General features: G+C 42.6%; 1 protein-coding gene across 1 annotated transcript; it reads right to left on the reverse strand.

Annotated features, from left to right (window-relative positions):
• Nucleotides 1–36,264: 36,264 nt before the first annotated feature.
• On the reverse strand, nt 36,265–101,881 carry LOC126175957 (UDP-glucosyltransferase 2-like). The gene is made up of 7 exons (XM_049923044.1): nt 101,747–101,881; nt 58,939–59,124; nt 51,791–51,978; nt 43,689–44,148; nt 41,138–41,357; nt 39,205–39,424; nt 36,265–38,012 (listed from the first exon to the last, which is right to left on the reverse strand). Exons 2-7 carry the CDS (start codon nt 59,113–59,115, stop codon nt 37,736–37,738), a joined length of 1,542 nt encoding a protein of 513 aa, XP_049779001.1. The 5' UTR covers nt 59,116–59,124; nt 101,747–101,881; the 3' UTR covers nt 36,265–37,735.
• Between the last annotated feature and the right edge of the window lie 42,298 nt (nt 101,882–144,179).

Genomic DNA, 144,179 nt, shown 5'->3' on the forward strand with positions numbered 1-144,179 from the left:
TTGTCAACAGACCAATAGAGCATGTTTTAGCGGTTTACCTGACCATGATTGATAAATGGGACTTCATCTCTAAACAAAATACGTGTTATACTTCTGTCTTAATGCCCATGTACAGCGTACGATTCTCATAATCGTTTCCATGCAGCTCTTGATAGAGAGAGATGTGATAGGGATGGAACCCATGTCGATGCGTAGAACACTTGCTCGACTCATGCCATTTCCTTGTGCGATTGCGCGGGAGCTAAAGTGCGGATCGACTGCAACAGTAGCAACAACATTAATTTCTCCCACTTCCATCGCCACTTGTTTCGTTCTCTTACGTTGTCTACATCTTACACTTTCACATAACTGGTTTAAGAGGTTGATAAAAAAGTGCCGAGGTGGTTGACGCCTGTTGCGATATCTTGCCGTACACACCGCACATGAACGAACTGTATTGTTCCTGCTCTCTCCACATATCGTGAGCCTGTCGGCTTTATCTGCGTTAATAAATTCCTTCGTCCATTCACAACCTACCGTTTGGTCTGTCACACACTGACTAGCAAGCCACAATGCACTAAAGGAACACAGAAGCATTCTGTAAGCAAACATTACATCATCTTACCTAGCAACTACTCAGGCTGAATGGCACAAACAAGTGTCGGTGAGTAAACCTTTCAAGATACGGTATCTCGTAAACGACTCGCGCTAAAATCCTGCAACAAACACCACTGATATTATCATTTACCCTAAATTTAGTCTGTTAATGTCAAAAGGCATTGTTCCATTTAAGAAAGTGTATGTTTGCACAAAAGTATCCTTTATAGGTATTCTTATAATCTGTTTATTGATTAACTATACGATCCCCCTGACTACCACTTCATTTGCGAAAAGCGCACGTCAATAACACTTTCCATTTCCTTTAAATATGAGGTGCAAGTTTTAGCTGATTTACCCCGTATTGCAAAGATAAACGAATTTGGCATTTCTCTGAAACTTAATAACAACCATATAGAATTTACAACATGACTCAATGAGGTGTCAATGGATGGCATAGGTCAGGGGCCACCAAAAACTGTAGTAATGCTTGCCAAATACTTATTTGTTTAGTCTAATAATTTGATGATCTAAGTAAACACAGTTGATGTATAGACATAAGAAATGCAACAGCAAGCATTTAAAAAAATCAAGACCAGTTAAGTTACACCAGTAGATTCTGAGATTTATAATAAATAAACAATATTCCAAGAATATGAGTCTAATTAACGTCATTATGGCTAAATGATATTCATGATAGCCTTACACACACCACTGGAAACAAAATGAAAAATCCGACGACAACTAAGTATTACATTAGAAAAAGTATTTTGTGTGGTTTGAAAATGTAGCAAGGTATGACTTTTTTTTCTGTCGAGTGTGACGTAGAGTCTAGAATCCTGAGCAGCAGTGCTTCTACGGGACTTGTAATTCTTCGAATGCACTACATTTACGGAGTCTAGCGTTTTATAGGAGCACTGCAGAAAATTAGAAGGAATCCATCAATGATCGGAAAAGTGAAAAATTTTGTACTTGGAACTTTCAGGATCATTAGTAAATGAATGCTGAAACTATATTTCAGTTTCAAGTGGGCCCGATCTAACTTCAAAAATTTTTTGTGAATTATATAAGAACTTTAAAAATAGGTTACATCATTTTAGTGTACTTTCACAGGTTCAAAACGTTGTTTAAATTCAAATGCACTCGATAATTTGCCTTCATTTTTTGTGTGCGTCAAGTGAAGTGCTCGATACAGTCAGCCTTAGGTCCATTTTGTTTATTTGCAAATATTGTTGGCGAAATCGATGGAAACATTGCTGGCGTGTGTTACATATTGGCGAACGTTAGTATTTGATGTCGTGAGGCTTATGAAGGGTCTGGAAGTTGGCGGATATTCTTGGTCTTGAATGATCCTACCCTAAAAACAAGTACAACTGAAGTTGCAATGAATGCGATTAAAACGGGCAACGAAACTGATCAAGTAGATGTTGAAGTAAAAGGATATGTAGTTGAACAACATCTGCATTGTTTTGTTGTAGAGACAATCGTAGCGTAGCTGTTTGGAATAAAAGGAAACGGTGATAATTGCCTGTGCTAAAGACCTCTCCCACTAACCACGAGCAATTAACCTCCTATGTCATGTATTAAAGGACGAGACAGTACAGTCTTTATGAGGCAGCATGTTTTCTGCCTCCTCCTGTTAGTTTTCTATTACGCAAATGCTGAAAAAGTTGGCACTGAGAGTGCATCGCCGACTGTGAAGTTCTGTAAACTTAATTAAAAGAAGGTGTCTAAGTTGCCGAAAATTTAACATTTAATTTTTTTCTTATCTTTCGTTCCTACTTGTTAGACTTGAGCGGGTGACTACATACCTCAGTGGGATGGGAATGGGACAGGGGGTTCCCATTTGGGGATAATTGCGAGGGGACGTACTGTTCTGCCATTTGCCTGATAACCAAGGGAAATCTCCTGAAAACCACTGTCGGAACTGGCGGGTTGGGATTATTGGAGTTTTTTTCTGAGACAATGAAACCATTGTATAAGCCAAAAATTAAAATTGTGTATGTCTGTGTGTGTGTGTGTGTGTGTGTATGTGTGTGTGTGTGTGTGTGTATTTGTAAGTGTGGCCGTTGTCAAAACATTTCAATTGAAAATATTTGCATCATATAGTGTATCATGTCAAAAGGGGCTGTATTCATAAACCAGGACCATTTCAGTTTTTTCCCCTGTGGCTGTAACATTCATCGTCATGTCATTTGTCCAAACGCTAGGTAGGTGTTCAGGCAATAAACACTGAGCAAGTGTTGTAGTGTTTAGAGCCGCTATCTGTTCTATGTCTGCACGATAGGTGAGCTCCGTTCGCAGTGTACTGCCTGTTATGGTGCGTCGTAGTTCACTGCACGGCTACGGTGGCGCGTCGAGAAGTCCCCTGTTCGATGTGTCGGAGGAATACAACGTCGCGAATGGAGTTTCCGATAAGAAGTTATGAAATATCGGCCTTCCATACCCTCGCAGCATGGAGGTGTAGTCCCACGTGCCACTGGATATTCAAGGGCCACTGAGTAGCATGTCGTAAATTACGATTGTAAACCCATTTCTATTTCTCCGATTACAGCGCTATCTGTGCCGAAATGAAGAAAATGCTTCAGACAAAACGTATGTAAATTTTGTAGTAGAATCTTTATACGTAACAAAAAACCGGGGTGCCCATTGAAGATTTCAGAGTTGACACACGCTCTGGGTATGGTGTGGAGTCGGGAGTAATAAACGTTGGATGTCCCCCTCCGACACAAACAAATTGTAATTATAACTTTTTTTGATCCGATGTGCAGTTCTCGAGATATTTCAATGTCTTCAGTTGAAATAAACACGCTGTACACCGAAACACCAGGGAAAATGGATCTGACAATTCCTAGGAGGGGCATTCTGTACCCATGACTGCTAACGACGTACCGACTCAGTTATGTACTGATACACTACCTTTTAAAAACTCCTGGAAGGTTCATCTATAGGGTGTTCATTAAATAATGCAACACTTTTTTCCGAGGGCAGGTCGCTTTCATTCGGGATTCCAAAACACCGTATTAATACCTACTCCTTTGACAACAAAACCCTATTTTTCAACATAATCTCCTTTCAGTTTGATTGCCTTCAACCACCTAACTGGGAGAGCCTGTATGCCCGCATTGTACCACTCTTAGTGGTCGAGGTCGGAGCCAACGTTGTACTGCATCAACAACCTTCCCATTACCCACGACCTGCTTCTCGCAGAGTGCATCCTTCTTCCTACATCTACATATCTACAGCTACATATATATTCCGATAGCCACCAAGCGGTGTATGGCGGAGGGCACAATTCGCGCCAAAGTCATATTTCCCCCCATTGATCCACACGCTGATCGCTCGAGGGGAAAACGCCTCAGTACGAGCTCTAATTTCTCTTATCTTTCAATGGTCATCATTGCGCAATTTGAAAGTTGGTGGTAATAATATATGCTCTACGTCCTCGGCGAAGATCAGATTTCGGAATTTAGTGAGCAGCCCCTTCCTTTTAGCGCGTCGTCTGTCTGCAAGTGTGTCTCACTTCAAACTTTCAGTGAGATTTGTAACGCTCTCGCGATGGCTACATGTACCAGTCACGTATCTTGACACTCTTCTTTGGACCTTCTCAATCTTTTGAATCAGACCCAACTGGTAAGGGTCCCATACAGACGAACAATACTTTAAGACTGGACGAACTAACGTATTGTAAGCAATTTCCTTTGCTGAAGGACTGCTTCGCTTCAGGACTCTATCAATAAACCGCAATCTAGAGTTCGCCTTACCCGTTACTTTTGTAACCTGATCGTTCCATTTGAGATCATTTCGAATTGTCCACTTCCAAAGACCGGGCATTTATTTTGTACGCGAACATTAACGGGGATTTTCGACTTGTTATACGCGGTAGGTGACACTTACTAATGTTGAGAAATAACTGCCAGTCATTACACCACGCATCCTCATTTATTTGGTCACAACTTTCTTGTGGACTACAGCATCATCGGCAAACAGTGTAATGCTGCTGTCAATACCATCAACCCGAACGTTTATGTAAATGGTAAAAAGCAGCGGACCTGTTACGCTGCCCTGAGGCACACCTGAAGTTACGCTTGTTTTTGTTGAAGTCACCCCATTAGCGACGAAATACGCTCTCGGTCTGTTGGAAAACATTCTATGCAACCGCATATGTCATCGGATAGACCGTAAGCGCGCACTTTTTGGAGCAAGCGACAGTGCGGAACTAAGTCGAACGCGCCGGCCGTAGTGGCCGAGCGGTTCTAGGCGTTGCAGTCTGGAACCGCGCGACCGCTACGGCCGCAGGTTCGAATCCTGCCTCGGGCATGGATGTATGTGATGTCCTTAGGTTTAACTAGTTCTAAGTTCTAGGGGACTGATGACCTCAGAAGTTAAGTCCCATAGTGCTCAGAGCCATTTGACCCGTTTAGTCGAACGCCTTTCAAAAGTCGAGAAGTATGGCATCAACCTGGGAGCTGGTATCTACAGCCTGTTATACATCATGCACAAAGAGGGCCAGCTGTGTCTCGCATGATCACTGTTTCCTAAAACCGTGCAGATGAGCTTCTCAGAATCTAGAAAGGTCATTATGTCTGAACACAAAATACGTTCCATGATACTACAACAAATCGATTTCAGTGAAATTGATACAAATAGATGGAAGTCGGGAGGTGCTGGATCTGGTCTGTAATGTGGATGAGGAAGAACAGTCCAGTGACGTTTTGTGGGCTCCTTTAGGGTGGGCAGACTTGAGTGAGGCCTTGCGTTGTCATGGGCGAGAAGAAGTTCGTTTGCATTTCTGTGGCGACGAACACGCCGAAGTCCTTCCTTCAGTTTCCTGAGGGTAGCACGGTACACGTAAGAATGGGTCGTTGCACCATAGGAGAGAACATCAAACAGGATAACCCCTTCAGAATCCCAGAAACCTGTCGCTGCGACTTCAACGGCTGAGGATGTGGCTTTGAACTTTTTCTTCGGAGAAGAAATGGTGTGGCGCCACTCCATAGGCTTCCGGTTTGTTTCCGTTCGAAGTGATTAACCCATGTTTCATCGCCCGTGACGATGTTCGACAAAACATTGTCACGATCAGCGTCGTAACGCTCAAGAAACTCCGCGCAGATGGTCCTTCGTTGGCCAACGGCTTTGCCGCAGTGGTAACACCGGTTCCCGTCAGATCACCAAAGTTAAGCACTGCCAGGCTGAGCTAGTACTTCGATGGGTGACGATCCGGTCTACCGAGCGCTGTTGGCAAGCGGGGTGCACTCAGCCCTTGTGATGCGAACTGAGGAGCTACTTGACTGAGAAGTAGCGGCTTCGGTCCCGGAAACTGACATACGGCCGGAAGAGCAGTGTGCTGACCACGTGCTCCTCCATAACCGCATCCAGTGACACCTATGGGCTGAGGATGACACGGCGCCCAGTCTGTACCGTTTGGCCTTCATGACCTGTTCGGGACGAGTGTTTTTGTTGTGTCTAGACAAGACAGCCTAGACACAATCACAATGAGAGGAAGCCGAAAGGCACACGCTAACACTCACGCAGGCTGGCGTGAGGTCTGAAACAGGATACGTAATGAATGCTATAAAGAAAAGTACGTAGCTTCTGGAATACTTAACTTTAATCCACGTTTGTAGTACATCGCTCTTGATGATACATTAATAGAATCTCAATATCACTTGAATACGGCGCCTTGCTAGGTCGTAGCAAATGTAGCTGAAGGCTATGCTAACTATCGTCTCGGCAAATGAGAGCGTAGTTGTCAGTGAACCATGGCTAGCAACGTCGGCTGTACAACTGGGGCGAGTGCTAGTACGTCTCTCTAGACCTCCCGTGTAATGGCGCTCGGTCTGCAATTACTGACAGTGGCTACACGCGGGTCCGTCGTATACTAGCGGACCGCGGCCGGTTTAAAAGCTACCACCTAGCAAGTGTGGTGTCTGGCGGTGACACCACAGTTTTAGTCCTTCGTTCTTGTGTATGATCTTCTGTTAGGACGGTAGATGAATGGTCAGGGTGACGGATTGTCAGTCCTCTGGGCCCAGGTTCGATTCTCGGCTGGGTTGGAAAATTTTCTCCGCACTGGGACTGTCCTAATGATCATCTTCGTGGACTGCAGGTCGCAGCAGTGGCGTCAAAATTGAAAGACCGGCACCCGGCGAACGGTCTGCCCGTCGGAGGGCCTTAGCCATAGGATTAAATACACTACTGGCCGTTAGAACTTCAAGAATAAATGCAGATGAAAAACAGGTATTCATTGGACAAATATATTATAGTGGAACTGACGTGTGATTGCATTTTCACGCAATTTGGGTGGATAGATCCTGAGAAATCAGTACCCAGAACAACCACCTCTGGCCGTAATAACGGCCTTGATACGCCTGTGCATTGAGACAGAGTTTGGATGGCGTGTACAGGTACACATACAGTTTCAACACGATACCACAGTTCATCAAGAGTAGTGATTGGCGTATTGTGACGAGCCAGTTGCTCGGCCACCATTGACCAGACGTTTTCAATTGGTGAGAGATATGGAGAATGTGCTGGCCAGGGCAGCAGTCGAACATTTTCTGTATCCAGAAAGGCCCGTACAGGACCAGCAACATGCGGTCGTGCATTATCCTGCTGAAATGTAGGGATTCGCAGGGATCGAATGAAGGGTAGAGCCACATTTGAAATGTAACGTCCACTGTTCAAAGTGCCGTCAATGCGATCAAGAGGTGACCGAGACGTGTAACCAATGGCACCACATACCATCACGCCGGGTGATACGCCAGTATGGCGATAACGAATACACGCTTCCAATGTGCGTTCACCGTGATGTCGCCGAACAGGGATGCGACCATCATGATGCTGTACACAGCATCCGAAAAAATGACGTCTTGCCATTCATGCACCCAAGTTCGTCGTTGAGTACGCCATCGAAGGCGCCCGTGTCTCGGAATGGGAGCTTTTGAAAAGTGCTACTTCGGAAGAATGCTAAAGATTATATCGGTACGTCGAGTTTAAGAATTCGTTCATGCAGGAGAATCATACTAACATAGATTCGTTTGCTCAACATACAGAGGATATAGTAATAGGCATCCTTGGCGTAGAAAACCAACACATAAGTCGCCAGGTGTGGACGGAATCCCAATTCATTTTTACGAAGAGTACTCTACGGCACTGGCTCCTTACTTGGATGCACCGCGAACCTCTCGCCTAGCGCAAAGTCCCAAGCGACTGGAAAACAGCGCAGCTGACTCATGTACATAAGAAGTGTAAAAGAACGGACCTGCAAAATTACAGCCCTACATCCTTAACATCAGGCGCTCCTGTATCTGATGCAGCGTCAAGGGTGACCCCAGGCATGGTCTCCGAGCTGATAGTCCATGCTGCTGCAAACATCGTCGAACTGTTCGTGCAGATGGTTGTTGCCTTGCAAACGTCCCCATCTGTTGACTCAGGGATCGAGACGTGGCTGCACGATCCGTTACAGCCTTGAGGATAAGATGCCTGTCATCTCGACTGCTAGTGATACGAGGCCGTTGGGATCGAGCACGGCGTTCCGTATTACCCTCCTGAACCCACTGATTCCATATTCTGCTAACAGTCATTGAATCTCGACGAAAGCGAGCAGCAATGTCGCGATACGATAAACCGCAATCGCGACAGGCTGCAATCCGACCTTTATCAAAGTCGGAAACGTGATGGTACGCATTTCTCCTCCCGAGGCATCACAATAACGTTTTACCAGGCAACGCCGGCCAACTGCTGTTTGTGTATGAGAAATCGGTTGGAAACTTTCCTCATGTCAGCACGTTGTAGGTGTCACCAGCGGCGCCACCCTTGTGTGAATGCTCTGAAAAGCTAATCATTTGCATGTCACAGCATCTTCTTCCTGTCGGTTGAATTTCGCGTCTGTAGCACGTCATCTTCGTGGTGTACCAATTTTAATGGCCAGTAGTGTTGAAACACGTATGTATTCAGTAGCAGCGATGGCGAGGCATGACAGAATCTCTGACCAGAGAGTTATTTATCGTTGCTAGTCTGCGCTTGACTGCGCGAGAGTTCAGTTGGACAGTAGTAGTCAGTACAGTTGTGTGTGAGGAGTCGGCGGGCGTCGACATGGGTCTCTGGTCGGGATTCAGGACGAGGTGTATTTTTTAAATAAGGTAATGAAGCAGCATTGCGCTCATCTGATAATGTAATGGATTTTAAGTGTAATTAATTTGTTCAAGAATCGCCCCAATAATAATTTTGTTTTCAAACCAAGCATTGTAACAAAACAAACATTTTATTGAAAGAAAATTTCCTTTGATTTTCCTCCAAGAATCAATTTATCACGCTGGTTATTGCACAGGGCCTAAGGTTAGCGCAGCTGGCCTTATAAAATTTATCAGGTTTAGCATAACGTTAATTTTGTGGGGACTTAACATTTTTGCACATTTTTATTATCATTGACTTTTATTACTGTGGGAAGCTAACATATGGGGCTATTTGCATATTTTATTCAATTCATATCATTTAAAAAATTACGGGGAGGTTACACTTGGCTCTGGTTCCATTTATATTTAATTACTTTCTCTTATCATTTTTGTGGGGAGGTTACAGTGTAAATTCCGTTAGGAGCCGAGGCACCCAGCAGGGCACACACCTTTGGGTATCCCAAATGGTGGACGAGTGTGTCAGGACTAGCAACAGAGACGTCCAGCTGAAGAGCGAGGTGTTTTTGATTCGTCGACCACCTCGAATGAGGGTGTCCGCACGTTCCAACACTGCAGGAGTCAGAGCCGTGTGCGGCCGGCCGCAACGTGCCAGATCGGACAGTTTTGCGCGACCTTGTTGCGATGACGACAGACGCCCCGCCCTACGGCTCACCGTGGTTTTGCTTACTGCAAAGTCTACGTAGCCATTCGTCGAGCGTCTCTGAATATCTGCGACAATCCGGTTTTCCGCCAAAAGAAACTCTGTGACAGCTCTCTGTTTGGATGGCACCTCAGTGACAGACGCCACTTGGAATGCTAGGTACAGCACCGCCAACAGTCGGAACTTCATGGTCCAAAAATGGTTCAAATGGCTCTGAGCACTATGGGACTTAACATCTATGGTCATCAGTCCCCTAGAACTTAGAACTACTTAAACCTAACTAACCTAAGGACAGCACACAACACCCAGCCATCACGAGGCAGAGAAAATCCCTGACCCCGCCGGGAATCGAACCCGGGAACCCGGGCGTGGGAAGCGAGAACGCTACCGCACGACCACGAGATGCGGGCCGGAACTTCATGAAATTATAGGAGCTGAAGAGGAAATATTCAACGATGTCCGCCAACAATTCCGCATTTTTTTTTTCAATCGAAATTGGACGAGGAAAAAATGTGTTGTATTTCTTACTGAACGCCCCAGGTATATCACCCGTCGTTCAAATTTCTTGTTTTCTCATTCACCAGAAACTTGTACTACACGTGATGCTTGTGAGTAAGGTATTACAGATCCTACTGCGTTTAAGCAGTGTGTCGAGATCCTCTTTGTAAGCAGAGGAAAAAGCAGTGACGTACACTGTATGCCGCACGGCTGCCCTCAATCACTGTACCAACAGACAATGATAAGTTTTGTACGGTGTACAGAATGTTTCTGGAAGAGCGTGCAAAAATGTAACAGGACATGGAGAATGCTCCTCTGAACAATTTGACGTTGGGAACCTGGGGTCGGAGAATCCTGCTTAAAGAGATATGGAAGTAAACTTGTCTAGCATTACTGTTTTCCAGCATATTTACAACTAATAAGCGTACAAGTTTACATGTACTGTGCTGTTTATTTACATGTACATTCTTTGTTTCCTGCAAGGTAACAAGGAGTCATAATGCGTGTTTTGTTTACTTTAGTTGTCCGTAAGGTAGCTCTGTTGTGCCGTATTTACATGACAGAACGTGCTAGTAATCAACGGCAGACTCATTCCTTACTCAGTGCTATTCCGAGACGTACAGTACAACACAATGGAGCAGCACCGGTACAATTTCGTAGAACTCAATGACATGCACCTTGTGTATGGGGAAGTACGTTGCAGTGCTCTCCCTGCTGAAAGGCTGTACAAGGAACGATTGATAACAGGCATCATCCGTCACGACGACTATTTCTCCTGGTCGACGAATGTGGGAGACTGGTTGACTGGCAAGAAGAAAAAGGGACCTGGAAACATGAGGACCACTCGCACGCCCGTATTTGAAGAGGAGGTCCCGCAACCTGACGTGAATCCCCTAGATTATTTCCTAAGGGGATGTTTAAAGTCACTTGTGTATGAGACGCCAATGGATACGGAGATGGAATTGGTTGCCAGGATTGTAGCCGCCTGTTATGTGATTCGAAACACACCAGAGATATTTGTCAGGATGCGACAGAATCTTGTTCTCCGATGTCACGCTTGCATTGAGGATGATGGCCGTCAATTCCAGCACATTTTGTAAGATACAGTACAAATGGTATGATCATTGTGGCAATGTTGTATTTGCAGTTTTCTCCTCATTTCATCATCATTCATGAGAGTGGCGAAAGTCGACTGAGCAAAGGTTGGGAATTTGTACGGGCGTTGATAACTGCGCAGTTGAGCGCCCCACAAACCAAACATCATCATCATCATCATCAACGAATCCTTAGAAAATGGCGTTAATTGAAGAGACAGAGAAGATTCCAAGAAGAGCTGCGCATTTCATGACAGGTTTCTCTTTTCTGACAGCTTGTCGTTGTACGGAAGGTTGCCTAAGAGTTTTAGGTACTGTGCATCCAGTTTCAACTCATAGTGACTTACTTCACGAAAAGAGTGACAATTACAGTGAGATGTTAAATTGCAACTCATAATGCGTTCATAAGTGTTGACCTTTGAGATACTAATACTGTAATAAATTGAGACACTATGACTTAAAAAGTATGTTCAGCACTAGTTATTAGCGAAGCATATATTGCGAGTAAGTATATGACACAAAGGGGAAGCACACAGGAGATACACTAGGATGCCGGTCTACTTTCGAAAATGTAGATTGGCGGATGTGTCAGCGATTACAGTTAAAATTCTCTGTGACAGCTAGGGTAGCCACCAGAGAGCATTAGTGTTATTCGTTTGTGGTATTGTTACAAGGCCGACAGGGTATACCAGAGGCTGGATTTGTATTACATATAGGATGATCACTATAAAGTACACAGCGACGCAGTGTACTGGTGTGAGACAGCGCTATCAACACCTGGCAAAGAATTTGAACCCGGCCTCACTGTTAGTTTTGCATTTGACCAGCTAGTCAGACCGTGCAGTATCCAGACATGTGCGGCATTCGTACGCGACAGTGTCCCGATGTGGGACAGCATGGATATGTGATGGAAGGGATACTCGTCGTCGAGTTTCCACTCCGCCACATCTGACCACTGCAACGCTGTATTGTGCACATTTGTGACTGACATCCGAGAACAAGTAATGGACTCCTTGTGACATTCTGTGTTATCCCACAGGGTTGGTTGAAGGCTACCAGCAGCCAGACTAGGGAATTGCCGGCCCATGTGGAGACTACCGTTAACACCACGACACAAATGGCTGCGTTTGTGGCGGTGCCGGTCCCAGGAAAGGAGGATGCTAAGTTCACCGGACTTGGATACGATGTGACGTCATTATGACGTATCACGCTACATCGAAAACGATAGAAACCGTATATCGACTATTCGACTTTTGTGAACTTTCGAGAGGTTGTGACAGGGTAGCGCTGTGCTCTGCGCCATTCGTTTAAATGTGTTTTGCGTTCCTTGCGTTTAAATCGTGTATTGTACTCTGTGTGTGTCCTCTGCGTTGTTTTTCGTTGTTCGTCTCTAATTATGTGTTCAGCATTCGAGAGACTAATGAGAGAAAAGCTGAAAAGAGTTCAGCATCGATGACGACGGGCAATTGCGTGGTTATTGTGAATCTCAAGCAGAAATTGATGTACTTCTGACCCAGCTGAAGTGCGTCGGTTATTCGTACTCGGTGAGAAGAAGCAGTCAGCAGCCAAAATCTTTAGATGCGTCAAGACACTAACCTTTCGTTAAGATTACATTAAGAAATCCACTTCCCCTCGTATTTCATCTCCGGTCGACGATTTTTCTTCAACAATGCCTCATATTTTTCTTTTTAAGTTCGAAATTCAATCACTCTACACACCAGTCATTACTGGACACTAAGGTACCTGTCTCTGCGGTCCGAGTGTAAAATTACTTGGAATTTTGGTTGATAAAAGACTATCTTGGGATGGACATATAAATTACTTAACTAACAAACTTGCACGAGTTCTCTTTCAGCTATATAAATTAAGAAAAAAAAGCCAGCAAGAGTATGCTGCTACAATCTAATATGTACTGACAAGACCAATTCGATGAAACCATACTAAAATATTGATAATAAATAAATATTATTTTCGTCGTAAGCATTCAATACAACAATCACACAATCTAATCTGGTCTGGACATAAGAAGACTTCACTTTTTTACGAAACGTGTTGTCCGTGGTGTTTTCAAGGCCACGGTCAGGAATATTTCTATTAATATCCAGCACTTTTATTTTGGCGAAATACATATACGCTGGCACACTGAGCTGTTATCAGAATCGAACGTGTCAAAACAAACCACTAGCTGACGACAGTTTAGAATCTCGAACGTTCGTAAAAGTCGATAGGTGTGTTAATCGACTAAAGCGTATATACGTCATAATGACGTCACATCATATCCAGGTTGGGTGAACTTAGCATCCTCCCCCAGGAAACATGGACTGTTGATGAATGGCGTTGCGTGGTGGAGTAGCGACAAATTTCAGTTCCGCAGTTACCCGGAAGACTATATCTGGCGAGTCTGGCAGCAACCTGTCGAGAAGTCCCTTTCTTCCCACGATTTGGGGAGACACAGCGGTGTTATTTCAGGTGTGACAGTAGATGTAATGAGTTCTCATGCGTCACCTCACATGCTATTGTATCGTGGCGCCGTTTTTCAATAAGATAAAGCTCATCCACACATAGCACGTTGTAAAGGAATTATATAATTTTTTTTATGAATATGTAGACACTAGTTCAACTACCAGAGATTAATGCGTAAAGCATTTGCTGAACAAAAGAAGCTTTACGCTCTTCGTTTATTAGTTTTAGGATAAGTTACCTTTCGCTGTTATCCTGTCCTAGTGTTAAGACGTGTTGCGCCATTTCTTACTGATAAAATTGGATTAAATAATGACAGTGATTTTGAAGCAGTGTCATTTCGTCTTTTGTGATACCATGGGTCCCAGCTCCTGCAATTCTAAAATATTATTACTATTATTTTAATTTTATGCAGAGAATTTAGATGGAGGCGACGATCTTCACGGTGACACTGCTCAACAATAGAGGTACGTGAATGTGTTCATCTTTTTCCTTTCATGGCCGCTACCGTCATTTTCAATATATTTGCCGCGACATTCAGAAACTGCAGTCTTTCTTTTCATTTAATTTCGAAGTCCACGCATTTACATTCTAAGATGAATAAATGCATTTAACTGTAATTCTTTTTCTCCAGGCCACGAGAGATGATTACACTCAAAATGTACGTGACCCTATCCCGTTCGTATGTTCGCATACGTTTGAGTGCGTACAAGCATAACTATCTCTCCTACACGGTATTAACGCTTTTTTTTACGTTATTTGTAATATTCAGTGGCTTAGTTTCCACAATTGATCTTTGCCTGTGTCGCAACAGCGCTTCACGTGAAATATTTATTACGCGACATCCACAATAACTTTTATTTCAAAATTTTGACGACCGACTGAATAACGATTTTTCTAACAACAACAATAGCAAAACACAATAATATAAGAGGACGCGTTACAACATGTCACTATGAACGGCCGGTGTCACGTTGTGGTACTGTAAGTAGGCTGTTTATATTTTCTTATTGGAAACGTTACGTAGCGCTCTGTATGAAAATCACTGGCTGTGCTGTGTGCAGCCTGTGGCTAGTTTGCATTGTTGTCTGCCATTGTAGTGTTTGGCAGCGGCAGCTGGATGTGAACAGCGCGTAGCGTTGCGCAGTTGGAGGTGAGCTGCCAGCAGTGGTGGATGTGGGAAATGAGATGGCGGATTTTTGAGTACAGAATGGATATTATGAACTGCTATGTATATTATGCTTTTTCAACACTATAAAGGTAAATACATTGTTTGTTCTCTACAAAAATCTTTCATTTGCTAACTATGCCTATCAGTAGTTAGTGGCTTCAGTAGTTTGAATCTTTTATTTAGCTGGCAGTAGTGGCGCTCGCTGTATTGCAGTAGTTCCAGTAACGAAGATTTTTGTGAGGTAAGTGATTTGTGAAAGGTATAGGTTAATGTTAGTCAGGGCCATTCTTTTGTAGGTATTTTTGAAAGTCAGATTGCGTTGCGCTAAATAATATTGGGTGTCAGGTTAAGCACAGTCGTGTATAAATTGTTCTAAGGGGACGTTTCATATGTCGACCCTTAGCCTAGGATACCTCACTGGAATCTTCTGATTTTTTCTTGTAGTTTGTGTATTTAGTGTAGCTTTTGTTTATTGCTAGCGCGTAATTATAGAGAGAATTTCTTTGGTAGTTGTGGTTTTCCATTGTTGCACAGTAAAACAGTTGTGGCATGCATGTAGATTTGCACCAAGTATTTCGCAGCTGCGCTTGCAATTAACTAGATATTATTTTCAGTGCTATGCTAATGTCTTCTCTTATTTTTGCTCTTCAAATTGTGCTTTTCTGTGTTATCGTGTGAAATATTGTGACAATAATGGCGTGTGAAAAACGTAACACTAGGCTCCAAAGTAAACTGAGAAATAATAGTGAGGCGAGCGTAGCTTATCAGCACCACTGTGTAGTGAATTAACAGACATTCCAAGTAGTAATTTGGTAATTGTGCATAGGGAAATGGAGCGGGCGGCAAACAATGGTGTAGACAGTGAAACAATTAGTGAACAGGGAAGCATTATCGATCGATCGGTCGGCAACAGCTCCCCTCAGGAATCCGAAAAGACAGAACACAATATTGCAAATACTGTACACTTAGGTTTTCTCAAATGAGTCAAGACACATTTTCTGCTTGTCAAAATGTGAATGTTGCTGGTGCAAATGCACTGCTGAAAAGCATAGAGGAACAGATTCCAGACACTAATGCATTGTTATTACAATTAATGCAACAAATGGGACAAAAGATTCAAAAGTTAGACACAATGGAACAATACCAGAGACAAACACAGCAACAGTTAGACACAGTGGAACAAAATCTTAAAAAGTTAGACACAGTGGAACAAAATCTTAAAAAGTTAGGCACAATGGAACAAAATCTTCAAAAGTTAGACACCACACTTGAACAAACACGTTAAGATTTAACTACTGAGTTACATAACATCGAATCGAAATGTCAAAAGGTCTGTAATGACGTAAAAACACAAATTTGTGAGCATTTCCAACCTATTTTTTCGCGTCATGAAAATGCATTACAGAATCACGAAGCAGCCATAAAAGAACTGCAAACTATTGTTCATGAAAATCATGAGACCTTGCAAGCTAAAATTGACTCAGTTGCATCTACCGATTCGGTTACGCAACTTGCAAAAACTCAGGAAAATTTAAAGGACACAGTAGATACCCTGAAAATTGGTTCAGAAAGACACATGGAGGAAATAAGTACACTATCGGAGAAAGTAGCCAAACTTTCGGATCAGGTCACTAACTTATCTACAAAGGTAGATGATGATCTGAATGACACAAGACCCGTAGCCTTCACTGACACAGAAGAGTATGAACAAATAAGAAAATTCAAACAAAATCAAAATCAAATCAATACACAGTACAAAAGAGAAATCCGGGAAGTACAAGATCAGTTGACGCAGGTAATACAAGAATTACATATTTCAGAGGACACTCGCGCTCCAACATGGGAAGAGGAACTTAGAAATACGGAAAAGCCACAAAATAATAACACAGGGCATTTCGGTAATTATGAAAGAAATTGGCAAGGTACACCGAATTTTGAGATGGAACCGCCGACACGGCGTAATAATGACCGATATGCTACTCGCCGACACGATGATTTTGACTATAAGCTGTTCATTACTACACGTAAATTCAAAATGTTTAAGAATTCTGCCAATGACATTCATCCACAAGCGTGGCTCCATCAATTCTCTCATTGTTTCCCTCCCAACTGGTCATTGGAGCTCAGGTTAGAATTTATGTGTGGCTACTTAGAGAATGAACCAGCTGTAAGAATGCGATCGGTCATTCACGATTGCCACAGTGAAGGAGAATTTTACCATGCCTTCCTCTCAGCATATTGGTCTCAAGCCACACAAGACCGAGTAAAACATGGCATCATAATGATGAAACATTTCGAACAATCTGAATTTTCCAGTCTTGTGAAATATTTTGAAGACATGTTGCACAAGAATCAGTACCTGTCAAACCCATACAGCCCCTCAGAACTCAACCGCATTTGCTTAATCAAACTGCCTGAACATTTACGGCGTATTATTTTGGCAGGGCGTTGCAAAGACGACATTGAAGCTTTTCAGGGACTCTTACAAGAATTAGAAATTGACACAGACAGTCGCGGGATGCGAAAACGGGAAAACAATCACTACAGGACACATCCGTCACAATTCCGTGACGACAGAAACAATAACAGGACACAACAAGTCTATTCTTACAACGCAAATCGTGACCAAAACAGACACCACCCATATGACAACCACTGGCAGAGTAATAGTTACAGAGAGAGATCGCATTTCCGTAGTAATGAATATGACAGAGACACTCATAGAAACAGACAATTTGGCAACCAGAACAATTATTATCACGGGAGACAGAATAACTTCAGACGCAACGGTCCAGCGCGCAGTTACGATTCATGGAGAAATTCTCCACCACGTGACCGACAGGAAAGAAACTATGGAATCTGCCAACATGACGACAGACGATATGGTCGTAACGACAGACCTGAACTCCATCAGAACTGGCGGGATTCTCGTCACGGTGAATTTGTAGAAGTTAGGTCTCCAAATCCCAATAATGATGCGCGCCAACAAAGAGACAATAGACAATGACTCGCACCGCAGGCTGCCACGTGCGCCCGCTGGCTCAGAGAAAAATAACATAGACGCTAACCTTGAGAAAAATTCCAGTATTCTTTACCGATGTATACCACATGATAATTGCGTTAAAGTTGAAACTCTGCATACTAGGAAGAGCAAAGGGCTACACCACATTTCACATGTAAAACCGTTTATTGAAAGATAATCTGCTTTTTAACTTTGTCTTTGCCATAAAACGTTTCACTTCACGTTACTAGTATGCTTTAGAAACTGTTACCATGCAACAATGTTTAAAGTTAAATATCCAGTCAAGAACCAAGAGAACTTATTCAAACAGAAATTACGAATGCATTGTTATTGCGAACAGATGACACAGTGGTTAGTTAATGTGACAGCTACACGATTTTATCACGACGCTACTAATGAGTGACAATTTACAATGTTGCTTTTGCGGTGTTTCTGTTTCATATCTGCACAGTTTTTCTGAATTCTTCTGGAAAGTAAAACATGTTTAATAGTAACTTTTGTGGTACAGCTACAATGAGACAGCCTTTTCCGTAGCACAACAATACGTTACAGCACAGTACTTTCTTCATCATAGCAATAAGCGTAATAAGTAAGATATCTATACGCAAAGCATTTCACTTTTGTTCATCATGAGGTCAGTACATTGACTTCTGCAGAACTTAACTTTTGGAGGACGATAACTACGACACTTCCACAGAGATTATCTTACAACAAGACGCACAGTTTAGCGCTACAGGACACGTATTTGAGTGATTAATTTTGTACTTAAAACATTTATTTTTAAAGATTTTTGAATTACAAAGAAAGTTTTCTGTGATACATTTCATTCCATTGCTGTAATCTGTAACACCTGAGGGTATAATTACAATAAACCTCAGGGGGGTACACGCCTACTTTGTGTACCATGTGTTTGGCAAGCACAAGAAGCCCTAGCTAATATGGTATTTGCTTATACAATTTAACACATCGGTACCATATTTCTCTAACACATAAATTACACAGCTATCTGATCATTTAACAGAGAAACAAACATCTTTTTACTATGTCAGTGACACATGTTTACGCAATTACAGAGTTGGATTACTTCACACTTACGAAATTGTATTTTGTCTGTACTTTGTGCACTGTTCATATTTTTTTGGAACCATTGTGATACTATGAGAGCTTTGAATGATGTATTTGGTATGGGATGAAGATTTTTAAAGAACGTTTGAGGTAGATGACACTATTGAAATGAGCAGAGAATTTTCTTTAGGTTTTGAAATTATTGCAGAAAGCTATGACGTTTTGAGATTTGACTGAGGTGTTATGATGTTATTTTTACGACTACGATGTGTATTATGCTGTTGATGTATGTTTATGATCAATAAGCTGATGTTATATGAGGAATTTGATTATGCTACATATTTATTAAGATGAAATATTGAAGAAGTGTCGACGAACAAGGTAAGGCGAAATGAATAGTGGTTAGGGACTCTGACTTGTGAAAAAGGATCTTGGAAACCAAGAATCGTACTTTAAGAGTTATGAAATGTGTATGTAAATGCGTGAATGTATTACAATGCCGACGAAAGTTTTTTGGACATTGTTATATCAATAGCATTTTGTTTCTACAGATTTGTAACGCAAGTTCTTGACCTGTGAAATATTTTTATATGAGACTGTCACTGTAGCGGAAACTGCTGTAGTAAATATTTCCGTAAGAAAGTTAAGTGACCACCTGCACATAATGCGTTGTGGGCACCCAGCTGAGAGGTAGTCGTCTGACAAAGGAAAGCCATTAGGTGGAGAAAAAAAGAGGCCATTAACCTCGCTGTTGACATTCCTTTGTAGAAAGCATCGCAAAAACGACATGGTCGAACTTGAAAACACATGATTACACTGTGGAGCTCTTAATTTATGATATTTACTGAAATGCCTAATGAAATGACGAGAAATATTTTATGTCTATACACCTGATTAATACTACTGTCTCTCTAGTTGAGAGATTTTTCTACTAACTTATGAAATGCATCATGACTACCAAATGATGTTCTTATGCTTTACTTTGTACATATTTGCTCATTTTCTTTAATATCTAGTTTCTAGCTGCACTGCAGCATTGGTTAAAATAAAATTTAATATATGTACTAATATAGTTATTTTATGCCTACAGATCCAGTCAATAAGAAATTTATGATTTACTTCCAAGAAAATGAGGGCACATAAATAGACATTTCCCTTCACAGGAATTGCATAAATAATTTCTTTACGATTTGGTAACTTATCTGCTAATGTAAGTTCTCGTGATGCATCACTCTAGTGTTAAGATGTGACATAGGTATTAGACATGGCCATTTTAGTGTAATATTTTTTCTGCTTGAGCTATGTCATGTTTAGATATAAGTTTTGTTATTTGGTGCTGCTGTTTGCCAGGCATAATGTTACAGAATTTGACTTTGTATTACGCTGTTAAGCCAGTTTTACTATGGATTTAGATTTTTGTTTGCTGCACAGTGCCTTATATTAGTTGTAATATTGCAATTGCTTTGCCAATTTGAATTTTTTTGTCATTGATGTTTGTGTTAATTGTTTTATGCTGCTGCATTGCCTCATCCCTTAGTTTAGCATCTGAGCTCAGTAGATTTAAGTTAGCTTAAGAGGAGGTAGACTATAAGAGAATGAGTTGCGATGAATTGGGAGAAATGCATTGAGAAGTTATACGAAAAAAGTACAGAAAGCAGGTATAGGTAGGATTTTCTTGGAAATAAATGATGCGGTAAGATAATGGAAAATAAATAATGAGGTAAGAAATATGTGAACATATAAATACAGAAAGCATGCTTAGATAGAATTTTTTTGGTGGAAACAAAGGATGAAATAAGAGGAAAGATATATGGAATGAAGTTTTGGGGTGGACTGCAGTACCAAATGTTACACTGAAAACAAACCCTGTCCTTTCCTTTTGTGTTATCCCACTATGTGTTTGTGTACCCTTGTGTAGTTGTTTTCTTTCTGTCTCTGTGTAGTTTCATAGAATTTTTTCTTCTTCTAATACTAAGCTATATTCACTATGATGAGGAATACTGTTATCCTCAAATATAATTGGCATTAATAATATGTTATTTATCTTGTAAAGATGCTTAGACATCATTTATTCTGTTTTGTTTTAATGCTCATGTGTAAAGTTGATGTTTCAAAAGTTATTCTGATCGTTTATGTATTTACTTATGTCATAATTCCTGATGTATATGTTTATTTCTATTCTGTTGTAAAGCCTGTACTACAAATGTTATCTGTATTGTTATGTTCTTTAATGATGTATTTTGTACCTTTGTAATTGTATTCTCATGTTATAATATTGTAATTGACACCACTTCATCAAATTAAGTAACTTGTAAGCATTCATTTCACTGCACACATTTCTGTTGGTCATAGTAATGCACAATATGTGAGAAGTAGGGAGTGATAGTGTTTGCACGTGTGTTAATAATTCAGCAAGGGACTGGATAACAGCATTGCTGATTCTAAGGACAATTCCAAAAATTTCTTGAGTGGACAAGTGGTGGTTTATGGACTTGCTATATTGTCTGCAAGACTTCTAAGGACAAGTCCAAAAACTTTGTGAGTGCACAAGTGGTGGTGTATGGACTTGCTATCTTCTCTGCAAGACTCTTCGATCGTGATTGTGCACCTGCACAGTCACAGCAGATGGCTGCTGGCCGTCTCTACATGGACTACAGTGGGTCTGCACCTCTGGTGGCCCACCAACACCAATACCATACTCTCTGCCAGGACTACAGTGGGTCTACTCTGTGATGACCTACCTACCAATATTCATCAACTTCGACTGACTCTGCGGTGGGTTTGCTCTGTTGTGGCCCGTTACCTATCAGCATGTCAAGAGTCAGCACTGTCTTTCCGCTGGAAGGACAACACTACTTCTTCAAGACTGCATGGAAATCCACTATTTCTGTGTGCAATTTCTTTTAGTAATGAGACTTTGTAAAAAAAAACTGTAATTACTACTATGATGAATGATCAGGACTGTCTTTATGGACTGTGAGAAAATTTTAGCTTTTGACCAACATTGTATCAATAAGTGTGTGCATTTGATATCTTTGTTATTGTAATTATGAAAAATTTTATCAAATCATTATTGGCCACTGCCCAAAAATATTTTGTAAAATTTTGTGGGGAGCACGGGGGCTATGTAAGTAGGCTGTTTATATTTTCTTATTGGCAACGTTACGTAGCGCTCTGTATGAAAATCACTGGCTGTGCTGTGTGCAGCCTGTGGCTAGTTTGCATTGTAGTCTGCCATTGTAGTGTTTGGCAGCGGCAGCTGGATGTGAACAGCGCGTAGCGTTGCGCAGTTGGAGGTGAGCTGCCAGCAGTGGTGGATGTGGGAAATGAGATGGCGGAGTTTTGAGTACAGAATGGATATTATGAACTGCTATGTATATTATGCTTCTTCAACACTATTAAGGTAAATACATTGTTTGTTCTCTACAAAAATCTTTCATTTGCTAACTATGCCTATCAGTAGTTAGTGGCTTCAGTAGTTTGAATCTTTTATTTAGCTGGCAGTAGTGGCGCTCGCTGTATTGCAGTAGTTCCAGTAACGAAGATTTTTGTGAGGTAAGTGATTTGTGAAAGGTATAGGTTAATGTTAGTCAGGGCCATTCTTTTGTAGGGATTTTTGAAAGTCAGATTGCGTTGCGCTAAATAATATTGGGTGTCAGGTTAAGCACAGTCGTGTATAAATTGTTCTAAGGGGACGTTTCAGTACTCCTATTCCGAACGAGATCCTCACATTTGTCTCTTGTCTCATATGTGGGAACAGCCCGGTCATCAATTCCGCTCCAGTTCCAGTCTCCATGACATCAAGGACAAGTTACAACAGTTTTGGGCCGCCTTGTCTCAGGAGAGCATACCACGGATTTATGATGACACCCTTCCCGAACCCATGAGTGGATGCATCCAGGCTGGGGGTCGGAGGGGGGGAGGGGGGGGAGTGCAATGTCATACGGACAAGTCGGCTCTTACTTTCGAGTTCTTTGTAAATGTGAGTCGAATTTGTAATCACTGAAACAATACATATCCGCTCAACCTGGAAAGTCTCATTTCGTTTGCCGGCCGTTGTGACCGAGCGGTTTTAGGCGCTTCAGTCCTGAACCGCGCTGCTGCTATGGTCGCAGATTCGAATCCTACCTCGAGCATGGATGTGGTCCTTAGGTTAGTTAGGTTTTTGTAGTTCTAAGTCTAGGGGACTGATGACCTCAGATGTTAAGTCCCATAGTGCTTAGAGCCATTTGACCATTTTTTTCTCATTTCGTTTACTCCTCCTCGTCTTGTGCATCACTTGTTTGTTAGGCAGCATAGTTTACACGAGTAGCTAATCCTTATCTCCACGAAGATGGCGGACCTACTTACTAGGGGAGGCCACGACGTTTCGAACGCGGATTTACTGCATACTTCGAACACTCGTAGTACTCCATGAGGACAACAATATGTGTAAGCAGTAGCGCGTACTTCTCAAGCGTTACTGAGAAATCGCAAGATAATTTCGGTCGCCAAATATATATATATATATATATATATATATATATATATATAACGTTAGGTGACTCACCCTGTATATATATATATATATATATATATATATATATATATATATATATATAGGGTGTGTCATCTAACGTTACCGCTGGATATATTTCGTAAACCACATCAAATACTGACGAACCTATTCCACAGACCAAAAGTGAGGAGAGGGGTTAGTGTAATTGTTTAATACAAACCATACAAAAATGCAAGGAAGTATGTTTTTTAACACAAACCTACGTTTTTTTAAATAGAACCACGTTAGTTTTGTTAGCACATCTGAACATACACTCCTGGAAATGGAAAAAAGAACACATTGACACCGGTGTGTCAGACCCACCATACTTGCTCCGGACACTGCGAGAGGGCTGTACAAGCAATGATCACAAGCACGGCACAGCGGACACACCAGGAACCGCGGTGTTGGCCGTCGAATGGCGCTAGCTGCGCAGCATTTGTGCACCGCCGCCGTCAGTGTCAGCCAGTTTGCCGTGGCATACGGAGCTCCATCGCAGTCTTTAACACTGGTAGCATGCCGCGACAGCGTGGACGTGAACCGTATGTGCAGTTGACGGACTTTGAGCGAGGGCGTATAGTGGGCATGCGGGAGGCCGGGTGGACGTACCGCCGAATTGCTCAACACGTGGGGCGTGAGGTCTCCACAGTACATCGATGTTGTCGCCAGTGGTCGGCGGAAGGTGCACGTGCCCGTCGACCTGGGACCGGACCGCAGCGACGCACGGATGCACGTCAAGGCCGTAGGATCCTATGCAGTGCCGTAGGGGACCGCACCGCCACTTCCCAGCAAATTAGGGACACTGTTGCTCCTGGGGTATCGGCGAGGACCATTCGCAACCGTCTCCATGAAGCTGGGCTACGGTCCCACACACCGTTAGGCCGTCTTCCGTTCACGCCCCAACATCGTGCAGCCCGCCTCCAGTGGTGTCGCGACAGGTGTGAATGGAGGGACGAATGGAGACGTGTCGTCTTCAGCGATGAGAGTCGCTTCTGCCTTGGTGCCAATGATGGTCGTATGCGTGTTTGGCGCCGTGCAGGTGAGCGCCACAATCAGGACTGCATACGACCGAGGCACACAGGGCCAACACCCGGCATCATGGTGTGGGGAGCGATCTCCTACACTGGCCGTACACCACTGGTGATCGTCGAGGGGACACTGAATAGTGCACGGTACATCCAAACCGTCATCGAACCCATCGTTCTACCATTCCTAGACCGGCAAGGGAACTTGCTGTTCCAACTGGACAATGCACGTCCGCATGTATCCCGTGCCACCCAACGTGCTCTAGAAGGTGTAAGTCAACTACCCTGGCCAGCAAGATCTCCGGATCTGTCCCCCATTGAGCATGTTTGGGACTGGATGAAGCGTCGTCTCACGCGGTCTGCACGACCAGCACGAACGCTGGTCCAACTGAGGCGCCAGGTGGAAATGGCATGGCAAGCCGTTCCACAGGACTACATCCAGCATCTCTACGATCGTCTCCATGGGAGAATAGCAGCCTGCATTGCTGCGAAAGGTGGATATACACTGTACTAGTGCTGACATGGTGGATGCTCTGTTGCCTGTGTCTATGTGCCTGTGGTTCTGTCAGTGTGATCATGTGATGTATCTGACCCCAGGAATGTGTCAATAAAGTTTCCCCTTCCTGGGACAATGAATTCACGGTGTTCTTATTTCAATTTCCAGGAGTGTATCTTTCCCCTATAGTTCTTAACAGGCCAATAGCATCTCCTGTTCGTTTCCTTCTTCTAAATCCGAACTGCTCCTCTGCAATCCCTCTATCCAGCTTGCCATATAGCCCGCTGTTCAACACTCTCAGCAAGACTTTAGCTGCACGAGAAATTAGACTGATGGTCCGATGCTCTTCACATTTTTTAGTGTTTCTTTTTTTCTCTATTCGTATCATAACTGTTGCAAGGAAGTCCTCAGGCCATTCCCCTTTGTCATATATATCGTTACAGAGGCAGACTATTTCTTTTCTTGCCTTGTTTCCCAGACTCTTCAACAGTTCTGCTATCAAATCATCAATTCCACATGTCTTCTTCCTATTCTTCATCTCCTTCAGCGCCTTTTCTACTTCTGTTTCCAAAAGACTGGGTAAAGGGCGTTGAAATTTAAGTCAGCACATTGGCACTGTGACCAGGGTCCAGGAACTTAACACCACCACACTTCTTTGCCTTGCTGACCATATAGTAGTGGCGAACACTTTTTTCTGCCATCAAGATTCAAACAGGAAACATAGCTGTGGAATTTTGTATGCCGCTAGACACAAACGCAAAACTTCTCAACGCGCATGGTTGATGATTTCCAGTGCACAGTTCCCAGACTGCAGTATAAAAGACTGTGGAACACGTTCACAAACGGTAAAAAGCGGGAGACAGAGACAAGTTCTAAGACAATAAATTCCAGAACACATTCCAAGTGCGGTATAGGCAGTATACAAATAGTTCCAGTTTCATCCAGATCGAAATTCAAATCCAAAGCGAGATAATCAACACAACGTAATAGCAGCATGCAATGGAAAGTATATCACTCGTTATGCTCATTACGATTCGGGAAGCATGTGGACTGTGAAGAATAAATCAGTTTTGTGTGCTCGCTTTCAAGGTCTCGACTTTTAGAAATTTTGGTATTTTTCTTAAGCGTATGTTACTCAGATGACATCCAGTTACCATACTTCGTTCACCATAAGTACAATCGCACCAAAAAGTATTGGCACAGTTACATTTTAGTGGTTGTAGGTTAAACGAAACATATATTTCAGAACAGAACCCATACATGTGACACCTTACATTACATAGTTTACAAATATGTCAAAATCACCTGTCCTTAAAGTAACATACAGTGTCATGAAAAAAAACATCGCTCTTCTGCACCCAAAAAAGTATTGGCACACGCATATGAATCGGACAGTGTGTTCGTTTTCTTCATTGATGTTCACCATCTAATAGCTAGTGTGCATCCCTTTAGCATCTATAACAGCACGTAAACGCCTAGGAATGCTTTGTATTAAATTCCGGGTGATATCAGGGGTAATTTTCGACCATTCCTCCAGGAGCACTTTCTCCAAGTCGTTTTTACCGGACGGACGCCTTTTTCTGACTTGTGTGTCAAGATGAGCCCACAGGTTCTCAATGGGGTTCAAATCAGGGCTCTGAGGTGGTGTTAGAACCCTTCTGGGGGCATTGTACAGTAACCACTCCCGGGTTTTCATGGCGGTATGTTTTGGGTCGTTGTCTTGCTGGAACTGAAACACCCCAGTAAGGCCCAATTTCTGTGCACTAGCGTGTAAATTACCTCGCAACACGTCAATGTATCTCATATGATCCATTGTGCCGTGAATTACAGCTAGATTTCCAACGCCGGAAGCCGCCATACAGCCCCAGACCATGATACCGCCCCCACCGTGTTTGACTGTGGGATGCATGTGTTTGATGTCGAGGTGCGTATTCGGCTTGCGCCAAATTTTCTTTCTTGCATCAAATCCGAACACATTGAACTTCGATTCGTCGCTAAATATCACAGTGTTCCAAAACTCCATCGGCTTGCTGATGTAGTCCTTGGCAAACTGCAGGCGTTTCTGCCGGTTAATTTCCGAAATGTATGGCTTCTTCCTGGGAGAACGTCCATGCATGTCAGCCTCATTCAACACATTTCGTATAGTCTGAACACTAACCGTCTTGTCGGACGTTGTCTGAACAATCTCAGCAATAGTTGCTGCACTTGTAGCAGGTTCCTTCCGAGCAAGTGCGATGATATGGCGACGCTCTCGGGTTGTAAGCACTTTTGGACGTCCAGGACGACACTTATTCACTGTTGTTCCAGTCTCTTTATATTTCTGAATGATGGCTCTTACCGTGGTGTAGCTCACAGACACCTCTGCTCCGATTTGTCGATAGCTTCTCCCTTGTGAATGGAGCAATACCACTCTCTCACGCAACGCCACTGAATGTTCCTTCTTCTTCGGCCCCATGCTGACCACTATCGCGCACTACAGCAACATACTGGCGACCGGGCCGTCAACAACACGCAGTGTCTAATGTGTCAGCAGATGGCGTTCCGGTACCTGAAAACCCAGCAATATACCGAGATGCCATGCTCTGTGCCAATACTTTTTGTGTGCAGAGGAGATACGTGTTTGCCCATAACACTGCATTTCTTTGTTAATGGTAGGCACTATGGGCAGAATTGTAATGTCTGGTATGTGAGGTAGCACGTACATGTACTGTGTACCGGAAAGTGCGGCGTTTGTAACCAGCAACGATAAATACGCACGTGTGCCAATACTTTTTGGTGCGATTGTATATACTTGATGTAAACAAAGACAAGCACGATGAGCGGTCAGGAGCCTAAGTCCCGTACACTGGTGTTGTTCCGCTCTTGAAAGTAGGTCCAATTTATGTGTTGGATATCTTATTACTACGTCACTGTAAATTAACTTTTGAGACATTCTGCTGTATTAACAGACATCAAAGTTTTTCTTAATCGTACTTCAGCTACATAATTTTTATTTCAAACAACGTGTACAGTCACAGCCTCCGTAAGCGCTACTTGTGCTCTGCGTGTCTCGCTATTCATATGTACCGGTACTGTAAAAATGGATGACACTGCTTCCTGCTTCGTGATGAAACACGTACGCGGAACACCGTTAACGGCGAGAAACAAGTCGTTCTTAAATATTTTTTAACAAGTTCACAGAAAATAATCAGGTCTGAGGTGTTTCAAGAAACACTATGTAATACTGAATTTGTAATATTGTATTTGAACTATGTGCGTGGCGTGATCGGTAGCGTTGCAGAGGGATTATAGTACATGTTGTGGGACGACTGTTCGAATCTCGCTTTGAATACCTAGATCATTTAAATAAGAAATTCGTCAAATATATGTTCATTAACTCGTATTTAACCATCATTTTTCAATAAAAATGCACGTCTTCTAGATTATAATTACATATTGCACGCAAAATTCTGGTTTTCTTTGCAAATGTAAGTTCTTCCGTATCGATATTTTATAACAGGCTGTTAAAGATTGCTGAAGTTAAGAAAACACCACGCAATCAGTTTTTTTGGAAATAAATTAAAAGTCTAATACTCTTTATTAAATATGCCCATTGTTTTGCAGGACAGATGTGGTCTCCATGAATCAGAGTGATAAGTATTGTAGAAACGCGGCGTCGAACACACTGCACAAATGTTGCATTTCTATAGTTGTCACCGTACCACTGCAATCGAACTCGAATAGAGATGATAAAGAGCCAAGTTAAGGGATTTGTCGCGAGAAATAATACGTTTAAGCTGCCAAACGTACTGGAACCAATCCACGTAGCTTTGTGACACGTTGCTGCCGAACGATGGCGAAATGCACAACACGTCGTTGAAAGAGGAGGAAGAAATGTGGACTTTATGGTGTTCTTGTGATTCTGTTGCTGATCGCCTCGGTATCAACGTAGCAGTACTGGAATGTATTTCTCGGAGTCCGGTAGGGAAGGAGTTTAGAGATTGCCAGACGACTGACTGTAATACCTCCAGTAGCTTCAGTATTTAACTACACGGGAAATCAGCTGTGTGCTGCCATGTCAGGCATAGCTCATGCAGAAAAATCAGCCTTGTTAAAGTCAGAAATTTTCATCACTCTTGTTTTTAATTACAATACTATTTTAACTAAGATCGAGCATATTTTATGCTTTCCGTGAGGTGACCTAAGAAGCCTATCGACTGAGTTTTTATGTATATAATTTCCTTCTGTTTAAAAATTGACATTCATAGCTATATTGTTCTTTGCTCGTCTCTTTTAAATGTCTTTACTGCAACTGTTCACATCACTGCAGGTTAGTTGGATCGTGCTGTCCACGTTAAATGTGCCGGGTAGGGTGTTGTCCCGTATCATTGCTGAGACGACGTATGCGTAACGCACAGGATAAAACGTATCCTCGTTATCGTACTTGACTCCTCTCGAGACAGCTTAGGCCAGTATTACACTATCAAATTTCTTTGTCAAAGATTTGATCAAAGATGTGATCAAATATTCGTCAAATATTTGACAAAGATCTTTGACCTGGCGCTAAAAAGGGATATTACACTGTCATATTTTTCGTCCGAGTCCAGGATGGCTGACAACAACAACTTGTTATTAATCGCAGCAGTTGCGTGTACCACAATTGCACTGTGAGCACATGCGGAAGAGGAGCGGGGGAAAGAAAGGAAACGTACCTGGGTGAAGCCGTGGGTCTTACGACGACACGATAAATGCATTCAACAAGCCTTCTTACGTGAGCGTGTAGTGGAGGGCGTCAAGTCGTACATCAACTACTTAAGAATGGATGAGCATACATTTCTGTATGTGCTCCGTGAAGAGTATCCTCATATCACAAAGCACAATACTCACTTAAGAACTGCTATATCTGCAGAAGACAGGCTCACTGTAACACTCCGATTTCTTGCTACAGGAGACAGTTAGATTTGGTCACGTGTCCAATCTCCGAAAAATGGTTCAAATGGCTCTGAGCACTATTTGACTTAACATCTGAGGTCATCAGTACCCTAGAACTTAGAACTACTTAAACCTAACTAACCTAAGGACATCACACACATCTATGCCCGAGGCAGTATTCGAACCTGCGACCGTAGCGATCGCTTGGTTCCAGACTGCAGCGCCTAGAACTGCTCGGCCACCACGGCCGGTTGTCCAATCTTCTTAATCGATTTTTGTGTTCAGGGTGCCTCGCGTTGTAAAGCGCATCAGCAGCTTCATACATCTCTACCAATTTTGTGGTTGTCGGTACAAACCAATTTACCGGCAATGATTTTATAAACACCACAGATGACATAACGCTGCAGCGATGCTAGCGCTGCAGAGGGTAACATGTCACATTGCAGTGAACAGAAGACAAGCGACTTCTTTGATCAAATCTACAGCGAAGCTCTACATTTGATCAAATATTTGACGACATTTGACAAAGTCCCCTATTACACCATCAAATTTCTTTGACAAAGATATTGGAGAAAGAAATTTGATAGTGTAATAGCGGTCTTATCTTCCGCTCCATGTGAAACGAAATCCAATGACGGTACAGCAAACGGTGAAGAATACATCATGTAGTGTTTACATATGGTTTAATCTTATGATGAACGCAGTATAGTCCAGGATCGAAGTGCTTCTCTACCGACAACACTTTTTTTTTCTTTTACTTTATTGAGTTTTGATTCCCGCCGAAGGGGGCGGGCAGCAGCTTAGTCCCCAGCAACACATTACTCTCTCCTCTTTTATAGCGGCAAGTCCGCCGCCTCACTCGACATCTAGTGGTCAATTACGCATTACATAGGGGTAGCCGATAGAACTGATCGGATAGTTTGTGTCTAAAATAGAAAAATAAGTGAAATATGAAAGTGAAAAAAACTTATCAGAGTGAGAAAATATTATGACCACAGGGTAAACATCAGGAGTGAGGAAACAAATCAGCAAAAATGAACTTATCAATATTTGTGTCTGTAAAGAATGTTTCTTTTCCGTTTCTATTCGGCTGGCGCACATCCTTCGACTAGTATCAATCGACTACTGTACATACTATCACTAGTTCGCTGGCTGCTACTCTGCTTCCAACATGGACTAGCAGGAGCTATACTCTATTCAGCATAAGAATAAACCTGATCTAAACAATACGCCATGTATTCTTCCGCGTGTGCTTGAATCTCATTGGATTTCGTTTCACGTGGAGCGAAAGCCAAGCTGTGACCAGTACAGTGAAGTACGATCATAAGGATAGGTTTTTGCTGTGTTACACGTACAAACACAGCGATAATGGGGAACAACAGCTTTACCCTGTAAGTAGGCTGTTTAAGTTTTTATGTTGGTAACGCCACGTAGCGCTCTGTATGAACATCACAGACTGTGGTGTGTGCAGTCTGTGGCTGGTTGGCATTGTTGGAATATTCATTATTGTAGTGTTGGGCAGTTGCATGTGACCAGTGCGTAGCGTTGTGCAGTTGGAGGTGAGCCGCCAGCAGTGGTGTGTGTGGGGAGAGAGATGGCGGTGTTTTGAGAGCGGATGATCTGGAGGTGTGTCCATCAGAGAGAGTAATATTGTAAGACCGGATGTCATGAACTGATATATGATGACTTTTGAACATTATTAAGGTTAATTCATTGTTTGTTCTCTATCAAAATCTTTAATTTGATAACTATGCCTATCAGTAGTTAGTGCCTTCAGTAGGTAGAATCTTTTATTTAGCTGGCAGTATTGGCGCTCGCTGTATTGCAATAGTTCGAGTAAAGAGAGAAATGTCTGAGCACGTTCAGTTTTGCTCAGATGTTCGAAAATCAAATAACGTAAGAGGTTTACCAGCACAGTCATTTATAACTTTCCCAAAGGGGACGTTTCAACCTGCGCCTTTAACCTGGACACCACTGGCCAGCCACCTGGTCCAACTAGCCTGCAGTGGTGTGAGCATTTGCAGTTCAGACGTAAAGAGGCGAGCAGAGAAACAATATTTCTTCGAATGCCGTTTGATTTTTAAAAAGAATGAAATAATATTTGGCAAAACTCCAGAACTACCGCACGCTTCTTAGACGAGCAGACGGAAAGCATAAAATGCTTTCGTTCTCACCTAACAGAGTTCTAATTACAAACAAGAGTAATTAAAATTCCTAACTTAAACTCGGGGTAATTTTTCTGAGCGAGTTGTGTGTGATGCAAAAAGCGTACTGCAGGGATTTCACAGTGCTGTTGAATACTGAAGCCCCACTGAAGGTATTAATTACAGTCAGTCGTCAGGTAATGTCTTAGCTCCTTCCTTATCCCAATCTGAGAAATACGTTTCAGTTATGGAATTATATGCTACGTTGGTAACGAGTCTATCAACAACAGAATCCACGAAGCCAACCAGGCGCCGCATTTTCTCCTTTTATGAGGTGCTGTTCTATATCCCGCCAGCATTCGGCAGTGTCATGTGAAAAAGCTGCGTGCGTTAGTTCCGCTAGTCTGGCAGCCTAACAGTCTTGTTATTTCTCGGGCCAAATACCTTCTCCAGATGAGTTTTGTTGGGTTCAGGTTGTAATTGTACAGTGGCAAGTGAAGAAATGCAGCATTTGTATGGTGCGCTCCATGTTTCAAGTAGGAGTAATCCGCTGAATTACGGCCCTATATCACTAACCTCGATTTGCATTATGGTTTTGGAACATATACTGTATTCGAACATTATGAAGTACCTCGAAGAAAATGATTTATTGACACATAATCAGCACAGATTCAGAAAATATCGTTCTTGTGAAACACAACTAGCACTTTATACTCGTTAAGTAATAAGTGCTATCGACAGCGCATGTCAAATTGATTCCATATTTTTTAAATTTCCAGAAGGTTTTCAACACCGTTCCTCACAAGCGTCTTCTGACCAAACTGTGTGCCTACGGAGTATCGTCTTCAGTTGTGCGACTGGATTCGTGATTTTCTGTCAGAAAGGTCACAGTTCGTAGTAATAGACAGAAAGTCCTCGAGTAAAACAGAAGTAACATCCGGCGTTCCCCAAGTAAGTGTTATAGGCCCTCTATTGTTCCTGGTCTATATTAACGACATAGGAGGCAATCTGAGTTGCCGTCTTAGATTGCAGACGATTCTGTCATTTACCGTCTTGTAAAGTCATCGATGATCAAAACGACTTGCAAAATGATTTAGATAAGATATCTGTATGGTGCGGAAAGTGGCAATTGACCCTGAATAAAGAAAAGTGTTAAGTTATTCACATGAGTACTAAAAGAAATCAGCTAAATTTCAATTGCGCGATAAGTCACACAAATCTGAAGGCTGTAAATTCAGATAAATACTTAGGGATTACAATTACAAATAACCTAAATTGGAACGATCACACAGATAATATTGTGGGTAGAGCAAACGAAAGACTGTGATTCATTGGCAGAACACTTAGAAGGTGCAACAGGTCTACTGAAGAGACTGCTTACACCACGCTTGTCCGCCCGATTCTGGAGTATTGCTGAGCAGTGTGGGATCCGCATCAGGTCGGACTGACGGATGATATCGAAAAAGTACAAAGAAGGGCAACTCGTTTTGTATTATCGCGAAATAAGGGAGATAGTGTCACTGACATGATACGTCAATTGGACTGGCAATCATTAAAACAAAGGCGTTTTTCGTTGCGACGGGATCTTCTCATGAAACTTCAGTCATCAGTTTTCTCCTCAGATTGCGAAAACATTGTTGCCATCCACCTACATAGAATAAAGAACATTTGGTTTTTCATTTTTACCTTCAAAAATTAAACTTATGTTTTCTTAATTTAAGCAACGACTATTAACAACCTTTCATAAAGTACTGATAATTAAGAATTTATATTTGAAATGAAAACAGGAATTTCGAGTGCAGTATGTAATCAGAAACAAGAAGACGTCCATCATTCATGAAAACTGATGAATTTTACAACTGTGAGAGGTAGATATTTCAAAGAAAAACAATTACTCAGATAACACTTGAACCAGCGAACCAGGAACTGCAGTAAATTAAAAATCTACACTACTACCGATACCGCCATACAAACTATGTAGATGGTTGTCTCAACTGTATGTAATACAGTCCCTCGAAAAACTTCAAAGCTGGTTACCCCTGAATTTATGAAAAACAAAAAGAACAACCTATTTCTCGGCACTTTTTAACCGTGTTCTACTGCAGAACAGTAAGCAGCGTCAGCCATTTTCATACTGCGTATCGCCGAGCGAGGTGGCGCAGTGGTTAGCACACTGGACTCGCATTCGGGAGGACGACGGTTCAATCCCGTCTCCAGCCATCCTGATTTAGGTTTTCCGTGATTTGCCTAAATCGTTTGAGGAAAATGCCGGGATGGTTCCTTTGAAAGGGCACGGCCGATTTCCTTCTCCATCCTTCCCTAACCGAGCTTGCGCTCCGTCTCTAATGACCTCGTTGTCGACGGGACGTTAAAAAAACACTAACCTAACCATACTGCGTATTAAAAGCGCGACAATCAGACCACAACAGTGCAGAGACAGTAACTGTACACGATTTTTTAAATGAACGCTACATAGCTAAAACGTGGTTGAGAAATACGTCGATGATTGGTAATGAGTTTGAATATCTTTTCCTTTTAACTTAGTATTGATGTATCCCATGTATAAGTAGGACCTACTTCCAAGAGTGCAACAACACCAGTGTACGTGTGATGCGGCTGGCCTCCGACCAATCATCGCGTTTGTGATTGTTTAAATCAGGTTCATTGTTATGGTGAATGGAGTATACCCCCCTATGTTTTACTTACGTTTATCCGTGTAGTTCATATGCCTTTGAGACGTCTCCTGTGTATGCGCGTGTTTATCGTCAGTTTATTCTGTCTTCTAGACTGGCCGGCCTTGGTGGCCGTGCGGTTCTAGGCGCTCCAGTCCGGAGCCGCGCTGTTGCTACGGTCGCAGGTTCGAATCCTGCCTCGGGCATGGGTGTATGTGATGTCCTTAGGTTGGTTAGGTTTAAGTAGTTCTAAGTTCTAGGGGACTGATGACCACAGCAGTTGAGTCCCATAGTGCTCAGAGCCATTTGAACCATTTTGAACCTTCTACACTACTGTGTGTGCGTGCCCGCCTGTTTGTCGTAACTCTTTTCGGTGCATCATCATCACTATCGCCGTCTCCATCTCGCCGCAGTTTCACAGTTGCCGTGGTTGCCGTCGCCGCTGCCGATGTTGCTACCACTGCCGCCACCGTCGCCGTCACCACCTCCGACGACTTCGTCAGCCATACGTCAACTAGTAACTTCACCGCCACCAGACATTCTCAAACCACTACTAATGTTTACACAAGCCCCTCCCATCACCTGCTATCTTCCCCTGGAAGTCTTCCACCTTTCATCAGGCCTAACCCATTTCTCAGTCCTCGCCTCTCCAGACATGTCTTCCTCAGCAGCACCCTCTTCTGATCCAGCACGAGGGCCAGCATCACCAAGTACAGCACCAACACCAGCACTGTCACCACCATACACCGACACGCCTGCGCCGTCACCATAGACTCAGCCAGATCGTTTCTGCAATAGCTTCCTGGACTGTGGCACCCCCTTCCAAACAATCCCATCACCTGTTACCTTCAGTTGTGCCCACCACATCTTCCTTACATACGGCCATCCAAAAGACCGCCAAATGTCTCAGCACTGACACTACACCGACCCCTGATAAAAAAAAGCATCTAAACAAACGGAAAGCCCAGACTTCACGGACCGCCACATCAACCCATCTGCCACTAAATCCACAGAACTTCATACCTTCCTCCTGTCCTGACTTCAACTTCCTAAAATTCCAAACCCTCTTCCTTAAAACCAGAAAATATATCCCTTACACACACACTACTTAGATAATCCCTAGAAATGACTCCGTCCTCATAAAATCCCCTGATCGAAATTTCAGACAAAACTCCTCCAGATGATGCCCTGTGTCATTTTTGGTCCCTATGCAAACTTTTCATCCTTTCCCATAAACTCCAGGACCAAGCAACCACAACCTACTCACCATCCACCAACCACCACTGTCATCAGACAGATCGACGCGGACACTATGATGGAGGAGGAGGAGGAGGAGGAGGAGGAGGAGGAGGAGGAGTCACAGCTCAACAGCCACTACATCTGTTTTTATATCTTCTTTTGTGACACTAATTTTCCGCTCATCTGTGTATATATTTTAATTAGTCACTGAACCAACTTTTTACATATTACTTATGGAATTGAGCATCTGTCTTTCTGTTGTACAAACTGTTTCTCTTGTCAACCACCACATCCAACCTTTATATTATGTTTTTCAAAATTCCCCTCTTATGTGGCAGAAGAACGGCAAATGTATTCGCTGACGGCCAACGCCTTGCTGATATGGGGTGGGGGTGTGAAATTACAATAAAGAAAAAAAAATATTCTGTTGACAGATGTAAGCTGTAGTCCAAAATTTCTAGGATGCAAATGAGAAGAAAATAAGTCGTAAACTTAACTTGTTAAACGCAATATGATTTATTTAATTATGAAGAAACAGTAACAGTTTATTAATGCCATATATGAGTTACAACATTTTGGCCCTTTTTTTAATCCCTCTATGTGTATACAGCAGCTCTCACATTGCTAATGTAATTGCATGACGAATGGGTTTCTACAGTTGTTTTTGCTCTCATTCTTGGGTTATATGATTACAAGTACTTTCCAAATGCTTAGTTTGTAGACTAAGAAATTATTCAAGTAATAAGCTGACTGCTTTTTTTGTAGGAAAGCTATTTCACTCAGCTTCAGAAAACACGAAAAAATTACACATTTCAAAATATTCAAGTTTTTTATTTGATGAAGTGTCCTGAAGAGGATGAAATATTATTTACAAATAGTGCTCCACATAGAAGAATGTATGTGTGGTGCCCCTTTTAAGCGCCGTCAGGAGCATTTTGTCTGGTTTTTCGGTAGATATTTGCATTTTCGTTTTTACAATGTGCAGCTGGAATCAGTCCAAACAAATATTGCTCATCACACATTTCGTACGGTGCCCCAGGGTCAACGGAAAGCGTCGGTTTGTTTTCCATTACTACAAAAATGATTTTAAAGCTGGATTTTCTGTGCCCGTTCGATAAAGCGGTCCCAAATGGGTCTAAAACGGTATTCGTTGCATCGATATTTACTAACAAGAACATTAAGACACGCAGAATAACCCGTACCCCAGGCAACAACTGAGCAGCGTTGCAACATGGCGGCAGCAATCAGTGTGACCAGGGCGGCACGTGTTTGCTGATTTATTTAATTATGAAGAAACTGTATAACAGTTTATTAATGCCATATATAAGTTACAACATTTTGGCTCTGTTTATATATCCTGTATTTGTATACAGCAGCTCTCACATTGCTAAGGTAATTCTTCGTGTTTTGCTTTACATACATATCGATAAAAGTGTATCACACTAAACTAATGTGACACCACTCTTTTGAATAGGCATATAAAAGTCCGCTTTAGAAATTATTTTGTTTGTAATGGGAAGTAAGCCAGCACTTTCCATTGACACTGAGTGTCGCATGAAAGATGTTACGAGCAGTGTTTGTTTGGACTGACTCCAGCCACATATGCATAGGTATGTACACCTATGAAACTTTCGTCGTGGTTGTATCATATGAAATACCACGTACAAAATTTTTAAACTTCACTTGTACAAATCGGAGAACTGAAAACAGTATTTTGAATTGTATAGCCAGCCGTTCAAACGAAAACTGTACTTCAAACAACAACAATAACAATGTAGTCATACACACAGACTTTTTCCCACTTGTAACATTACGCAAATGAGATTTAAAAGTTTTATACGTTGTATTTCATACGACACAAACACGACATAGATTTCACAAATCTGTGTGAATGTATATATTCCAACATTCCACTTGAGACATTCAAGCTCATGCTCAGTGAATTAGCAGGCAAATAGACTTCTGTATAACAGAAGATTACACGTCCTCAGTTCGTTTTCAGTTTCTTGGATTTAAACAATTTGTGGATTAGAAAGCTAGCAATGTGGTAGAGAGCTATACAAAAGGCCATTACAACAGCCAGCACGAAGGCAACGACATCTAGCAGCAGGTATTGGTACCAGGCCAAGTCTCTTCCACCACTACGCAGATGTGGGGCTCCATTGTGGCGAAGTACATACTCGATCCACTTCACAGCTTTAGGCAGGCTCTCTTCCTTATGCTCACGGTATACAGCTGACAACCGCTTCATGTTCTCGCTGAATCTGTAGAAAGAAAGAAGGTTGATGACAATGCATTTCTGCAGTGCCTGAAAGCGATAACAGGCCATACTTCAGTGCGCAACAGTGACTAGAAGAATCAAGATAGCTAACTTTTGGTAAGTCGCATGGAGACTTAATGTTAAATATTCGCACTGCAAGTCTGGTCGTTGCAGGGGAAGTAAATATGAAAACGAAGATGAGCGGGAGGAATTTGGGTGCAGAAGGTATTTATGATTGGAACAGGGAAAGAACCTGGTCATGTTATGAGAGAGGGCTCACCTCAGGATCAAAAAATTGTGTAACAGAAGATGGACACCCAATGAAGACGTAATTCGGTTTTACAGTGAGTTCCTCCCATCAACAACGCATTGATGGAGACAGTTTTCTAGAAACTGAGGAGCAAATAATATTCTTAAAAGCACGTAATTCTCGTATTATCAAGCCTACTGAACAATATAAATTCTAATGAAAATGAGGTGACATCATCAAACATAACCCTCGTGATATGGTTCAGAATAAATCGGTTTCATGTGTAAGATAAAGTGTAGATAGAGATCACACAGATAGGTGTTCGTGTAACTGGAGATTATCCCTGACACATGATGTCTCTTAAGAAAAAAATCAACCTCATGAGTGACATGGAAGCCCTCCTGTTACCCAATCCACCAATCTGCAATTATCAAAAGGGTAGCTAATTGCTTAGAAAATCAATGAAACAGTTTTGTTTCTCAGTTCCAACCGAAAACGTAGGGGATACTGTGGTATACAAATTCCATCTGGTCATGCCACTAGCCAGTGTAGATACTGTATTATTTGGTGAGTTCTGAAGTTGTAAGCAGACTGTCTTAAGTCACCTCCCTTCTACAGTAAAGGAATAGGCTGCTGAGAATGGTTCACTAGTCTCAACAATGCAGTAACTCTGATTGTCCACACTGCGATTAGAATATGTAAAGGCATCGAGCCTGTTAGTTTCACTTCAGTTCCTGTACATTAAGACTACTGAAGATTTAAAAGTGTTCAGTAACGTCGTTTCTAAACAAAAATTACCCATACGTCAGAGTCATAAATCGTACAGTATAGAACGGCGTCGTCCAAGCTCCTGTTCGTGCTACCCATTTCAGTGGAGCATTTTTGTATAAATAATAAAATATCGATTAGCATTAACACTGATTCATTGACACATAGTATTTTGTACCTTTTATCCTCAATAATCGTTCGAATACCGTCCGAAATCGTGTCTTTTGTGACGTCCCACAGTTTGAGCTCTATGCCAACACCAGCGTCGACCATTTTCGCTACATTGTGTTGCTGGTCGCCGAAGATGGGAATCCCCAGTAGAGGAACCCCGTGATAGGCAGCCTCGTTAAAGCTCTGCAGACCGCCCTGAGTGATGAACACACGGACATTAGGATGTGCTGGAAAGAAAAAAGAAAAAAAAAGTTTATAAAAGTTGCACAAACAATCAAACTTTTGTAACTTGCTCAAAAATTCCTATATGTATACATGTATCAATAATATGTAAGACAGAACAGTATACATAGTGGACCAGTATCATTCCCACTCTTCGCTGCCCTTTCCAACTCCATTAGTGAAAGGCGCAAGAGAACTACAGTAGTTAAACCTTTGTACAACGCTGAATGCATGCAATATCACTACGCGAGATATTGGTAGAAGCAAGGACGTTCGGTATTTTTTGAATCGCCTTATGCCAAGTGCCCTCGTAATTTGAAGAATCTGTTCATAGTGTTAAGCTACATGGGCCGTATTTGGGCACTAAAATGAATCAATGCTTTCCGAGATAAACACGTGTTCATAGGAAGGACTGCGCGACGCTTGGTTGCGGATTGCAGCACAGTAGTGCATTGGCGCTCCGTCTGGAGGGCTCGTAAACAATGAGTCAGTGAGCCGTGCCTCCTGTGATACAGCGTAATCTACAGCCGCACACGACAAGTGGCTACTGTTTGTCGCATTGGTGTGAACGCGCCCTAACAGACCGACCATTATCCATGAGGAACATGTAGCTAGTGTCCCAGAAGCGCATCACATCGGCTATGAGCACAGACTACGAGAAACGAATGCATAACCGTTGTCAAATATAGATTACCCCAGGTTGTCAATCATTTCCACTGCGCTATCCTAAGGAACCTCCTATGCTCTTTTTAGTGCCCTCATGACTGTATCTCTCTTCCTGCATTTAACTGCTGAGACGTGTGTGTGCTAGCAGTACCGTAAGTTTCTCCAGCCAGTGAACTCTTGGACAGACGACTGGGTAGTCCACAGCTAACGTCATTGGTGCAAAGGCGCTCTGCTATGGCTCTGATGGGTTCTCGGACGCTACTAAACCCAAAAAATGGATGGTTTGGCACCTCAGACTATCCCTGCGTGCACCCATTGCCCCAGCCTATTACCGTATGTCACGGGGTGTACATTTTGAATCTAGTCATCCGAGAGCCGCTTGCAACGTCTAAGTGTGGCAAACTAAGTTGCTACCTCGCCAGTGTCTTGCAGCGACTCCAATAATTAGACGTTCCGTCCAGGTTCCGTTTACGTCAACAGGAAACGAAGGAATTAGCACTGTTATCGTGGAAAGATCTTCATCGGAATGGTTATGATGACATAGTGGTAATTTCCTATCGGACCAAACTGCTGTGGTAATCGGTCCCTAGGCTTGCGCACTAGTTAATCTAACTTAATGAAAGTTACGCTAAGGACAACACACACACCCATGCCTGAGGGAGGAATCGAACCTCCGACGGAGGGAGCAGCGCGAACCGTGGCAAGGCGCCCTACACCGCGTGGCTAACCAATATGGTGACATCTGGAATTTGATGGAAGTCATGGCTTGCACATTGGTGGTCAGATATTCTACCGATCAGATGACCAAATATAGCTGATGATTCTTTTTTCCATGACAGGCACGCGAGCCAGTTATTTCCAAAAATAGAGCCATACAACAAGACAGTAGTAACCCATTGCGAACAATAGAGAAGGGAGTTTCTGCTGCCTAGATCTGCAGGAAGTTCCCATATGATTCTTGCAAAATCGATTAATTTTCAGGAAATGAGACAGACAAATGCTGGAAAGAGAAATACAAATTAAGTTGGCTACTTGCGATGTTGGTGACGTACCCAGTACAGCCTGCTGAGGCAGCCACTTTGAGACTTTGACGTTGGGCGGCAGGTCGTCCATGTCGGCCTCCCACTTCCACAGCACCCTCTGTGGGACTTTTCTGAAACCCTCGAGAAATGCCAGTCTTTTATCTTCAGGCATCGAACTCCCCATGACAGTGGAACCCATACTGAAGTATACGGCGCCGTGTTCTGCTCCATCCAGCCACTCCTGTAGGTCCTGATCGTGGAAGCAAACACTGAGTTGTAAGCACCTGTAATAGTTGGTCTTCAAGTTCATCAAGGGAATTTAAAGGCAGATGTGCCGTAAACCGTAACTAAACGTACGTCCGCATCACTCTTTCCCATATGCAAATACAATCATGCAAATATACCACTCCACCAGTAACCAATTGTAAAGAACAAATGAAAAAGAAATATTCACTGTAATTAACAGTACAAATTCCTCCACGAAATGGAAATGTGGCATTGGTATAGTAATAGTGTAGTCTCTACTTTGGCTATGCACATAACAAAAGATTAGGGCCTAACATCCAGTAAACCATCAGGCCATTCGATACGCAGAACAAACTCTGATTTGATATGGGTCAGAAAGGATGTTGGCAGTTTCTTTTTCAGGGCAACCCTCCTAGCATTCACTTTGACGATTCACATCATATCACGTCACATCACTTCCAAATCTGGATGCCTGGATAAGGCGCTGAACTATGTTCCCCCTGAATAGAGTCCCAGTGTCTTTACCACGGCGTTGCCTCGCTATGACCCATAAAGTCTCTGTCACGTCTCAGTTTAGTCGTGAGAAAAGCTTAGTGCCCTGTCACTGTTTGGAAAAGAATGACAAAAAGTGGTCATTTGGATCATTTCGGGAGGGTAAAATCCTTGTATCTGATTAGGTACAGACTGCTGCCTCCACAGCGTTCACTGTATCACCAAGTGTCTTATCACGGCCTTTAGAGATGGCTTGTAGGCACAGGAAATGTTCATCGTAAGTCGGTAGAATGTCGGACAGAGTAACGCAACTCAACCGTCATCTACATCTGGGTTGAGGTAAACAACGAAGTCCAACGACGAATGTAGGACGTACAGCTGTAGCAAGTGTTTCAGTTCCCAAGAAACTATGCGCCAGAAGTTCCGAGCAGCTGATCAGTGTGCGATGTGTCCAGTAGTGCGTGTTCTGCATGCCGAAGTACAGGAACTTAAACTTTTGTGTTCTGCCTCGTCAAAGAGGTCCACCGCACGAGCGTCTAGAGACGGGATTCCAGTGGTGGTTTCCCGTTGTCTTCCACTGATAATCATATGAGAATGAGGACAACACCAAGTCCCTGAGCGGAGGAAATCTCCGACCCAGCCGGGAATCGAACTCGAGCCACTTCGTGTGACAGACCGCCGCGCTAACCATTCAGCTATCGGGGCGGACAAGTACAGGAAAGGTCCCATTTATTATGGAGTACGCTTAGGTGAAGAAGTATGCTGGTTTTAGTTGAGCCCGACTTCAATTTTCAGAATAATTATCGGCATAAGTTGTCGATATAATAACAAGAAAAGACTGAAAATGAATCTGTTTGATGGTGATGGGATCCAGTGGTTAGGGAGGCACCAAATCAGATGAACTTCAGAGGGGCTCATGGTGGTCAGAGTGGGCTGAGAGGTACTGACAAAGTACTGCAACGACGTCCATATTTTCTGATGTCGTAAAGGTACAAGACTCCCTGTTTGGTATCGATAGCGCCTATCTGCATGGAGCTGCTCCGTTGGGTGAAGTTCTTGTAAAGTTCGTCAGTGAGGTCACCTAATATGAATGCTGCAGAGGAAGCCTGGGAGTGGACATTTACTCCTTAGTCTGTCACTGAGGACCATTCAAGGACCTGTACACAGTCCTTGTTGAGAATTGGAATGGACTACCAATAGAGCTCTTTAAACTCCCCGTACAAAGCATAACACACCTGCTATCATGCGCTTGTGATAATAGTAAGCATATTCCTAATGAACAATTTTCTTTTCGCGGAAGTGATTTTCCAACTACTGAGCGAGATGGTGCCGTGGTTAAGACGCTGGGCTCCCATTCTCGTTGATAGAGATTCAAATTAGCGTCAAGATGCTGTGAATTCCATAAATCGCTTTACGCTATTATCAGGATGTTTACTTTCAAAAGTACACTGCCGACATCCTTTCCCTTCCCTCCACAATTCGAGCTCGCATTCATTCCATCTGTAACAAGCTCGACGTCGACTGCACATTAGATACTCACCTTCCTACCTTCCGCATTCTTTTTAGTTTCGTTATCAAATTTTGTTATGCATCTTGTTTCGAGTTTTTCCATAACTACATGTCCTGGAGAAAGTTGTACCTTGTTGTTCTGCATTTCGATTCACTTTTGAGGAATTCATTTGTTGATGGTGTTATGTTTTTGGGTATGTATGTAATGTTATTACGGTAGTCTTTTAAAATTATACACTGCACTTCAAAATTAGTGATAATTTTGTTATTTTTGTGAGTCAGGTGGTGTCAAAGTGATTTGTACTAATGTAACGACAGAAGAAAGCGTAGTTACCTTAGGAAGAGGTGCTGGGACTGGTTCCACATGTAGTCCAGTCAGTTCTATCATGTGCGGCAGGTACGGTCGAGGGTAGTTTATACTGAAATGGTTATTCATAAGCATCAAACTGAAATTTTTTTCAGTTTCATAAACTGATGGAACGTCAGGCCCGAAATATTTTCTCTTGATTTCTTCTTGGTGCGGCATCATTACGTAGAAGTAGCGATAGTTCGTGTAGAGCCATACCCATGTCATGTAAAGCCTCTCCCAGAAAGACATGTGGTGTGAAAAGGGCACCATAAAGCTTGGAATGTAAGCGGGATTGCTGGGGTTTCCATCGGCCCAGAGGCTGGGTACGCCTGCGTTTATGCTAATGTACCCGACGAGAGGCGGCGAGCCCACTTTATGAACCAAACCGTAGAAGCACGGCGACAGCAATCGTTCCAAAATGACCAAGTCGAATTTTGGAGGTGACCTGTAACAAATTTTCGTGTTAGAGTGCTATTGCTACCTGAAGTCGTTCAAGTAATACTGCATTAATCTAAATGGTACAATATGAGGCTTACGGCAAACAGCAAGCCGGCAGGAGTGGCCGAGCGGTTCTAGGCGCTACATTCTAGAGCCGAGCGGCCGCTACGGTCGCCGGTTCGAATCCTGCCTTGGGTATGGATGTGTGTGATGTCCTTAGGTTAGTTAGGTTTAATTAGTTCTAAGTTCTAGGCGACTGATGACCTCAGTAGTTAAGTCGCATAGTGATCAGAGCCATTTGAACCATTTTGAACAAACAGCAGGACTTCCATGACAGAAGACAAATAATGACTGGGACTTCATTGCTGCCTGGAGATTGTACAGAAAGATATGAGGCGTTTTTTTTAAGTAAGTGCCGTTTCGAAATTAAAAAAAGACGTGCTAAGATATCACAATTTTATTTTTACATGAAAGCATGTACATTTATCTATTTTTCTACATAATTTCCGTCAATACTGAGGCACTTGTCTTAGCGTTGAACCAGTTTTTGAATACCCTCCTCACAGAAGTCTGCCGTCTGACTTGTTAACCACTGCATCACCATTGTTTTGACTTCGTCATCGTCTTGAAGACGCTGACCGCCCAAGTGTTCCTTCAAGTGCGGGAACAAATCGTAGTCAATGGGCGCAAGGTCGGGGCTGTACGGAGGATGATATGGAGTTTCCCATCGGAAAGATGTGATGAGATCTTTGGTATGATTCGCCACATGCGGACGGGGATTGTCTTGCAGCAAAACGATGCCCTCGCTCAACTTCCATGAACAGTTGCTTTGATTCTGGTGCGACGCAGGCGACTCATGTTTCATCGTCCGTAACAATTTGGCTAAAGAAATCATCACCGTCGTTGTGGTACCGCTCAATGAAAGTCAGTGCACTGTCTGAACGAGCTTCGGTAATTCAAGTGCTCGGTCACAATGCCATACAAAACACTACGAGAAACATTAGGAAAGGCGTCCCGCAAGGAGGAAATCTTAAAGCGTCTGTTTTCTCTCACCTTATTGTCCACTTCGTGCACCAAACTTTCATTAATGACCGAAGGACGCCCACTCCGTTGTTCATAATGCACATTTGTGCGGCCATCTTTATTTGCTCTCACCCACTTTCTTACCATTCCATCACTCAATGTTTTCTCCTTAAACTGCACAGATCTCACGATGAATATCGATCGCTTTTAGGCCTTTAGCACTAAGAAATCTTATAACAGCCCGTAATTCACAGTCGGCGGCACTCCACGACTATCGGAGGCATCTTAAACACTCATTATACAACGTAAACAAGGAAGAATCAGACTGTAATGGCGTCAGTGCGTGGATTAAGGTACAGGTTTTCATGTAAAAATAAAATTGAGATATCTTACCACGTCTTTTTTTAAATTTCAAAACAGTACTCACTTTAAAACCACGCCTCGTACTTCATAAATACCTGGAGACTGGACGGATTAAATGAATAACATGTTATCCATTTCTAATGGTTCTTGGTTGTTTTCTAACTCTCCCGTAACACATTGACGGTTTCTGTGATGTCCGTCCGTCCGTCCGTCCGTCCGTCCCCCCCCCCCCCCCCCCCCCGCTAATTTTACAGGGTCTTGCAGTTCAGATAAGTATGATAGATGACTTATTTCATTCATTGGTCGACTAGGGATCTTATTAAAGCCCACACTTTTGCTGTGACATCTCGTTCAGCTGCTACAAAAGACTGGTATTCACGTGTTGTGGTAGTATAATTAGCTTGTGGAGAACGGATAATATGGTTGAGTGTACACCAGTAAAAATTAAACGGGATTTCGTAGCTGTACAGGAGTCATAAGGTTTGTCTAAGGTAGGGTAGAGTATCTTCCACTTCGTTTCTTGCCCTTGTAACACGAGAGTGGAAGGAGCTCCGGGGCTGCACGTTTTGGTTTGAGCGCGTGGCCGCTAGTTCGTGTATGCTCGTTCGTGGTATCAGTTCAAGGAGGTATGCAGCAGCGGACCCATAAGCTCGTGTCAGACTTCCCATCGTCTGGAAGTGGCGTCACGAAAGTTGCTACCGCGATCCACGAGAAAGACAGGCATCACAACGAATGTTGCTCGTCCGCCACATTTCGGGAAAGCTCGGCTCCGTACAGGGCCCACGAAAAATCAATATTTAATTGAAAAGGTATCCATAAAAAGGTCTTGACTGCTGTGTGCCACCGAGAGCTAGTACGCATTTAAACGCGCAGTCAAGAATTCTTAAACTCGTCTGAAATATTTACTGGCTCCCCACCGGAGATGGCTGTTGGCACTCTTAAGACCTGTAGTGTCACGTGCTGTGACGTAACGCGCCACAGCTTTCTCGTGGGTCTCGAGTCGCCACCATTCTGAGCCCCACCGACGCGCAAGTCGCCGAAGAGGCGTCAAATCGAAAGACTTGTAGTGGGCAAACGGTCTACCCGACGGGAGGCCCTAGTCACACGACAAAGACAGTCGTCGCATTACACACTCGTACACGTGGACCGTAAACCACTAAACGTACAGCACAGCTCGATACATCAAATTTGAAAGCTAAAGGAGACAGTCATTCTGATGAACAGATAGTCTTTGAAAGTGAAGTATTTAACTACAGGAATCTGCAACGGCTTTTGCACTAACTGGCCGGCCTACCATACGAAAGCCCTCATCGACACAAAACGAATGAGCTACATACATGTTTGTTTAAATATTTAATTAGGTAATGGGAAGTATCTGGATTGAATAATTTATTAAAGTGAGCAAATACAGATACAGATACAGGAATATCACTGCAGCATTTGTTAGAAAACGAAGTACACATGATAACCAACATTTATATTGTGAGTTTTCAGTGATTAATAGCCTGCAGCAGTCCTATAAATGGTTCAAATGGTTCTGAGCACTATGGGACTTAACTGCAGAGGTCATCAGTCCCCTAGAACTTAGAACTACCTAAACCTAACGAACGTAAGGACGTCACACACATCCATGCCCGAGGCAGGATTCGAACCTGCGACCTGAGCGGTCGCGTGGTTCCAGACTCTAGCGCCTAGAAGTGCTCGGCCACCCCGGCCGGCAGCAGTCTTATACTGACTGATCCAAGCCCTCTTACTTCATCCTCCGATAGAAAGAACACCACCAAGTCATCTACATACGGGCGGCAGATGAAAGAATGCCCCTCATTGTTATCCTCGTCAACCGGCTCCTCAAACCGTGTAACTGGCTCAAGGGCGGTGGCCAAAAAGGAGCTTCGATAGCGGATTTCCTTGGCGGACCGAGCGCATGATAGTAATAGGGCCCACCACACGGCCACTGATCAGTACTCGCAACGTGGCACCTCGGAGGAGCCGCAAGATGACGTGTATAAATCTATGGTGGAAGGCCATCCGTCGGAGTACGTTTCCTAGTAAGTCACGACTCACTCTATCAAAGACGCGGTCGAAGTCCACCGTCACTAAGGCACCACGACTGCGGCAGGTCGTAGCCAGGGCTATGACGTCAAGGTAATCGCCGAGTGCCGTCTGAATGTTACTGTCACCACCAGAGCGATGACTTGAGGGATGACGCGCCGAAGGCGAGCAGCAAGAATCCGGCTAAAAATCTTGAAGTCACAATTTAACACGTTCAGCGCCTGATCATGTCCAACTCCCCGACCTCCCGACGGCTTGGTGACCGACATAAGCAAGCCTTCTACGAATTTCGGTGGGAGGGGGGGGTCAACTGAGCTAACCGAACTCGTCTCACGATCCGTCCTCACAATTTTGCTTCTCCCAGTACCTCGTCTCCTACCTTCTAAACCTCACAGAAGTTCTCCTGTAAAACTTGCGGAGCTCAACTGGAAGAGCACTTGCCTATGAGAAGCAACGATACCGAGTTCGTGTCTCGGTCCGCCGTATGGTTTTAATCAGCCAGGAAATTTCATCAGCGCACACTCCGCTGCAAGGAGAAAATTTCATTCCGATGACACAACATGTCAGTGAAGTTTAGGTCGCACACATTCCAACTCTGCGATGCTTCCTACTATAGATAAACCCCCATTCTTTCGTATACTTCCTATTGTGGGTGCGTTGTGTGTATTTGTTCTTACACCCCTTACCATACATGTAATAGGGTGTGGGTCTGGGGGGGGGCGGGGGGGGGGGGGAGACGGTCCTCTCGGGAGAGGAAAAAAAAACCCAACCGCCCCTCCCACACAGAAATTAGAAAATTGTTTTAGCGTCCTACCAACGAGCAAGTCCACCCCCCAGAAATGATATCACCCCTGGAAAACTATTGTAGCTATTACATGTCTACTCTTCAGCCATATGATATTATAGATTGTATACTATGGCTGGAATTTGCGCAGAGTATCAGGGACTTCAGCCTACAAATTGCAAGATTGAGGTGTGCCAACACCTTGCAGCAATGAGAGCTCACTGTTCTGGGAATTAAAAAAGGCCCGAATACGCCAATGTGTTTCGATTTAGATGTCTTTAAAACAGCGAGAAACGTCTAAAAGCTGGTTCCCTCCTTTTACATCCCACTCTGCCTCGAACGTATTCGCCTTTTTTGCGCTACATAGGAGAATTTTTCCATTCTCGTTCCCAACTTTTACTGTATCATAATTCTGACACTAGACCACCATTGCTTGGCGACGGAAGTAGATTTTTGTTGAGCCGGGCGACGACTGATCCGGTACAGGTTACCGAATAAAGCTTTCACAAAGCAACAAGACGACCGTTAATAACTTGTGTTTGTCTACCTTCTCATAAAGTTGAACTGATTCGCACAAGTCTTAAAACACAGAAATGGTGCACGTAAAAACAAAAACACTCACAAAAAGTTGTGTCGCACGTAAAATCCGAATTAAGCTAGATTTTCCGAGGCGAATTTTCAATTTTATCGTAAGAATGCATTTTTTATTTATTTGATTCACTTTAAACCGCCTGGACTCATTCACTTCATGTTAGAACGAATTTTATATGCTATATTTAGCTCCGTGTTAATCGTGTCTCGACATTGTATGAGGACTATTAGGTACAAAAAATTTCGTTCTGACTTTATCCACTTATCTATCTTCGAGCAACGTTTGAACCGATTGGTACGAGTTTAAAGTATAGGAGTGGAGCGCTTCAAAAACATTGCAGAAAAAGTGTTTTTTGCACGTAAAATGTGGCGCGTGTAAAAAGTTTCACAATAAACGTGTTTTTGCACGCAAATCCGAATGAAGCTAGATTTTCACAGTTCGGAATAATACCAAAGGCCAAAAGAACAATTCATATTGGATCTTCGTAACAAGCTATGGAATGCCAACCAACGCGATGCAAGATAAGTTTCTGCGTGATTCACAATATTGTTACTCAGCTTTCTAAATCAAAAGTGCCGAATCAGGTAGGTTTCTCTTGCTATAGTTTTCTTGATATGTAAATATGATGCTTCAAACCATCGTACTATTTGTTTTTTAACTCATCGTTTTGGGTATACGGAACTGGTTGGGATCGCTGCGTTGGTGGTTAAAGGTGAGAATATAAAAATAGAGGCCGGAATATAAACGGTATCTGTCCAGGAGTGTTACTCAAATATCCTATCATTTGCCTCCTAGTTACCAAACATGACATGCCACAATACCAGCAAATTCACGTCCAAGCTATCCCACCTCCACACATCATTGATGACCTCTCCCAACGCACCTTCCACAGTCTCTCTCTCCCAGACGACTAAATCCGACCTAACACTTATATTTCCTGTTAGAGATAATTCACACCTTCCCATCATTTCTGATGTTGGTTTCTGTGGTGTCACCGCCAGACACCACACTTGTTAGGTGGTAGCTTTTAAATCGGCCGCGGTCCGCTAGAATACGACGGACCCGCGTGTCGCCACTGTCAGTAAATGCAGACCGAGCGCCACCACACTGCAGGTCTAGAGACAGATCCTAGAACTCAGCCCCAGTTGTACAGCCGACGTTGCTAGCCATGGTTCACTGAGAATTACGCTCTCATTTGCCGAGACCGTAGTTAGCATAGCCTTCAGCTACAGTTGCTACGACCTAGCAAGGCGCCGTATTCAAGTGATATTGAGATTCTATTAATGTATCATCAAGAGCGATGTTCTACAAATGTGGATTAAAGTTAAGTATTCCAGAAGCTACGTACTTTTCTTTATAGCATTCATTACGTATCCTGTTTCAGACTTCACGCCAACCTGCGTGAGTTTAAGCGCGTGCCTTTCGGCTTCCTCGCATTGTGTCTAGGCTGTCTTGTCTAGACACAACAGTTTCCCTCCTCATATCCCGTCCTATCCTTTTCTCTCCTTCCATGACTATGGTCCAGTCTCCATCGCACTCACGTCTAACCGAAATTCAAAGAGTGCTACTATTCACTGTGTCACACTACATCTCCTGCATATCAGCCCATAAATTAACGTTTCCAGCGTACCCCTCACAACATCGTCACTATGTTTCGTCACTAGTATTATTTAGTGATCGGTTGGGGGAACTACATAGTGTACAATGGATTAAGATTCTACTACTGCTTATATCATTTGTCAAATAATATTATTGAATCAAAATAATAAAAGCAATACCACGAGATTAGAATAAAACTTCAACTTTCATGAACCGTTGACAACATTCCGTGCACGCTAACATTAGCCTTGCTACGTGCGATCGTAACTTTCAGTACACTGCCTGCCTTTCTGCGACCGGAAGCTCTCGAGCTACTACACCTGATGACCCAGCAATAACGACTGCCGCGCTAGCGCGTGCGCCCAAGGGCAAGAAACCTTGAAACTAGTGGCTGAGACCATGGAGACGTTTAAGCGCGAGTCGTCTCACCTCCCAGAGGTTGCACTTGTTCTCGTTTCGATCGTGACTCTCAACATTCTACAACTTAGTGCAGCAAACTAACGCGGTTCGTTCTCATCGTAATAAAAACCATTAATTTCATGTTTCAAAATGCAACAAACAGTTTATAACAATTTTAAAAACTTTTAACTTCTTTTTTTCATGTTAAAATGGTTCAAATGGTTCTGAACACTATGAGACATAACATCTGAGGTAACCAGTCGCCTAGAACTTAGAACTACTTAAACGTAACTCACCTAAGGACATCACACACATCCATGCCCGAGGCAGGATTCGAACCTCCGACCGTAGCCGTCGCGCGCTTCCAGACTGAAGCGCGTAGAACCGATCGGCCACAACGGCCGGTATGTTAAAAACTATAATTGTGTGCTCTGTGAAATTTCAATATGCTATTAAAAAACTGGATGTCATAAGCATAGCTGAAAGTTAAACACCCAAAGCGTGTGTGTGCTACTGTTGGCAGCAGAATTTGATGTAGAAGCTGAAGATGCTGGAGGTGGAGAGGAAGGTGGAGAGAGGAAAGGGGAAGGTGGAGAGAGGAAAGGGGAAGGTGGAGAGAGGAAAGGGGAAGGTGGAGAGAGGAAAGGGGAAGGTGGAGAGAGGAAAGGGGAAGGTGGAGAGAGGAAAGGGGAAGGTGGAGAGAGGAAAGGGGAAGGTGGAGAGAGGAAAGGGGAAGGTGGAGAGAGGAAAGGGGAAGGTGGAGAGAGGAAAGGGGAAGGTGGAGAGAGGAAGAATAGAAGACTGAGAAGTAGTAAGACTGACAGAGCAGCTACGTACTTTATGAATTCCACCATCTCTGGAGCACTCAGGTCGCTCTCACAAACACCACGGAACTGTTCCTTCCACGAATATATGTTATCGGTTGCTGTAAAATGAGCCATCGTCATCCAGTCCCAGGTTGCGCCTGTTCTCAGAAACTGGTACGACGCAGATATGTCAACTTCTGTAAAGTTGGCAATGCTTTTCTGGAAGTAGAAATAATCATTATGTATAACGGGTATTTGATAAGACCTTCAGAAACAAAGTATTTAATTTCTTACAGTTATAGAAGTTTCATAATAACAGCCAATGTATGTCTCTATACTATCCTGGTGTCCAAAAATTAAAGCGACAAACCGCTATTTCCCCGTGTTGTGTCTAATTCACGGCATAATCAGGCAAAATGTCAACAGATGTCCGTACGATCGTGTTCTGCATGGCAGATGGCCATTCCGGTCAATGGACAACCACGTCAACGATGACGTAAGGGCCCTTATCAAACGGGGTAGTGTTTGCCAGGTAGTCCCACATCCACAATCTGTGTGTACACAGTCACAGATGGAGCAGTATGGCACAAAGAAGACGCCTACCACACTCTCTGCGGTGGAGGGTCATAAGAAAAACTGGCAAACTTATGTGATCCGAAGGATTAATGTGAATCGTTCTGTTGTTTCTCGGATGGGGGTGACAACTTATAGAGACCAGAACAATATAACTAAGACCTGGGCAGGGCCAACCACGCTTGATATCAAAGAGAAAGGAGAGGACCGTTGTACAAGATCTCGGGCTTTCCCGGCGAATGTGCTGTATCCAAGGTTCTCGGGTGTGCAGCCGGATCCGTTCGTCGAAGTTCCACGATATTTCGGCGGATAACCGTTCCGCCTTCATCAGGTGGGGCTGATGGAATGATCTGTCTGCGCTGTGTCCGTGGTATTTATGTCCGCGGGGTCCCGAATCGTACCCCGGCGCGGCGCCGCGTGGTGGGAGGGGTGGGGAAAGCTGCAGCCACGCCCGGTGGTAGGCGCAGTCCATCTCCGTCCGCTGTGGCGGAAGCATCTCGCGTCCGCTCGTGCCGTTGCTCTTTGATGGCGTTTAATAACGGTTTCCAGGCCTTGCTAAGTTGAAACCCGGTGTCCCCTGTTGATGAGGTTAACAGATAACGGGTCCCTGCAGACATAAATACCACGGACACAGCGCAGACAGATCATTCCATCAGCACCACCTGATGAAGGCGGAACGGTTATCCGCCGAAATATCGTGGAACTTCGACGAACGGATCCGGCTGGACACCCGAGATCCTTGGATATATGAGAGGACCGTTGTTTGGCCATAAGGGCAAGACGGTACTGTCTTAGTACTGCACGGCGACTGGCATCTGACCTCGCAGTATCCTCTGGACGTGTTGTAGCGAGACAAATGGTACACAGAAGGCTTTGGCAAAGTGGCCTTCATTGTTGGAGACTTGCTGTATGTGTACCTCTCATACGTCTTCAAGAAGGCAACGTCTGAAGTGGAGTCATCAACATACAAACTGTGCGGTCGAACAGTGGGCCAATGTTCTTTTCACAGGTGAGTCCCGATTTGGTCTGGAGAGTCATTCTCGACGCATTCGCATCTGGAGGGAACGTGGAACACGATTTTGGGACCCAAAAATTATGGAAAGAGACCGATATCGAGAAGGATCCCTAGTGTTGTGGGCAAGGATTATATTGACAACATGAACTCTTCTCCATGAAATTCTGTGGGTGAATCGGCAAGGTTTAACAGCTGTCAGGTATCACGATGAGATCTTGGGACCTCAAGTGCGGTTGTTCAGAGGTGCTGTGGCCCCAGACTTCATACTGATGGACAATAACGACGGACCTCAAAGAACAAGAGCGGTTGATGTTTTCTTGCAAACGGAAGATGTTGCACGCATGGCGTGATCTGTTCGCTCTTTCGATTTCAGTCACATAGAGCATGTCTGGGGTGAACTAGCAGCATCCATCAACCACTCTGCAAGACTTGCCAGCAGCTCTCCAAGGAGAATGGGCGTTATTGCCTCAAAAAGACTGCTGACGTCACTCACAGCATGCGCCATTGTTGTCAGGCCTGTACTGCAGCCAGACATGATAACACCACATTCTGAGAACATTAACCAGCTGGCGGAATGGATATGCAAATTTGTTAAGTTGGAACAAAGGAAGAACGTTTTTGTCTACCGTGATGCATATTGTTTTTGTGTTCTTTGCATTGTATCTACTTTATTGTCAGCGGTTTACACTGTTTTGTGGCAAAATAAACGCAACTTCGCAAAATTTCCGTTTGTTGCTTTAATTTTGGAGACCAGTGTAATTTATACTAATTTAATGTATATGCAATAAGAAAAGCTTTTCGTGTTTTGTGCGTTACACTACTGTCGACTTTTAAGAGAGCTTTTCCCAGACGACGCTATTACCTGTGAGAAATTTTACCTTTTTAAAAACCGAATGAACTTCCAATCCGCATCGACAAGATGGATAACGATAATATTTAGCAGGTACGTTGCCCATCAAGGGAAAAAGTTCATTGTTTCGTATAACCGACCGTTTGGAAAGCCATACGGGAAATACCGAGGCAGAAATGTTACTGCTTTCAATTACTACAAATTTTAACATTCTACTGCTGAGTCTTTTTGGGATCTTCACAAGCACGCGACAGCTTATGGAAGAGGATGGTCTTACAAGACAACATTCGCAGATGTTAATAAACGAGGTTGATGAAACTTAGCGAGTACGTGGAATATTAAAATACTTCGATAAATACTTTTTGGTTTTTGTCTAATTTCGCTTTTAATGGATAAAACACATCCCATAAGGTAATTCAACACATTACATTTAGTGTGAATATCTTCGAACCTATGATATGTAAAAATATGTTTCAAATAAAAGTTTTTCACAGGAGCACGGCCTTTTCTTAGTTTTCAAGGAAACTAATGGAGAGTTTGGGCCTAGAATTTGAGAATCTCTTTTTGAAGTCCTAAATGTTCTTGTGTCAGCATCGACAAATGGTGAACTACCGTCTGACTATTTGACAGAAGTTTTCTCTCCCAGTCTGGGAGACATCGGTACTATTGTAAGATTCTTGAGCTCGTCAATGTAAAAGAACCGTTTTCACCCTCGTACCTGATAAGGATCTTGTTCATCTGGTGATCCCAAAAGGCGGGATGTGACGTGTGCATCCGCTGGCTATAAATGGCATTTGATGTTGGAAAAACATCGTGAGAAGGTTTTCAGATCTAGGTCTGCTGGCTGATTACGGTATCAATCTCCACCTGAGATGTGATATAATGACGCTGAAGCCACCAGTACATAATCAGCTCTTTCCGCCAAGGCTTTCCAGTGTACTGAAATATGCCTCATACAAATCAGGATATTTAGAGGCTCGAATATCAGAAACTGAGAATCCTGCTGAATTTTATTTTATATTGTGTTGTCTATCACGTGCATTACGTGAAAAATTTATATTTTAACTTTTTCTATACATATTATCAGAATTTAAATGATTTTCTGCCATAACAATGAGTTACTTATAATTTTCAGTTAGCAAAATACACGTGTGTGAAACAGGAAGCTAAAAAAACAAACAAAATGAATTAAAAAAATAAAATAATTACAATAATAATGAACATTTAGGTATTTTAATTAGCTATGCTGAAAATATTCTGACAGCACATTTACAGATTTTTCCAAAACTGGTATTTCAGAGATCAGCTTTATTACACATGGTTGGATGTGGTGAGAAAGCTTCCTTAATTTGTGTTATAAAAAGCATTTTCATTTTTCAAAATTAATTAATGGTGGTGGGATATTTTGCGAAATTTCAAATTATTACAAGAGTTGATCGCACAGTTTTCAAGATTATTAACTACATTCCTATTTTTATATGAAACATTTTTTTCCAGAATGAGATTTTCACTCTGCAGCGGAGTGTGCGCTGATATGAAACTTCCTGGCAGATTAAAACTGTGTGCCCGACCGAGACTCGAACTCTGGACCTTTGCCTTTCGCGGGTAAGTGCTCTACCATCTGAGCTACCGAAGCACGACTCACGTCCGGTACTAACAGCTTTACTTCTGCCAGGAGAGCTTCTGTAAAGTTTGGAAGGTAGGAGACGAGATATTGGCAGAAGTAAAGCTGTGAGTACCGAACGTGAGCCGTGCTTCGGTAGCTCAAAGAAACGATGGGCACACTTATCATGTCCACCTTCAATCTCATCCAATTTAACGGGCCGCGCGGGGTAGCCACGCGGTCTCAGGCGTCCGCGCGGCCTCCCCCCGTCTGAGGTTCGAGTCCTCCCTCGGGCATGGGTGTGTGTATTGTCCATAGCGTAAGTTAGATTAAGTTACATTAAGTAGTTTGGTCCCATAAGATCTCACCGCAAATTGACAAAATTTACCAATTTAACGCAGTGCGATTTTCCTGCGTAGGTGTATGTGTATGTGTATGTGTATGTGTATGTGTATGTGTATGTGTAAGATCGAGTTTTTGCGCTATCTTACCAGCACACCTGCCAGAAATACGAAGCTAGACCTTATAAGAGGGGGATACGAATACATTACATCGAGTAATGCTGAACTTTATTAGTGATTCGCCTCCTTCGGAATCCAAAGAACACACACATTTAGCTCCCGTCGCTAAAACCTGATGAGTTGCCGTTTTTAAAACAAATTTATGCGGTATTCGGTCAAATACATTGCTGAAAGAGGTCAACTGACTTTTAATAACACTATATTAAACTGGTTACTCAGGAAAATGCAGCGTAAGGTCTGAAACAAAAGAAAAGACACATTACATCGTTGAGGAACTACTCATTTACCACTAAGGGTTTGTGCACACTCACGCTAAGACAAGCGTCATTAATGTCGACAAATCAAATACCTGCGTTCCACAAGAACAAAGTGTGCCGCAAATAAACGAGTCTGATGTTTCAGATTTGTATAATTATCAAATATATACAATGATTGAGAACAGCCATCTAAATAGAACCTGCTTGAGTTCACAAATGTCAGCATTCATTCCAAACAAATTATAAAAATAATTCTGCTTGTCGTCGAAGGCCACAAAAAATATACTGAAGAGCCAAAGAAACTGCTACACCTGCTGTTGTGACTTGGCAAGACAGCCAAGCCACTATGAGGAAGCCGAAAGGCACGCGTTTAAGCTCACGCAGGCTGGCGTGAGGTCTGGAACAGGTAAAGTAATTATACTAGCAAAAATAATACGTAGCTGCTGGAATACTTAACTTTAATCCATAATTGGTGAACATTGGTCTGACGGTACATGCATAACAAGATAAATAGCAAATGATAATGGCGCCTTGCTAGGTCGTAGCAAATGACGTAGCTGAAGGCTATGCTAACTATCGTCTCGGCAAATGAAAGCGTAATTTGTCAGTGAACCATCGCTAGCAAAGTCGGCTGTACAACTGGGGCGAGTGCTAGGAAGTCTCTCTAGACCTGCCGTGTGGCGGCGCTCGGTCTGCAATCACTGACAGTGGCGACACGCGCGTCCGACGTATACTAACGGACCGCGGCCGATTTAAAGGCTACCACCTAGCAAGTGTGGTGTGTGGCGGTGACACCACACCTGCCTAATATTGTGTAGGGCCCCCGCGTGCATGCAGAAGTACCGCAACATGACGTGGCATGGACTCTACTAATGTCTGAGGTAGTGATGGACGGAATTGACACCATGAATCCTGCAGGGCTGTCCATAAATCCGTAAGAGTATCAGGGGGTTGATATCTCTTCTTAACAGCACGTTGCAAGGCATCCCACATGCGCTAAATGATATTCATGTGTGGGGACTTCAGTGGCCAGTGGAAGTGTTTAAACTCAGAAGAGTGTTCCTGGAGCCACTCTGTAGCAATTCTGGACGTGTGGGGTGTCGCATTGTCCTGCTAAGTCCGTCGGAATGCACAATGGACATGAATGGATGCAGGCGTTCACACAGGCTGCTTACACACGTGTCACATGTCAGAGTCTAGACGTATCAAGGGTCCCATATCACTAACTCCAGACGCCCCCACACCATTATAGAGCCTCCACCAGCTTGAACAGTTGCCTGCTGACATGAATTCATCAGGCTCTCTCCGTACTCTTACACGTTCATCCACTCGGGCCATTTGAAACGAAACTCGTCTGACCAGACAACATGTTTCCAGTTATCAACAGTCCAATGTCGGTGTTGGGGTGTTGAGGGGCCTAGGCCAGGCGTAAAGCTTTGTGTCGTGTAGTTGTCAAGGGTGCATGGTAGGCCTTCGGCTCCGAAAGCCGACATCGGTTATGTCTCGTTGAATGGTGCGCACACTGACACTTGTTGATGACCCAGCATTGGAATCTGCAGTAATTTGCGGAAGGGTTGCACTTTTGTCACTTTGAATTATTCTCTCCAGTCGTCGTTGGTCCCATTCTTGGAGGATCTTTTTCCGGCCGCACCGATGTCCGAGACTTGATGCTTTACCGGATTCCTGGTATTCACGGTACACTCGTGAAATGGTCGTACGGGAAAATCCCCACTTCATCGCTACGTCGGAAATGCTGTACCCCGTCGCTCGTGCGGCGTCTATAACACCACGTACAAACTCACTTAAATGTGATAACCTGCGGCCGGCCGAAGTGGCCGTGCGGGTCTAGGCGCTGCAGTCTGGAACCGCGAGACCGCTACAGTCGCAGGTTCGAATCCTGCCTCGGGCATGGATGTGTGTGATGTCCTTAGGTTAGTTAGGTTTAACTAGTTCTACGTTCTAGGGGACTGATGACCTCAGCAGTTGAGCCCCATAGCGCTCAGAGCCATTTCAACCATTTTTTGATAACCTGCCATTGTAGCAGATGTAACCGACCTAACAACTGCGTCAGAAACCTGTTGTCTGATACAGGCGTTGCAGACCTCAGCGCCATATTCTTCCTGCTTACGTATCTCTGCATTTGAATACGCATGCCTATACCGGTTTCTTTAGCGCTTCACTGTAGTTGCTTGATAGGACGCGGAGGCTCTTTTCATCTGTTCCTTCAGATCATGTATTTTCGTATTTTCAGCTGTTACACTTTTTCTGTTAGTTCTAAATTATTACTGGTGTTGCGTCCGCCATTTAAGTTTAACGATAGTTTGTCCATCGCAACTTTGAACAGACGAGAAATGAGGTACCTTGGACGGGTCGGTGGTGATGAAGGTGACCTGGTGTCCTCTCTTGGCCAGCTCCAGACTTATCATCCTGAGTGGTAGTTGGTGGCTGACGGCCGGGAACGCCACGACGGACAGGATCTTGGCCGCATCCGAGGCTCCCAGCACCGACAGCATCACCAGCAACAGGCCGGTCACCATGGCGGTCGCCTGCCGACAATCAATAGCTGTACTCCACTCGTTACACACGCTCACGTCTTGATGACAGCTTATGGGGCTGTTATAAATGATCCAACAAATCCCAGTATATAACCTTCACCATATTACAAGTGCAGTACAAGCAGTGAAACGATATACGTATCACACAGCAAGATAACATGACACTGCTGAAGCAAGAACTAGATCGTTAGAGCAGCTAGTATAAAAGGGAGGCGAAGGCTTGGGACTAGAGACAGAATTGTAGACTGAAAAAAATGTTGAATGTGGAAACGTCAAAGACAGAACAGGTAACATGTAAAATTTGCGTATAGCAAAAACGCAGCAAATTGATTAGATGTAATAGGAACTCAAGAGGACATAAAAGCACTTGATAGACAGGTTCGCCACCATTAGCCGTTTGACGTACAACAGGCTCCTTCCAGGTTTCTCCATGCATTAAGGTCCAGTTTCGTCTACACCGTTTCCAATACATCATGGTCTTTTCTTGTCTGTTGGAAGCCAGCAAGAAACTTCCTTGGGCTATCTACTTTCTTATCTCTTGGAAGCCGGCAATAAACTTACTTTTGCTATCTACCGCCCATTCGTCTGGCTACACGTCCGTCTGACTTTAATGACCCTCATAGTTAAGTGTTCCTATTGCCTATCTCCCAACAAATTGTTCGCCAACAAATTGTTCGTTCTCGTGTCTCTACGAGTAACTTTGGACAAGTCTCTCCGAAATCTCGCTGAAAAACTCCGTTTTTAAATGGTTTCCGCGCCAAAAGTAGCTTGTTTTATCTGTGTGCTTTATAGTTTAAATTCTTAGGTTTCTTGCCTATTTGTGTATTTGCTAGGCACAGTATCACATTTTAATAACAATGGAGTGTAGAGTTCCGTCGTCTGGTATGGATAGGGACGACAGTAGTTGAGTCTGGATGATAGATAAGTTATGACCCTTCGCTCACAGCTCAAGGTGCTGCTGGGTTTGATCACACATCTTGAGGCTGTTGCCAATGGGCGTCAATTTGAGGGCCAGACATGGGTATCTAAGTGACATCCAGCATGTCCCATGTGTCCCCCAATCAGTTCACTATTGTGGCTACCCTGGTTACACCCATGGACGAGTAGAAGCCGCTTGAAAGGCCGTCATGCGTCGTCTTACAACCAAGTGTCAGTGTCTGTTAAACATATTGAGTCACATGCAGTTATTTGCTCTGTTTCAGAAGAAGCATACTGGCCTTCAAGATACGGGAGTTCACAGAAAACGAGGTAGATGGGAGTTCCAATATTAGCCATGTAATAAGTATCTTTAGAGATACGGCTGTAACGGAGCTGTGTATTTTCTGGTGCATTTTTCAGCATATCTACATCTGTGTCATAAGGGTTCAAGGAGATTTATGACCTTATTAGTATAATTTGATCCTAATCGGACAAGTTATGAATTTATTAGCGGAATTTACTAACCAGTTAGCATAGTTTGACAATAATCTCAGACATTATCTTAATTTATGACCCAAATTTACGATTCAGCCAGCATAATTTTTTACCCAATCACACCTTCTCTTGAATATGACCTGCTCCCTCACATCTCTAGGCCAAGGGGAATTCAAGGGCAGTTATCCTAGTGGATATCTGAAGGTCAAAGCCAATCAAAGATATTTGCCTATATTATATCACAATCAAATATGACGAGTGAGACGGCTGACGATCAAAGAGTCAAAAAGACGTTGGATTCATAAAGTGTCATATGAATCACTATGGCGTCACTTGCCCTTAATAGTTCCTACTTCCCTTCTCCTCCTCCCCCAAAGACATATCACTTTCTGCACCTGACACTATGATTTATAACATGATACAACAGAGTCTGCCCACCCCCTCCTCTCCCTAAGAGGAATCATGTCCTACACCTGATGGGAATGATGGCTTGTAAACAGATCTTTCATATATATCCTAATGTAGTAAACGACGTCGAACCCATCATTTTCGACAAGTACACCAGAGTGTGATCACTCCCCATTAGTACTCCCAGTAAATACAGATATTTTGTTCTCCCCATTCGCATTAAGATTTTTTTCCACATACTGTGTAAAGTAATTTGTAGGCCCTACTTGCACTTTAGTAATAGTTTATTCTTGTTCGAGTAGCACTTTATGCTTTTCCTTTCTGACATTTGCTTTTGTCAAATACAACAGTTTCCTTTTTCTGAAATGGATCTTCTTTTCCAGTTTCAGCATTAACCATCCTCAAAGGACTAATTTCTTCAATAGGTTTGATACATGGATTCTTTTTCTTGAGACTTTTGGAGCCACATTATTTGTAAGAACAGCAACAATTTATGGTACTTTTTCTTAAGACCTATGAACAGCAGCAAGCGTATCATCCAGTCCACCAGATGTTGACATAATCACCTTTTTTTAAGCAGACCCAGATGGGAGTAGAGACTTGTAAATTGATGTTACAGATATGGTATAACCTAATGTAGTAAATTCCTTCAAACCCATCATTTTCAGTAAGTCGACCAACATTTGATCACAGCATTGGTATTTACAGTAAATGCAGGTATCTTGTACCCCAAATCTATATCCAGAATTTTCCCTAATCTATGTGTAAATGTACATGCAAATGAAAAACATTTTTTGTACAAGAATATATGTATTCTTATTCCCTACCCTACCAGGCATGACTTGGTGTTTTTAGCATCGAACCGAGATACAGATGATCAACCCAACCTTAGTATCTACAAAGTGCTTGCAGGGGGCTCTTTTCTTCTTACTCTGAATATCTACACAGAAAAACTACTATAAACACACAGTGTTACCTGCCAAAGAAACCCCATATATACACTGAAACACATGGACTGTGGTGGAGGTGGATTGCTATCTTAAGCTATTTTTAATAGAGCTCTACATCTCCTGATTCTTACAAAAGTTCACTCCACATCACCTAACAAAGGGTACATCCGTTCTTACTTTATCATATATTATTGACACAGAATACCGATCAACTGCTGCTGTCAAAGTTTTGTATACTCTTACTCTTAAAGATGTAATATGCATGTGGCAGAGGGAAATAATGTTCGAGGAACAGATTTTATCCAATTATAACGACATAACACAGTGCCCGGCATCACGATTTTGTGTGTGTGTGTGTGTGTGTGTGTGTGTGTGTGTATGCGTCGCAAGTGCCCCATGCGTCCAGGGTATTGTTCAGGAGAGGTTCCACTTGTGCCACAGCTGGGTACAGTCTGGAGGTGAATCCACCCCTGCTGCATCCAGGGTGGTGTTCAGTGGTGGATCTACTCACATTAGGATCAGGTATGGTTCAGATGATATCGACCTGTATTAGGTCTGGGTAGGGTTTGGGGGTCCAAACACACACACAAAATAGTGCAAATAGTTCAGTTGGACTGTTGTTGTTATGGTCTTCAGTCCTGAGACTGGTTTGATGCAGCTCTCCACGCTACTCTATCCTGTGCAAGCTTCATCTCCCAGTACCTACTGCAACCTACATCCTTCTGAATCTGCTTAGTGTATTCATCTCTTGGTCTCCCTCTACGATATTTACCCTCCACGCTGCCCTGCAGTACTAAACTGGTGATCCCTTGATGCCTCAGAACATGTCCTACCAATCAATCCCTTCTTCTAGTCACGTTGTGCCACAAACTTCTCTTCTCCCGTTTTATTCAGTACCTCCTCATTAGTTATGTGATCTACCCATCTAATCTTCAGCATTCTTCTGTAGCACCACATTTCGAAAGCTTCAATTCTCTTCTTGTCCAAACTAGTTATCGTCCATGTTTCACTTCCATACATGGCTACACTCCATACATATACTTTCAGAAACGACTTCCTGACACTCAAATCTATACCCGATGTTAACAAATTTCTCTTCTTCAGCAAAGCTTTCCTTGCCATTGCCAGTCTACATTTTATATCCTCTCTAATTCGACCATCATCAGTTATTTTGCTCCCCAAATAGCAAAACTCTTTTACTGCTTTAAGTGTCTCATTTTCTAATCTAATTCCTCAGCATCACCCTACTTAATTCGACTACATTCCATTACTCTCGTTTTGCTTTTGTTGATGTTCATCTTATATCCTCCTTTCAAGACAATGTCCATTCCGTTCACTGCTCTTCCAAGTCCTTTGCTGTCTCTGACAGAATTACAATGTCATCGGCGGACCTCAAAGTTTTTATTTCTTCTACATGGATTTTAATACCTACTCCGAATTTTTCTTTTGTTTCCTTTACTGCTTGCTCAATATACAGATTGAATAACATCGGGGAGAGGCTACAACCCTGTCTCACTCCCTTCGAAACCACCGCTTCCCTTTCATGTCCCTCGACTCTTATAACTGCCATCTGCTTTCTGTACAAATTGTGAATAGCCTTTCGCTCCCTGTATTTTACTCCTGCCACCTCCAGAATTTGAAAGAGTATTCCAGTCAACATTGTCAAAAGCTTTCTCTAAGTTCACAAATGTATTTTGCAGCCGTGACTTATTAAACTGATAGTTCGGTAATTTTCACATCTGTCAACGCCTGCTTTCTTTGGGATTGGAATTATTATATTCTTCTTGAAGTCTGAGGGTATTTCGTCTGTCTCATACATTTTGCTCACCAGATGGTAGAGTTTTGTCAGGACTGACTCTCCCAAGGCTGTCAGTAGTTCTAATGGAATGTTGTCTACTCCCAGGGCCTTGTTTCGACTTAGGTCTTTCAGTGCTCTGTCAAACTCTTCACGCCGTATTATATCTCTCATTTCATCTTCATCTACCTCCTCTTCCATTTCCATAATATTGTCCTCAAGAACATCGCCCCTGTAAAGACGCTCTATATACTCCTTCCACCTTTCTGTTTTCCCTTCTTTGCTTGGAACTGGGTTTCCATCTGAGCTCTTGATATTCATACAAGTCTTTCTCTTCTCTCCAAAGGTCTCTAATTTTCCTGTAGGCAGTATCTATCTACCTCTAGTGAGATAAGCCCCTATATCATTACATTTGTCCTCTAGCCATGCCATTTTCCACTTCCTGTCGATCTCATTTTTGAGACGTTTGTATTCCTTTTTGCCTGCTTCATTTACTGCATTGTTATATTTTCTCCTTTCGTCAATGAAATTCAATATTTCTTCTGTCACCCAAGGATTTCTAAGAGCCCTCGTCTTTTTACCTACTTTATCCTCTGCTGCTTTCACTACTTCATCCCTCAAAGCTACCCATTCTTCTTCTACTGTATTTCTTTCCCCCATTCTTGCCAATTGTTCCCTTATGCTCTCCCTGAAACTCTGTACAACCTCTGGTTTAGTCAGTTTATCCAGGTCCCATCTCCTTAAATTCCCACCTTTTTGCAGTTTCTTCAGTTTTAATCTACAGTTCATAACCAATAGATTGTGGTCAGAGTCCACATCTACCCCTGGAAATGTCTTACAATTTAAAACCTGGTTCCTAAATCTGTCTTACCATTATATAATCTGATACCTTTTAGTATCTCCAGAGTTCTTCCATGTATACAACTTTCTTTGATGATTCTTGAACCAAGTGTTGGTTGGACTATCTGCTTGTAATTTGATAAAGTCAGTTACTCAAACATTATTTCCATCTGTAACACACAACCTGGATCTTTAGAGTATATACCGATCTTCGACAGCTGCAGCGATCGGTATTCTGTGTTAATAGCACACAGTAAAGTGAGAATGTGTTAAGTTTTTGTTAGGTGGTGGTGGTGGTGGTGGTGGTGGTGGTGGTGGTTGTGATATTTATACAAATGATCAGCATGTCCTGACTCTCAAGCACACTACTGTATACAGTAAATGACAGTAACAATAACTAGAATAACACACAAAGAATAATACGCAACATTTCATGTGTTTTGTTTGTGATTGTTTGCTTCACCGTCATGGGGAATCGGAGACAAGGGTAGTGGGGTTCCTGACGTGGGTGCTGCAAGCTAAGGAGCTGGACATCACTGTCAATCAACCGATTGTCAATCACTAGGAGAAGAAGCCGTCGTTATTGTGACCCTTTCCTGTGCCTATTACTAAAATATGAAATTGATTTGTAAGTATTCAAATGAAAAATGACCTATTTGTAAAATGAAGTCAGTCTCCGTTGGTATTCAGCGGAAAGCACTGCATGTAAATGTGAAGGTTCGCTAAGTGTCATCTTCTGTAACAATATATGAACGTCAAAAAATAAAACGAGACAGAATTATTTGGGAGGCATATACACTCGAATAGTGAATTTTATTTCCAACGTATTTACTTTGAAGGAAGTACTGACCTGCCCAACTACAACAAGAGGTTATAATCTGAAGGACTGACATATTTTGACTACAGGAAATTACCATGACGTGTAATATGTTTGAAAAGTACTACTTACGAGAACTGAAAATTTATGTTGGACAGAGTGATCATTGCGAAGTGGGAATATTTTCTGTAAGTTATACTGAAAGAACACGTCACACTAGTCTAAAATATTGTCAGAATGAAGAGAACATGTTCTTTGAATAATCTGACTTTACTTTAAAGCAGAATCATTATTGTGATAGTTGCTTTCTTTAGCCCTGGAGGTAAAAAAAAAGAGTGGAGGTCACATTACGTCACAGACTTTAAGCCAATGTCCGCCATCTTAACTAGCCTAAAACTTTAGGTTCACCGCATACATACCCCCCATAGTTCACCTCAGTTACACTTCCCCGTGAAGTCACTCTGTCGTATTACTAGAGAACATACGTATTCAAGAAGAGAAAAATGTCAGAGATTGCTTTCTTTATGTTTTTCATGTAAGCTCCATAATTTGTAGTATTTAAAACTGTTCTTGTTCGCACACGCAGAAATAATTAACAAGAAGCACTTGTCAACAGTAGTATGTTAATGTTTAGGGCTACTTAAAATGGCGCCCATTCTGGGTTCAAAACAACGTCTGTAGTGACACGTTCTTTCTTATTTTACCTTTCATGTCTTTACCGATCTGGAATAGAGTTTGTGATCTATGTGAACCATAGCAACGGAAGAAACACTGAATCTAGATTACGATAATTTCACGAGAATTGACTTTAATATTGCTCACCAATAATGTTAGAAGAGTTTGTGCCCCTGATCTGTAGAAGTTATGACCTGAAAAATTAGAAAAGGTTCCGGAGAGACGGCAGATATTGCGTCCAGGAGTACAAAGTATGAAAAATCTACCAAGAGTTAACGAATTCACTATTACCCCTCGAAGACGTAACTGATACAGAACGGCCGTGGGAGGCTGCTCGGATTGATACGGTACAAATATTGTTGAATAATCTCGTCAGTGTAACTGCATCTCGTAATTAACGGGTTGTATGTGTATTATTAACGTGACCAAAGCTAGTGTGCACTCCTATAGTGTTCTGTGTGATTGACACACAATCTGCGATCCTAGCGCAGATGTCGAGTGAAAGGCGGATAGCGGGCGCAAAAGAGAATAAATCAAGAAAGAAATATAATCGAATCATTATAAAACCGGAAGACAGAAAACATGGGACGAGCAACCAGACTCGATTGAGAAGACGAAGACTCAAGATCAACTTCGAATAAGAAGATGAAGTAAGAGCAGAAGAACTAGTACTCTGGGAAGAGTGATTTCTTTTTGTGCAGGTGGCGCAGCTGGTGCGAGTGTGGAGAGTGTTCAGGCCGGCTGGCAGCGACCAACACGCCACGACGAGCAGTTAGCGCCTGCTGCAGTCACGCCGCCTGCACGTGGACACGAGGATGCAGTCAGCGCTCCGACGCCGCGGCCCAGGTATATGCAGAGGACGCAGTCCGCCTGCCTCCATCACCCTTCGCAGCAACGAGTCCAGCAACAAGATTAGAAGCTCGGTGAATCAAATCGACTGATAACAGCATCAGAACGATTGACAACAGTATGAGATCGATAACAGTTCGTGTCCTGTACTGCGAGTGTAAAGTGAAAAATGTTAAAATGTGTGTGAATTCCCAAGGGACCAAACTACTGCGGCCATCGGTTCCTAGACTTACACACTGCTTTAACGTACGCTAAGAACAACACACCCACCCATGCCCGAGATAGGACTCGAACCTCCGACGGGAGAGGCCGCACAATCCGTGACGTGACGCCTCAAACCACGCGCCCATAAAGTGAAGGGACCAATAAGATAGACCTGAATAGACTCAGAGAGCAGTAGGTGATTCAGAAAGTACAAGTCGTATTAAAGTACGACTACCATCGGTCTACACTTATAGTCACACAGTCCTGTATAGTTGTGACAGCCGTTAATTTAAACAGCAGAAATGTAAACACGAGTGTCGTTTGCGCAATGGACACGAAACCGGAAAGAAAGGTTAGCCACTCACGCTTTAAAGATGAGATATGAAATGGCTGCTAGTAATTTAGACCTACAGAAAAAAGGAAGAAAAATTTAGCTCTTGAAATGACGGCTCTTAATTTAGAACTAGAGAAAAAGAGGTTGAAAATTCAGCCAACCAGTTGCAAGTAAAGGTTAGTAGCCCTTGACCTACTTTTCGATATACGTTTAAATATCTTCTTCAGAAGTAGTAGGCCTTGTTACATCACATGATGGTTCATTAGATTAGATGAAGCCGAGCGGCTCTTGTCATAAACAAAACTAACAAATCAAGAATTATCGCGAGCGATGGCTTTAGATAGCAGCCATGTTACATATATCGTACTTCAGAACGAATGATCTCTCGTAAATGCCCACAGGTAGAGTCTCTCGTCAACATAAAATTGTAATAGGCTTCACAGGATAAAATATTTGCGTAAGTTATGTGTACCTTATGCCAGAGACAAAGGCCAACCAAGTTGGTTGCAGCAAAGATTTTGTGTTGGTTGGGTTGTGTTGATTTGGGGGAGGAGACCAAACAGCGAAGTCATCGGTCTCATCGGCGTAGGAAGGTAGTCAGTCGTGCCCTTTGAAAGGAACCATCCCGGCATTTGCCTGAAGCGATTCAGGGAAATCACGGAAAACCTAAATCAGGATCGCCTCCCGAAGGCGAGTCCAGTGTGCTAACCACTGCGCCACCTCGTTCGGTCAGATTTTGTGTAAAAAACAATTTGTATAAAAGATTTTTGTAGGATTTCCGATAGTATTCTCCGTTACAGATAGACTTGTGACAGTTTACACCATACGTAGCTATGCTGCAGCAAAACGGTTGTACCAAAATACTCTGCTGGCAGTAGAATACATTGGTTCGAACACCTTGGGGTTATGTTATAAAATAGTACTCATGCTGAGCCACTTATTTGTATAGAAATTTGTATCATATAATTATTTTTCCAGACAGTAATTCGGTATTGTGTCAATATAAAATTGTCTGTGTCGTTATTTGTCAAAATACGTAATATTTCGAGTACAAACACAGTAAAATCATACGCATGCACCACTTGTTGGCACTACTGATAAAATCGCATTATGTGATTGATTACCTGTGAGATGTCCATGGAGCAGCGCAAAAAACAGTTAAAGATAGGTCAAGAATTGATTGGTAGCTACGGGAGAGGAATAAAATGAGTTATGAGAGGGGAGAGGGCCTTATCTAGTTCGGCTGCTCCTTTGTTAACATCAGCTACCACCAGTGTGGCTACACCCTCTTTGGGAAAGTAAAAAAAAAAGGATGTACTGTCATTTATAGAAGATGTAGTGGCATCCACAACACAGGGTTCCTGGGTGCATGGCCAATTATTGCAGATAACGAAGTTGCATTTGACAAGGGAAACAAAGGCATTTGTCAGGTATCGTAATAGGAGTTTCAATACTGCAAGAATGTGTGCAGAGGCGGAGTGTTGTTTAGTAGCTGTTATAAATGATAAGAAACCTAAATTTTTATTAGACACACGGGCACATGTTTAAGAGGTATACGCTATATGCGCTGCCTGCAATAGGCAAGACTTAGGAGAGTCTCTGAACAGAGAGCAGTATGTAGTTAGTTGTTGCTTGTCGCTAGTCGACAGTAGTCTGCTAGTCTGCGTGAGTCGGCAGGAGTCTGCGTGAGTCGGCAGGAGTCTGCGTGAGTCGGCAGGAGTCTGCGTGAGTCGGCAGGAGTCTGCGTGAGTCGGCAGGAGTCTGCGTGAGTCGGCAGGAGTCTGCGTGAGTCGGCAGGAGTCTGCGTGAGTCGGCAGGAGTCTGCGTGAGTCGGCAGGAGTCTGCGTGAGTCGGCAGGAGTCTGCGTGAGTCGGCAGGAGTCTGCGTGAGTCGGCAGGAGTCTGCGTGAGTCGGCAGGAGTCTGCGTGAGTCGGCAGGAGTCTGCGTGAGTCGGCAGGAGTCTGCGTGAGTCGGCAGGAGTCTGCGTGAGTCGGCAGGAGTCTGCGCGTATCTGCGCTTGTGTGCAGTGTGCTCTGGTCGGGACTCTAGATGATGAATATTATTGTAGAAGGTAAAGAAGCAGCCTTGCGCATATCTAGTAATGTATGTTAACTATCATCCAATTTCTTTTAAAAATGCCTCAATAATAATTTTTATATTATAAAGTAATTTTTTTTAAAAAAAGCACTCATTTCAATTTAAAGAATATATTCAATGCATGATCATTCCTTTCAAGAATTACAAAAAATATAGGCCAGCATTGCACGAAGCTGTGCCGAAAATTTTTATGTAAAAGCAGATATATTCGCAGTTTTTATTGAGGTAAGAATTTTTACTTTTTTTATTCAGAATACAGGGCCGAGACGCAGCGCTGCTGTCGTCATAAAATTAACCAGGTTACTGAATTTTTTTATTATTTTGGTGTTTCGGAATTTTCTGTTTCGAACTTAACATTAAATGTGAATGCATTTCTGCACGGAGCCTAATTTTGTTCAGAAGTAACAATATTTAAAAATTCATTTAATTATTATTTCTGTGGGGAGGTTGCACTTGGCGACATCCGGCCAGGATCGTATTTCTTTGTGAATCTTCTGCGAAGTAGTCATATATCTGCTCTTATTTACTGAAATGTAGTTTGCATCTGGCGCAACGCATTTACTAATTTGTCACTCTTTCTTTCACAGATCATCGGCAATTTGTTGATCTTTCTTATAATTGTGTTTATTGCATTTTTGCATCGTCGTTGTTTCATTTGTGCTTAATTTTGATTAGTGAAAATGCCGCGAAAAACTTAACAGTACATCGCGATGTACAATGAGTGAAATAGCGGATTCGAATATTTTGACCGATAGTACTAGCAACACTCAGTGTCTTAATGATAATCCTCCATTTACAGACAATCAGTGCCTACCGACCACTAGTAATGATTTCAATGCTAATGATGAGCGAACAAATTAACAGAGGACACAATTGAATTTAACGACAATTGAAGACGCGGGACGTTCTGTTACAATGAACGTTACCCAGTTTCACACACCCGATTTGAAAAATTTGAATTGTGTACAGATGAATTTTTCTAACGAAAATGAACAGTGTACTCAAAGTACGACAGATTTGTTTGATTCCGAGGTAGTGACTAACAGTGCACATCCGATTGGGAAACCTATTATGGCAGTATTGATACAGTTTAAGAAAGAAAATGACAACAATTACAAACAACTTAGTGAACAGAACAAACGACTTAATGAAAAACAAGACAACCTTAATGAAAATTTCAAACAACTTAGTGAACAGAACAAACAGCTTAGTGAACAGATTACAGCCGTTGCCGCGCAATGTCATGATACTAAAGAACAATTACGTGAGGAAATTAAGGCTTGTGCTAGGAAAAGTAGTGAAGAAATTAGATCTGTTGCTCAAGAATTAAGGAACACGCAAGCAGCCACAACAGGATCACTTAGAGACGAAATTAGTGCAGTCGGTAAACAATGCTCTGAAAACGCAACACAGTTACGCGACGAGTTTAAATTAATGTCAGCAGAACTTTCGCGCACACTGGATGCAAAAGTAGACGCGAAATTTGACCAACAGAACAGTCAAATTGACGAACGGTTTAATCACCACCTACAAAACAGTGAAACGCATTACCGTAAATTTATACAGGAACAGAATAAAGTAAAGCGACAAGTCATGGAAACAATTACCGCACAGAGACAGGAAGATAAGCGTAAATTGTTTACGAAGGCGAAAACATACGTAGATAACAATATTGCTACAGTATCAGACGAAATTAATACTATCAAACAGTTGAACACCGAACTGCGTGATGAAATTTTCGATCTTAAATCAAAAACAGATACACACACAGACAGTGACCGACAGACTTGAACAATTAGAACTAATACAGGATCCCGATGCCATCAAAGCAGACATTAAAAATTTGAACGAAACCACACGTAAAATACAAAAACAAATTAATGCTCGTGACACTAAAAACGATGATCAGGTAAAAATACTGACTGAAAAATATGATGAATTGGCCAGTCGTATTGACGTTATTGAAAGTAATAATGACAGCAAATCAGACGATACTTCACCGATTTCGTTTAATCAAACACCTGAATTCCAAAATTTACAGCAGACGATCAGTAAGATATATTCGTCCAATAATACATTACGTAGAAAATTGTCATCTTTACAGCAAGAAGTGACAGAGATGAAAAATGTTTCAGTCAGTAACACGTCACAGCATACGGCACATTCCGAACATGTCACACTCACACAGCCAGTATAATTTAGGTAATTTACAGAGAGTAAATGACAGATTCCGAACAACCACAGACAAATAGATTCTCGTACAATCCTGAACCTGTTCAGACGTACAGAGACGATAATGTTGATTACAAACATTTTCTATCAGTGACAAAATTAAAAGTATTTAAAAATGACAAAACACAGAGCCACACTTTGGACTGGATACGACAATTTACTTTTTTATTTTTATCATCATTGCCTGTAATGCAAAAACGAGAACTGGCCTGGATACAACCATTTTGAATTTTTACCGGCATTGCCTGTAACGCAGAAACTAAAAATTATTTGCAGCGCGTAATAGACCTCAGGGGATTCATTACGCTTTAATGAATATGTGCCGTAGCGTGCAAAGGGCCCCGAGCCGTAGTAGTGCTATTTCATCTTTAGTTTTCTGCACTGCTGCCTTCTCTTCAACTGTCCTTTATATCTATCAGAACAGCTCTTCAACTATCGATCTATCTATAATTAAGAATGAGTAAAGAAAACCTGATAAAACAAGTTTTACCGAAAGTGAATTATTTTTTTAGACACTCCCGAAATGGCAAGAACTACCAGCATAATTTTAATACCAGACAAAAAAATTTAATCATCAGTATGTGTAAAATTATCGGCAACAGGAACCACGTTTTGGTAGCAATAGAGGTTTTTCCCGACAACAGCAACAAAACCAACCAGTTAGCATACCTAACCAACAATGTATTGTACAAGGTCAACCAAGCTTCAATGTTTCGCCGCGTACGCGTATAGCGTCGGCCCCAACAAATAGTAATGCACATCGACAAGGAAATCAGTACGTACAGAAAACACACTATTTCAGCTCATATCGCAATGCACCGTATAGAAATGACTATCATGATAGACGTAAAAGTAATGAGCACAATTTTCAGCGTACGTTTAATAACAGTCGGTCTTATCAGCAGCAGAATCATTCGCAACAACAAATTATCAAGAATGAACCAGACAATAGGTATCATCCCGAACGTAATACGTCAGGAAGAAATAACAGAACAGTACAAATAGTTGAAATGCCACAGCATCCTCCCGAAAATAATAGCACATCAGATAGAATTTGACTAAATACAGTACAGGTTGCATCTTCCAGCAACGTAAGCGATACTTTTGACACGCAGAATCTTGTTCACGAAAATGTTAATTAACCTTTTTCGTAAATTTATTCATTACTCTGCATAAGACACCCCTAGATTATGTCAATTGACAGGTAAAAACACTATTTGGTCCTGGGATAAGCAAGCACATTCTGAATTTATGAACCTGAAACATGCTTTGTTGAATGCACCACTTTCATCGCACCCAGATCTTACTAGAAATTTTTCCATTGCTACCGACAGTTCTAACACCGCTTTAGGCGTACACATTTTTCAGGAAATTGAAGAAGATGGCACTACAGTAATTAAAAACATCGCATTTGCGAGTCGCATTCTGTCACCTGCTGAACGCAATTATTCTGTTACAGAACTTGAAACATTATGTGTTGTATGGGCATTTACGAGATTTCGGTATTTCCTTTATGGAAGACATACGACCGTTTACACAGACTATAGAGCGATACAGTTTTTACTTTCTGCTAAATTTACACACGACAGATTAAGCAGATGGAAACTTTATTTACAAGAATTTAATTTTACAATTGTTCACATTCCCGGTACACAAAATATTGTAGCAGACGCACTATCCCGTTCTCTCAGCAACAATCAGCAAGACACCGCAACCAACTTCTGCAAAGCAAATTTCAGCGTCATGTACATTCAACAAGTTGCATTTGAAAATTTCATTTCGTCGTCATTACAAGACATAGCACAAGAGCAGAGTAAAGACTACGTATGGAAAGAAATTAAACACCTTTTGCAAGATAGGAATAATGTTACCATCAGAAACCATTACACTGTACGCAATGACATTCTGTTTCGCCGCTCTCACCCTGACAGCAACAATTGGTTATTATGCATTCCTGAAGGGCTTGTTAACAAATTAATCTGGTATACTCATTTAAGTTACGCACATTACGGAGCCAGAAAATGTTTTCTAATACTGAGACAGGACTTATTTTACCAACATGGAGAAACGTATTCGACGAGCTTTAGCGTCATGTAAAATCTGCCAGAAAGCTAAGTCAGACACGACTTCACATATTCCTCTATTACATCCCACTGTACCTGTTAAATTGAGACACATGGCCGCTGTAGACATTTTTGGTCCGATTCCCAGGTTTTTGCTACATCTTTGTCGCTGTTGAACTCACTTCAAAATTTGTTACCTTCACTCCGTTACGCAAAGCTACTGCTAAAACTGTTTCGAAAGCATTTGTAAAACATTTTCTATTTCATGTAGGGCATGTATTGAAAGTAATTTCCGACAATGGATCACAGTTTCGATCTGCTATATGGACACGTATGTTACGAGCTAGAAACATTTCCCCGATCTATATATCCAGGTACCATGCTTCTTCGAACCCTTGTGAACGATTAATGAAAGAAATTGGTAAACTATGTAGAATATACTGCCATAAAAAACATATTGATTGGGACACACACATACTCTCATTCCAGGATGTAATTAATTCCATACCAAATGCATCTACTATGCTATCTCCGTCTGTTATACTGAAAAATGTTGAACCACCTAACAAAATTAAAGAATTAGTAACCTTTCCTACATCTCGTCGACTACGACACCATGAAATAATTGACATTGCGCTGAACAATATCAAACGTGCCGCAGAGCGCCAGAGAAGACAGCAAAAACAGGTTTGTACACGTCGTGACTTTCACATTGGACAGAAGATATTAGTACGCACACATTATTTATCTAATAGAGGAAAAAGTAGATGTAGTAAATTTGAGCTTCTATATGCAGGTCCATATCGAATTCGCAGCATTCCTCACCCCAATGTAGTACACGTCGAAAACTTTGAGAAACAGAAAAAACCAAATGGAATCACCACATCTCCAACATCAAACCCTGTATTGAATGAACATACTTTATGATTTATCACACTGTAATGCTATTTCCTGATTTTTTTTATGACCACTTATGCAATTATATTCACATGAACACTTACTTATGATTATCGTATTTTTTCTTGGCAAGTGCCCGGCAAGGTAAGGTTAGCAGGTCGCTTTCTTGTCATTACACATCAGACCATGCACATTTTCTATTTTTTATGTATGTATGATTGTTTTACTGTTTTGTTTGTATGCACTATGAAATATTTAAGATATAACAAACACCAGTTGACTTTGACATTTTGCCTTATGATCTCTCAACATCGTGACTATTTTTACTTTTTTTTTTGCTGCTACACTGTGATACTCTGTACATTTTTGTATCTGAACACTGTCTATGTTTTTTGACATATTACTTTTTCTGTCATGCTACGCTGTATGCTCAATTATATCACTAGAAACCAGCTTTTATTTAATGGGTATACGATTTAAATGCAAGACATTAATCATTGTTTATCATTTTCAGAAAGAAATAACGTGTAAAAGAAATAAATTATGGGAATTTCACCTTCGCAATGAACGAAAGAAGCTACAATACCTCGTCACGAAGAGTAAATGGATCAGAATTAACAAGCATTAAGAAGAATATACTATACACATCGTATGATAGCAGTCTAATTTTTTCTTTCAGAATACGAGGCGATTGATGCAGACTGTCAGACAGAACTACACATCTTAGTTTTAGTGATGAAATATGCTAAAAATAAGGAACTCTCTACTATGAATAGTTGTATAATGAATAATGCAGTGACTTTTTTGCAGATAATGAATGACGATGAATAGTGATGCAAAATATGCTAATATGGATAATGAAGTTTTTCTTTACAGGAGATGATGATAATGGAATTATGGTGATATGGATAATGAAGTTTTTCTTTGCAGGTGATGATAGTAATGATAATGAAGTTTTTCTTTGCAGATGAAAATAATGATGAAGTTTATATATTTACTGTTAGTTAAGAAATGCTATGTAGTTATTTAGGTATTTGTCGCAGTTCGTTTTGACAGTATGTCTTATGTCACATGGTATGATGACTGAAGGTTTTGGAAAGGATAGCTACAGAACATATATATTTAATACACATTTCATTACCTGTTAATTCGAAGTTCACTACTGTTCAGCATAATATGCGTTTCTTCTTTTAGCTTAATAATCCATTTTGTATTTTTTGCAGGAGAAATTATTCATGAAATGAATGTGCTATAGGCAGTTGCTCATTAAACCTGTGTCATTCATGAATGTGATCACATATACTCTATTTGTTTCATAACCTTGCTACAGCTGACTCATGACAAATGACGTTACACATCTTCATTTGCAGCAATAAGTCAAATGCAAATATTGTTATGCCCCAGCAATTAATTATCGATCCCAACGCAATGCATTGCTAGCACAAAAAAAATGTATTACCAGTCCCAAATAATACTACCAATTTAAAAGAGTTATGAGTAATACTGAATGATATTTTCTGATCAGTGACTGAGTAATAGTTACAGAGTGTTACATTTTAATTATGTCTTATGTCACTTGAATAATGAGTTCTGAGTAATAGTGAATGATATTTTGTAATAACGCATGCATGCTCTACACTCATTAGCTCCTGTTTTGATTGATGACTTCTGATGGTTTGTAACTGGTCAATGAGTGCCAATGTTCTCTGTAAACAGATAACTTACGAACATTATTCTGTAAGACTTCATACATGGTACAGAAATGTTCAGTAACTGGGCGATGAGTGCCACTAATTAATCAACTCAGTTGATAGACTAGTAATTATCAATGATGACTGGCATAAGACTTAATGTCCTTCACCCTCTGATCTAATTACCAGAAATTACTGTAATATCCGTTTGTCCTGTCTATCCTCATGCTCATGGAGCTCTATATTTGGTTTTTGCACTAATTCTAGGTTGGTGTACCTTACAAGAACGTGGTGTTGGCACGACATGCTGTCCACCACCTTGAACGATGGAGATGATATGGTCCCACTCTTTGGTGTACCTAATGTACTACCAAAATGATAACATGGAATATTACTACGACATTTCAGTGTCTTGGCTACACTGATTAATACTTCAGGGAAAAGAACTTCAGATTGTCTCACTTGGTGTTGTGCTTCTGTAGAAATATGTGGACTTTCAGTGCAGCTGCGTTCAACCTAATGTGCTACAACCATGATGCAATCCTTCCCTTTCATATCCTAGTTCTTGTAAAATAGTAAAAAAACTACAGTGCGTGTGCACTTTATGTCATTTGTTAATATGATTTGTACTCATTGCGTACACTTTTTGTGATTTCCGGATATTCTGCACTACGGTGCGTGCGCACTTTTGCCATTTGTTAATATGTTTTGTACTCATTGTGTATACATTTTGACATTGCTTGATATGTTCTGTACTCAGTGCATGTGCACTATATTTTATTTCATGTTCTGCACTTATACATATGTATATACTATGTGATTGTAAACTTAGTTAATTAAGAAAAATTTGTTGCTCATGGCAAGTCCAATTGACTCACCATCGCTGCCAAATTCTCCCCCCCCCCCCAGTAGAGGTTATGTGAGAGGTATGCGCTACATGCGCTGCCTGCAATAGGCAAGACTTAGAGTCTCTGACCAGAGAGCAGTATGTAGTTAGTTGTTGCTTGTCGCTAGTCGACAGTAGTCGGCAGGAGTCTGCGTGAGTCGGCAGGAGTCTGCGTGAGTCGGCAGGAGTCTGCGTGAGTCGGCAGGAGTCTGCGTGAGTCGGCAGGAGTCTGCGTGAGTCGGCAGGAGTCTGCGTGAGTCGGCAGGAGTCTGCGTGAGTCGGCAGGAGTCTGCGTGAGTCGGCAGGAGTCTGCGTGAGTCGGCAGGAGTCTGCGTGAGTCGGCAGGAGTCTGCGTGAGTCGGCAGGAGTCTGCGTGAGTCGGCAGGAGTCTGCGTGAGTCGGCAGGAGTCTGCGTGAGTCGGCAGGAGTCTGCGTGAGTCGGCAGGAGTCTGCGTGAGTCGGCAGGAGTCTGCGTGAGTCGGCAGGAGTCTGCGTGAGTCGGCAGGAGTCTGCGTGAGTCGGCAGGAGTCTGCGTGAGTCGGCAGGAGTCTGCGTGAGTCGGCAGGAGTCTGCGTGAGTCGGCAGGAGTCTGCGTGAGTCGGCAGGAGTCTGCGTGAGTCGGCAGGAGTCTGCGTGAGTGGGCAGGAGTCTGCGTGAGTCGGCAGGAGTCTGCGTGAGTCGGCAGGAGTCTGCGTGAGTCGGCAGGAGTCTGCGTGAGTCGGCAGGAGTCTGCGTGAGTCGGCAGGAGTCTGCGTGAGTCGGCAGGAGTCTGCGTGAGTCGGCAGGAGTCTGCGTGAGTCGGCAGGAGTCTGCGTGAGTCGGCAGGAGTCTGCGTGAGTCGGCAGGAGTCTGCGTGAGTCGGCAGGAGTCTGCGTGAGTCGGCAGGAGTCTGCGTGAGTCGGCAGGAGTCTGCGTGAGTCGGCAGGAGTCTGCGTGAGTCGGCAGGAGTCTGCGTGAGTCGGCAGGAGTCTGCGTGAGTCTGCGCTTGTGTGCAGTGTGCTCTGGTCAGGACTCTAGAGGATGAATATTATTGTAGAAAGTAAAGAAGCAGCCTTGCGCATATCTAGTAATGTATGTTAACTATCATCCAATTTCTTTTAAAAATTGCCTCAATAATAATTTTTATAATATAAAGTAATTTTTTTAAAAAAAAGCACTCATTTCAATTTAAAGAATACACTCCTGGAAATTGAAATAAGAACACCGTTAATTCATTGTCCCAGGAAGGGGAAACTTTATTGACACATTCCTGGGGTCAGATACATCACATGATCACACTGACAGAACCACAGGCACATAGACACAGGCAACAGAGCATGCACAATGTCGGCACTAGTACATTGTATATCCACCTTTCGCAGCAATGCAGGCTGCTATTCTCCCATGGAGACGATCGTAGAGATGCTGGATGTAGACTTGTGGAACGGCTTGCCATGCCATTTCCACCTGGCGCCTCAGTTGGACCAGCGTTCGTGCTGGACGTGCAGACCGCGTGAGACGACGCTTCATCCAGTCCCAAACATGCTCAATGGGGGACAGATCCGGAGATCTTGCTGGCCAGGGTAGTTGACTTACACCTACTAGAGCACGTTGGGTGGCACGGGATACATGCGGACGTGCATTGTCCTGTTGGAACAGCAAGTTCCCTTGCCGGTCTAGGAATGGTAGAACGATGGGTTCGATGACGGTTTGGATGTACCGTGCACTATTCAGTGTCCCCTCGACGATCACCAGTGGTGTACGGCCAGTGTAGGAGATCGCTCCCCACACCATGATGCCAGGTGTTGGCCCTGTGTGCCTCGGTCGTATGCAGTCCTGATTGTGGCGCTCACCTGCACGGCGCCAAACACGCATACGACCATCATTGGCACCAAGGCAGAAGCGACTCTCATCGCTGAAGACGACACGTCTCCATTCGTCCCTCCATTCACGCCTGTCGCGACACCACTGGAGGCGGGCTGCACGATGTTGGGGCGTGAGCGGAAGACGGCCTAACGGTGTGCGGGACCGTAGCCCAGCATCATGGAGACGGTTGCGAATGGTCCTTGCCGATACCCCAGGAGCAACAGTGTCCCTTATTTGCTGGGAAGTGGCGCTGCGGTCCCCTACGGCACTGCGTAGGATCCTACGGTCTTGGCGTGCATCCGTGCGTCGCTGCGGTCCGGTCCCAGGTCGACGGGCACGTGCACCTTCCGCCGACCACTGGCGACAACATCGATGTACTGTGGAGACCTCACGCCCCACGTGTTGAGCAATTCGGCGGTACGTCCACCCGGGCTCCCGCATGCCCACTATACGCCCTCGATCAAAGTCCGTCAACTGCACATACGGTTCACGTCCACGCTGTCGCGGCATGCTACCAGTGTTAAAGACTGCGATGGAGCTCCGTATGCCACGGCAAACTGGCTGACACTGACGGCGGCGGTGCACAAATGCTGCGCAGCTAGCGCCATTCGACGGCCAACACCGCGGTTCCTGGTGTGTCCGCTGTGCCGTGCGTGTGATCATTGCTTGTACAGCCCTCTCGCAGTGTCCGGAGCAAGTATGGTGGGTCTGACACACCGGTGTCAATGTGTTCTTTTTTCCATTTCCAGGAGTGTATATCCAATGCATGATCATTCCTTTCAAGAATTACAAAAAATATAGACCAGCATTGCACGAAGCTGTGCCGAAAATTTTTATGTAAGAGCAGATATATTCGCAGATTTTATTGAGGTAAGAATTTTTACTTTTTTTATTCAGAATACAGGGCCGCGACGCAGCGCTGCTGTCGTCATAAAATTTACCAGGTTACTGAATTTTTTTTTATTATTTTGGTGTTTAGGAATTTTTCTATTTCGAACTTAACATTGAATGAGAAAAGAATTTTGTGGGAACATTAAATGTGAATGCATTTCTGCACGGAGATAATAAATGGGAACCTAATTTTGTTCAGAAGTAACAATATTTAAAAATTCATTTAATTATTATTTCTGTGGGGAGGTTACACTTGGTTCAATTTTAATATTATTTCCGTGGGGAGGTTACAATGTGTCAGTGGCGAGTGTCATCTCTTGGGTAATAAAAAAAAAATCAGTTGAACCCTCCGCGTTACATGTAACGTGGGGTAGTTATTTGGAGTCACTAGGTTCAGAATTGTTGAGGTTCCAGGTTGGGATAGAATGGTAAAATCTCCACACAGCATGCGTTTTGTAATGACTCCGTGGTCTGGGAGCATTTCACCTATCAGTCTACGATCCCTGTATGGGAGGGGGCCACTTTGTAGTTAGATTTGGTTACTGTACAAGACCTTCGCACGATTGATGGTTCGTATACACCCTGAGGCTTGACAATCGATGTAAATAAAATGCATTTACTGTGTAAATGGGGCGAAAACTCCAGAACTGTACGTTTACATTATCGCTGGAAACAGTAGTAATCGTAATAAGAATACCTCGAAGTAATCATCTGGAGCAGCGCTGAATTAGTAGAAGATCCAGGAGGGCGATGCGTTGTGTCATGGGATCGTTTAGTCGAAGCGAGAAAGTTGCAGATATGCTAAACAAACTACTGTTGGTGGATGCTACCTCATGGAAAGCTTTTACTCTTGAAAAAAAGCTGGCCGCGGTGGTCTAGAGGTTCAGGCGCTGCAGTCCGGAACCGCGGGACTGCTACGGTCGCAGGTTCGAATCCTGCCTCGGGCATGGATGTGTGTGATGTCCTTAGGTTAGTTAGGTTTAAGTAGTTCTAAGTTCTAGGGGACTTATGACCTAAGATGTTGAGTCCCATAGTGCTCAGAGCCATTTGAACCATTTTTTTCTTGAAAAAAGATCAGAATGCATACATTCCAGGCGGTATACAAGTACTATATTTGTCCACATATGTGTCACGTAATGATGTTATTTACTGTAACGACATTATAACAACCCACTGACTCGAAAATTACGATTACATCTGCATCGTTCGCAGTTCGCACATTGGAGTTCCGAAGCTCGTATTAATGTACAATAAACAACCCAGTGTCGTTATACTTGTCTAAATGGGAGATTTGTAGTCCCATGTCGCACATGGTATCCGTGACATTCCCTCCACTATTTCGTGATACTACAAAATAAGCTGCCCTTCTTTAAATTTTTCTCCAGTGTCCTCCATCAATCGGTTTCTGGTAAGAGTCCCAAAGCGTGCAACAATACTCCTGAAGAGGAGAAGCAAGCATGGCGTATCTGTAGTCTGTTTTAGATTTCCTGTAGCGTGTGTTCTGCCAGGTAAATGTCCGTCCGTGTTGAGCTAGACACTGTTGCTCCCAGAGTGGGGCATAATCACGATGTTTTCCTCGACCAGTGTAGGCACTGCGACATGTTTAGTGTAATATAAAACGTGAAGCAAGCTAAAAGATGTGGAATTTATTACCCACCTAAACGAGAACTGGAAGATTACAGTGCACAAGCGACAATTAACTATGCTCAGAATGCTGCAGTTGAAATCTGTGTTATAGTGTAAACGCTAGTGCTGCAGGGAATACGCCACGGCGTTACCTCCTTGTACGTACGTAGCACCAGCATATATCTGACGGGGTGGAGCAGTGGACACAGCTCACTCGACTGTCCGTGCTCACCTGCAGAGGCGCGTAGCAACTATTGTGTCTATACAGGGTGTTTCACGAGTGATCGTCAATAATTCACACATGGAAAGCACAGGCCAAAACAAATCTCCAACATGGGCCCACAAATCAACCTTTGTCGAGGTACAACATTTTCTGTTGCGGTTCATGTGTCTAGGAAAACATGACATCTCTAAACTTTAAAGTAAGTCCAGAATGAGATTTTCACTCTGCAGCGGAGTGTGCGCTGATATGAAACTTCCTAGCAGATTAAAACTGTGTGGCCGACCGAGACTCGAGCTCGGGACATTTGTCTTTCGCGGGCAAGTGCTCTAACAGTCGTGCTTCGGTAGCTCCGTTGGTAGAGCACTTGCCCGCGAAAGGCGAAGGTCCCGAGTTCGAGTCTCGGTCGGGCACACAGTTTTAATCTGCCAAGAAGTTTTAAAGTAAGTGTTCGAAATGTTGTCCATGCGTCTGAATGCAACAGTGAACTCGTCTCTGAAGTGAGTTGCGAATCCTCTCAGGCAGTCCTGGAGAATTCTGTGAATGCTGGAAGGCTGCTTCAATCCGCAAGCGTAACTCCTGAAGAGAGTTGACTTCGCTAGCGTAGACCAGGCTTTTGACATGACCCCACAAGCAGAAATCCGTGGTATTTAAATCCGGAGACCTTGGAGACCGTCCTCTATGTATCCAGTGTTGACCATACGTCCGAGTTAAAAGCCGGCGCACTCGTAAATGAACATGTGCTGGAGCACCGTCATGCATGAACCACATGTTCAGGCGCTGGTTCGATGGGACATCATCATGTACATCTGGAAGTACAGTACCACAAACCGCATGTACTGCTGTCTGGTTAGTCTCTGTGGTCCAGTTATGCGGTCTCCGAACAGTCCAGCCCAGACGTCCAACGAATAATGCTGTTGATATCGTGATACTTATGTTGCGTAAGGATTGACATCGAGCCAAATGTCACAATTACGGTAGTTAAAAATACCGTCACGTGTAAATACAATCTCATCCGTGAACAGAACACCGCTTACAACCAGGGATTCAGGGTACACTGTTGTTTCACCCATTGGCTGAAAGTCTCTCTAGGAGGGAAGTCTGCATTGTTGAGGGATTGCACTCGCTGGAGATGATATGGGTAGAGTACTGCCGATGTAAAATCGGCCACACACTGCTATGACTCAAGACACGCTCTTGGGTAGCAATCCTCCTCCTTGATGTACTCGGAAGTTCGTGTACAATGCGTAACACTCTTTCCTCAACATCTGGTGTTACGGATCTGGCTCTGTCTTCTCGTACATGGTGTGCGAAACTCCCGGTTTCTCTAAGGCGCTGATGTAACTGGCTAAATGTACGCCTGTCGGGCTGCCTGCTCCTTCATAGAATCGTGCATTCTCAAGGGCACTGCCTGTTCGCTTTGCCATACTGTAAGTGCATGTCAGCGTACTCTTCACTGGTGTACCTCTGACAAGGTGCCTTCATGTTCGTAACTAATTGCGATGACGGTACGGCACAGTGGGGGAAAGCGAAGTAGTTGCACAAGCATAAACAGATAGTCGATCCCAAACCTTGAGATACCAACGTAACTACCGCGGTATCCAGATGCGTTTACAGTGGTTCCCAACACGAATTAATGCGATACGTCGGCAATGTTGATTTTCGGACCCATGTTTACTGGAGCCACTTTGTTACTTCTGGCCTGCACTTTCCATTTGTGAATTACTGACCATCACTTCTGAAATACGCTGTATATGCGCTCTTTAGTAGAAAGGTCTCGGCTGTGTACTGTTTGTCCACAACAATTGGACAATCCTTGCAGTGGCTGTCGGGAAAGGCAAGAGTCATGATCTGCCCCCGTATTCCCAAGCGGAGAGGAATGGTGAAAGGAAGGCAGTATGTACCGTCGGATCACGTTGGCTACCCCGTAAACTTTCTCAGACGATTTTAAAGAAACTATGTGGTAAAAAATGTTTTTTTCGTCAGTTACAGCTTTATATGTCAGCTTCATAATTAAGGGCTTATCATTTCGCTAATGATCATAGTTATTATGATGCTTTGCATACAAGAAACATACTGGGTAAAATTCGTAAAGTTTGCAATGAAAAATAGAGGTCACTTGAATTTGCGTTCGGTGCATATTAGACCCTCACATTGCTACATATGAAATTTAGCTAGCGTATTGAACTTTTATTTAGACTTGAGAGGAGGAGTCTGTCTATCGCTGATATCGAGCAAATTGATTCGTATGCATCGCACTCACTTGCGATCGCGCGTGCCAGCAATAAACCGGGAATGATATACTCTTAACACCACCTGTATCTCAGGAACGGTTTGAAATATCGAAATGAGATTTTGTCAAACGACAGAGCAGAAAGAGAAGAGTATTTTTCCACATGGCGAACAGGTCAAGCTTCGTTACCTATCGCAAAATGTGAGTAACTGCAGACTTTTGCGATAAAATGACGTAATTCTGTAAGTCATCGATAGTTGGTGAAATGAGAAATTGGTGTAGCTTTGCAGCAAGATACTGTAAATGAAGAACTTACACGTTCATATTTACACCGAGAATCTGCTTTTCCATAAGCTTTTGACCCGATTTGTTCTGAGTTCCTCGTTAAATAAACCACTGTTCCGGGGTGCTGTCGCATCTGCAACTTGATTGGATTGTTGGGAAGGTGGCATTGCGTAAACACCGCATTGTTCTGACAGAAGATGCAAATTTTGACATGGAAACAAGAGAAATGTAGGTGATATTCGAAATTCACCACTGATGAAAGACTGGTTTTCAGGTTACAGCAAGCTCTAGTTGATAAGAGTGTAGAAAGGGGGTGGACCAATGGCCACATCGAAAAACTTGTACAATTGTACCATGAAGTACGTTGTTTGTCTGAATTAACACACAACAATGTAAAAAAGTATGTAGTACAAAGAGATGGTTGAAGCATTTCTGGACAGTATTCCAATTATGGACAAAAGTGTTACTACATTAACAACAATGTCAAACGAGAGAATAACACACACACGTGCACAGACAGCATTTCCAGAAGTGAGTGAAAATCGGACATAACATTTCGTATGTGACAACATCTTTTCTAACGACCTGTTTTTAAATGCTGAAAGCAAGCTAGATTGGAAATACGTTTCATTACGGACCACTGATGATGCTTTACTTCAATCAAACGAAACGCATGTGCTGAAAAAATGCACATTTTCTTGTTGTTGCAAAGACGAAATTAAAATACTTTTAATAATTTCTCAAATAATCTCAATAAGGTGTAAGACCGCTTGAAAGAAGCGTAAACGAAGGGCGGATGAGTTGACCACCAATAAATTGTTGCTTGTACTACGTTCATTATTGTTGGCTATTACCCGGCCCATATCTATGTTACATCCATTATTTAACAGTTGTTAAGAGTTACTACACTCAACAAAGGCTCAAACAGCCAGAGACTGCCACAATTTTCTTCCTACCGTCGTCTATACTTTCTCTCGCTGATATAAACTATTTTAAAAGTGGGAAAATGTACGGATGGCCAAGAATTCGGCCCGCAGACCTTTCCCTAGCACGTGTGCCGTAGCGCTCAGTCGTTCTGGCACTTTTCCCGCACTGCCACGTCAAATTATCTGAGCGTGAAGAGGGGAAAATTGCGAACAGGCGAACGCGCCGCCTTTAAATGGCGGTGCAATCTCACTTGGTATGACAAAGTTTCATGTTTCACATTTCTCAACAACATATATTGAAAAGAACAAGTTTTCACTACTACTGAATTATTTTTGGCGCACTGAAGATGGAATTCCAGTTTGATTTTACGAAGAGTACTCTGCGGCCTTGCATTTATAGTGAAACTCTCGCCGAGCACAAAGTCCAAAGCAAATGAAAAAAGGCGCAGGTGACTCCAATATACAAGAAGGGTAGAAGAACGGACCTGCAAACTTCCGTTTGGTGCAGAAAGCTCGAACATACGCTCAGTTCGAATACACTAAACTTTCTTGAGACTGAGAAGCTTATGTGCACGAAGCATCGCTCTTGTGAAACTCAGCTTGTCCTCTTCTCACATGATATACTGCTAACTTGGTTCAAATGGCTCTGAGCACTATGGGACTTAACAGCTGAGATCATCAGTCCCGTAGAACTTGAACTACTTAAACGTAACTGACCTAAGGACATCACACACACATCCATGCCCGAGGCAGGATTCGAACCTGCGACCGTAGCGATCGCGCGGTTTCAGACTGAAGCGCCTAGAACCGCTAGACCACCGCGGCCGGTTATACTGCTAACTATGGATGAAGGGAAACAGGCAGATTCGGCATTTCTAGGTTTCCAGAAAGCATTTGACACAGTGCTGCATTGCTGGCTGTTAACGTAGGTACAAGCCTATGGTTTTTTTTTGTGGTTTTAGGGCGCACAACTTCAATGGTCATTAGCGCCCTGACGACGTTAAGAATGCACCGCGAGGCACAAGTTGACAACAACAACTAAAAGGGAAAACACGATAAAAGACAGACTGACAGGCATAGGATTAAAAAACAACATCATCAAATGTCCTTAGCGAAGTTTGTCAAATTGATAAAACAAAGAACACGAGCAGCTGCTCGTGGGTCATCCGCTAAAATGGCATCGAAAGTATTAGGCAGGTTAAGTTCGAGGCGCAGTGTGTTAAGATCTGGACAGGACATTAAAATGTGTCTAACCGTCAGCAAGTGCCCACATGGGCAGAACGGCGCCGGCGCCGGCGCAGCCGTCAGCAGATGGCGATGGCTGAACCGGCAGTGTCCAATTCTTAACCGGGCTAAAACGACCTCCTCCCGCCGAGAAGGGCGTGAGGAGGACGTCCAAGCCACGGGAAGAGGTTTTAAGGCCCGAAGCTTGTTGTCGGTAAGTGCAGCCCAATCGGCATGCCACAGCGATAAGATTCGCCGACAAATGACCCTGCTAAAATCGGACGAAGGGACGCAACAAGAAGCTGTCCGAGGCTGGAGGACCGCAGCCTTGGCCGCGGCATCTGCAGCTTCGTTCCCAGGGATACCGACATGGCCAGGAACCCACATAAAGCTAACCGGAGAACCGACGTCCACCAGCTGCTGAAGAGAGCGTTGGATCCGGTGTACGAAAGGGTGAACCGGGTACGGATCACTGAGGCTCTGGATGGCGCTCAGGGAATCTGAGCAGATGACATAAGTAGAATGTCGGTGGCGGCAGATGTAAAGAACAGCCTGGTAGAGGGCAAAGAGCTCAGCTGTGAAGACCGAACAATGGCCATGGAGCCGGTATTTGAAACTTTGTGCCCCGACAATAAAGGAACACCCGACCCCGTCATTGGGCTTAGAGCCATCTGTATAAATGAAAGTCATGTTGATGAACTTCGAACGAAGTTCCAAAAAACGGGAGTGGTAGACCGAACCGGGGGTGACCTCTTTTGGGAGCGAGCTGAGGTCAAGGTGAACGCGGACCTGAGCCTGGAGCCAAGGTGGCGTGCGGCTCTCGCCCACTCGAAAGGTTGCAGGGAGTGAAAAATTAAGGTGTTGGAGGCGACGAAAGCGAATTCCAGGGGGTAGCAGGGCAGAGACATACAACCCGTATTGATGGTCAAGAGAGTCGTCAAAAAAGGAACGATAAGACGGATTGTCGGGCATTGACAGTAGCCGACAGGCATACCGACAAAGCAGTATATCGCGCCGGTAGGTGAGTGGCAATTCGCCAGCGTCAGCATGAAGACTCTCTACGGGACTGGTATAAAATGCTCCGATCGCAAGTCGTAAACCCCGATGTTGTATGGAGTTGAGGCGGCGTAAGATGGATGGCCGTGCAGAGGAGTATACGAAGCTCCCATAATCCAGCTTGGAGCGGACGATCGACCGATATAGACGAAGGAGGACGGTTCGATCCGCTCCCCACGACATACCACTGAGAACACGGAGGACATTTAAATAACGGGTACAACGGGCGGCCAAATATGACACATGTGGAGACGAGCTAAGTTTCCTGTCAAAGGTAAGGCCTAAAAATTTGGTTGTCTCCACGATTGGGAGAGCAACGGGACCGAGTCGTAAGGACGGTGGGAGAAACTCTTTGTAGCGCCAGAAGTTAATACAGGCCGTCTTCTCGGCAGAAAAACGGAAGCCATTGGCGACACTCCAGGAGTAAAGACTGTCAAGAGAACGCTGAGGACAGCGCTCCAGGACACGTGTACACTGCGCGCTGCAATAGATGGTAAAATCGTCCACAAAAAGGGAGCCTGATACATCAGCTGGGAGGCAATCCATTATTGGATTGATCGCGATGGCGAAGAGAGCGACGCTCAAAACTGAGCCCTGTGGCACCCCATTCTCCTGGCGAAAGGTGTCGGACAGGACAGAACCCACACGTACCCTGAACTGTCGATCCATTAAAAAGGAACGAATAAAAAGAGGGAGGCGACCGCGAAGGCCCCATGTATGCATGGTGCGGAGAATGCCCGCCCTCCAACAGGTGTCGTAAGCCTTCTCCAAATCAAAGAACACAGCCGCGGTCGGGCGCTTCCGCAAGAAGTTATTCATAATGAAGGTCGACAAGGTAACCAGATGGTCAACAGCAGAGCGGCGCCTACGAAATCCACATTGTACATTGGTAAGTAGGCCTCGAGACTCGAGCAGCCAAACCAATCGAGAGTTAACCATTCGCTCCATCACTTTACAGACACAGCTGGTAAGCGAGATAGGTCGATAACTGGAAGGCAAGTGCTTGTCCTTCCCCGGCTTAGGAATCGGGACAACAATAGACTCGCGCCAGCATGCGGAAACATGTCCCTCAATCCAGATGCGATTGTATGTACGAAGAAGAAAACCTTTACCCGCAGGAGAAAGGTTCTTCAGCATCTGAATATGAATAGAATCAGGCCCTGGAGCGGAGGACCGCGATCGGCCAAGTGCGGTTTCGAGTTCCCGCATGGTGAATGGGGCATTATAACTTGCACAATTCGAGGAGCGGAAGTCGGGTGGCCTAGCCTCCTCTGCCTGTTTGCGGGGGAGGAAGGCAGGGTGGTAATGAGCGGAGCTCGAAACCTCTGCGAAAAAGCGGCCGAAGGCATTGGAGACAGCCTCAGGGGCCACAAGGACTTCATTCGCGACCTTCAAGCCAGAAACTGGGGAGTGGACCTTAGTGCCAGATAGCCGGCGCAGGCTACCCCAGACAACAGAAGGAGTAAAACTGTTGAAGGTGCTTGTGAAAGCAGCCCAGCTGGCTTTCTTGCTTTCTTTAATAATACGACGACACTGAGCACGTAATCGTTTATAATTGATACAATTCGCCACTGTAGGGTGGCGTTTAAAGGTGCGTAAAGCACGTCGACGAGCACATAAAGCGTCTCTACATGCTGCGGACCACCAGGGGACCGGTACGCGACGTGGGGAAGAAGTAGGGTGAGGGATGGAATATTCAGCAGCAGCGAGAATGACTTCCGTGAGGTGTGCGACCTGACGATCGCAGCTTGTGAAGGTGTGAGCCTGGAAGGTCGCCCTGGAAGAGAAGAGCCCCCAGTCTGCCTTGGAGATGGTCCAACTAGAGGAGCACGAAGAGGGGGTATGCTGCAGGAGATGGATAACACACGGGAAGTGGTCGCTCGAATATGTATCAGAAAGTGCATACCACTCAAACCGGCGTGCAAGTTGGGGAGTACATATAGAGAGGTCTAAATGGGAATAGGTGTGAGATGTGTCCGAAAGAAAAGTAGGGGCGCCAGTATTGAGGCAGACAAGATTGAGCTGGTTGAAAAGGTCTGCTAACAGGGAGCCCCTCGGGCAGGATGCTGGAGAGCCCCAAAGGGGATGGTGGGCATTGAAGTCTCCAGTTAACAAAAATGGTGCAGGTAGCTCAGCAATAAGTTGCATCATGTCTGCCCTGGTAACGGCAGATGACGATGGTGTGTAAACGGTACAAATGGAAAATGTAAAAGTGGGGAGAGTAATGCGGATGGCAACTGCCTGCAGGCCGGTGTGCAACGTGATGGGATCGCATCCCGGACCAGCAACATAACCCCTCCATGAGCTGGGATACCTACCACAGGGGGTAGGTCAAAACGCACAGAGGTGTAGTGTGCCAAGGCGATTTGATCGCATGGGCGTAGCTTCGTTTCCTGGAGGGCTACGACGAGCGGACGGTGCAAGCGGAGCAGCAACTTCAAGTCCTCTCGGTTGGAGCGAATGCTGCGAATATTCCAGTGAATAAGTGCCATCGTAAGAAAAGGAAGATGAGAGAAGGGGTCACCTCGAAGGCCGCTTAGGGCCTGGCTTCGAGCGAGCACTGCCGCCGCTATCAGTAGGCGGACAGCCATCGTCCATTGGGTCTATAGGTTCATCGGCCATCTCGGGAGGATGGCCGGGAGGGGGAGCTTCCTCCGCCGGTGAACGGCCAGATGTTCGGCTACCAGCGGTGCGGCCAGGCGAAACGGATGACGGCCTGGGGCGGCAACCGCTGGGTGGCGCAGGAGAAGAAATGCGCCGTGGCGGAGAAGGAGAACTGTGCTTCCTATGAGCCTTCTTGGAAGGACGTTTGGTGGAAGTACCGGTCGAAGGCTGGGAGGTCGAGGTACGTAGGAAGTCTGCACGGGATGGTTCCTTCTTGAAGGCCTGTGCATCTGACTTCGGGGTCTTCGTCTTAGCAGAAGCTGATGAAGGGGCTGGTGTCTGTGGGGTGATGGGAGGAAGAGGAGACGTCGGCCGCGCGATCTTAGCACTGGCCGAACGGACGACCGTGGTGCTGAAGGTCAGATCGCATGTCTGGGTTGCCACCTCCCTGGTAGTCCGAGGAGAGGCGAGGACAGTACTGTATTTCCCCGCTGGGAGCAGCGCGGGCTTCCTACTAGCCAATAGCTTGCGAGCAGCCGAGGTGGACACTTTCTCTTTGACCCGAATTTCTTGGATACAGCGTTCTTCCTTGTAGACAGGACAGTCGCGGGAGGAAGCGGCATGGTCACCCTGACAGTTCACACAATGAGGAGACGGAGGTGGACAGTCACCCTCATGGGCATCCCTGCCACAAGTGACACATTTAGCCGCATTGGAACAAGACTGTCGAGTGTGATTGAAACGCTGACACTGGTAGCAGCGCGTAGGTGTCGGGACATAGGGGCGAACAGAAATAACCTCGTAGCCCGCCTTGATGCGCGATGGCAGCTTAACACTATCGAAGGTCAAGAAAAGTGTCCGGGTCGGTACAAGGTCATTGTTGACCTTTTTCATGACCCTATGGACAGCCGTCACGCCCTGCTCAGCGAGGAAAGATTGAATCTCCTCGTCAGTCAATCCGTGGAGGGAGCTAGTATAGACTACACCACGAGACGAATTCAAAGTTCGGTGGGCCTCCACCCGGACAGGGAACGTGTACAGGAGTGTGGCCCGAAGCAGTTTTTGTGCCTGAAAGGCACTCTCAGTTTCTAGTAATAAGGTACCGTTACGCAACCTGGTACAAGATTTGACAGATCCGGCTATGGCATCTACGCCCTTCTGGAGAACGAAAGGGTTGACAGAGGAAAAATCCTTTCCGTCCTCAGATCGAGAAACGACGAGGAACTGTGGGGCAGACGGTAGTACTTTTGTCACTGGTGGCTGGTCACGTTTCCGTTTTTGGGCAGAAGTCGAGAGAGATGGAGTGGAATCCATTGTGGAGGAATCCCCCATGATTGCCAGCGTCTCCAATGGCGCGCTCCTTCCTTGTGGGGACCCTCTCAGAGGGCACTCCCGCCTTAAGTGAATGTTTACACCTCAGGTCACACCTCCCGAGAAACAGACGGAGGGACCAATCGGCATGGTCAGAAGATATCAGCTCAGGCAATCACCCCTCCCCGGGCCTGGCCTTTACCAGGGGGTACGCGCGTGCCTTACATGTCTACCCAGGGCGGGGAATTACGCGTTACCCCGTCACCGGCTACGCGTGCGAACGCGTGGGTCGGCCTTCAGGCACGCACAGGGAGGAAGGAAGAAGAGGAAAAAGAAGAGAGAGAGAAAGAGGACAGACTGTCTGAAACGCCGAGGCGGAGACCAGAGAAGGCAAGGAGAAGAAGGCAATGAGAAGGCAAGGAGAAGAAGGCAAGGGAAAGAGTAAGGAAGACAGTGAGGTGGAGAAGAACAAAGAAAGGAACCAACCAAAGAAAGGAAGAAACGAGAAGTGAAAAATTACACAATTACAGGTCGTGGAACCGTCCGTCTCCGGACGAAGTCGCTAACTACCCCCGTGAGGGGGATGGACTCCTTTTAGTCGCCTCTTACGACAGGCAGGAATACCGCGGGCCTATTCTAATCCCCGGACCCGCAGGGGGAACAAGCATATGGAATAAGTTCACACATGTCAGGGGTACGAAGACTTCTTAAATAATAGAACAAAGTATGTTATCCTTGACGGCGAGTGTTCATCAAAGACAGGGATATCGTCAGGAGTGCCCCAGGGAAGTGAGATAGCAACGCTGTTGTTTTCTACATACATCAATGATTTGGCGGACGAGATGGGCAGCAATCTGCAGTTGTTCGCTGATGGTACTGTGGTGTACAGTAAAGTGACAAAAGTTGGTGACTGTAGGAAGGTAAGACGACTTAGACAAAAATTTTCAGTTGGTGTGATGAATGGGAGCTAACGCTAAATGTGGATGAATGTAAGTTAATGCGGATGAGTAGGAAGATCAAACTTGTGATGTTCGGGTACAGTATTTCTAATTTCTAGTGCGCTGCTTAACGCAGTCAAGTCGTTTAAATATCTGGGCGTAACATTCCAAAACGATATGAGGTGGAATTTGTATGTGAAAGCTGTGGTAGAGAAGGGGAATTTTAGGAAAGTGGTTCACCAGTAAAGGAGACCGCATATAGGATGCCGGTGCGACCTATTCTTGAGAGCTACTCGAGTGCATGAAATCCCTAACAGGTCAGATTGATGGAAGACATCGAAGCTATTCAGAGGCGGGCTGCTAGATTTGTTACTGGTAGGTTCGAACAACACAGAACTGTTACGGAGATGCTGCGGGAACTAAAATGGGAATCCCTGGAGGGATTGAAAAAATTTAGGGAACCAGCATTTGAGGATGACTGCCGAACGATTCTACTGCCGTCATCACAAATCGCGCGTAAGGACTACGAAGGTAAGACACGAGAAATTTTTGCAGAAAAATTGTGCATGTGTGTCGCTCTATTTGTGAGTAGGACAAGATAGGAAATGGCTGGGAGTGGTACATGGTACCCTCTGCCATGCAGCGTACTGTGACTTACGGAATATATATGTGGTTGTAGATATATAATATTTATCTTGTACAAACTGTCGGCATGCGGACAGGCGCGGACAATTTCACAGATTTCCGCACTCAGCTGCCACATAAACATCTCTCATTTAGTTTCATATCATAATCGAAAAAAACGTCTCCCCCCACACACAAACACGCGTATGTTGGTCGAAATATACAATAGCGACACTTTTGTAACCTCATTACGGAGACGTGCAAATTCTGCCCGAGGAAAGCAATGTAGACGTCCTGGACAGTTTTTTTATGTTAACGGGATTTGTCTTCAAAGATGGACTTACCTCGTACATCAATCAGTTACTTCAGCACGTGCCCAGGGGCGCTTTCAACTGAAACGGCGAACTGTCTCGCAAACAACTGAAAGGCAAATGTTACATTGGCAGTGTCGTCAAAACGTTACGATACTATTGTTGTAATACTGAAGAGGCTACAATGAATCCTTGAAACCTCGCATTTTCTTTAGCGTCAGTGAGCTTAGAGATTTGAACAACGCGATTTTCGTTTTAAGTGCATACCGATCAAATCAGATAAAAGTTGTTCCTCGCCTTACAATTTCCTACTGTTCCTATTCTTTGCGTTTCTTCCTCTTGTGTATGTTCTGTTTTGTGTTGTTCTGCTGAGTTTACCATGTCCGCTTTTTCTATGGTGAACTGTGTTTAGTTCTTGTGTGTAGCTATGTCTGTCCATTGGAATTCTGTTCAGCTGTCAAGGAAGTATCTGAGTCTGGCCTATTTGTGGGCTGTTGGGTGGTTTGACATGTTGTGAATTATTGTGGAGGTTTTTTAAATATTGCGGACTAGTATTTGGGCTTTTTATTTTTATGTGATGTCGAGGAAATGTATTGTTTTCTCTGCTTCGCTTTCAAGGATGAAGTGGACAGTACTGATATCTTTATGTAACTGTACCACAGCGCCATGTGTTTCATCTATCATGATAATTATGTCACTAACATAGTGGCACATGTACAATACTTTGTACTATTTAGGTTATTTTATCAAGGATTTTGTTTTCAAGGTGGTTAAGGAAGATACTGGCCAGCAAGCCACGTATGACTGATCTCTTCACGAGTCCTTTCTGTAGGATGCAGAATTCATCTTTAAATTTGAAATAATTTAGCTCTGCAATTACTTTGAAAAAGTTGAGACTCTTTGTGCCTGTGTTCTGGGATAATGTTTCTCTCAGTTGTCTTTCAATTATAGTGATTGTTCCTTCAATTCATGCGTGAATGTACATTGATGTGATGTCAAATGAGAGTAGTATTGCTGTGATGCGTATATTCATAAACTATTTTTCGGTTAGGTCACTGGTGTTTGCTAGGCTTCTGTTTGTGGACGTATAGCGTTTTTGCAGAAAATTGTGCATGTGTTTCTCTAGGTCACATGATGGTGCAGTTCTGAAATTTATCCTTGATCTGATCAGAAAATCAGGCTTTGGAGAGGGCCGGATTTGTTGCTGTGGCGCATCGAATGTCACAGCCCAGTGAAGCGAAAATCCAGCAGTGCTGATTATCAGTTCTGTTTTCAGCTTGGTGTGTGGTCCTGTATACATCTAACCATGATACGAGCGTGAAAGTTTCACTGAAACAATAAACGCACCATCCTCCACAGTGTTACTGCTACGTTATTGAAGAGGACACCATATGTAACAGCTGACAGCAGCTCAATATTGTCGTGAAAGATAATAGCATGCCGGAGATTAATTTTGAAGAAATTTATAACAAACTATTGGTGTGGAGGAACTTCAGACTACATGTTAACTTCAAGAGTACAATCATGACAGTGTTGAAAAACTAATTTATCTATAGGACATGGGGAACCAAAGTATGTCAAGGATTAAAAATTGTAAAACTTCATTAAAATTTATTGGTAAGGTAAAGAGGAATGTTATTAGTTATCTATATTAGGACAGACTGATACACGTACCTTGAAAGCCTGCAACGCTTCATAAAATGTTCGAAATATCGATATGAGGTTTTGGATGAGTGGTAGTGGGGAAAGGAACAAAGAGTGAAAATTTCATTCCGGAAACAAATATTTTTGTTAATTGCTGAGATCCATATGTTATTCTCAACAGAGTTTGACAGTATTTTGCTGTATTATTATTACTCACATTATCTTTCCGAGTTACTGGCGTAACTGATTTATTTTTAACAGCGCTTGACAACTATTGAAGTAAAACTTGTCAACATTCACAGATAAACATTTAACAAATGAATGTGGTAAATGTGCGGGTGAACTTCTCCTGGGAAGAGAAGTTACAAATCTGGCAGACTATATTTACATAGCGCTGGATGTGAATTCTCTTCCTGTTGCAGACATTATTGGCTACTTTCTCGACACGGTTAACGGGAATTAACCCAACGATCCCATCCAATCAGCCGTGAACACATTGATCACATAAATATTTTTTTAATTACATTCGATGGCTCTTGAAGGGCAATATGATATAATGACTCCTAACATACGTTGCTTTAACATTTCATAAAATTAATGGGAAAGGCGATAAAAGTGAAGCCGAAGTCCGCCAAGACGAGGTAAACTCGCAACTACTTGAACCAGAGTTCGTGACATACATACGGGGTGTTCAAAGAGTCTCTCCGCAGTGCCGTATGATTATTCGCCTGCCTCGGTTTTTCAACGAAACAATAAACGAACAACGATATTCTGTACCAATTCATCGGAGAACTTGGGTTAAGTGAAATACTGAACGGTTATTTTCGTCCAGATGGTGTAACCGCGCATACAGCTTGCGTTTCAATGTCACTGCTTGCTGATGTTTTTGGTGATCGCCTAATTTCACAGGGACTTCGGCCTCCACGATCGCCTGACCTACCACCACCTGACTTTCTTCTGGGTTGCAACGAAAGCAACTGTCTATAAAAACGTACAAAATCCATCGATGAATTGAAGACAGCAATATCCACTTTCACTGCTTCTGTTACAGAAGAAATTTTACAGCTGGTATTCAACAACAGTAGGGACACTTTCAACATTTAATGTGAAAATTTGTAAGTAAAAAGAATATTCAATAAATTAGTAACTTGTATTGCACTGAGTTTCATTTCGGTATGTTGAATGCGGCATACGGCCCGCGCGGCTAACAATCATACGGCACTGCGGTAAAACTTTAACACCCCGTGCTAGGATTGATACTGAAAGTTGTCAATCAGTTCACTTCTCATATAATATTACGGTTTTGCTTTAACATGTTCGCGGGGTATATTCTCTGTGTCTGCGTTTGTTCCTATTTCTCATGTAAGATGCTAGATCCCGCTGGGTACCTAATTTGAGTGTGTTTAATACTCATTTTATTGATATTACTAGTCAGCACAACATGTACCCCATCTGTCCTAAACATGGATGGTCGATCGTTTTGAATGAATGTGGGTGTAATTACAAACGCCTGCAACTGGGTCAATTCGGGTGGAATTCTTAGTTTAATTTTGCTGTAGCAGACTGGAAAGACAGTTGAACGTAATATTTGAACTCCTTTCCTGTGACATAAGTCTGTCGCAACATTCAGTCGCGCGCCCTTATACGTGCCACCACGCTGTTGGCCCTCCGAACCCAGCCTGAGGAAGACTTCTTCAAAACTTCAGCCGTTGAACGGAGTGAAAAATTTTAAGGCGGAGGATCGATCTCTCGTTTTTTTTTCTGACAGCATTAAACGCATGAAACCTCGGGCCAAATCGTCTTGCTGATTGGTCAGTGCATCCCTACTAATAAGTTTATTCGTCCACTGTACGCGCAAGAGAGGAAGTTAGGATTTTGACCGGGAGTTACCGGGGCACGGACGACTTGGATCGCAGTTCCATTTAACGTAGATTCAGATGGTAGCCAACTTAGTCCTTAATTGGTCTTAATTCACTTTATGTATCGTGTGCCCAGTTAACTTTCAAGATTATTTTTGCTGTGAGTGACGAACCGGCTTTGAAGATTGACCACTTGTTAATGCAAAGTGGCGAAATTTACTCTCGATTACTCGGGGAGTTTGAATCTTTGTGTGTGGGCAATTTCGCGTCCATGATACGGCCCTTAATTCACCAAATACTTTGTGACAAATTGTACGTTATCACCGTTTGTTTGTGTGGAAGCATGCCATATTACTGTTTATATGTCATCAATGTAAGTGCAGTTTCAGGAGTAAGCTCCATCTGTTAAATAAATGAGCATTATACAGCTACTTAGATCGTTGAACTTCACCACAATGTACAGACAGCCACCCCCACCCGCTCCCCCCGCCCCCCACCACAACACTCCTGCAGTCTTAAGCCTCAATAATCTGTTCCAGAAAACTATTTGGAACGTTTAATAAAGGGCAAACTTTCATTGGTCGCTGCATGTTCACTAATTAAATTTTCGATAGCAATTTCAAACCGACGATAGAAACTAGCGTATTATTAAATGAAAATTCATGGAACTTCAAACGATTTGGCATTCAGCGGCTCAGTTATGGTTAAGCACTGTTATTGAGCAACAGTTAGCTCTTACATACAAAACATCCTTGGTACAAGGTGAAAGAGCAGGGCAAACACACTAACGCCACCTTTAAAAACTCACCTCGGATTTCTGTTTCAGCTCGAGGTGACTTTACAATATGCTGGCCAACTTCGGCCTTTCATTTTTTCACAATTCCCAGCCATTTATGTACACATACAAAACACTTAATTTTCAACAACTGTCAGTCGTCATAATTCTGTTCAGTCGAAGGACTTCCGAATGTGATAGAAAGAGGACGAAATTCACTTAGTATTTTGGTAGGTACAAAGGTGACAGGTAACAGTAGTACAGCAAAAACATCCCTCACTTTTTAGCACTATCACGTGCCAAAAGTCTATTTCTTAGGTGCATGCATCCAGAGAGAAGACAGACGATCATATAAAAGTAGTTGCAGGAAAGGCAGCTGACAGATTGCAAAAATCATACGCAAAAGTAATTCACAAGCAAAATAAGTAGCTTAAAAAACACTCGTTTCCGAGGTTCTTTAGTATTGATAGTCTGGGACACTTAGTTACCAGGGAGAACTAATAGGGAAGATAGTAAACATCCAAAGACGGGAGACACCTTTCACAGGCGTTTGTTCAGTAAACTCTAGAGAATCGCGGGGATGTTCTTCAAACTGCAGTGTCAGATGCTGCAAGAAAGGCTTTGCCAGACACAGAGGTTTACAGTTAAAACTGCAAGGTCGTACGTAAGGAAGAAGAGTTTACAGACTTATGACTTCTTTTTATTAAAACCGATCCCAATGTAGAAAACAAAACCGTACATGGTTACATGGTTACGTGTACAATTTTTGTTTAAAATTTTAAGTAAGGAGAAAAAACATTTATGGGGGAAACAATTTGTCTACTGGTTTATATGCTTTGCTATCGTAGTTAACACTGACTGCAAAACAGAGAACGAAACGTCATATTTTACAGCACAGCATTTTCTTTGTTGCTAACAGTATTAACACAAAACTGGAACATTGTTGTTTACAGGAAATACATAACCCTCGTCCGTGGAATTTTTTACTAGGGTATTGTGTAAAAAGCTGAACCAAAAGAGTCAAGAGCTTCTCGAAATGTCTGCTAACAGTTTTCCCTTTACAGATTACTGTAGCTATTAATACTCTTACCACACACATTAAAAATACGTGGCCTGTGTCTGTCCAAGAACTTTTGGAGATTTTTTGCTAACAGTGCGTCCCCTTTGTATATTATGTGCATATATTTATAGTGAGTATAAAGTATGAAGAAATTTCGTATATATGTTCCTGAACGTTCAGGGAGTATCGGATAAAAATTTGAAGTAAATACGTCATAACTTCCCGAGACACCTGGAAACAACCTTTCCCATTTAGTTATTGCATTCATATATTATACATATTTAAAATGTATGTAGCCTATGTCCGTCGAAACGTGTATTAGAGTATCGTATAAAAACCGGTTAAGAACAAAAAATAAATAAAATAAAAATAAAATGGCTCTGAGCACTATGCGACGTAACTACTGAGGTCATTAGTCGCCTAGAACTTAGAACTACTTAAACCTAACTAACCTAAGGACATCATACACATCTATGCCCGAGGCAGGATTCGAACCTGCGACCGTAGCGGTCGCGCGGTTCCAGACTGAAGCGCCTAGAACCGCTCGACCACATCAGCCGGCGGTCAAGAACATTTCGAGAGTTTTGACAACATTTTCACTTCATAAATCTAAAATTTACAGATTATGTAGATTCGAATGTTTATGAGAGCATCATGTAAACATATAAAGTAAATCAGTCAAAAACTTTTCGAGTTCTGTTGTTCCTTTACTATGTAACCGATTGAGGAGACAATTTGAGCAGCCGTCTTAGGTTGTTTGCTGATGATGCTGTGGTTTATCGTCTAGTAAAATCAGAAAATCAAAACAAATTGCAAAACGATTCAGAAGAGATATCTGAATGGTGCGAAAATTCACAGTTGACCCTGAATAATGAAAAGTGTGAGGTCATCCACAACAGAACTAAAAGGAATCCTTTAAACTTCGGTTACACAATAAATCAGTATAATCCAAAGGCTGTAAATTGAACTTAACACCTAAGAATTTTAATTACGAACAATTTAAATTGGAAAGAACACGTAGAAAATGTTGTGGAGAAGGCAAACCAAAGACTGATTTATTGGCAGGACACTTCTGAAGGTGTAACATCTATTAAGGAGATTGCCTACACTACGCTTGTCCGTCCTGTTTTGGAGTACTGCTGGGCGGTCCGAGGTCCTTACCAGATAGGATTAACAGAGTAAATCGGGAAAGTTCAACAAAGAGCAGCACGTTTTGCATTATCGCGAAATATGGGAGACCGTGTCACGGACATGGTATAGGATGAACACAACTAAAAGGTGTTTCTCGTAGGGGCGGAATCTTCTCACGAAAGTCCGATCACTAACTTTCTCCCCCGAATGCGAAAATATTTTGATGCCGACCTACGTAAGGAGAAACGATCATCATAATAAAATACGGGAAAACGGAGCTCGCACGCATAGAGTAAATATCTCTGGAGTGGGCATTCACATGCGCAGAACAGATTGTGTGTTGTCAACATACATTGCCGGCCTGGTCACGTGTTCTCGGGACGTCGTGTGTTTGTCCGTATAGCGCCCTGTATATTTCGAATGTCACTACATCCCTAGTACAGACGGATTCTTTTCGTACGTGTCGATTATTTGTATAACATTTTAACGGTATCCATTTGATACCGGAAATAAACCAGCTACGTAACTTTTAAGGGCAAGTGATATTACATTCTGCTTCTTTGCGATAGGTGTCACAGTTCAGATACACTCGATTTTTTGTAGTTTTCGGTATGATACGGTACTTTATACTACTGCGGAGCCTGACGTACATTTTTGCGGTGATAGTCTTGCAAAACGACTTGACAGTACGCTAGTACTTTTGCAAGTCTCCGAAAAACACTGAATTTGCCACACATTAGCGATTATATGCCTGCTAATTCGTCTTTTCTTCTGCTATTTCTACGTATTTATTTTCTTGTTTTTGCGAATTAAAGAACAATTTTTCTTACTGGTGGCACTTTGAAGTATTTATTTAACGCATTTTACGTACTTGCTCCCAGTTTATTAAACAAATAGTAGGCTGAGAAATCTATATACATAATCGGCAAGTCACTGAAAAATGCATGGAGGATAGTATTTGCTGAAACAACTAACCATTCCCTTCCCTGTTCCACTAGCAAATTTACGAGAGGAAGCGATTGTTTGTAATCTTTTGTACGAGCTGTAATATCTATTATATAGTCATAAAAACGTAGAAAAATAGGTCTACAGAATCAAGCCTTAATTATAATGCGTCTCGAAATTTTTAAACATATACAGTGTCTCTTACTACTATGATACCTATAATTAGAGCTACATTGTATGTACCCACGAAAAGTTACTATCCCTCCTTTCACATATTTTTCTTTGCGTCCGTAGCAACAACAGTAATTTACCATCGCTATTACACTATCAACAAACGGTGAAATATAACAAAAGCTCTTGATATTACAAACTTCAAACGCTGCAGAAAGAACACACGCACTGCGAAGTCCCGAAAACACGTGACAATCCTGGTTCAATGTTGACAACATGCGCAGAACACAATGCTCACTCCAGAGATATTTATTCTATGCTCGCACGGAAAGATATAGTGCGTTTTCTGCGCGCTGTTCGAGGATGGAGTAATAGAGAACTATTCTGAAGGTGGTTCGATGAACCATCTGCCAGACACGTGTGATTTGCAGAATATTCATAAAGAAGAAGATTTGGAATAAAAATTTAAAGAGCGTCTTATCTTTATGTAGTAGTATCGATATAGATTAAAACAAGACAGTTCGGTACAAATACGCAAAAAACGCAAAACGGCTGTGAATGTGTAAATGGAACAGGTTGGTGGTACTGTTTTTACAAGGTGACTAATAAGTCGAAACTTAGAAGAGAGGCGGTGCCAAGCAGAGTTTGATCGAAATGAATTCGCGTACTAGTAGTGTACTAAATGATGAGTATCTTCAAGGTCTTCTAACCATTTAAGCCTTAGCTCTTTGCTTGTTATTTGTTCCTATAAAGCAATACGCGTTATATAAGGCGTTCACTGACCTCAGTGACTAAGGAAGCTTTTCCGTGGGTGTTGGCTACGCACGAGGTGTGAGCACGTGTAGGTCGGGTACAGTTGCTCAATCCTCGCACTGCTAGCGTCCCGGCCACTGACTGCCGGCTGCTAAGTCTTCGCCAACGTTTTATAACGGGCGCGACCTTGACGTGCGCAGCGTTGCATCATCGCTGCTAACTCGCACCAACACGGTGCGGCAGAGATAGTAGACCGTTAAGATATCGCTCATGTTGCGGTGCACGTGGTATCGTCGATGATTGAATGCTACGATAAGAGTGTCTCGAAACGTGGTGATTAAATAATATACGCAGTTTTGTAACAAATCGCATTTTCGAGTGAATACGAACGTACTGAACAGACAAAATGCAACTCTGATAAATGCCATCCTATGGAAATTTGACGAAATTTTGCAGCTCCTAAGCTATCTGTGCAGTAGAAGTAAATAACGCAAGCTGAAGTTCTAGTGTTAGAAAGTCATTTCGACACTGAAGTTCAGAAAGAAACAGAACGCCTTGAGCGACTCATTCATATTCACAGGATATGTTCTGCAGAATTTTTTTATTTTATTTACGCGTCAAGTTCTGTAGGACCAAATTGAAGAGCAAATCTGTAAGGTCATGGAACGTGTCAATATAATACAAAAAATGTTTATGAACCCTAAAAATTCAGTCAATAAGTTTAAGTAAACGCAATCAACAATACAACAAGAATCAGCTTAACTTTTCAAGGAACTCCTCGATAGAATAGGAGTGACCCATGAGGAAACGCTTAAGTTTCGATTTATTCGGGAGGACGACGGTTCAATCCCGCGTCCGGCCGTCCTGATTTAGGTTTTCTGTGATTTCCCTAAATCGCTCCAGGCAAATGCCGGGATGGTTCCTTTCAAAGGGCACGGCCGACTTCCTTCCCTAATCCGATGAGACCGATGACCTCGCTGTCTGGTCTCCTTCCCCAAAACAACCAACAACAATCAGTTTCGATTTGAAAGCGAGTGGATTACTACTAAGATTTTTGAATTCGAGTGGTAGCTTATTGAAAATGGATGCAGCAGTATACTGCACACTTTTCTGCACAAGAGTAAAGGAAGTCCGATCAAAATGCAGGCTTGATATCTGCCGAGTATTAAACGAGTGGAAGCTGATTATTCTTGGGAATAATGTTAACAAGAAATGACAGTAAGGAATTATATATTGAGAGGGCAATGTCAAAATACCCAGACTAGTGAACAGGGGTCGACACGAGGCTCGTCATCTTACAGCACTTATTGCCTGAACCACCTGTTTCTGAGCCAAAAATATCTTTTTAGAATGGGAAGAGTTAGCCCAAAATATGCTATACAACATAAGCGAATGAAAATAAGCAAAGTAGACTAATTTTCGTGTCGAAGGATCACTCACTTCAGATACCGTTCGAATAGTAAAAATGGCAGTATTAAGTCTTTGAACAAGAGCCTCAACGTGGATTTCCCATGACAGCTTACTATCTATCTGAACACCTAGAAATTTGAACTGTTCAGTTTCACTAATCATGCCCGTCCTGCGAAATTAAAACGTCAGGTTTAGTTGTATTGTGTGTTAGAAACTGTAAAAACTGGGTCTTACTGTGATTTAACATTAGTTTATTTTCTACAGACCATGAACTTAGGTCATGTACTGCACTGTTTGAAATCGAGCCAATGTTGCATACAACATCCTTTACTACCAAACTAGTGTTATCAGCAAACAGAAATATTTTAGATTTACATGTAGTAATAGAGGGCATATTATTTATATAAATAAGGAACAGGTGTGGTCCCTGGGGCACCTCCCACTTGACAGTACCCAACTCAGACTCCCCATCACAGCCGTTATCAACATTGTGAGTGATGACCTTTTGCTGCCTGTTGCAAAAGTAAGAGGTGAACCAATTGTGAGCTACTCCCCGTATTCCGCAATGGTCCAACTTCTGGAGCAATATTTTGTGATCAACATTATCAAATACCTTAGTTAAATACAAAAATAGCCAAGCGTTCGAAACCTTTTGTTTAACCCATCCAGTAACCTCAGAGAGAACAGAGAATATAGCATTTTCAGTTGTTAAACGACTTCTACAGCCGAACTGTACTTTTGATAGCAAATCGTGTGATATAAAATGATCAATTGTCCTTACATACACAGCCTTTTCAATAACTTTTGCAAACACTGATGGCACAGAAATAGATCTAAAATTATCTACATTTTTCCTTTCTCCCTTTTTATAAAGCGGCTTTACTACTGAGTACTCTCATCGCTCAGGAAACTGACCGTTCCTAAAGGAAAAATTACAAACATGGCTAAATACAGGGCTAACATGTGCAGCACAGTACTTTAATATTCTGCTAGGCACTCCATCATATCCATGGAGACTCCTTAGTCTTCAGTGATTTAATTATTGATTCAATTTCCCCTTTGTATCACAGAGGAGTATTTCCGACATCAATCTCGGAAAGGCATTTGCCAAGAATATATGATTCCCAGTAGAAACTAAATTTTTATTTCATTCACCAGCAATGTTCAGAAAATGATCGTTAAATACTGTGCATATATCCGATTTATGAGGAACAGAAATACTTTTAATGCGAACTAACGTTGTATCGTTGACCAGACACTTTCTTCACAACTAACCATATGGTTTTAATTTCTTTCCTGTGGATTAGCTATTCTATTTGCATACCACATCCCCTTTGCCTTATTAATATTTTTAAGCACCTTACAATACTGTTTGTAATGGGCTACTGTAGCTTGATTGTGACTACAAACATTTGACGTAATTCCCACTTTGTTCTACAAGATATCCTTATCCCATCCCACTAGACAGCCACCCGGGCTGCCTATTACTGCCAGTATCCGAATGGAAAGCAACACTCAAAGAGCATGAGAAATATGTTAAGGAAAGCATTGTATTTATCATCTATGTTATCGGCACTATAAACGTCCTGCCACTCTTGTTCCTTGACAAGGTTTAAAAAACTCTATTGTTGTTGGATTAACTTTCCTACATAGTTTGTAATTAAATATGACATTTGTTGGAGTACAAAAGCCTTTTAGTGTTAAATTGTGCACTGTAGTCTGAAGGGTCATTCGCACTTTTACTATCAGAATGCCCATCTAGTAATGAAGAATAAATAAAAATATTCTCTCTGCCTGTGTAACTGTTCCCCTGCACCCTAGTTGGAAAAAACACAGTCTGCTTCAGATCATATGAATTTAGGAGATCTACCAACATCCTTTTTCTTGCACAATCATATACAAAATTAGTATTGAAGTCACCACATATAACTAATTTCTGGTACTTCCTACAAAGAGACTCAAGAACCCTCTCTAGCTTAAGCAGAAATGGTCTGAAGTCGGAGTCAGGGGACCTATAAACAACAACAATTAGAAGTTTAATTTCACTAAATTCAACTGCCCCTGCACAACATTCAAATATCTGTTCAGTGCGGTGCCATGATACTCCTATGGGCTCAAAATGAATACTTTTTTTTTTTTTTTTTTTTTTTTTTTTTTTTTTTTTTTTTTTTTTTACATACGTAGCCACTCTCCCAGTCCGCAAGGAACTCCTTGAAAAACAGCCAACTAATCTGTATCCTGGTAAAGGAAGCCTCTGAATTGTCACATTATTTAAGTGATGCTCTAATATACCAATAATTTCAGAGTCAACATCTATAAGCAGTTCACTAAGTTTATCTTGAATACCTCTTATATTTTGATGAAATATGCTAATTCCTTCTCTACTTGGAAACATTACATCCTCGGAAGGTGAGCCCTTAGTTACAGGGACTTCCTTTCAGCAGGTATACCTATGAGCTGACTTCAATCTAAAAAGGTGCAGCTCTAACGCCAAATACTACAGGAATTTTTCAATTAGTGACACCACCGCCACCCACTACACTGTCACCTGTAAGCTTAGCCAGCCTCCCCCTCCCATACTTATTAAGTTGCAGGCCATGCCTAGTGAAACCCGACCTACTGATAGACCAAACTGGCACCACTGAGATATGACCCATGCCCTCTGCCATCAGCGCTCTCCCCAGGCCCATGTTAACGCGCCTAACAGCCGCATTAAGGTGAGGCCGATCATGATGGTGAAACAGTTGCACGAAATGCACATTAGTGCCACCAGTTTGAGTAGCTGTCTTTACCAGGTCACCACCTACGTCATATTTTCCATCCCTATGAAGACTGTTCCCTGTTCCACCGACTATCACTACCTGATCCTCCATAAAATTCCTACGTAACTCCCCTATGCTGTCAGTCACCTGAGCCAACCCTGCACTAGGCTTCACAATGCTGGTGACCTGGTACTCAGACCCTGAAAATACGAAAGCGTCCGATCCCGCCCGTCTGCTTTGACCCAAACGTCACAAATATGGCGGAATCGACCATAAACCACGATTGCAATATGGCGCATATAAAGTCGTTACTTACACATTATGAGGACGAAAATACATAAAAACAAAAACACACACACACACACACACACACACACACACACACACACACACGTTCCACAAAAAGCCTAGTGACACTAAAGGGACAAGCGCGGGAAATGGGGACAAACTAAATATAAACAAATTTAGACACCCACCCTCATACAAAACCACACAAACGACGAAAAAAACCGACATCACAAATCTCCCCAAATACCACTAAGCACAATATCATCTGGAATCTGACACTTCCCTTGACCTATATAGCTCAAAAACATCTCCCGATACTAACATTCACAGCCACACACTGGCATCGAACACTTCTCTTGGCCTGTTAGCCTTACGACATCTCCATATCCAGCCGTCCCTGGTCCGAGACAACGGCACTTTAAGTAAGCCTCATTTCTTCACGACATACTGAACACTTCACGACGTAATCAAAAAATCCGAATAGTTGAAGAAATTTTATTAGAGACAACGCACTAACCCCCATCATAGCCGACAACTGAAAACTGTTGACCCTGTCAGTCATATCCATACCTACCAAAGACATAAAAAAAGCAATTTAACAAAATTCACACGCGACGCCACACTCGCGAACTAAACCAAAATCATCACCTAACACACCACCAGAGAGCATCACCGATCGCATCAAAACGACACCTACAAACACGCCAGTCTAACAAACTAAATTCCGCGCCGTCGTAACGTCACACACCATAACAGCCTTACGTCACGGGTCAAAGCCGACGAGTGGGATCGGACGCTTCGGTCGACCCCAGTCCCCAACACTTCCCGCAAGTGCTGAGCCACACATCTACCGTGGGAACTACCTAGCAGCAAAACCTCCTTTCTGTTCGGCTTTGCAACTAACCTAGGCCTAATCGCTGTTGTGCCGGAACTGCTGAGGACTGGTTCCGTACATCTACAGCGACAAGATGCTTCCCTCCACTCAACTTTGACAGTTGGTCAAATCTATTGCATATAAGCAAAGTAAAACTGTCTGAATACCTCCTCCCCCTAGCTGCCTTCTTGATAACTGCCAGTCCCATTCCCCACCACCCTTGACCCTCCTCAACCTATATAGTTCCTCCTTTACACGTTTTAACGGCTCCTGAAGGACACAGATCATACGCTCCTGCGCCTCTATCAACTTATTTCTACTACAGATTCTGCATTCTCAGGAGAGGATCTCAGTAGAATGCCCACTGGCTTCCCCACTGCATCCCCCCCCCCCCGCCCCTAATGAAAATACTTTGAACAAATTCCACACCGTAAGCCACTACTCACAAACCAACGACAGAGGCCACACTTCTCACTCATGGTAAAATTTTACTGTTACTGAAAAAAGGTCTACGTCTACGCTACCAAAGTTGAGTTACAGCAGTAGAAATATTTATAAAATAACTGTCTCGAAATTCTCAGTCTACTAAGAAAGCAACTACTTGTATTAATACTACTACTCCACAGCTAATACCAAACAATTCAGACGCCCACTGGAACACTAAACGAAGTTAAAACACTGAATGAAAATTTTACTGAAATATTTCACTAGAAACAATAAGAAACGTCAGTTGAAAACTAAAGCACGAAATTTGCTAAACGACTTCAACGCACAGAAAACTCTAAAAAACACAGCGAGCGAACGTTTCCATAAGTTTATTAAATCGTTATTTCGCCACAGTCGGCACGAAACACCGCTGAAAACTATTAAATTTAATAACTGTATAACAGGGCACAAATAAATTTGTCAGTACTTAGTTATATAACCGCTACAGCTCACGCCGCAAAATGTAAACACACAACTGAGGCGAGAGGCTTAGACGAACGACGTAAGCACACTCACGGCTAACAGACCACTCGAGTCAATAACAAGATTAATGAAAACCCACTAATAATTTACTTTTACAGCAAACATTAATACAAAAAACTTTAAAATAAGTAACTGAAGAATAAAATTTTACAAAATATTAACGAGCAATTTCAACAGCAGTGCAACGCACGTGACGTCACACCAAAGTGACCTGGTACTCACTCCCCAACACTTCCTGCAACTGCTGGCCCATACCTCTACCGTGAGAACTACCTAGCAACAGAACCTTCTTCTTTCTGCTAGACTTTGCAACTAACCTACACCTCTTAATTGGCAGGGACTTCTGCATGTTCCCTACATCTACAGCTACACGAGGCTCCTCTCCACTCGACTCTGACAATTGGTCAAATCTGTTGGATAGACGCAAAGTAAAATACCTCCTCTTCCTAGCTGCCTTCTTTCCAGCTGCCAGTTCCCGTTAGCATCCCATTGACCTCGGTTTACCATGTCTCCTGCTGCCTAGTAGGCACAGAGTCCGCCATGGTCCCTGACAACTCGTTCCATGCCTGATGGCATCGACGCGTATAAGGTGCGAATATCATCCTGTGGTGTAGCCATCAATGCTTCATTCACCTGCTTTCAAGCCTCATCTGTGGTAGTCGGCGTTGGGTCACAGTGCTGCACCTGTCGTTTCACTATACCATAAACGTTTTCGACTCAAGAAAAGTATCGTGAATTGACGGACCAGGGCGAAAGGCTGACATCCCGTGACACCAAGAAGGGACGTGTACGTGCAGCGACGTGTGGTCGTGCATTGTCTTGCTGAAAAATGAATCTCAGATTGAGATAAGGAAGGAGCTAAGAGATTACCAAACGACTGACTGTAATTAATACCTCCAGTGGCTTCACTATTCAACAGCACTGTGAAATCCCTGCAGTACGCTTTTGCATCACACACAACTCGCTCAGAAAAATTACCCCGAGTTTAAGTTAGGAATTTTAATTACTCTTGTTTGTAATTAGAACACTGTTGCGTGAGAACGAGAGCATTTTATGCTTTCCGTCTGCTCGTCTAAGAAGCGTGCGGTAGTTCTGGAGTTTTGCCAAATATTATTTCATTCTTTTTAAAAATCAAACGGCATTCGAAGAAATATTGTTTCTCTGCTCGCCTCTTTACGTCTGAACTGCAAATGCTCACACCACTGCAGGCTAGTTGGACCAGGTGGCTGGCCAGTGGTGTCCAGGTTAAAGGCGCAGGTTGAAACGTCCCCTTTGGGAAAGTTATAAATGACTGTGCTGGTAAACCTCTTACGTTATTTGATTTTCGAACATCTGAGCAAAACTGAACGTGCTCAGACATTTCTCTCTTTACTCGAACTATTGCAATACAGCGAGCGCCAATACTGCCAGCTAAATAAAAGATTCTACCTACTGAAGGCACTAACTACTGATAGGCATAGTTATCAAATTAAAGATTTTGATAGAGAACAAACAATGAATTAACCTTAATAATGTTCAAAAGTCATCATATATCAGTTCATGACATCCGGTCTTACAATATTACTCTCTCTGATGGACACACCTCCAGATCATCCGCTCTCAAAACACCGCCATCTCTCTCCCCACACACACCACTGCTGGCGGCTCACCTCCAACTGCACAACGCTACGCACTGTTCACATCCAACTGCCCAACACTACAATAATGAATATTCCAACAATGCCAAGCAGCCACAGACTGCACACACCACAGTCAGTGATGTTCATACAGAGCGCTACGTGGCGTTACCAACATAAAAACTTAAACAGCCTACTTACAGGGTAAAGCTGTTGTTCCCCATTATCGCTGTGTTTGTACGTGTAACACAGCAAAAACCTATCCTTATGATCGTACTTCACTGTACTGGTCACAGCTTGGCTTTCGCTCCACGTGAAACGAAATCCAATGAGATTCAAGCACACGCGAAAGAATACATGGCGTAATGTTTAGATCAGGTTTATTCTTATGCTGAATAGAGTATAGCTCCTGCTAGTCCATGTTGGAAGCAGAGGAGCAGCCAGCGAACTAGTGATAGTATGTACAGTAGTCGATTGATACTAGTCGAAGGATGTGCGCCAGCAGAATAGAAACGGAAAAGAAACATTCTTTACAGAGACAAATATTGATAAGTTCTTTTGTGCTGATTTGTTTCCTCTCTCCTGATGTTTACCCTGTGGTCATAATATTTTCTCACTCTGATAAGTTTTTTTCACTTATTCTTCTATTTTAGACACAAACTATCCGATCAGTTCTATCGGCTACCCCTATGTAATGCGTTATTGACCACTAGATGTCGAGTGAGGCGGCGGACTTGCCGGTATAAAAGAGAAGAGAGTAATGTGTTGCCGGTAGAGAAGCACTTCGATCCTGGACTATACTGCGATCATCATAAGAATAAACCTCATGTAAACATTACATGATGTATTCTTCCCCGTTTGCTGTACCTTCAGTGGATTTCGTTTCACATGGAGCGGAAGATAAGGCCGCTATTACACTATCAAATTTCTTTCTCCAATAACTTTGTCAAAGAAATTTGATGGTGTAGTAGGGGGCTTCGTCAAATGTCGTCAAATATTTGATCAAATATAGAGCTTCGCTGTAGATTTGATCCAAGAAGTCGCTTGTCTTCTGTTCACTGTAATGTGACATGTTACCCCCTGGAGCGCTAGCATGGCTGCAGCGTTCTGTCATCTGTAGTGTTTATAAAAACATTGCCGGTAAATTGGTTTGTACCGACAACCACAAAATTGGTAGAGATGTATTAAGCTGCTGATGCGCTTTAAAACGCGAGGCACCCTGAAGACAAAAATCGATTAACAAGATTGGACACGCCGCCCGTGGTGGCCAAGCGGTTCTAAGCGCTGCAGTCTGGAACCGCGCGATCGCTACGGTCGCAGGTTCGAATCCTGCCTCGGGCATTGATGTGTGTGGTGTCCTTAGCTTAGTTAGGTTTAAGTAGTACTAGGGTACTGATGACAGATGTTAACTCAAATAGTGCTCAGAGCCATTTGAACCATTTTTTCGGAGATTGGACACGTGACCAAATCTACATAACTCTCTCCTGTAGCAAGAAATCGGAGTGTTACAGTGAGCCTGTCTTCTGCAGATATAGCAGTTCTTAAGTGAGTATTGTGCTTTGTGATAGGATGCTCTTCACGGAGCACATACAGAAATGTATGCTCATCCATTCTTAAGTAGTTGATGTACGACTTGGCGCCCTCCACTATACGCTCACGTAACAAGTTTTGTTGAATGCTTTTATAGTGTCGTCGTAAGACCCACGGCTTGACCCAGGTACGTTTCCTTTTTTTTTTTTTTCCCCCGCTTCTCTTCCGCATGTGCTCACAGTGCAATTGTGGTACACGCAACTGCTGCGGTTCATAACAAGTTGTTGTCAGCCATCCTGAACTTGGACGAAAAATATGACAGTGTAATATTCCTTTTTAGCGCCACATCAAAGATCTTTGTCAAATATTCGACGAATATTTGATCACATCTTTGATCAAATCTTTGACAAAGAAATTTGATAGTGTAATACTGGCCTAAGCTGTCTCGAGAGGAGTCAAGTATGATAACGAGGATACGTTTTATCCTGTGTGTTACGCATACGTCGTCTCAGCAATGGTACGGGACTACACCCTATCTGGCACATTTAACGTGGACAGCACTGGCCAGGCAAGTGATCCAACTAACCTGCAGCGATGTGAACAGTTGCAGTAAAGACATTTAAAAGAGACGAGCAAAGAACAATATAGCTATGAATGTCAATTTTTAAACAGAAGGAAACTATATACATCAAAACCCAGCCGATAGGCTTCTTAGGTCACCTCACGGAAAACATAAAATATGCTCGATCTTAGTTAAAATAGTATTGTAATTAAAAACAAGAGTGATGAAAATTTCTGACTTTAACAAGGCTGATTTTTCTGCTTGAGCTATGCCTGACGTGGCAGCACACAGCTGATTTCCCGTGTAGTTAAATACTGAAGCTACTGGAGGTACTACAGTCAGTCGTCTGGCAATCTCTGAACTCCTTCCCTACCGGACTCCGAGAAATACATTTCAGTACTGCTACATTGATACCGAGGCGATCAGCAACAGAATCACAAGAACACCATAAAGTCCACATTTCTTCCTCCTCTTTCAACGACGTGTTGTGCATTTCGCCATCGTTCGGCAGCAACGTGTCACAAAGCTACGTGGATTGGTTCCAGTACGTTTGGCAGCTTAAACGTCGTATTATTTCTCGCGACAAATCCCTTAACTTGGCTATTTATCATCTCTATTCGAGTTCTATTGCAGTGGTACGGTGACAACTATAGAAATGCAACATTTGTGCAGTGTGTTCGACGCCGCGTTTCTACAATGCTTATCACCCTGATTCATGGAGACCACATCTGTCCTGCAAAACAATGGGCATATTTAATAAAGAGTATTTGACTTTTAATTTATTTCCAAAAAAAACTGATTGCATGGTGTTTTCTTAACTTCAGCAATCTTTAACAGCCTGTTATAAAATATCGATACGGAAGAACTTACATTTGCAAAGAAAACCAGAATTTTGCGTGCAATATGTAATTATAATCTAGAAGACGTGCATTTTTATTGAAAAATGATGGTTTAGTACGAGTTAATTAACATATATTTGACGAATTTCATATTTAAATGATCTAGGTATTCAAAGCGAGATTCGAACAGTCGTCCCACAACATGTACTATAATCCCTCTGCAACGCTACCGATCACGCCACGCACATAGTTCAAATACAATATTACAAATTCAGTATTACATAGTGTTTCTTGAAACACCTCAGACCTGATTATTTTCTGTGAACTTGTTAAAAAATATTTAAGAACGACTTGTTTCTCGCCGTTAACGGTGTTCCGCGTACGTGTTTCACCACGAAGCAGGAAGCAGTGTCATCCATTTTTACAGTACCGGTACATATGAATAGCGAGACACGCAGAGCACAATGTCCGCCGCTCGTGGTCTCGCGGTAGCGTTCTCGCTTCCCGAGCACGGGGTCCCGGGTTCGATTCCCGGCGGGGTCAGGGATTTTCACCTGCCTCGAGATGACTGGGTGTTTGTGTTGTCCCCATCATTTCATCATCATCCAGGAAAGTGGCGAAATTGGACTGAGCAAAGATTGGGTAATTGTACGGGCGCTGATAACCACGCAGTTGAGCGCCCCACAAACCAGACATCATCACCACGCAGAGCACAAGTAGCGCTTACGGAGGCTGTGACTGTACACGTTGTTTGAAATAAAAATTATGTAGCTGAAGTACGATTGAGAAAAACTTTGATGGCTGTTAATACAGCAGAATGTCTCAAAAGTTCATTTACAGTGACGTAGTAATAAGATATCCAATACATAAATTGGACCTACTTACAAGATCGGAACAACACCAGTGTACGGGACTTATGGCTCCTGACCGCTCATCGTGCTTGTCTTTGTTTACATCAAGTATATACTTATGGTGAACGAAGTATGGTAACTGGATGTCATCTGAGTAACATACGGTTCAGAAAAATACCAAAATTTCTAAAAGTCGAGACCTTGAAAGCGTACACACAAAACTGATTTATTCTTCACCTTATTCTGAAGCATCTCACACGGCTTATGTTTGTCACCTCATTTTCACTGGAATTTGTATTGTCCGGTAGGATCGATAACAACAACATTACATAGAAATAAAACCCGGAAGTCTCTTGCTCTGTATTACCTCAGACATCGTATCGTCGCATATGGAACAGTCCACATGCTTCCCGAATCGTAATGAGCATAACGAGTGATATACTTTCCATTGCATCCTGCTATTACGTTATGTTGATTATCTCGCTTTGGATTTGAATTTCGATCTGGATGAAACTGGAACTATTTGTATACTGCCTACACCGCACTTGGAATGTGTTCTGGAATTTATTGTCTTAGAACTTCTCTCTGTCTCCCGCTTTTTACCGTTTGTGAACGTGTTCCACAGTCTTTTATACTGCAGTCTGGGAACTGTGCACTGGAAATCATCAACCATGCGCGTTGAGAGGTTTTCCGTTTGTGTCTAGCGGCATACAAAATTCTACAGGTACGTTTCCTGTTTGAATCTTGATGGCAGAAAAAAGTGTTCGCCACTACTATATGGTCAGCAAGGCAAAGAAGTGTGGTGGTGTTAAGTTCCTGGACCCTAGTCACAGAGCCAATGTGCTGACTTAAATTTCAACGCCCTTTACCCAGTCTCTTGGAAACAGAAGTAGAGAAGGCGCTGAAGGAGATAAGAATAGGAAGAAGACATGTGGACTTGATGATTTGATAGCAGAACTGTTGAAGAGTCTGGGAAACAAGGCAAGAAAAGAAATAGTCTGCCTCTGTAACGATATATATGACAAAGGGGAATGGCCTGAGGACTTCCTTGCAACAGTTATGATACGAATAGAGAAAAAAAGAAACACTAAAAAATGTGGAGAGCATCGGACCATCAGTCTAATTTCTCGTGTAGCTGAAGTCTTGCTGAGAGTGTTGAACAGCAGGCTATATGGCAAGCTGGATAGGGGGATTGCAGAGGAGCAGTTCGGATTTAGAAGAGGGAAACGAACAAGAGATGCTATTGGCCTGTTAAGAACTATAGGGGAAAGATATATGGAAAAAGGTGGAGAAATCTTTCCTGTTTTTATAGATGTAGAAAAGGCTTTTGACAGAGTTCAGTAGAACAGGCTGATGGATATTTTGAAGAGGGAAAGAGTAGATTGGAAAGAGAGACGACTGATACAGAATCTATATTTACACCAGAAAGTAAGGATAAGGATTGGAAATGAAATATCAGGAGGAAGCAGCATTGGACGAGGTGTTAGACAAGGTTGTTGCCTTTCCCCACTGATGTTTAATGCATACCTTAAAGAGATTATTGCGAAAGGCTTAGATGGGAAAAGAGGAATATGTATTGGCGGAAACAGAATAGAATGTATGAGATTTGCTGATGACATGATACTAGTGGCAGAAAGTGAGCGGACAGTGAATAACATGCTAAAAGATCTGAATGAAGCTTGTGTGGAATATGGGGTGCAAATAAACACAGCAAAAAGAAAGAGTATGGTCATCAGTACAAGACGGAAACTGTCCAATATCAAAATAGGACGATCTACCATTAGCCAAGTAAGTGTATTTAAATATTTTGGAAGCACAACAACTGAAGACTTGAGATGTCACCAAGAGGTGAAAACTCGAATTGCCATAGCGAAGGAGGCCTTCAACAGAAAGAGGAGACTCTTATGTGGCAAATTAGATAAAGGTCTAAGGCAAAGGCTTGGCAAATGTTTAGTCTGGAGTGTGGCAGTATATGGGGCAGAAACATGGACGCTGAGAAGAGTGGATGGAAAAAGGTTAGAAGCATTTGAGATGTGGAGGAGAATGGAGAGAATAAGCTGGATGGAAAGAGTGAGTAATGAAAGAGTACTGGAAAGGGTTGGTGAGAGAAGATGTCTGTTGAAGGTTGTAAGAGAAAGGAAAAAGAACTGGTTGGGACATTCATTGAGAAAGGAGTGCATGCTAGCAGATGCTTTGGAAGGATTGGTTTGTGGGAGAAGACTGAGGAAGAAGGAGATACAAGACGATAGATGACTTAAAGGGAACAGGAAATTATGCAGACCTGAAGAGGATGGCAGAAGACCGAACAGCCTGGAGAACTACCATGTGAAAACCTGCCTTTTGGCAGAACACTGATGATGATGATGATGATGACACAGTCTCGTTGAAGTGAGAGCACTTGATACTGGTGATAGGCGTTAAGCTTTCTGGCAGCTTTGGTGCTATTCCAGGAAATCCCTCCTTGTAGCTACATAGTCACCACAACATCACACTATACTGTACACAGATCACAGAAGTCATGGGACAGCGATATGCACATACACAGATGTCTGCAGTACACAACGTATGAAAGGCCAGTGCATTGGGCGTGCCTGTCATTTGTACTCAGGTGATTCATGTGAAAAGGTTTGCGACCTGATTATGACCGCACGATGAGACTTTGAAAGCGGAATGGGACATTCCATATCGGAAATCAATAGAGAATGCTAATGCATGAAATGTGATATTCTCGACACACTCTTGACACTTTGGGTTTGATAATGCAGTAGCCGACGACCTGCAATTAACAGCCGAGAACATTGGCGTTTGTTTTTAGTTGTCAGTGCTAACAGACAAGCAACACCGTGTTAAATAGACACAAACGTTAATGTGGGGTGTACGACGACCGTGTCTGCTAGACATTGGGGATTAATGAACTACAGCAGCACACGACCGACGTGAGTGCCTTTACTAACAACAAAACATCACCTGCAGCGCCTGTCCTGGGCCTGTGACCATAGCAATTCGACCCTAGACAACTGTAAAACGTGGCCTGGTCAGATGAGTCCCGATTTAAATAGGTAAGAGCTGCCGGTAGGGTTCGAGAGTGCCACAGACCCAACGATGCCATTGATCCAAGTTGTCAACAATGCACTGTGCAAGCTGGTGGTGGCTGCACGATGATGAGGGTGTTTACATAGTCCAACAGAGCCGATCATTGACTGGAAATTGTTGGCTCTGAGCACTGTGAGACTTAACATCTATGGTCATCAGTCCCCTAGAACTTAGAACTACTTAAACCTAACTAACCTAAGGACATCACACAACACCCAGTCATCACGAGGCAGAGAAAATCCCTGACCCCACCGGGAATCGAACCCGGGCGTGGGAAGCGAGAACGCCACCGCACGACCACGAGCTGCGGACTGGAAATTGTTATGCTCGGCTACTTGTGTGTATGTGAATTTCTAAGGGACCAAACTGCTGAGGTCATCGGTCCCTAGACTTACACACTACTTAAACTAACTTACACAAAGGGCAACACACACAGACACCCATGCTCAAGGAAAGACTCGAACCTCCGGCGGGAGGGCTGCGCGATTCGTGACGTGGCGCCTCAAACCGCGCGGCTCAGTTACTTGGAGGCCATTTGCAGCTGTTCATGGTGTACATGTCAGGATGAGTGACTGAGGGTAAGTGGGCATCCAGGACTGATCCTGTTCACTCTATCATATGGAATGAAAAAGAGAATTGCCTAAAAACGGAGATTTATTCTCCTTCTTCTATTCTAAGGGGTACATCTGGTCTGTCGTCCGCCACAAACGCGAAGGGAACCGCACATAGTGGCGGAAAGCATTTCGCCCTCAATGGGAGGGCTGATAGACAAGAGAGCGCTCTGCTGTCCAACCTGCGCACCCCACGTGACCAGTCTCCGTTCTCCCACTGGCTGGCTTTGAATCTTCTGAAAGTGTTACTTGCTCAGCAGCCCCGTGGATAGCGCACCTAGATCAGCGGAACCGAGAGTGGGATCTATCCCTAGTGCTGCGGAACTGCTTTTGGTACCCACATCACGCCACTGAGGCGCGTTAGTAGTCGCAAGAGAAATATTGCAAAATTTGAAAAAGAAAATAATACTCTTTTTCACCGTTAACACACTTTGGACTGCACAATTCCCTCCCCATTCATCATGTTCACAAGTATTAATTTTTGAAGCGTGTTGCTGAACAGTTTTGTTAAAAATGTTACTTCCCAACTGTGCGACGTTGTCGGAGTTGGTGCAGTGGCCGGTTGTCAACCAGGCGTGGCTGTGAGCATGGCAGCAGCAGTCAGCTGGGCTGCATTTGAGTCGGCTCGTTGTTACGCTGGAACCGTGATAAGGTCCTGGTGTCAAGGCTGTCAGTGGGTCAGCTACCGGTGACTGCAACACTCGCGGCCGCTTCAGTGGGGGTTCGAGTAGTTGAAATTTAATAGAAGGGGGGGGGGGGGGGGCAGGAGATTGATGATGACTATAATAAGAAATATAACAATTTGCCATTAAAGGCGTGACTACAGAAGAAGTGAAGTAAAGAAACTTTACATAACTCATAATAGTAAACACTTGAAATTTAAAGTTGACAAATAAAGGTATATTTTCCCCTTACAAATCTGGTCTGATTACACCTGCAGCAGAACTGGACTGATTACTGGAAACTGAATTCATATGACAGCGTAAAGGAGGGCAATACCTATGAAGTGACGTTTTTAACCCCAGTTCTCACCAGCTGGTTGTGGATTTAGTACAACCCGCAGTGCTGGCTCACATGATTTACCGCAGCCATATTTATACACTCCTGGAAATTGAAATAAGAACACCGTGAATTCATTGTCCCAGGAAGGGGAAACTTTATTGACACATTCCTGGGGTCAGATACATCACATGATCACACTGACAGAACCACAGGCACATAGACACAGGCAACAGAGCATGCACAATGTCGGCACTAGTACAGTGTATATCCACCTTTCGCAGCAATGCAGGCTGCTATTCTCCCATGGAGACGATCGTAGAGATGCTGGATGTAGTCCTGTGGAACGGCTTGCCATGCCATTTCCACCTGGCGCCTCAGTTGGACCAGCGTTCGTGCTAGACGTGCAGACCGCGTGAGACGACGCTTCATCCAGTCCCAAACTTGCTCAATGGGGGACAGATCCGGAGATCTTGCTAGCCAGGGTAGTTGACTTACACCTTCAAGAGCATGTTGGGTGGCACGGGATACATGCGGACGTGCATTGTCCTGTTGGAACAGCAAGTTCCCTTGCCGGTCTAGGAATGGTAGAACGATGGGTTCGATGACGGTTTGGATGTACCGTGCACTATTCAGTGTCCCCTCGACGATCACCAGTGGTGTACGGCCAGTGTAGGAGATCGCTCCCCACACCATGATGCCGGGTGTTGGCCCTGTGTGCCTCGGTCGTATGCAGTCCTGATTGTGGCGCTCACCTGCACGGCGCCAAACACGCATACGACCATCATTGGCACCAAGGCAGAAGCGACTCTCATCGCTGAAGACGACACGTCTCCATTCGTCCCTCCATTCACGCCTGTCGCGACACCACTGGAGGCGGGCTGCACGATGTTGGGGCGTGAGCGGAAGACGGCCTAACGGTGTGCGGGACCATAGCCCAGCTTCATGGAGACGGTTGCGAATGGTCCTCGCCGATACCCCAGGAGTAACAGTGTCCCTAATTTGCTGGGAAGTGGCGGTGCGGTCCCCTACGACACTGCGTAGGATCCTACGGTCTTGGCGTGCATCCGTGCGTCGCTGCGGTCCGGTCCCAGGTCGACGGGCACGTGCACCTTCCGCCGACCACTGGCGACAACATCGATGTACTGTGGAGACCTCACGCCCCACGTGTTGAGCAATTCGGCGGTACGTCCACTCGGCCTCCCGCATGCCCACTATACGCCCTCGCTCAAAGTCCGTCAACTGCACATACGGTTCACGTCCACGCTGTCGCGGCATGCTACCAGTGTTAAAGACTGCGATGGAGCTCCGTATGCCACGGCAAACTGGCTGACACTGACGGCGGCGGTGCACAAATGCTGCGCAGCTAGCGCCATTCGACGGCCAACACCGCGGTTCCTGGGGTATCCGCTGTGCTGTGCGTGTGATCATTGCTTGTACAGCCCTCTCGCAGTATCCGGAGCAAGTATGGTGGGTCTGACACACCGGTGTCAATGTGTTCTTTTTTCCATTTCCAGGAGTGTAGATTAGATTAGACTAGTACTTGTTCCATAGATCGCGACACATCGTAATGATGTGTAACGTGTCAGGTTAATAAAAGGTGTCTATACAAGATATTACATTACACAAAATATGACATGAGACTTAATATTTTTTTTGGGTGGGGGGTGGGGAAATTACCCACTTACTATATCCAAAAATTCATCTAATGAGTAGAACGAGTTGCCATTAAGAAATTCTTTTAATTTCCTTTTAAATGCTATATGGCTATCTATCATACGTTTGATGCTATTAAGTAAGTGACCAAAGACTTTTGTGGCAGCATAGTTTACCCCTTTCTGGGCCAAAGTTAGATTTAACCTTGAGTAGTGAAGATCATCCTTTCTCCTAGTGTTGTAGCCATGTACACTGTTATTACTTTTGAATTCGTTCGGATTGTTAATAACAAATTTCATAAGTGAATATACATATTGTGAGGCTACAGTGAAGATCTCTAGCTCTTTAAATAAGTGTCTGCAGGATGATCTTGGATGAGATCCAGGAATTATTCTGATTACACGCTTTTGTGCAAATGAACGCTCTTTTACTCAATGATGCGTTACCCCAGGATATGATGCCATACGAAATCAGAGAATGAAAATAGGCGTGGTACGCTAATTTACTGAGATGTATATCGCCAAAATTTGCAATTACCCTAGTAGCATAACTAGCTGAACTCAAACGTTTCAGCAGATCTTAAGTGTGTTTTTTCCAGTTCAACCCCTCATCAATGCATAAAGCTAGAAATTTTGAATATTCTACCTTAGCTACTGATTTCGGATTGAAGTCTATATTTATTAATGGTATCATTCCATTTACTGTGTGGAACTGTATGTACTGTGTCTTGTTAAAGTTTAATGAGAGCCCATTTGCAGAGAACCACTTAATGATTTTCTGAAAACCATCGTTTACAATTTCACCAGTTAATCCTTGTCTGTTGGGTGTGATAGCTATACTTGTATCATCTGCAAAAAGTCCCAGCTTCGCCCTTCGTGAATATAGAATGGCAAGTCATTAATATATATTAAGACTGAACCTTGCGGCACCCCATTCTTGATTGTTCCCCAGTTTGAGAAATCACCAGTTTTTGTATATTATGTGAACTGCTTATTTCAACTTTCTGCACTCTTCCAGTTAGGTATGATTTAAACCATTTGAGCGCTGTCCCATTCATACCACAGTACTTGGGTGTATCTAGAAGTATTCCATACAATAAAGCCCATGACAGGTAGAGCTAAGGGCCCATACGTAACGCTCTGAATGACCATGGTAGTTGTCTGGTGTCCGGAACACAAAAAGCTGTTGCCGACAGGGGCGAACCAGGATCCTTACACTGTCAGAACAACACGAGGGCACCGAGCAGTAGGGGTTTTCTCTTCGAATAATACAAGTTGACAGTTCCTCACCCCAGTGTTGAATGATAATGTAGGACACTAGTAGCAACTGGCATGTACACAGGATTTAAATTTACTAAAATGCACGACCTCTACAGAGTATTAGAATGTCACTAGTTTGCCCGAGCATGTGTTACTGGATTGTAGGCCAAGCAACTGGGGTCGGGTGTAATTGGTAACTCTCAAATTCGCAATTGGTACATGTAACTAATACCATATCTTATGGGAATAATCCGTTGTAATCCGTAAGATGGAGATTATTACCACAACCTAAATATAAATTAACTGCGTCTGAATGAGCGGTTTGTGCCTCTAGCCAGGCACGAGAAACGTCCGTAAGTTTCTGAACGAATAGGTATAAGTCTCTTTATGTGAACAGTAATGCATTACAAAGACGAGAGCTAGTAGAAATCCTTGGGTAACAGAAGAGATATTGAATTTAATTCATGAAAGAAAAAAATATAAAAATGCAGTAATTGAAGTAGGCAAAAAGGAATACAAACGTCTCAAAAATGAGATCGACAGAAAGTGCAAAATGGCGAAGCCGGGATGGCTAGAGAACAAATGTAAGGATGTAGAGCCATATAACACAAGGGGTAAGATAGATACTGCCTACCGGAAAATTAAAGAGACCTTTGGAGAAAAGAGAACCACCTGCATAAATATCAAGAGCTCAGATGGAAAACCAGTACTAAGCAAAGAAGGGAAAGCAGAAAGGTGGAAGGAGTATATAGAGGGTCTATACAAGGACGATGAACTTCAGGGCAATATTGTGGAGATGGAAGAGGACGTAGATGAAGATGAAATGGGAGATATGATACTACGTGAAGAGTTTGACAGAGCACTGAAAGACCTAAGCCGAAACAAGGCCCCGGAAGTAGACAACATTCGATTAGAACTACTGATAGCCTTAGGAGAGCCAGCCATGACAAAAACCCTTCCATCTAGTGAGCAAAATGTATGAGACAGGCGAAATAACTTCAGACTTCAAGATGAATGTAATAATACCAGTTCCAAATAAAGTAGGTGCTGACAGGTGTGAAAACTACCGAACTATTAGTGTAATAAGTCATGGTTGCAAAATGCTAACACGAACCCTGATGGAAGTCGACCTCTGGGAAGATCATTTTGGATTCCGAGGAAATGTAGAAATACGCGAGGCAATACTGACCCTACGACGGCTCTTAGAAGATAGGTTAAGGAGACACAAATCTTCGTTTGTAGCATTTGTAAATTTGGAGAAAGCTTCTTGGCAATAATGACTGGAATACCCTATTTCAAATTCTAAAAGTATTAAGAGTAAAGTACAGAGAGCGAAGGGCTATTTACAATTTGTACAGAAACCAGATGGCAGTTATAAGTTAGGGTTAAGAAGGGAAGTTATTAAATCTGTATATTGAGCTAACAGTAAAGGATACAAAAGAGAAATTTGGAGTAGGAATTAAAGTCCTGGGAGAAGAAATAAAAGCCGTGGGGTTTGCTGATGACATTCTAATTCTGTCAGATATAGCAAAGGACTTGGAAGAACAGCTGAACTGGATGGACAGTATCTTGAAAAGAGGATATAAGATGAACATCAACAAAAGCAAAACGAGTATAATGAAATATAGTCGAATCAGGTGATGCTAACGGAATTAGATTAGGAAATGAGACACTTAAAGTAGTAGATCAATTTTGCTATTTGGGAAGCAAAATAACTGATGATGCTGGATGTAGGGAGGGCATAAAATGTAGACTGGCAATGGCAAGGAAGCCGTTTCTGAAGAAGAGAAATTTGTTAACATCGAGTATAGATTTAAGTGTCAGAAAGTCCCTTCTGAAAGAATTTGTATGGAGTATAGCGATGTTTGGAAGTGAAACATGGACGATAAACAGTTTAGACAAGAAGAGAATAGAAGCTTTCGAAATGTAGTGCTGCAGAGGAATGCTGAATATTATATGGGTAGACCACGCAACTAATGAGGAGGTTCTGAAGAGAATTGGCGAGAAGCGGAATTTGTGGCACAACTTGACTAGAAGAAGGGATCGGTTAATTGGACGTGTTCTGAGGCATCAAAATATCACCAGTTTAGTATTGGAGGGCAGCGTGGAGGGTACAAATCGTAGAGGGAGAGTAAGAGATGAATAGACTAGGCAGATTCAGAAGGATGTAGTGTGCAGTAGGTATTTGGAGATGAAGAAGCTTGCACAGGATATAGTAGCATGGAGAGCTGCGTCAAACTTGTCTCTGGACTGAAGACCACAAAAACAATAATGCATTACAATATATAGTGCAATAGGAGATACGTACTCGAAGCTGGGACAGTCAAGCTCAAAGAGAAGAGATAGACTGTCAAGCGAATTACTCATACATGAACATGTTACATGAAATACAACACTTCAAGGTGGCCAATCCTTAAAATAGCAACATATATATCCTTAAATCACACTTGTAAACAGCAAAAGAACAGGAGCAGGTAAGCTAATGGTTTAGTCATTATGTTTAGTACTACATATTTCTTATTCTTGATCAGCATTAATTACATGAAAGTACTGAGCAGTGTTTGTCTAACTGCTTGCCTCATGGTCCGTTATGTTCCTATACGTCAATATTGTTCTCAATGTGTAGAAGCAAGGCGTGATCTTTCGTACATGTTCCTAATAATTTCCAGCTGTCTGAAATGCATTAATAATTGTATGGTATATTCACGAAGGTTTGGTATCTGTGCGTGTTTTTATTCCCTGCTCCTACGTCCTTTATCATGTAATCATTTCTGCCAAGGTATCCTTGATCCCGAACTCGTTAAGTGGTGTCTGCGGTAGTTTTTGACTTATCTCCATTATCCAGTTATTTATTGAGGTAAATCTAAGATTCCCGTAGACAGCAGCTGCAGATTCTCCGGCGATGAACTTACCTTGATACGTATAGATTGTCCGTTGGCTCAGTATATTGTAAATAAATCGCTTACAGCGCAAGGTATTTGTTTTATAACATCGTGCGTTTGTCTGACAGATGAAATAGAATTAATTCAAATTGAATTGGTTGTTTGTATCAAACGAATTGTTCGCACGTGTGTAGATAGTTATGTACGATGATGTTATTGCGGTTTGCAAATTTAGTGAGGTGAAATGTCGTTGTTACTCGACAGTTTTCAAGTGCGTTATGTACGCTGTTGAGGACTGCAGTGAGGTTACGCTGACGGTCTGGTCTTCAGCGCTTATCCGCAGTGCTATGCGAGACTCAGCAGGTCGGGTGTTTCTCCCGTGACTCGAGCGTCGCTTCCGGAGCGTAGGCAGCTAGCGGCGAATGTCACGTGAGCAAAATACATTCAGTGGTCTGTTAATTGTTTACGCGGTAGCAAGATCAGTATTGATCTATCGCACCCGCGTATTTCTTTTAATTCTGAGTGCAAAGCACATGTAATTACCTTTACGTAAGTTCCTCAGGGGAAACTAAATGAAAATAGAAATTACATTTTAATAGATTGGTTATGCATGGTTGCTTTAGAGGTTCAGAATCTCCCATTTCAGGTACAGCCATTAACGAATGACAAATTTTGTCTCCACTGGGTGAAACGTTACTGCATATTGTCAATAATAGGTATCATTCACATCTTGCTGCAAAGGAGGATTTAACATTTTTGCGTTTCCATTAGAACTCACTGCTTGGACTAAAGTTGTATTAGACATCGATCTGCCTGGAAAGGTCTGACCACACTACAGAGTATTGTACTCTTCCTCACATAGCGAAAACTCTCGCGAAAATGTATTCTGTAGCAGCACCTGCTAAAACATGAATTTCCGTTAATCGCCTCGGATACGGCGATAGATAGGATGACCAAATATGCCGGCTAAGAGTATCTGATCAGAGCTGGAATAATTCCGTTTACTCAAGGTTGTTGGCATTAATATCCTCAGTTTCCAGTCACACAACGCAGTCAAGCTTCGTGAGAGGCCTCCAATATGACTCCTTTTCATCCAATAGGGACTCAAATATTTGCTTACTGTGCGATAATTCTCTGTACCTTACAAAATTGGTTTTATTCAAGACATTAACCAAATGCGTTACTATTCACGCAATGAGTTGTTTTCGTTTCAATTTCATGTTTTAAAATTTCACTGTTTAAGTACGATACAACCTACAAACATGGTGAGAAAAATTCATCTTTCGCTGTTTGAGAAGTTAGCTCGAGGCACTCCTACGCACAGGTCGCTCGCCGGCACGTGGAGAACAGGGCGGAGTTTACAACTAAAGGATCTGTGACGTCACTCGGCAGCCCAGCCAATTTGCCGTTTTGACGTCACGGAGCCACGCGCTTGTACAATCCAGGGCCGGATCTAGTGCGGCAAGGGGGTGGGGGGGTGGGGCGGTCCCAAACCGGGGTATTTGCCCGGGGCGGCAATTTCAGGGGGCGCCAAATTCATATTCTTGAAGGAAAAAACCTTGTTTCACAAAGCGCCCAGCATCCAAGTAACTGAAAATTTTGCCGGTTTGCTACACTACTAAGGTCTAGTTGTACAGTCCCCGGTTGGCAGCCGCTTCATTCTATTCTCAGAATAGCGCGGAAAACGCGTTGTACGAACACGTAATAACTCCTAACGGAGAATAAAGGCAGGATAACTGAATCAGTGTTTCGGACAGGGTTAGTCGAGTTAACCGAAGAATAAATTTTAACAATGGTAAGAATAGTTGCAGATTTAGTTCTGACAAGATTGTTTCTGAGAACTAAGAATGAGAAGCAACTGGGACATCACACAAATTATGTTGATGAGTATAGCGATTCCAAATTTGTATAAAAATTTCGTACTAATGCCACTACTTTTCGATCTCATGCTTGAGAAACTGGAGCATATGAATAAAATGTAAAACTAAAAAAAAAATGGTAGCGGACTCTTCAGTTGACTTTACAGCTCAAATGAAGCAGGCGATACTGGGAAACAACCAGACATACAAGAGACTGTGGTATCGAACACTTCAGTTTACATCATCTCAAATGAAGCATGCGATTCCCATCAATACCTGAACAATAAAAGAGAATGGTATCGTACACTTTAATTGACCTATAATACACTTCAAACGAAATAGGTGAGTCCAATCAACCCTCCGACATACAAAACAATACAAGGAAATATTACCGAACACATATTTTAACCTATAAAACGCCACTAAAAGACACAATACAACAAAAACCATCCACATCTGTCATGAACAACAATAGAAACTACAGTACAAAAGTCTTTTGTAACTTTGTTTGGCTCCCGAAATGGCACAGATGATGGGTGGTATACCGATCTTCAACTAACCTAATTTTTAATACAGCTGAAAATTTATTAACTATAAAACTACAGTCTAACTTACATTTACAGCATTACAACAGTTTCCAAATTAACTTTAATTTATGGTTGCTGTAGTCTTCACGCCTTCTACTTTACTCTTGCTATCAGTAGCAAGATATCTGCCTTTCATGAATCAACAGCGTACATAATCCATGGGCTGGAACAATATCAGTGGAGGACCAGCCAACTTTATGAACATCAGATTGCTGACTGTGGAAAGATGAAATGAAGCTCTTGTTGGCGAGACAATCATATTCATTTGCGAAAACCCTCGTTCACAGTGACTCGTTGATACAGGAACACATTTCAGTACATTCTGAAGAGGAAGGAGGGGTACTGGAATTTTCTTCTCCATCAAATACTCCCGAACCGGTTGCCAGCGATTCAGTTGTCGAGAACGGTTGCTGCAGCTTCGAAATATTTGAAACAGTCAATGACATCACTTTTTGCACCAAAAACTGCACTGGTATCGTTCGTATTGCAATTACCAACACGAAAAAATGAAATAAAAATTTACGTCCGTGAAAGAAATCTTTGGTACTCTTCCAAGTTCTCAACGTCGTAAAAAATTTACTTTGTCGACGAAAAAGTTTAGGTGTACGGATCCCCCAGCGTTCCCCCAGAAAAACAGTACTGCATAAAACTTTCTGCTTGTAGTGGGCGTGATAGGTACTTCGTGAATTATATTCTGTCGTCTTATTTATGTAAATGAGGTAAGTAAAATGGCCATTTGTGCCAAAACAGCCTCGCTTATTTGGCATGTGTTGCAATAGCTGCAGTTTTATCTAGCAGACACACACCGTCAGGTGGGTTGCGAAGTGTGGATGTAGATGTAGAAAATAGACGTAATCAAGTCGAGAAACCACACCAGTCTTAGATACTATTCGTATTAACAGCATTTTCAGTATCAGACAAGGGCATTATGATTTTCCTCTCACCAAAACATTTGACGAACTATGTAAAGCTGCAGCAAGATTAGAGAGAAAAAAAAGCTGGGACATAAGGATTGAACAAATGTGTACTGTCTCGCTTGTCTGTTGTCTGTACTGCTTTTATGTTTCCTATATTTAATTTTATGTTACGCAAAAGAGAAAGTTATTAGCTAACAGGCAATAAAGGTTGCAAATTTTCCGAAGAGCTATTATTCTCCCGGTCACAAATAATCCCAGCCAGTATTAATTGTGCGGTTTTCTTTTAAGAGGGGTAGGAAGGATGTCAAACAGGCCGACTGGGAGTACGTGAGGTACCACAGAACATTTTAATTTCCACTGACCTGAACATAGGCTCGATGGTTTCCATTACAAAATATATGCGTTTGAATACCACAGAGAGAAATACAGTGAAGCGTAATAGAAGAATGCTGTCTAAAGAGGCTTGGCACTGCACTTTAACACACTTGCGACCAAATAACATGTCTTACGTTTCCTCGAACATGTATGGTTCGTACATCAAACTCTTCAGAAAGATGCGCTCTCCAAAATGAACATATTTTCAAAAAATCGATTTTAATATTTGACCTCCTAACTCAACCGCTCGAGGGTGTGTCGGGCAGGGGGGCGGAGCCACTATCAAGTTTTTGCCCAGGTTCGGAAAAATCGTAGATCCGGCACTGAAATAATCTGGCGCCTCTCGCAGCGTGACGCATAGTCACGACGGAACCTCTTGACTCATATTTTCGCTCATGTTCTTTATGGGGAAGGGTGACAGGCATTTAATCATTAACCTGTGTGTGGTGCTATGGTCTGATGACCAGTAATGAAACATTCGTAGCTCTGCTGTCTCTTCCTCCAGGCTGGCAGAAGTAAACTTACCTCAGCAGACTCCTTGTTGTTCTAGTTGTTTTTCGTGAGTAGGCACAGGGCTGATAAAAGCATTGAAGTTCAGCGGTTCTTACGAATTATTTCCTTTCTGTATCAAGTAATCTGAATAAATATGTAATCAGCGGTTATAAATTTTGAGCATGGCTGTGTTATATCAAATACATCCATGAAAGCTTACTTGTGGCGATATAAATCACTAATGAAAACATTTGTAGTTGACTCAATCAGGTAAAACTGCGTGTACGTAAAGAACTCAAACAAAGTGTAAAACACTGGAGTAATGATGTACAAATGTTTCACTCAGGTGGGTAGCTCTTGGCTCATTCATAACATCGAGATACAATGAAGTATTCGTAAGGTCATATGTGTTGCAGGTTATTTGTTGCCAACATTCGTCAGTGTGATTACAGTTAACGGTGTGATTTCAATGCTAGGGTAGCTTCGGCATTTTGTTGCATAGTAATTATCTGAGAATCAACGTTAGAATGGAATGTAGCAGAATATCAAATATTAATGTACAATGTTGGGTCTCCTGTAGGAAGGCTGACTCGATAAAATTCAGCAGTTACACTCCAAAAGTGTTCAGGCTGTAGCACAAGAAGCAGCATCTGATAAATCCTCTGACGTATAATTTGTAGTCTTTGAATTACTTAATGTTCAGAGGCGACTTGCGAATATACATTCCTGAACGATTGTTATTGGTAAGCATTTGAGAGGCCTTTTACGACATCTTACGTCTATTTCCAGCGGCAATAATTTTGAGGTGTCTTGTTTTACACGACTTGCTAATGCAATGACCTTGTAATTACTTAGTCTTTTCTAGGTTAAATATTCGCGTCCATGACCAGGAACTATTCTCGTCTATGACCAGGGACAATTGGTTGGCAAATACTAGTCTGTGTAACTTTGGCATTACTGTTTCAGTTGTACTTTCATGTTTTCCTGCGATTGGCATGTTTTGCCACGACTGAGCAGGTACTATGACTTCCATTTAACATCTATACTCAACTTCTATAGACAATTACAAAATTATTTCCTGACCCTGACTGATAATTCTCAAAGTATGACTTATGCATCACATCACACAAATACAAACATGTATGGTCATAAATGAGAAGCGCAAGCAAATTCTTACTGTGTACAGGGGGCTGCAATGTATCGCCTTGATAATTGTCTTCATCCTCCCAGTGAACAGAACTTCCATTATACTTCATTAAGCAATAACATTCAAGTTTTTGCACACTTTAGGAACGTATTTAGTCCCGGGATCGTAGGGCATAAGGGTGTTCATTCTTTAAGGCATAGCGGAGACCGAATGGCATTAGCCGGTCCTTCTTTTCCTTTGGCTTCGCGGTCGCGGCATTTTTATACTTGCCGTAGTTGTTTTAGAATGAGAGGCTGGCAGTGCTGACTGGGACGGCGCAGCTGGTCCGTGATACGGTTTATCCGGTCAAAATGATGATAGTTCGATCGGACAACTGTAAATTTCTTTATATATACAGGGTGAGTCACCTAACGTTACCGCTGGATATATTTCGTAAACCACATCAAATACTGACGAATTGATTTCACAGACCGAACGTGAGGAGAGGCGCTAGTGTAATTGGTTAATACAAACCATAAAAAAATGCACGGAAGTATGTTTTTTAACACAAACCTACGGTTTTTTTTGTGGAACCCCGTTAGTTTTGTTAGCACATCTGAACATATAAACAAATACGTAATCAGTACCGTTTGTTGCACTGTAAAATGTTAATTACATCCGGAGATATTGTAACCTAAAGTTGACGCTTGAGTACCACTCCTCCGCTGTTCGATCGTGTGTATCGAAGAGCACCGAATTACGTAGGGAACGGTGATGGACCTTAGGTACAGAAGAGACTGGAACAGCACATTACGTCCACATGCGAACACCTTTTTATTGGTCTTTTTCACTGACGCACATGTACATACATTACCATGAGGGGTGAGGTACACGTACACACGTGGTTTCCGTTTTCAATTACGGAGTGGAATAGAGTGTGTCCCGACATGTCAGGCCGATAGATGTTCAATGTGGTGGCCATCATTTGCTGCACACAATTGCAATCTCTGGCGTAATGAATGTCGTACACGCCGCAGTACATCTGGTGTAATGTCGCCGCAGACTGCCACAATACGTTGTTTCATATCCTCTGGGGTTGTAGGCACATCACGGTACACATTCTCCTTTAACTTACCCCACAGAAAGAAGTCCAGAGGTAGAAGATCAGGGGAACGTGCTGGCCAATTTATGCGTCCTCCACGTCCTATAAACGCCCGTCGAACGTATACCTCACCCCTCATGGTAATGTACATGTGCGTCAGTGAAAAAGACCAATAAAAAGGTGTTAGCATGTGGACGTAATGTGCTGTTCCAGTCTCTTCTGTACCTAAGGTCCATCACCGTTCCCTACGTAATTCGGTGCTCTCCGATACACACGATCGAACAGCGGAGGAGTGGTACTCAAGCGTCAACTTTAGGTTACAATATCTCCGGATGTAATTAACATTTTAGAATGCAACAAACGGCACTGATTACGTATTTGTTTATATGTTCACATGTGCTAACAGAATTAACGGGGTTGTTTTTAAAAAAACATAGGTTTGTGTTAAAAGACATACATCCGTACATTTTTTTATGGTTTGTATCAACCAATTACACTAGCCCCTCTCCTCACGTTCGGTCTGTGGAATCGATTCGTCAGTATTTGATGTGGTTTACGAAATATACCCAGCGGTAATGTTAGGTGACTCACCGTATATATATATATATATATTTGCATTTGCCGGAGAAGTTATCCGTAAGAGCGGGTAAGGTCCCTCGCAACACTAAATGGTTTTGTTGTACAGAGTAAGCGTAGAGCCTTTTGTTGCTATGTTCCAATTGTTGTTGTGTGGGTTTGGAATTACTGTGCTTAACGTGTTCCCAAATGACTTTGAGATGGCGAGCTAGCCTTTTCACTTCGTCTACACTGACGGCAGGGGGCAATGTGTCAATTTTAAAAGCTGAATTGGTGGGTCTCCCATAAACGGCTTTATATGGGGAGTATCCCGGGGTAGCGACGCGGTCTTGGGCGTCTTGTCACGGTCAGCGCGACTTCCCCCGTCGGAGGTTCGAGTACTCCCTGGGTATGTGTGTCGTTCTTAGTATAAGTTAGCTTAAGTAGTGCGTAAGCTTAGGGACCGATGACCTCAGCAGTTTGGTCCCATAGTCCTTACCACAAATTTCCAATTTCCTTGTGCACGATTATTGTACGCAGAAGCGACGCATCGTACACATCTGTTTTAATAACTTTTCTTATGTCTTGACCACACTTTTATTTTTCCAACAACGCCTTACGCGTTTCGACTGTTCGTCACTTTGAAAGGCCACTAAAATACAGCACAAAACTGGTATTAGAAGATGCGAAAATATGATACATTTCACTATTAATAAGAGACGTAGTACAACGACTAGAACATGGCTTGCTAAATTACCAGTGTTATGTCAGTCATTTAAAACTGTTCATCAGACACGTTGTTTCATGACAACATTCTCAATCACGAGACAAATGCACACTACTAGCAAGGGAAAATTTTGGAAGCCAAGTGAACTAAACCGTTAGGCGGCCCGGATACGTGATACACGCTGCCATTTGTTTTTGTTTACTACCACAGTTTCCATCGTTAGATCGTATAAAATAATTTCATCAATAAACTGGAAATCATTTTACAATGTTCTTTTTTGGGTTAGTCGAAACTAATACATTTGAAGAATGTGCTGATTGGCGCTGTGGCCAACTGTCTGTTAACAAACAAAGCTTTTTATTTATTTATTCTTTGAAAACTTGCAGCACATGAATAACTATCATCAGTGAAAGTTGGTAAATATTTAATAAAAGTTAAAATTATAGAGATTACTAGAGGGTTAGAAGGAAACTGCTTAAAATTTGCACACTTTAGATAACTTATATGAGACATTCTTTGGTTGTATGACCATTAAACTGTTTTCTGTGAATAACAAAAATGGTTCAAATGGCTCTGAGCACTATGGGACTTACAATCTGAGGTCATCAGTCCCCTAGAACTTAAAACTACTTAAACATAACTAACCTAAGGACATCACACACACACCCATGCCCGAGGTAGGATTCGAACCTGCGACCGTAGCGGTTGCGCGGTTCCAGACTGAAGCGCCTAGAACCGCTCGGCCACACCGGCCGGCTGTGAATAACAAACATTGTAGACCGCCATGATTCAATTAAACAAGGGGTGAAGTGGTGCACATTATTACTCCTGACATATTAAAAACCCTGTAAAACTGTTTGTAATATTGTGACTACAGATGTTTATAAAATGACAACTTTAAAATAAAATAACGTGAAAGTGTTGTGGTACAGCTATAGTAGCACTGTTGTCAGAATTTTTCAACTCGTGCCATGCAGCGTGAAACGCTGAGCAACTGCTTATGAAAACTCTATCGGTCTAGGACCAATCCGTGCGAATGACACTAAATATGTAGTAAATAATTAAACTTTTACTCATCTTGTGCACAAAACAAAACACACGAGGAAACTACACAACAGCGCACAGTCTTGGGGTTAAAATACAGAACATTACGCCATTTATTACAAAAATCATCTCATGGGCAATGTTGGACACTGAGCAAAACATGACATGTGACCCAGACATATGTAGATTCTTGCTCGTTTATTTTCCGTTGATTCCTTGTCCTGAGTACAAATGGCATATTTCCACTGAAGTATGACTTTCCAAGATCGCAATTATAGTTCTCGAACACTTGAAATGTACGAAGAGCAGTCACATTTTGCTGTTGAAAGTTTCAAGTCCAGCAACACCTTTAACAGTACCACCATTATACCGGACAATAGCAACAGTTAACCAACCGTTACCATGCCCAACATCTCCAGTACCAGTAATGGTAAAGTTAATAACTCCACAAATATATGTAGAAGGTCCCTGGAAAAACCCTTGTCCACCAATGCCATGATCTGGAAATGCTTATAAAATAAAATTTGTAGCTGATATTATATATTATTATAAATAAATTGTACCTTACCTTTTCCTATATTTCTAAAAAAAATATTAATAAAAAGTGGTCGCTGGCGTCAACCTGGAACCATGGTTTGTACATCTAGAACCATTGGCTCAAGGCTGCAACATTTGTATCTATTTACTACACGTTATATGTCACACTCATCCATATTATTATTATTATTTCTTTCCTTTCTCAGACGTTACGTCTGGTTAAAAATAAAAAGTGACGCGGACCTTGATCAAGAGTGACTTCCTGTTAACTGTACGTTATATGTCACATTGCATTTAGGAACTTTCGGGTAGTTGAACATGTATCAATAATTACAGATTTCTGTAGTTGTATATATATGTTTGGATGTAGCTTTATTGCGTTGATGTACTGGTGGATATTATGTAGTATGACTCCTGTAGTTGATAGTATAATTGGTAGAATGCCAACTTTATCCTGATGCCACATGTCCTTGACTTCCTCAGCCAGTTGGATGTATTTTTCCATTTTTTCTCCTGTTTTCTTCTGTATATTTGTTGTGTTGGGTATGGATATTCTTCTTTTTATTGGTGAGTATGATGTCAGGTTTTTTATGTGGTATTGTTTTATCTACTATAATGGTTCTGTTCCAGTATAATTTGTATTCATCATTCTAAAGTACATTTTGTGGTGCATACTTGTATGTGGGAACGTGTTGTTTTATTGGTTTATGTTGTATGGCTAGTTGTTGATGTATTATTTTTGCTACATTGTCATGTCTTCTGGGGTATTCTGTATTTGCTAGTATTGTACATCCGCTTGTGATGTGGTCTACTGTTTCTATTTGTTGTTTGCAAAGTCTGCATTTATCTGTTGTGTTATTGGGATCTTTAATAATATGCTTGCTGTAATATTTGGTGTTTATTGTTTGATCCTGTATTTCAGTCATGAATCCTTCCGTCTCACTGTATGTATTGCCTTTTCTTAGCCATGTGTTGGATGCATCTTGATCGATGTGTGGCTGTGTTAGATGATACGGGTGCTTGCCATGTAGTGTTTTCTTTTTCCAATTTACTTTCTTTGTATCTGTTGAGGTTATGTGATCTAAAGGGTTGTAGAAAAGGTTATGAAATAGCAATGGTGTAGCTGATGTATTTATATGAGTGATAGTTTGTGTATTTTGCTAGTTTCTGCTCGTTCTGTAAAGAATTTTCTTAAATTGTCAACCTGTCCATAGTGTAGGTTTTTATGTCAATAAATCCCCTTCCTCCTTCCTTTCTGGTTAATGTGAATCTTTCTGTTGCTGAATGTATGTGATATATTCTATATTTGTGGCATTGTGATCGTGTAAGTGTATTGAGTGCTTCTAGGTCTGTGTTACTCCATTTCACAACTCCAAATGAGTAGGTCAATATTGGTATAGCATAAGTATTTATAGCTTTTGTCTTGTTTCTTGCTGTCAATTCTGTTTTCAGTATTTTTGTTAGTCTTTGTCTATATTTTTCTTTTAGTTCTTCTTTAATATTTGTATTATCTATTCCTATTTTTTGTCTGTATCCTAGATATTTATAGGCATCTGCTTTTTCCATCGCTTCTATGCAGTCGCTGTGGTTATCCAATATGTAATCTTCTTGTTTAGTGTGTTTTCTCTTGACTATGCTATTTTTCTTACATTTGTCTGTTCCAAAAGCCATATTTATATCATTTCTGAGTACTTCTGTTATCTTTAGTAATTGGTTGAGGCGTTGATTTGTTGCTGCCAGTAGTTTTAGATCATCCATGTATAACAAATGTGTGATTTTGTGTTTGTGTGTTCCAGTAATATTGTATCCATAATTTGTATTGTTTAGCATGTTGGATAGTGGGTTCAGAGCAAGGCAGAACCAGAAAGGACTTAATGAGTCTCCTTGGTCTGTTCCACGCTTAATCTGTATTGGCTGTGATGTGATATCATTTGAATTTGTTTGGATATTAAGTGTGGTTTTCCAATTTTTCATTACTATGTTTAGGAACTGTACCAATTTAGGATCTACTTTGTATATTTCCAATATTTGTAGTAACCATGAGTGGGGTACACTATCAAAAGCATTTTGGTAATCAATGTATGCGTAGTGTAGCGACCTTTGTTTAGTTTTAGCTTGATATGTCACCTCTGCATCTATTATCAGTTGCTCTTTACATCCTTGTGCTCATTTGCAACAGCCTTTTTGTTCTTCATTTATAATTTTGTTCTGTGTTGTATGTGTCATTAATTTCTGTGTAATGACTGAAGTTAATATTTTGTATATTGTTGGTAGGCATGTTATGGGGTGATATTTTGCTGGGTTTGCTGTGTCTGCTTTAGGTTTGAGATAAGTTATTCCATGTGCATGGGTCTGCAATGTAACTGTTAAATAATTTAGTTACATGTGAATGTGTTGAGGTGAACTTCTTTAGCCAGAAATTTGCTATTTTATCTTTTCTGGGGGATTTACAATTGTGCGTAGAATTAATTGCTCAGGTGACTTCATGTTGCAAACTTATCACTTCAGGCATTTGTGGTATCATCTTGTATGTGTCTGTTTCTGCTTGTATCCACCATGCATGCCTGTTATGTCGTACCGGGTTTGACCATATGTTGCTCCAGAAGTGTTCCACGTCTGTTATGTTTGATGGATTGACTATTTTAATGTGTGTGTTATCTATTGTATGGTAAAATTTCTTTTGGTTTGTGTTGAATGTTTGGTTTTGTTTCCTTCTATTTTCACTTTTTTGTATCTTCTAAGTCGTTTGGCGAATGCTTGTAATTTCTGCTTCTTTTCATCTAATTGCTCTATCGCTTCTTGTTGTGAGATTTTACCTAACCTTTTTCGTTTTTTGTCTGATATTTCCTTTCTTATAAATTGTGTTAGCTGTCCGATGTCTTTTCTCAGTTTTTCTATTCTGATCTGTAGCCTGTCTTGCCATGCTGGTTTTGTGGGTTTGTTCTGTGTGTTGGCTGGTTCTGATCTCTGCCTAGTGTGTATATTTAGTGTAGTGAGTGCTCCTATGTAAACCAGTAGTTGTAACTCTTCCATAGTTGTATTTTCATTCATTTTGTTGTGTATGATTGTGTTGATAATTGTTATTGTTGTTTCGACTTGTGGGTTATTTGGTGGTCTATGCAAGAATGGTCTAATGTCTGTATTTGTGTCTTTGTATTCTATATATGTCAGCTGAAATTTTTCTTCTACGTCTAACATGTGTGTCACTTTGTGTTCTGTTTGTACTTGTTCTGGTGGCTGTCTTAAGATTTCGTTTTCCTCTGATTGTTTAATTGATGCGTGTTGTTCTTTGTTTGTTTGCTCTGAGATGTTGGAGTCCATTACTGTATTTTTTTCTTCTTCTGATTGCACATTATTTTGTTCCAGTATATGTTGTACTTGTTGTTTGATGTTTTCTAATTGTGACTGGGGTATCCTGTTATTTTTTATTATTATCAGCTAGTCATTGTTCTGTTAAAAATTTTAATTCTGGGTATCTGGTAATAAATGTTCTGTATACTTGTGATCTGTATCCAGTTGTGTTGGTTCCTAAGTTTGTTGGTTGGTGATAACAGAACACGAGGTGTCGGTTAACTTCATCTTACCATCTCATCCTCTACCTTTGTTTTCCTTCTAGAGTGGTTGCAGGAAGCATATCCTGCAAAACACCTCTATTTGGATTTAAATCATTTTCCATGTGGCTAGCAGTGTCATTACCATTGTGGACGGGCATAGGGATCAAGCGTCATCCCCGACCATGACAGCGCTTGTCCGAGGCTTCATTAGTTCTGTCCTGAAGCAACTAATTATACTAAAAGGGTGGGTAGCCCTATTAATGGTTTATTCTTTTCGTCTCCTTTTATGACTGGCAGAACATACCGGAGGCCTATTCTTTTCCCGGGACTCCACAGGGTTTATTATTATTACTATTGAATGCTTCAGTTATTTGTAACCTTACTGTACAGAGATCTAACTTCTTTACTTTATAATCATTCGACCATGCTATCTGTCCTAAAATATTCAATTCTTTTTGAATGTCACTATCATTTAAGAGCAGATTTATTAACCTATTTAGCATAGCTTGAAAATAGGCCCATTTATGCACTTTTGGGTGGCATGAGTCCGCTTGTATAATGGCGTCTGTAAACGTTGGCTTCCTAAAAATGCCAAATGTCAGTTTGTCAGTTGACCTATTTATAGTTAAATCGAGAAAATTTATAGCTTGTTCAAAGTACTCACCTGTAAATTCCATGTTGGGGTGCATATTGTTAAATTTGATCGTTTCCTCCTTGCCATTTTCTACTACGAAGATGTCATCCACATGTCTGCTATAAGTGAGAATGTTACTTCAGATTTCTGGCTATTTGACAAGGAAACTGTTTTCTAAGCGAGCCATGAGAATTTCCGCTACTGTGCCCAATAAAATGTTTCCCATAGCAAGGCCTACTGGTTGCTGATAATATTTGCCATTAAAGGAGAAGTAGTTGAAAGCTAGAGAAAACTCTAACATTTCGACCAATTCTATTATCTCACCTTGTCAACTATTTTTGTAAACAAATGCACTTGATAATATCAATAGTTTCAGACACTGGTATACTATTATATAGATTAACGACATTAAAGGAGGCTAAAGTATATTTATTTACTACATACTTAGTGTCATTTCGCGGATTGGTCATCGGCTGATAGACATCAGCGGTTACTCAGCACCTCACACTGCATGGCACAAGTTGAGAACACTTGACAATAGCGCTACTGTAGCTGTTCCACAACACTTTCCCGTTATTCTATTTTAAAGCTAGCATTTTGTTAAAATTTATGGTCACAGTATTGCAAATAGTTTTACAGAATTTTTAATATGTTAAGAGTAATATTATGCACCCCTTCCCTCCCTACTTTAATTGTGTCATGGTCCTCTATAATATTTGTTATTCACAGGAAACAGTTTTGTGGTCATACAACCACAGAAGATGTCATGCACTTTATCGTAAGTATGTCAACTTTAAGCAATTTCCTTCCAGCCCTCTAGTAATCTGTATAAATTTAACTTTTATTAAATACTTATGAACTGAATTTATGTGCTGCAAGTTGTCAAAAAAAATCTTAGTAATTGTTTTGTAAAGGAATACGTTTTGTAAAACATTCGAAAGTGATTTCCATGTTTACTGATGGCACTGCATCGTACAATGTAACGGTGAAAATTATGGTTGTAAACAAAAATGAAGTGCAGCATGTACCACTGTAAGTAGGCTGTTTAGGTTTTTATATTGGTAACGCCACGTAGCGCTCCGTATGAAAATCACTGGCTGTGCTGTGTGCAGTCTGTGGATGGTTGGCATTCTTGGAATTTGCTATTGTAGTGTTGGGCAGTTGGATGTGAACAGCGCGTAGCGCAACACAGTTGGAGGTGAGCCACCAGTAGTGGTGGATGTATGGAGAGATGGCGGAGTTTTGAGGGCGGGTGATCTGGACGTGTGTCCATCAGAGAGAGTAAATTTGTAAGACTGGATGTCATGAACTGATATATATATATATATATATATATATATATATATATATATCAGTTCATGAAGGCACTAACTACTGATAGGCATACTTAGCAAATAAAAAATTTTGATAGAGAACAAAGAATGTATTTACATTAATAGTGTTCTGAAGTCATTATATATAATGACATTCTTTGTTCTCTATCAAAATCTTTTATTTGCTAAGTATGCCTATCAGTAGTTAGTGCCTTCAGTAGTTAGAATCTTTTATTTAGCTGGCAGTAGTGGCGCTCGCTGTATTGCAGTAGTTCGAGTAACGAAGATTTTTGTGAGGTACGTGATTTATGAAAGGTATAGGTTATTGTTAGTCAGGGCCATTCTTTTGTAGGGATTATTGAAAGTCAGATTGCGTTGCGCTAAAAATATTGTGTGTCAGTTTAAGTACAGTCATTTATATTTTTTCTAAGGGGACGTTTCATACTTCGACCCTTAGCCGAGGGTACCTCACTGGAATGATCTGATTTTTTGTTGTAGTTTGTGTAATTAGTGTAGCTATTGTATATTGCTAGCGCGTAATTATAGAGAGAATTTACTTTCTAGTTGTAGTTTTTCTTTGTTGTACAGTAAAACAGTTGTGGCATGCATGTAGATTTCAACCAAGTCTTTCGCACCTGCGCTTGCAATTAACTAGATATTATTTTCAGTGCTATGTTAAAGTGTTTTCTTATTTTTGCTCTTCAAATTGTGGGCTTCTTGTTATCGTGTGAAATACGTGATAATTATGGCGTGTGAAATACGTAACACTAGGATCCAAAGTAAATTGAGAAAAGATAGTGACGATGAGTGTAGCTTATCGGCACCACGGTGTAATGAATTAACAGACATTCAAAGTAGTAATGTGGTAATTGTGCGTAGGGAAATGGAGCGGGCGGCAAATAATGGTGTAGACAGTGAAACCATTAGTGAACAGGGTACCATTATCGATCGATCGGTCGGCAACAGCTCGCCTCAGGAATCCGAAATGACAGGACACAATCTTGCAAATACTGTAGATTCAGGTTTTGCGTCCTCGCCATTTTCTCAAATAAGTCAAGACACATTTTCTGCTTTTCAAAATGCGAATGTTGCCGGTTAAAATGCACTGCCGAATAGCACTGAGGAACATGTTTCAGACACCATGTAAGAGGTCCGAGCAGATGTAATTTTATGTAAGAGGTCCGAGCAGATGTAATGCAGATGTAATTTTATACAAGAGGTCATAGCAGATGTAATTTCGATGTATTGCTGACCAGAGAGCAGTGTTGACTGCAGTAGGAACTGTGTAGCTGTAGCAGTAAGTTGTTGCTAGTCTGAGCTAGTCTGGTGTGGAGTCTGCTCTGGTCTGGTCTGGTGTATCTTGTTGGCTGGCCCGGTCGCGGTGCAGCGATGCCGGAGCCTGAGTATTATTGTATAAGGTAAAAAGCAGCCTCGCGCATATCTAGTAATGTATCTGAACTCCCATGTAAATGTTTTAAAAATGTCCTAATAATAATCTTTGTGATATAAAGTAATTTTTTTAACAAGCATTCATTTCAATTTAAACAATTTACTAATTTCTCCAATCCATGATCATTCCGATTGTTGCAAAAGAAAAATCAGTTGCTTCCTTTCATAAATGACAAATCTATCGGCCAGCATTGCACAGAGCTGTGCCGGAAAAATTTATTGTAAGACCAGATATTCGACAATTTTATTGAGGTAAGAATTTTTCCTTTTTTATTCAGAATGATCTTACAGGGCCATGACGCAGCACTGCTGCGTCCAAAATTTACCAGGTTACTGACTTTATTTTTTATTACGAGGTTTAGGAATTTTTCTGTTTCAAACTTACATTAGATGAGAAAAGAATTTTGTGGGTACCTTAAATGGGAAACAAATTTTGTGTGGATGTTAAATGTGAATGAATTCGTGTAGGGAGGTTATAAATGGGAACCAATTTTGTTCTGAGGTTACACAAAAAAAATTAGAATCATATTCATATTATTATTATTATTATTATTATTATTTATTCAATTTTGTGTGGGGAGGTTACAACCAGTGCATTGTTATTACAATTAATGCAACAAATGGGACAAAAGCTTCAAAAGTTAGACACAATGGAACAAAATCTTCAAAAGTTAAGACACAATGGAACAAAATCAGAGACAAAAACACAGCAACAGCTTCAAAAGTTGGACTCAATGGAACAAATGCTTGAACAAACACGTGAAGGTTTAACTGCTGAGTTACTTAAAATCGAATCGAATGTCTGTAATAACGTAAAAACACAAATTTGTGAGCATTTTCAGCCTATTTTTTCGCGTCATAAAAATGCATTACAGAATCAGGAAGCAGCCATAAAAGAACTGTAAACTATTGTTCATGAAAATCATGACACCTTGCAAGCTAAAATTGACTCAGTTGCATCTACCGATTCGGTTATGCTACTTGCAAAAACTCAGGAAAACTTAATGGTCACAGTAGATACGATTTCAACACAAATGGACACTCTGAAACTTGGTTCAGAAAGACACATGGAGGAAATCAGTTCATTATCGGAGAAAATAGCCAAACTTTAGGTTCAGTTCACTAACTTATCTACAAAGGTAGATGATGATCTGAATGACACAAGACCTGTAGCCTTGGAGCACAGGTTAGAATTTATGAGTGGCTACTTAGAGAATGTACCAGCTGTAAGAATGCGATTGGTCATTCACGATTGTCACAATGAAGGAGAATTTTATCATTCCTTCCTCTCGGCATATTGGTCTCAAGCTACACAAGACCGAGTAAAGCATAGCATTATAATGATGAAACATTTCGAACAATCTGAATTTTCCAGTCTTGTCAAATATTTCGAAAATATATTACATAAGAATCAGTATCTTCCAAACCCATGCAGCCCCTCACAACTGATCTGCATTTGCTTAATCAAATTGCCTGAACATTTACGACATATTATTTTGGCAGGACATTGCAAAGATAGCATTGAAGCTTTTCAGGGACTGTTACAAGAATTGGAAATTGGCACTGACAATCGCAGAACGCGAAAATAGGGGCACAACAATTACATGTCACATCCGTCACAATTCCGCGATGACAGAAATAATAACTGGACACGACAAGGCTATTCTTACAACGTAAATCGTGACCAAAACAGACACCACCCGTATGACAACCGTTGGCAGAGTAGTAATAGTTACAGAGAAAGATCGCATTTCCATAGTAATGAATATGACAGAAACAGACAATATGGGAACCAAAATAATTATTATCAAAGGAGACAGAATAACTTCAGATGCAACAGTTCAGCGCGCCGTTACGATTCCGGGACAAATTCTCCACCACATGACCGACAAAAGAGAAACTATGGAATCTATCGACATGACGACAGACGATATAATCGTAACAACAGACCCGAATTTCATCAAAACTGGCGGGATTCAAGCAGGGCAGGACCCTCTTGGCAAGGTGAATTTATAGAAGTTAGATCCGCTAATTCTAATAACGACGCGCGCCAACAAAGAGACAGACAATGACTCGCACCGCAGGCAGCCACGTGTGCCAGCTGGCTTAGAGAAAAATAACATAGACGCTAACCTTGAGAAAAATTTTAGCATTCTTTATCGATGTATACAACATGATAACTGCTTTGAAGTTGAAACTCTGCGTACTAGGAAGAGTAAAGGATTGCACCACATTTCACATGTAAAACCGTTTATTGAGAGATAATCTAACTTAGTCTTTGCTATAAAATTTTTCACTTCACGTTACTAGTACTCTTTGTCACACTTAGAAAATGTTAACATGCAACAATGTTTTGAAGTTAATTATCCAGTCTAGAACCTAGAGAACATATTTAGAGAGTAATTACGAATGCATTGTTATAGTGAACAGACGACACAGTGTTATTCTGTGTCTATATTCTTGCTTGTTGAAGAATGATATTTTCACTCTGCAGCGGAGTGTGCGCTGATACGAAAGTTCCTGGCATAAAACTGTATGCCGGACCGAGACTCGAACTTGGGACCTTTGCCTTTCGCAGGTAAGTGCTCTACGAACTGAGCTACCCAAGCACGACTCACGCCCCGTTCTCACAGCTTTACTTCTGCCAGTACCTCGTCTCCTACCTTCTAAACTGGCAGAAGTAAAGCTGTGAGGACGGGGCATGAGTCGTGCTTGGGTAGCTCAGTTGGTCAGTTGGCTCACAGCTGTGTTAGCGTGCAGAGCTGTTCCGTGGTGCGCCGTCCGACGCTCCGCTCTCGGTGGTGTTTCCTTCCACGTCGCGGTGTTTGTGTCTATCAAGTCCAGTACTAACATACTGCATGGCACAGTCGTACCGCCGTGCAACAATCAAAGTAATGTTTTAGGCCGAACATCCACGACCCAGAGCTTTCGAAGTCGAACAGTTCATACAAGAGGATCTACGTTTGAACCCCCAGGACGTAATCGGCATATATTTTTCCATCACTGGAAGTGTTGTTTACATCAAGATGTCGATGGAGGAAATTTGCACTGACATAATTCACCGTCATGCCACAGGACTAAAATTTAAACACTCTGATGGACATATGGGTACTGTGACAGTCGCCCATGCTGGATTCGGTCTCCGGACATTGCAGGTTTTTGAGCTGCCGTTCGAGGTGCCTCAGGATATGGTCATTGCCGCTTTCAAACCACATGGCACCATCTTGGGTCACGTCGCCGAGAAGTGGCAAACATTTACGACCTACCCTGTATTAAATGGCGTCCGGCAAATAAAAATTGAGCCGATGAAACATGTCCCATCGTAACTGCAGATTGATGGTGTGAGGGCCATCGTCATGTACGATGGACAGCCACGACCATGCGCAGGATGTGGCCAGGAGGGACATGTACGTTCCGAATGCTTACACTGCCGTTTAATACAGACGCCAGTACGTGAAGAGACCCAGGCTTCGACGGTCACGTCCTTACCCATCACCTACACCAAGGTTGCACAGGACCCTGTCGTGCCACTCCCATTGGCCAGCAGCATCGTCAACGCCACCCGCCGCAGCACAACGCGCCAGCAACCCAAGCACGGCGTGCCTCCAGTGCTCGCTGCCGGACCGTCCGGGTTGCAGACCGAAACCAATGTTCCTGTTGGAACCATAGACGTCGACCGTAGCGTCGTGCCAACGTCTGCCTTTGTCCAGACAGGTTCGGCGTCAGACGACGGGCGACCACATTCTGATTCAGAAGGCCACATCAGAAAACAGCGATCGCCTCGCAAACACAGGAAACGACGACGAATGCCTTCCGATGACGCCCTTTCTAAGACAGCCCCGCGAGATGTCGACCTGATGTCTGATGGTGATCTCCCACATTGCATCCAGTCACGCGATGCGGCAGCAACAGGTGCCCCTCCTGTGATGCTTCCTCTCCAAGCCTGGGACGTGTCCTCGCCGTTGTCAACGAATGATGATGGCGGTCCCCC

This window comes from Schistocerca cancellata, chromosome 3 (genome assembly GCF_023864275.1).
Source record: "Schistocerca cancellata isolate TAMUIC-IGC-003103 chromosome 3, iqSchCanc2.1, whole genome shotgun sequence".
NCBI classification, from domain to species: Eukaryota; Metazoa; Arthropoda; class Insecta; order Orthoptera; family Acrididae; genus Schistocerca; species Schistocerca cancellata.

Bases quoted from the DNA above. Each gene is read 5' to 3' on its own strand.
- LOC126175957 (XM_049923044.1), bottom strand. From the start codon at position 59,115: ATGGTGACCGGCCTGTTGCTGGTGATGCTGTCGGTGCTGGGAGCCTCG. The intron at 39,425-41,137 runs GTACGTCACCAA...TTTTCTTTCCAG, and splicing joins GCCTCAGCAGGCTGTACTGG to CACATCCTAATGTCCGTGTG. The intron at 38,013-39,204 runs GTACAAAATACT...TTCTTTCTACAG, and splicing joins ACGATTATTGAGGATAAAAG to ATTCAGCGAGAACATGAAGC.